The sequence below is a fragment of the Eupeodes corollae genome, chromosome 2 (assembly GCF_945859685.1).
Source record: "Eupeodes corollae chromosome 2, idEupCoro1.1, whole genome shotgun sequence".
Classification (NCBI taxonomy): Eukaryota; Metazoa; Arthropoda; class Insecta; order Diptera; family Syrphidae; genus Eupeodes; species Eupeodes corollae.
Genome location: NC_079148.1, coordinates 2,922,611 through 3,044,881, shown reverse-complemented (window position 1 = coordinate 3,044,881; position 122,271 = coordinate 2,922,611). Strand labels below are relative to the sequence as shown.

Below are 122,271 nucleotides of genomic sequence, written 5' to 3'. Positions count from 1 at the left end.
ATTCGAACTTTAAATTTTGTACTAAAAAATTTGTATAGAGACTACTTTTATGTTTAGTCTTCTTTCGCGTATCTGTTTAAGACATTGAGTATTAAGTTTGAATCACTGCCCCACTTTCCATTTCCTTCTTTAAAATCTCGAGCTTAATATATTTTACAAGTCTAAACAGTTCTTATATGTGGCAAGTCCAAATTGTTAAGATTTTTGAGCCTTTGTAAGGTTTTGACGTAGTGTTTAGTTTTCAAATAATTCGTCATGATTTTAAAAATCCATAATTGTGTTCCTCAATATTCCGCTAAACAAATTTTAGTATCTTATTTACTTTTCAAAATACCCTCATTGGAAAAAAATTCACTTAAGTGTTCATACTGAAACGGTTTTGAACTGAAGAACTCAATAGGGTATTAAAGTTAATTTGTTTTTCTATAGCGAACTTGTCGGCTGAACAAAGTTATCACATACATTTCTTGAAACATACATACTTGAACAAAAATATCAAAATAATTTTTTAATAGCGTATTTTTTAAATTTAAATTCTCGAGATGTCAGCAGAGCACTTCCACGTTTCACAGGCATATATCAGCACTGATTTTACGTTGGACTCAAACAACTTTAACTTAGTACGGAGCGTTATTTTCCTGGAGTTCTACACTTTAGAAAGCATTCCGAATGCACTACGGGCTTTATTTATTTTATTGGTGTTATCCAGGTCCGTTCCACCATCGAGTGCCAAACAGCTTCCCAAGTAGTTGAACTGGGTGACCTCTTCTACTGCCACTTGTCTCACAATAACCTATTGTTGTAGGTTTCGGCTGGTGTGCATTAACTTAGTCTTACTGGCATTAATCCTTAAGCCAGCCATCTCCCCATTTTGTTGAAGATAATGGCACATTTGGCTGAGGTTTCCATTTCTGTTTTGCATTAAGCATATGTCGTCAGCATAGTCCAAATGACTAAATGTTTCCTTCAGGGGCTATTGGATAACCAGTCACTAGTGTTCACCCACCGTAGCAGCCATAACATAATCAATAGCAAGCAAGAACAGAATCGGTGACAATACATCACCCTGTCCTTCTTCAAATGCGTCAGAAAGCTGTCCATTGTGCAAAATGAAACACCTTGCGTTGTTGTAAGACTCCTTTATTATAGTAACAATTTTATCAGGAATGCCTCTAGCAGCAAGCAATCTCCAATAACATCACGACTAACGCGATCGAAAGCCTTTTCAAAATCGACGAACTTGATGTAAAGCGGCGATTGGTACTACGAGTACGACGATTGTTCAAGAATAATTCGCAAGGTGTTAATGTGGTTGACACATGATCGACCACTGCGAAATCCCGGTTGATGCCTCTTGAGTGTAAACTCGATCTTAGATTGATTTTATTCTCTCGAGAATGATATTAACTTTGGAAATACGAACAGAATGGTGATTCCAGTTATTGCAGTTTTTAAGATCACCTTTTTTTTAGATAGATTAATTACAAGAGCAAAACTTACTTTCAAAAGTTTTATCTTTTTTGTTGAAAATTGAGTAGCGTTTTTTTCCGATTTTTGTAAAACAGGTGAATTCTAACCACTTATAAAAATGTTTGGAATATTATATGAAAAAATATAAATATTTTAACTGAATATTAAGACAACAATTATAGATTTGGAAAATCATCACGGATTGCATTGCAAAAGGAGTTTCTATTTCATACAATTAGATGCTCTTTTTTTCTAATTTAAAAATGTTATAGCTCAAAAACCTCAAACTCATTTTGAAGTCGGCCATCAAAACACATTGGAAAATTGTAATTTTATTGCTAGAAAAAAATCTTACCGACCAGTGTAATTTAAGAGGTTTGAGTGACAAATTAAAATTTAATTTTTTGAAAATCTAGCTGAATATTTAAATAAACTTGAGCACATGTAGAAATTTGACTTATTATCCACAATTGAAATAAAATAACTCGTACGCTGTGAAGTTCTGTAGAAAAAAAAGCAAAAGAACGATTTGATTCTTCTATCGTACGTGTTACACAATCTTATATCTCTTTCGTTTTTGAAAAAACTAAAAATAGAATCTGGCCCATGAGTTCATACCAAAGTAAATCCACAACTGCTTTCGCCAACTGGAATTTTAATTAGAATATCCAAAAGACCTAAATGCTGGTATCATTTTTATTTAAGACTAAGAAAAAAAGCGACTATTTTGTGGAGGTTTTCCTTAATATGTTTCGCTCATATTTTTCTATTTTAATAAGAAAAAAAGGACATAGTTTTTCCTTATTTTCACTCCACCAACACCCAAAATACCTTCAGACATAAAGAATTATTTATTCCAAATTTGTGAAGAGAAAAAAAAACCCTTTTAATATTCATGAACATTGATACCTCATGTCCTTAAAGGTTCAAAGCAATTCATTCAAAGGAACATAGAGGTAATTGACAGAAAAAAATAAAAGAAATAATAAAAAACAAATGTCTCTTTAAGTCTAGATCAACATAAGGATAAGGTTAAAATAAATGTATAGAAAATTCCTCTGTGTGGTTTCAATTTTAAGCAATTTGTGTTGTTGTTCCCCTTGTGTTCATTTTATTACAGTTAAATGTATCTCAGACAATACCTTTCTTTTTAATAAGAATGAATATTAGTAATATAAGTTATAAGATTAAACAAAACTCCAAGGTCCTTTAAAAAAAACACTAGATGTGTTTTGCATACATTTTTTTGCATACATATTTTGCTTATACAATACAAAAAAAGGACTTCAAAAAGGAAATCCTTGCTACATTTGTTTTATAATAATACATATACATATGTCATAATCTAATAATGGTTTTTGTTTCTTTCTCTTTGATTCATAACCACTCGAAATCCTTCTGGTCCTTTTTGCTTAAAAAAATATTAAATGTACATTTTTATATGTATGAAGGAGTTTTTTGATTTTTATTTTGTAAAAAGGTATGCGGGAGATAATACAAAATTGTTTCATCTTTGTTCGTTTCATTTTTTTATTATTTATTTATTTTTAAGTTACTTAATTGAAGGTCCAGTTGTTTGTAAGTTTTAAAGCTTTAAATATTCTCATTATTTTGTTTTAGTTTTTAGGTCCACTCGAGTTAGAAGCTTTGATTTTGTTTTTATTTTAAATTTACATAAATATATAATTTTAGTTTTCTTTTAGACGGTTTATTTAATTATTTTCTTAAAAAAGGACATTTTTTCAAATGTCCATATTTTTATACGTGTTCTGCTGATTCGTCTAGAACCATTGAATGTATATCCATAGCTGATCGTGTTTTTCTAGGTGGTTTTTGAATAACAACTTGTGGTCCCACAAAGACGGAATTTTGGCGAGGTCGAACATATGGTGTGTATGCTGAAATAAAAAGAAATTATAAATGTGATGATTAGAATAATAATTTCAACTAAAAATAGTTTCATCTTGTTGGAAATCGACAAACTAAAAAATATACAAATTGAGTATAGTGCAATAATTGGCTTTAATAACTATCCGTTGGTGTCCTTAAAAACTTACTATTGGTGTTTTTCATAGAACAATAAATTAAAGTAAACGCTGTTTTCTGTTATTATTATCTTTACTTAAAGTTTACAAAATTAGTTGATTACATTTTTATAAAAATGGCCCAATTAAAAAAATATTTGTACGTATAAATATATCACATTTATAAATTTTATTTTGTTAGTAAGTCTTCCTTTTCCAAGTCTCACCAACAGTTTCAAAAGAAACAGAATTTTCTTTATACTATGAAATTTGTATTTTGATTGAATATAAATTCAAAATTTGATGAACAACTTAACTTTCTATTGTAATAAAAATATGAAATACTGGGAAAATAATATATCAACAGAAATGGTTTGTGTATTTAAACGAATAATTCGAATACACAAACCATTTCTTCAATAAGTTTATTTCCCGGTGTTTTGTATTTTTTGGGATGAGTTCTTTCTTACGTTAGGACTTTGTATATGAAAACCATATACAAAGGTGAGGATAAGCTATACCAGGTTATAAACTGTGTGAAATGTTTTTGTAGTCGGTGTAAAAACGGCCCTTCATACCAGAAAAAAACGCATACCAAAAAAAATGCAGCATGGGTAATTGAAGATTAATTGTATCTTTCCTATTCTCGTTTGTATTTGTGGTTAATTGAAATTATTTTTAAATGGTTCTTTAATGTGGATGCAATTTTGTGATGATAAGAAAAATGTATGTCTATGCTCAGAGTTGCGCATATTTTCACAGCATAATAAGTGTTTGTATAAGATTAATTTTGATCAAAAATTAAATACGGTGCTGCTTACTTTATAAAAGGTAAGAAATCTAAAACTAACTTCAGAAAGCTTGAGACGCATAATTAATTTTGAAACTTTAAAACAAAATTTGGTTTTGGGAGTTCCCGCATTGCGAAGCTAGTTTTAATATAAAAATTGTTTTATGCAGCTTCTTATACTCAAAGCGTGTTTTTTAATTTTTTAAATTTAAGTTATTTTACAAGATTATTTGACCTAACGACTTTTAGATTAACCAGTTTTGATTTAAAAAATTCGTTTTTGAACGAGTAAATCATGAGTAAGAAATGCACTGCTATAAAATTGTAACTGTAAGATTTGTAAAAAGCTAAGGAATCTACCGACACATGCTTATAACTCTTGATCTTATAGAAACCTACCCCCATAATCTTTAGTTCTTAATAACAGGAATTGAAAACTGCTTAAAAAAAAACTTCATATGATGGAATCATTTTCATTCCCAATTCTGAGGCTGAATTGCTTCAACATGAGGGGTTACATTTTGAAAAAGTTAATTATTTTGTACGTTTTTATGACTATTCTAAAGAAATTAGAACCACATTTTAAGAGGTTAATGTCAAGAAGATAAAATCCATTATTATTCTAAAACTTAACAAACTTGAACAGTCCAAAATAAAAAAGAGAGATGAAACTATTGCAATTCATATACCACCGATCTATCGCTCTTTCTATTACAATTAAAAAAACATTTATAAGTACTCGTCAAATCGGGATTGAGGATTTATTAGACGAGGAATAATAGCATTAACAAAGATGATTAATAAAATATTAGTATTAGAAATATAATACAAGAAAATAAACACCTATTTTTCTGGCGTTAACATTGATCACATCTCTTTGTGCAATTTTTTTTCCAAAATTTTGATTGAACTATGAAAAACAACTCAATCTAAAAATGATGCCCCTTCCCAAATCTCAAGATAAAATAAAAACATTATAAATGTAAACCTCTCTCAGTATTGTTTCGTCTTTCCAGTTTCAAGCTATCTTCCCAAAGCTTTTAAAAGATTCCTTTATTTTTCCTGTTCATAAAATAGGAGCAACAAAATGATATTATGAACAATAGGCCCACAGCCAAGCTTTCTCCAATTTAATTTAGGATCTTTGAAAGCATTGTCTCCGACTTTACATATTTTTATTGTAGACCTCCTTTTTCTTTCCAACCACATGACTTCTTAAAAGGCAGATCCCAAACTAAGTTTTCGTCCAAAACTCTAAATGAATTGGAGAAATTGCATAAAGTGGACGTTATCACTACAGACTTCTGTAAAGCCTTCGAATAGATCAGTCACCAAATTATTTATCTTAAACTTAAAGCCCTTGATTCCTCACCTTTTTTTTCATTTCATGGATCTGATCGTAACTTTCAAACCTTTAGGTTTTCAATCTCCGATCCCATTTATGCAATCTGAGAAGTCCCTCAAAGGTCCAACCTTGGTCCTTTATTATTTGTCTTAACTATCAATGGCGTTATTATTGTCATTGATAATTCAATTGTCTCTGTTTACGCTGATGACATGAAATTAGCAAAGGTTATTTATACTCCATCTGATTCTGTCTTGCTCCAAAATTATCTTGACTCATTTCAGACTTGGCGCGACAAAAATTTCTTGAACTCAATGTAGCTAAATGTCAATTCATAACATTAAGCGATCGCATCTTCCCTACCGAACTTAGAGTCTGCTCGATGTTACCATTCATTATGTCTGTTCTATTTGCGACACAGGAATTATTTTCGACACAAATTTTGGAGCCCATTTTTATTATATTATCAACAAAGCCAACTCATCCCTTGGTTTCATTAAACATTCGTCTAAAGAATTCTTAAACCCCTATGTCACTAAATCTCTATACACGCTTCGCTTCGCTAAGCTAATATCGTGCATTCCACCTTTGTCTTTCATATATTTTTTTCCTCCCAATCTCTACAACTCATTTTAGGTTATTGTTCTTTAAAAACTAATGTTCAGGCCCACAGCTAAGCATGTTATAAAATTTAAGAAACAAATATTCTAGCTGTAGGTTCTTCTTTATAAATAGCTTGTAAATAAAGGAAACCATATTGCACTAATAGACTCATTTACAAAATTCGCCTAATGTTAAATTCATTATTCGAAAAATAGTTGTACTTATTGTTGGTAGTATTTTCTATAAAAAAAGCTGCTAATTAAGTTTACTTAAAAAATTACAAATTTATTGTATTTTATTTTCAGTTGTAACTTTATGCTTTAGAGTTTAAAAAAACAATAAAAAAAATAATTTTTGATTTGCAATACTTAAATTTCAAAAGTCTTTTTATGTAAACAAATTATTGAAATCGATAAAATCCAGAAAAGCGAGAAATGTTAACATTAAAAAATAAAACGAAATAAAATGTATGAATATTGTTTAATAGTATTTTAAGTATTTTTAAATTATGCGAATCAATAACTTTATAAATGTATAATTCTTATCTACATCAATAAATTCCCATGTGAGTTTAATATAGTTAATAAAAGTGTATTAGATTATTCTTGTTTCATTTTTAATAAATCGATAAAAATGACAAAAGACTCCATTGATAGTCTTTAAAGGATATAAACTTTTCAACTAACATCCATTAAAGATTAATACTTCTATATACATAAATATGTACATATGTATGTGCTCTTGTACCCACAGACAACAAAAATGTTGTGTGGAAAGTTTAAGATGACTTCTTTACATTTTATGGACTACAAAATAGACTTTATGAGGATACTAACGATGATGCTGCTATCTCCTAGTCATTGAACTTAACCACAACCTAGTATAATCTACAATCTACACACACATTTACTGAACTGAAATCCTTTTTCCATTTATCAAACTATCACACAAACATAAACCACATAAAATTGTTAAATGTCTTAACAAAATGCTTTCGTTTGCAGTTTAAATGCAATAAAAATACAAACAAATAAACCCTATAGAACTTCTTCATACGAGTAGTTTTGAGAATACGAATAGTATTTGATTATTTTGAACTCAAAATCCTTAAAAAATGAAAATAAAAAACATTTATCGTTGTGTCATAATGTCATAAGGGTTATAATCATAAAAAATATCAATAGTCACATTGTAGAGGAAAGAAGGGGAGACATGAAATGTCTGTAATGTTATCCTAATGGTATTTTTTTTTCTTAGAAAGCGTTTAAGGATTTTTATAAAGAAGCTGAAGTTGCATCATGGTCAAGGTTATACGAGAGATACGAGTACTATGAACAATTTGAACATCTTTTGCTCTCTCATGTAAACGTTATTGAATAAGAAGCGAAGCATTATCTCGTATGAAAGAAGCATGAGCAAGCACTTATCTGGCAGATTGAATTTTTATACTTAACGGAATCTTGCAACATGATGCGTTCTTCACCCTCTATATCTTCCAACTTCTATCTAATGTGTTCCAATTGAACAACCACTTTGCTAATTTTTCTACCCCCCATGTATCTTATAGTTTCTTTTTTTAATATAAGATATAATTTACTACAAGCATTGAGATGTGTCCTGCAGAAACTATACATGACCTGGAGATGACAGATGGGGGTACAATCTCTAAATTGTTTCATTTTATGGTTTTGGGTTACAGAATCTTTGATATTTTCCACACAATGTCTTCGACAACAAGCAACAATTTAAATAACACAATAAGATGGTAATTTTTTATCTTAAAAAACATAAAATGCAATAATTTCTTTATAAATCTTTTGCCCCCGATTTAAATGATATAAAAGGAATTTTATTTACCGAAACTGCAATCACATGTTCTGCTATTGAATCAAAGTGACTTTATCTCCAGTGAATGTAAGAAATGTAATTTTATTGCGGATGTGTATTTCTTCTATTTTTTTCCACTTTTTTTGAAACTCCGGCGATGGCGTCTCCGTTTGCAATGAAATTTTCTCACGTAAAATAACGAGCGATATCCCCACAAGGATAATGGTATCCGTGTTTATATTTTGTTGTAGTTTGTATTATAAACTTTTGCAACCATAACCGATTTTATATACAAATGTTCGTAAAATAACCTTAACCTGATTTTGTGGAAAACTATCTTCGTGGGTTGGATATTATAAAGCGCAAAGCAGTTTGGTCACACAAGAGATTTTTCACTGCAAGTTATTTTCGTTATTGTACTTCATCACTTTGCTAACTTTTATTCAATAGGTGGATTTATACATAAACCATACTATCTTTCCCAATTTAGAAACTAAAGGTGATTTTTCTTCGTCCTGTTTTTGTGGCGTGGGATGTCTCCTGAGTCCTGACGATACGATGGTGATTTTCAATTAAATGACCGAAATAGTAAAAGGATCTGCATTTCCCTAAGCGCAACTTATAAATCTTATCATGACAACGGAAAGTAAAAAATTTAATAGAATTTTTGTATAATTGCCCTTAACAACAAAAACAACACCTAAAGTAACAAGAATTCAACGAAAAAATAAAACACTTGTGATTTATTGTTTTTAATTTACCTTTTGTATATATTGTGGGGCTATATGTCGCGAATTTACAAGCTGGTATATTTAAATTGCCCACCATCCCCATTGACATTCTGGACACGGATGCTCGCTAAAATAAATAAATAAAAATACGTGCGGATTAAGAACTGCAATTCAAAAGAAGGATATACAAAAATAAAAAACATTTATATTTGCATTTAAAAAGGATGTGATAGAATACAAAAATTCTATTCTAAAGTGCATTTATTAAAAATACGTGATGCATATAGTGAAAGGAAAATTGACAAAAAGTGAAAATAAATAACAACAAAAGGGGTTAAAAATAAATGCATATTCAAATAATAAAACAATAATGAAAAAATAAAATACAATGAAAAAAATAAAATACAATGAAAACTGAACTGTAGTCAATTTTAAAAAGGTTTATTTTTTCTCAAAATCAATTTGTTTTAGATCAACTTTGTTCGTATTTTTGTTTGATATTTTTGATGACCTAGATAAAAATATCTGATGATGATTTAAGTAAATAAAACTACTGTTTTGAAGGTGGCAGGGATCAGCTAGAAAACAATAGGGGTTTAACTGTGTTAAACTCATTGAGAAAATTGCTCTTACAATAACTTTACGTTAGGCTAACGAGAATTGGGTTGAACAAAACTTGCAGGTGAATGTTATGACTTCGCCTATAATTGAGCGAGTTAGTAATTCTATGTTAATAATCTTTTTCTTCACTCATACTGTTGCAAGAGTCCCTAGAGATTTTACACTCACAAAACTTTACTGGTAGGCGAAATCTGGTAGAAAATACCAGCAAAAAACCTGGTACAATAGTCCAGATTTCGTGGAAATAACTCCAGATTTCCTGGTAAAAAGAAATCCGGTTTTATTTACCAGATTCCTGGTACATTTTTTTTACTGTTAAATGTTATCAGCGAACTGAAATAAAGTATTTTTTTTCCTGGTAAAATGAAGATTATCTGGAATCTGGTAAATCTTGAAATTTATTTTCTAGTATGTTTTTTCCTGGAGATAAAACCAGTCTTCTGGTACTTATTACCAGAAGTAATGGGATTTTAAAAAGGCTCCCTGAAATTACGTTATAGGAAATCACGCCAAAAAAATAAAATGGAAAAAACGCCAAAAATTCTCCATACGATTTTTTGGCTTTTTTTCCTAGGAAAAAGAACCTAAAGAGTTTGGTGTTAATTCCGGATTTTTTGGCTATTTTTTCCGAAAATTTCTTGGCGTTTTTTCCTTTTAGAATAATGAATAAAGGCCAAACAATTTTTGTTTGGAAAAAACGCCAAAAATTTGCTTTTGGACTTTTTTTCCAAACAAAAAAGGAAAAAACGACCAAAAATAAACTTTTAAGTTTTTTTTCCAAATCTTAAAGCAAAAAACGCTACAAAACAAACTTTTTGGCTTTTTTTCCTAATCGAATAAGGAAAAAAAGCCAGAAAATTAACCGTTCGTTCTTCCAAATCAAAAACAAAAAAGTACATTTTTGTCGAATGTTTTAATATGGTATACAGAATTATATAACGGCAAATAACAGTATTTTACATGTTTTTCACGAATTTTGAAGAGCATATTTTGTTAAATTTTTTAACGTGATCAATAGTGATTGATAGTTTGTTGTTTCCCTACCGTTAGTAGAAGAACATTTTGATAAAGCGATGGACAAAATGGAAAGTTTTGATTATGAAATTATAAGTGGTAAACAAAAAAATAGCAAACTTTTGTACGTAACAGAACAAAAACAAATATCCAAAAAAAATGTGTTTATAAAAAAGATGTTCTTTACATTTTTTATATTAACAATTGTGGTGCTAAAATGAAAGTAAAAAGTGATGGATTGTGTGTAAAAGCAAAGAACTTCGTTGACCAATGTCCGTGTTGTCGGGAAAATGTGGCAGATGTCCTTCAAGTTTACATTTAATACCTATACAAAAATTGACAAATTGAAATAAACAAAGTTATAAAACGCGTCGCGTTTGCGTTCGCCGTTGAGGCGCGACGCGCGATTTATGTTTTATGTGACCACAGAAAAGAAAAAAAACTTTTTATTTATTCTTTATTGGGCCACAGGCCTCTTACGCTTTATTTATTAATATTAAATATAACAAACTAAGAAACCAGAATGATCCGCCGTCCAAGCGTCGCTGCGATCATTGGGGTTACATACGTATTATTGGGCTCCGCTGATCGGTTATGACTTTGCTTTTATATTCTTTTAATGCTGACATTGCATTTAGTGGGTGATTGAGCTGTTGACCCTTTATTGCTGATGCCGCACTTATTGGTTGGAAGTGCTGTTGACCGTTATTAGCCGATGCTGCACTTTTTGGTTGATCGTGCTGTTGACCCTTCATTGCCGACGCTGCACTTATCGGTTGCATTGTAGTTGCTGCTATATCATATGTAACTCCTCCTCGGTTTGAGTAAGAATTCTCCTGAATTCTATAATTTACTTGTTTTACATTGTATGTTTTATTATACATTTTATTGCAAAAATAGGTTATGCTTACTGATATACAAATAATCATTATAATCATGCTAATGTTTATTACATATGATATATTTTTATGAAATCTTAACTCATTAATTTCTTTTATATTTTCAAAATTATTTAAAACAATATCATCAAAAGTAATGGTTTTCTTAAAAGAAGTATTAAAATTATTTTCGGGGTAAAAATATTTTTCTTGAACAATTGTTTTGTTATTATAAAAAATTTCTTTTAGCAAATATATTTGACAATTAAAAAAATTAATAAGATAATTGTTGTTTAATACAATTTCTCTGTCATCACAATTATGTTTTAATTTTTCTTTGTATGCATTTTTTACAATTAAAGTTTCATCATCTATTATTTGTATTTGAGTTTTGTTGTTATGTCTCAATTTACAATCTTTAGTTAGGATACAATGTTTGCTTGGTTTTAATTGTTGCACAGTTACATCATTTTGGTATACAAATGTTTTATTATTAATTTCTATTATATATTCGTTTTCGTAATCAATTTCAAAATGTTTATCATTTGGTAAAGGTAAAATTAACTTTTGTTCTACTGTTACATAATTTCTTGGAATTTTAATGGCGATTATGAGAAATTTGTTTTTGTATTCTAGTACACCCATTTTAATTAATTTAAGTTTATGCAAATCAATTTCATATTCATTTAGTTCTTCCAATGTCAATATACTGGGGTGTATTATATTATATTTTGCTGATACAACATTATCTTGAATTTGATTTACTTTATTTTCTATAAAACGTAATTTTGTCATTTGATCTAAAAATAATTGGTTTTTTTACAATTTTTGAAATAGAATTTTGTATTCTGTTATAAGTATTCAGTATTTTTTCTCTATCATCTAAAATTGTTTTTTTTAATGTTTCTATCGATTCATTAAAATTTTTATTTATTTTAATTTGTTCATTTATTGCATCAATTGCATTATGGCTGTTTTCTTCTGATATTCTTAAATAGTTCCAAATTTGTTCCCTATCTTCATTATCCATGGTTCCGAAGAGCCATCTTTCTATGTTTCCGACTACGTTTATTAAACCTCTTCTAAATCTTCTCTGTTCTTTAGGTGTAATCGACTTAATTTTTGCTATAATTGTTTCTATTTCTTTAAATATCATATCTTTGTTTTCGATCTGTAAGTGTTTAATGTTAGTTTGTATGAGTGTTATTGTGTTCAGAATTTCTTCTGGGTCTATAATATGTAGAATTGTATTTCTTTGGTTAGTAATTTCTAGATCTTTAATTTTTATTTTTAAATAACCTGTTTGTTCATTAATTAGTGTTGTTTGAAGAATGCCGTGTGTTGTTTGTGTTACTAATAGTACTAGGAGCATTATTACCTGAAAATTTATAAGGTCTTTTAATATTGCTAATGTGTACGTTATTGAGATTTTTAATTTTATATCTAGGTTGTTCTTTATGTCGAACATTTTTGTAATTTTTGATTGGTCCTACTTCTCTTTTTTCTGAATATGTTTCGCGTTTTTCATTAAGTTTGTTAATTTTCTTAACTTTCGTTTGTTGGATTCTTTCATAAAGTACTAATTCATCAATTTCTTCTTTAGCTATTTTAGGTGTGGTTTTTATCGTGGAATGATATCTGTTGTTATAATTATCTAGAACTAATTGCAATTTCATTTCTATTGATAAATCTTTTTCTTCAATGCCTGTTATTTTTTCTAAAATAGTTGAATGCAATCTTTCAATATCCGCATTCCCTGTGTGGCTATTAGGTTTCGTGAAGTGTATTTCGACCTCGCTTCTATTAAGAAAATCTAAAATATGTTCTGATTTGAATTCGTTATCTGATATTATTTTTTTTGGTTTACCGAATTTTGAGAAATGTTCAATAATAATTGCTTTTTTACTTCTCCAATTTCTATCGGTTATTACATACCCTACTGCAAATTTTGTAAGTTTGTCGATTATAGTTAGAAATGCTTTTTTCTCAATGTGAAATATATCTAAATGTATTATTTCATTTTTATGTTTTGGGGTCTCTGTTAAGTTATATTTTGGTTTAATGGGATTCCTATCGTATTTTATTTCCTGACACTTTTTGCAATTGTTAATTACTATCTGTATTTGCTCGTGAAGTTTAGGGAAAAAAATTTTTTCTTTCAGCGTGTAGTATGTTTCGTTTATACCACTGTGCATAGATTCTTTAGTGTGATAGAGGGAAATCTGTTTGTGAATCTCCTCCTCGGTTTTGATTTCGGCTGCTCTTTTAGTACATTTAATGAATTTTATTTTGTTGTTCATGGAGAATAATTGAATTATAACTTGTTGAACTTTATTATAGTCATGATCTTCTACCTCAGAATATATACCTGTTGTTCCTTTCTTAGTTACTCTAATTAGAACATCTTTTATTTTGTCCACTCCTTCAAGAGGATTCAGATATATAATTCTACGTTCATGCAATATTTCTATTTCGTTTGTTATTCTACTGTAAGTTAGGATTAATTGCGTTTTATATTTGTTAACAATTTCCTCTTTTATTCCTATATGATCTAAATGCTGTTCCTCGACTGAATGAATTGTTTCCGTAAGCTCCATATTAGATTCTGAATCATTATCCTCGTTTATTTTGGGAGTGTTTTCTAATCTACTTAGGAAATCTGCTACTTTATTCTCTTTCCCTTTTAAATATTCGATTTCAAAATTATACTCTTGAAGTTTCAAAAGCCATCTTTGATTTCGTTGGGAGAACTCCTTTCCTTTATATTTGCTATTTAGATATTTTATTGGAATATGATCAGTTACAATTTTAAAATGATTTCCATATAAATATGGTCGATAATAGTTGACTGCGTAAACAATTGCCAGGAACTCTTTATCTGTTACACTGTACTTTTGTTCGTGTTTATTAAGGGTTCTGGATACGAAGCATACCGGGTGCCCGTTTTGAGATAGAACAGCGCCAATGGCATAATTGCTTGCGTCTGTTGTAACTACAAAGGGTTTGTCATATTCGGGATATTTTAAAATTGGGTGTGAAGTTATTAAATCTTTAAGGTTTTCGAATGCTGAAATATATTGAGGGTCTTTAATATTAATTGTTTCACCTTTTTTCAAATATCTTATCATAGGATAAGCAATCTTAGCATAATCCCTTACGAATTTTCTGTAGTACCCAGTCATTCCTAGGAAACCTTTAAGTTGTTTCTCTGTTTTTGGTATCTTTAAGTTATCAATTTCTTTTACTTTGTTAGGATTTGGTTTAATCCCTTCCTTAGTCAAAATATGACCGAGAAATTCAGTATCTCTTTTCATAAAGCTACACTTATCTGCTTGTATTTTAAGGTTATGATCTTGTAATTTTTTAAATATTTTTTCTAGAGAATGCATATGTTCTTCTAATGTTGTAGAGAATATTAAAATATCGTCTAAGTAGACTACGCATATTTTATTTATATAATCACGTAAGATATTGTTCATAAGTCTCTGAAACGTTGCAGGTGCATTCTTTAACCCGAATGGCATCCTGATGTATTCATATAGACCCGCTGGAGTAACGAACGCTGTCTTTTCAATGTCTTCTGGTGCAACTAAGATCTGGTGGTAACCTTTTGCCAGATCTAATGTGCTGAAGTACTGTGATTTCCCTAACTTATCCAATATGCTGTCTATATTGGGAATTGGGTATTTATCATCTACGGTTACTTGGTTCAACTTTCTATAATCAACGACAATCCTGTATTTTTGTATGCCGGTATTGTCAAGTTTTTTCGGAATAACTATTATTGGTGAACTGTAACGACTGTTACTCTTTCGAATGATTCCTTGTTTCTCCATTTCTTCCATCTGCCTACGTACTTCGACTTCATGTTTTGGTGGATACCTATATAGTTTAGAGTTAATTTGTTGGTCTGTGGTAGTTTTTATTTCGTGAACTACTGTAGTAGTGTTTGTTAATTGATCGCCTTCTTTGAAAATCAATTTTTTATATTTATTTAAAAGCTTTTCTACAGACTCTTGTTCTATTTCATTGAGGTGATTTGTTTGAATGTTACAAACTTCACTTATTTCCAACACATTAACTTCTTCAAGTAATGTGGTTAAGAATGGAAGATGTATACCATTTACTAAAATAACTTCCTCATTTTTTAAGTCTATAGTTTTTACATTGTTCCTTATCCAATCCATTCCTATTAGGAAATCGTAAGGTTTATTTAATTCTACTTTTGTCCATTTCATTCTTGCGTTGCAAGGCTGATTAAATTGTATTGGACATTTTGTTTTTACTTGTGCTGTTTCGTTAACAATACCATTAATAGTATTAATTTGAATTGGTGTATCGTTAATATATTCGTAAAGATTTGAGGGAACTCTAGTTGAATTTAATAGGCTAATGGTTGATCCTGTGTCAATCAATGCTATATAGTCTGTTTTTTCAAAAGTTAATTGTATGCACATTTTTCTTGAATCCGAGGCTAGTTGATAAAAAACTCGTGATTCTCTATTTGATTGGTTTCATCTTTATTACTTAAATAGTCTACTTCCATAGGTTCTATTCTAGCCTGTCTTGATCTATGTTGACCTGAATTTTGAATGTTTTGGGGATGGTTATTATACCCATTATTTCTAGCTTGGCCTGATGCATTATTATTTCTTATTTGTCCTGTGGGGCTATTCCCATTAGGTTGATTTTGATAACCGTTTCTATTAACTTGATTTTGATTCGTATAGTTATTGTTTCTATTAGGATATTGATTAGTGTAATTATTGTTTTTAAAAGGATTTTGATTAGTGTTAGTATTGTTTTTATTTGGATTAGTGTAATTGTGTCTGTTGTTTTGGAAATTTTGAGAAGTTGTGTTTTGGCATTGATTTCTATGTTCAATGTTGTGTGTTCTATCTGATCGTAAATTATATTCATCCTGACCTATATATTTAAACAAAATTGTTCTAATTTTTGATAAATTGTATTCATTGTAAATCTCTGCAGCTAAAGCTCCTGCTGTTACATCTTTTATTTTTAGAATTAATGCACTATTTAGACAGTTAGCAATTTCTAAACCATTTTTATTGAATGTTGCACATTCTGTTATATAATTAATAATATTTTGTATCTTATCTAATAATTGACTTATACTATATACCTTTATACTATTAATGCTTCTCAGGATTGTTGCTTCGTCTTTGGTTGGCCGGAAGTGTATCTTCAGTTTTTGCTTGCATTCCTCCCACGATGCTGGTGCTTCAATTGCTAGGAAGTTCTTTGCGATTCCTCCGATTTTCTCATTGTAGACAACAGCAAACACTTCGTTAATATTTACCGGTCCAAATTCTTCTATAATTTGGTCTATCGTCGCGATAAAAGAAGGTAACGTGCCTTGCTTTCCCGTAAAGTTCTCTACATATTTTAAACGTTTTTCTATTGTAACTCTTATGTTCCGCACTGCATTATTCTGACTGTTTAGAATTTCAGTCAGTGTTAGTAGACATTGTTCCATTATAGGTTGTGCCATTTTGGTTTTTTAATTTTTTTAAAGTGATTATTAGATTCTTACAGTCACTTTATTATAATCACAGTTTTCATTTCGATAACACAAGGTTTTTGGTTTCGGATGCGATTATTAGCTTCTTAAAGTCACTTTATTATAATCACATACACTTTGATAATCCGTGGTTATTGTTTTTTATTGAAAAGTTTATTTCTAAAACAAAACACTGAGATTTCTTTTTTTTTTCGTTTCACTATCCTCTAATTTATATTATAGAGGACAACCGACTGCGCCATTTATGTTTTATGTGACCACAGAAAAGAAAAAAAACTTTTTATTTATTCTTTATTGGGCCACAGGCCTCTTACGCTTTATTTATTAATATTAAATATAACAAACTAAGAAACCAGAATGATCCGCCGTCCAAGCGTCGCTGCGATCATTGGGGTTACATACGTATTATTGGGCTCCGCTGATCGGTTATGACTTTGCTTTTATATTCTTTTAATGCTGACATTGCATTTAGTGGGTGATTGAGCTGTTGACCCTTTATTGCTGATGCCGCACTTATTGGTTGGAAGTGCTGTTGACCGTTATTAGCCGATGCTGCACTTTTTGGTTGATCGTGCTGTTGACCCTTCATTGCCGACGCTGCACTTATCGGTTGCATTGTAGTTGCTGCTATATCATATGTAACTCGCGCGGCGCCGCGCCACGCGGGTTGCACCGCGCCGCTCCATGTTACGTCGTACGTTCAGATTCTTTTATAGACTTTTTGGGCTTTAATTCCAAATTAATTTTGGAAATTAAGCCAGAAAAAGCTCTGTTCATTCTTTAAAGGCTTAATTTCCAATACTAATTTGGAAATTACACCAAAAAGTTCTTATTTTTTTGGCGTTTTTTCCATTTTAGTATTTTGGCTCTTTTTCCAAAAGTTTGGCGTAATTTCCACACTTTTTGGCGTATTTTCCTTTTTGTTTTTGGGCGCTTTTTCCTATTTTTTTACGCCAAAATTGTTTGGGCTTTTTTTTCAAAACAGTTTTTGGCGTAATTTCCTATGGCGTAATTTCAGGGAGCCTTTTAAAAATGCTCCGTTTTCTGGTAAATAAAACGAGGAATTTTACTGTCTATATATATTTTTTCTGGAGCATTTCACTATCAAATAAGTACGGTATACCTATCAAGCCCTTCCCGCCCGATTATTGTAAACTACATGGCGCTTCCCATAATTTAGTTTAGAGTTTATTCCTTTTTTCTTGGACATATTAGAAATGATGTTGATGTGAATGTTTTCTTTAGAAATATTACCTATATCTTACGCGTTCTTTTTAGTAGGAGGAATACAATTAAATATATGCTATGCATAATTCATAATTTCATAAGGCGTTTACCATAATTTGGTGGGAAGAGCTTAATATTCTACCAGATTTCAGCTACATTTTGAGTTTAAAAAAATCCCAGCATATTCTATAAGAATTCTAGTACGTTACTAACAGAAAAAAAACCCTGGTATATTTTACCAGAATTCTGGTACATTTATGCCAGGAATACTGGAGTTATTCCCAGTATAATTTTTACCAGGAAAAAATATTCTCCTGGTATATTCGGAGTATTTTACTAGGAATTCTTCAAAAAATCTCCTGGTAACTTTTACCAGGATTTTCTGGAAAATTTTACCAAGACGCCTAGAAGGAATAAAAAAACCGCTTCTTCTGGATATATTTAGCGGGAAATCTGGTCACCATATTATTTTTAGTGTAACACTCATAAATCCGCTGGTTCGGATGGTATCCCCGCCATGGTTTGTTAGAGGTGGTATTTCTAGTCCTTAGGACTCATTCCGAACGGATGGAAAATCGCTTTTTCCGGTCCATCCCCGAAAAAGGCAAATCTCCCTCATTCTTTAATTACCGACCGATTACACTTACGTCTCTTATTTCCAATATTATGGAAGCGCACTGATTATTTATCAGCTGAAGAAATATCTCAAATATCGAAAGCTATACTTAGTGACCGTCAGCGTCAGTACGGCTTTCGCAGCAATATGGTCACTGTTGATCTCATGGTTCATCTCACCGAACGGTGGATCAAATCTTTATATCGTTTAAGAGAAAGTAAGATTATGGCGCTTGAATTTACAAAAGCATTTTATAAGGTTTAATATCAGGTTCTCTTATCAAAAATGTGTACTTTTGGTTTTCATGAATCCCTCCTTAATTGGATTCGTAATCAGTTCAATACAAGTAATATTGGAAGCCTCAAAATAAATGCTGGTATGTCTCAGGGTTCTATTCAATCTCCAACACTCTTTCTAATTTTGTAATAATGATATTCTGCCAGCAACTTCTAATCTAATAAATTATTTCGCTGACGATAGTACTCGTAGATTTTTATATCTTCCCTCTTCTACGGGTGTGGAACTTCCAAGACAAAATATGATAAGCTCATTAAATTCTGACCTAAACAGTATAGTACAATATGGAATAAAAACCGCATGAAATTTAATGCTTTAAATACCCAATACTGTCTTGTATCGTTAGAACGAGATATACCCCCCTTTCCATTATCCGTGGATGCCATTTGCATCCTTGAGACCGAACATCTCGATATCCTCAGTTTTTGTGTCACCAACCACCTCTTGCGGAACTATAACATACGCGATGTTGCCAAAAATTCTTCGAGGTGTTTGGGTTTCCTTAGACCGTGCAAGAAATATCAAATCGTTTTTTTAAGTTTTCCGGCCAAGCCACTTATTGATACAAAGAAATGTCTATTTACTTTTTTTGTTGACTTAAAAACTCAATTCGACACTGTCAATAGGCAATCATTAGTCTGCAAGCTCTCAGGTTTATCAACCAAATTAAGAACGATATGGTGCATTTTTCCAAGATGGCTCAAAAAAATCGAGAGACTTCAAATGTCGCACTGGTGTTCCTCAAGGCTGTGTTTAAAGCAATTTGTTATGTTCCATTAATGATGTCGAACATCACATCTCAGCAGGTATTACAAAAATCCTCCTTTATGCAGACAAATTCGTTATCATGTCAGATAACCCGTGTACTTCACTACTTTAAATTAATAAGTTAAGAAAGCATAGTTGGATTATAAGATCATGCAACTGATCTATAGGTTATTTATTACATATAACTTAAATGTGCATACACAACACATGCCAAAGAAAACCCGAAAGTTAAAAAAGTTGCTATAAGCAGCACGTGTTCTAATTTTATAGACCAGTTTCCAAATTTTAAGTCTTCAACGCTGTGAATAGCTTTCCCTGCTACTGTTATTAAATATACAGTATAGGAGCATTAAGAAGAACTAGAAAATGTCTTAAGATATTTTTTTCAAACGAATGTTTAGGCTACGTGAGAACATCCCTAATTATGATATCCATACTTAGTCTGGCTTACTTTACATTTTTCTTAGAAATGTAAAGACAAATGCTGATTAAATTATTAAAGCAATGAGTCGTTCAGACCTAAACCTTCAAAAACGAATTATTAAGATAAGTTTTCATAGTGGTAACAACTCAGACGTTACCGAATTCAGAATTGTATGAAAAGATTTTGGTAAAATGGGACACAAACATTTCAAATACAAATTTCTCTCATAAAATAACGTTTTTAACACTAAGGCAAAACATGTTTCTTAAACTTATATATCTTTCATAGTAAATGTCTAAATGATGCTTAAGTTTAAAAGCTGCTTAAAGCTCTTTCCGGAATTCAAATTTAAATACGTTACATTTTTTGTAACATATGTATGTTCATTTTTACTTTGAGGCCCAAAGTTTTCTGTCAAATTCCCCTTAAGTAACATATTTTTCAAAAATTCCAGAACGTGACTTAAATTCTTACAAGAATACAATGCCATCATCTCGTTTAATTAATTCTGAATTCAGCACGAAATATCATGAAAAACCAACAAAAAACAACCACAGTATTGGGTGACATCTCGGATGAATCGAAAACATTTTAAAACACAATTTGTTCACAATCCGTGAAATAAAATAAAACTCCACAAAATTGAAAAATAACAAGCTCGACATTTCTACACACATCCCAAATACACATATGTACATACATTTATATCTACTTACACACATGAACTTTATTCAAAATCAGAAAAACTGAACAAAAAAAGGTAAAAATAAAAAAATTGAATTGAATTTAAAAAAAACTTACCGGATGTGAATGCAGTGAGTCCAAATCGACGAGTGGACAGGAAGACCTATGCTGCTGCTGGAATTTCGGTTGATATGGCTCCAGCATTCGGATTTTACCCCAACGATTAAAGAATAAAACTATTGAACCCACCCATAGCATCAGTACAACTCCAACAATGAGAACTTCTTCGGTGCGGATGATGAGTTTGGGGCCAGCTGAAAGAATACCAACATCGATACATTACACTCCATGTCACTTGATTGTTGTTCATCATTTACCAAATTAAATATTTTATATACAAACATTTGTCAGACTAATTAAACTTTGGAAAAGAGATGCTTTTGAACACACCACGCCCACTTTTTTTAAATTTCTCGTTAATTACCATTTTTATTTCTTACATGTTGAATTAAAGGAGCTTATTTTGTAAACAATAAGAGCTCGAAGGAAATTTAAAGCAACGAGATGATTAAACAGTCATTAACCTTCTAAGAACAGCCCTAAAAAATGATTTACTAAGTAGATTTCTGAAAATTCTTGTGACAGATGGTTCTACCTAATACTTTTTATAAAAAAAGAGAAATACGTTAAAAATAACCCCAAACACAATACCCATCAATAATACCTCAGAATGGCAAATGGATAGCAAACCCACAAATAAAAGCTGAACATTTCACGAATGTTTTAAAACCCTTACATTTTGTTGATTGGAAGGACGAATGTGAATTCTTTTTATTACGCTTGAAGAAGAAAGAAGTAAGGGTCAAATTAAGATATTTAAGAACAGATCACCACTATAAATAATTATTTCTGTTAAGGTTTTGAAATAAAAGCCTAGTTAGCCTTTAAAAAACGCAACCCTCAAACTCCTTAAACTAAGATATGTATCACATCAATTGAAATTTGCAGAAATTGTTATACCTAAACAAAGTAAGCCACCAACAGAAGTAACATCTTACAGACAAATATCACCTGTCATGGCAAAAGTTTTCGAAAAACTGCTTCTGAAAGGGCTCAGCAAATAAAAGAAGAACCAAATCATCAGTTTCGATTTAGAAATAAATATTTCACAATACAGCAAATTATGGATGTACTGGAAAAAGCACTTGAACAAAAACGAGATTGTTCGGATATATTCTTATGTAATGGTCAAGCTTTTGATAATGTTTGGTATTTCGGACTTGAGTATAAACTGCAAAGAGACTTTCCCAGTCATTTAAAGACATTTTTATATAGACTATATTTTAAAAAAATTTTAAAAAATATATCACTAGTCTTTCGATTTCAAAAAAAAAATTGAAACAATTCAATGCCCCGCAATGTATCTATTTCAATAGGTCTATCTGATGCATCTGAATAATTTATGAGGATAAAAAGGAAAACAGTAAAAATAAGCTTCTAATTTCGGGAATCTTTGAAAACCAAAACCAATTTGTGGTACAGCTACTGCCGATACATCTGACACCTCCACAAATAGCCTTCGTTTCCATATAACTTTTTTCATTTCGCCCTTTTTGTGTGCAAACATACCTAGGTTCACGCAAACGAACATATATAAAATTGAAACGTTCTGTATTCATAGTCAATTTGGACTTTATTTCGCTTTGGTCAATTTATCCAACTTTATGACCAAAAATACCTCTGATCCTTTACGATGATGCAAGGATGTCCGAAATTGGCTTAACAGCCTCAATGGTTGTTATAGATGGGTGTTTTCTTTTTTCGTTTTTGAAGTGCAATTTAATTACCAATTACTTGCTGAAATGCTTTGTCAGTAGGTTTATTTTTTTTTAAGGTTTTCTCAAACGACTGGATTAGGTGATAAAATTTGAAAAGTTAACTTAAAGGGCCCAAATATACATCAAAGTTAAGGGAAGAAAAAAGAAAAATAAGTTTTCCTCTTACCTTCTGCTGTGTGATTTGTTGAATTTAATGTGTTGTCCCCGTGACGCAGGTCGATGTTTAACGTAGTTTCTTGGACTTCGACAATGAACTCGGGTCCATTCCACCCAGAGCCCCATTCTGTTTTGAAAAAAGAAGTCAAATATACATATTTATAAGTAGTTACACCATTAATCTTTATTAAATTTATTTTTATAGTCAAGGAAGAGGCGTTGTAAGTGATAAAAAAATGAACAGTAAAATAAATCGACACGATATTTTACTTACTTTTATCCTATCCACTATCCTGGCTCGAAGAAAACGTTATATCTTGTAAGAATATACGAATCTTCTTAGACAGCCAAGCTCTTAAATCTCTCGCGTCTGTCTCCACAAGCTCTCAAACAGTCCACGATTGTCAATCATCTCTGAATGAGATGACGGAACAGTTTAACATTCACCTTATTTGGGTGCCGGGCCACAGAGACATTCCGGGAAATTGCAAAGCCGATGAGCTCGCCAAAAACGGAACACTTCTGCCTTATGTTAGACAAAAACATAACATAGGAACACCACTTGCTACATTCAAATATCTTCTCAAGTAATGTGCCCTAGAAACAACAAATGGTCACAAAGTACCACCTGCCTAGCAACCAAGCAAATATGGCCAAGTATTGACTTAAAACGGTCAAAAAGCTTGATATCACTGAGCAGACAAAGTATAAGCTCTACAATTGGAGTAATAACGGGACACTTCCTCATAGGAAGATATGCTCTGAGGCTAGGAGTCTACACAAATGACTTCTGTAAAAGCTGCATGGACGAGGAGGAAGAAGAAACAGTCCAACACCTTCTATGTACATGTCCAGCACTCTCCATTAGAAGGAATTACTTTCTCGGTAATCCCTTCTTCGATAAACCCAGTGAACTGGCAACTATTGACAAAACGTCTCTCTAACTTTATTAAAAGTACAAAATGGTTTGTTTAAATTCATTACTCCCATGAGTAACCTCATTAGTGGTATCACAATGGACCCTTGAGGTTTACGTGTGTCAATGACATCTGGACAGCCACTCCAACCTAACCTAGAATTAAACAATGATTTGATGATGGGGCATTGAATGGTCACCTGCTTGGGGATGGTGGTTACCCTTGTACTAATATCCTCTCTACCCCCGTTTTGAATCCTCTAACGGATGCTGAAATAAAATACAATAGATCTCATTTTGCTGCTCGTAGCACGGTTTAAAGAAGCTTTGGCGTCTAAAATCAAAGATTCCGCATTTTGTTATCAGTTATGAGGTGCTCCTTTGAAGTTCTTCATAACTTGGCAATTGATTTCCAGGATGTTCTTCGACAACAACACAAATTTCTATATTTTATTGGTTATGACAAACAGCTAATTTGATAGACAGATAAATGAAATAGATTCCTCCATTTTGGTACTTTTTTGATAAAAGCATTGTGTAACTAAAAGACTTTGGTGGGGAACTGTTTTCGCTTCGAGAAATGAAACAAAATAGGAATTGCCAACTGTGAAATGCTCACCAAATACAAATTTAATTTAACATGACGCAAAGTAGTTTCTACTTGTTAAATGTTAAAATATGTCAGCTGTGCAAATAAGAAACTATTCAAAATAAAACTTCTTACTATAAAACCTTTTATAAAAGCTTTAAGAAAACTACACTAAGCTAATAAAAGTTGAGATATATTACTTGTTCCATGATAAAAAATAAATTGATTGTTATTTTTATATTTTTCAATAATATCTTCTCAATCAAATAAATCAATGCAAATAAATAATCAACGCAACCTCCCTGACTATTTAATTCTGCTAAAATTATTACTGTGCTAAGGTATTTTACCTTCTGAAACTCCTGGTGTTGTATCTGCTTGGGGTAATTGATGATCCAGCTTGTATCTGAAAAATAAATCAAATGTATTTCATTAAATTCGAACATCATGAAATTCTTCTTAAATGTTAAACAATCTCTTCCACTTGATTCTCTGCCAATAACATACTTTAAAATTCTAAAACCCTTAAAACTCGTATTTAAAAATGAAGTGGAATAAAGATACACTGCATACAAATTTATTTGAATTACAAAAACAAATAGATACTATTTCCGGATAGATGGGGTGCGGTTGGGATATTGAGTTTGATCAGAAGTTGAATGAAACTTAAATCGTGCCCTTGAGCCACTTTGTTTGTGTGTTTTCTTTTTCGTTTATTGACCAAGCTATAGTACACACTTTGGCTAATTTATTTCTATACAGAAAAGCAAGGAAGATTTGCCAAGAATATATTTGTATATAATTATAATATATTTACAGACATAACAAATTTGTTAAATTTTGGCAACAAACAAAAGTGCACATAACAATACGCAGCAAATTAATAAAGCGTTACGTTGTTATTTGTTTTAATTTAAATTTATTTTTTAGATTGTTTTGTTCTCTTTTCTATACAAGTGCTTTAGTTTTTCAAGTGTTTCCGATATATTTTTGTGTAGGTACTTTAAGTTTAATTTCAGCAAGTGGGTTGAATTTGAAAAAAAACAATGTGTCTGATTTGTTTCCACTTTGTTATTTTATTCAAACAAAAGACAAACGACTTCTTAAGATTTAGAATAAATTTTGTTTGAGAAGCATTTAAAAAAATATATTAATAGCCGATTTTAAAGCTTAGCGTAGTTAAGACGATTTTAGAGCTTAGCTAAGTTAATACGATTTATAGGTCTTAAAGTCAGTACTCTGACGAAATTTGCAACCGAAAATATGACCAAAACCAAGTACCTTTCAGTGAAGAATTGTCTATTCATTTTATAGCCTTTTCATTTCCCTAAAAGCCTTATAACTTTATTGTCGAATGAAAAGCTGCTTATTTAATCTTGATAGTAGATAAGCTTTAGGCAAATGCCGGATGTTCTTTAAAACGCATCTGACTATTTTAAATACCGTTTGATAATAACGTTTTCGGCAATGCATTTGTGTGTGTATTTCATTGAAGCTTATGCATATTTTTATTAAAAAGCACTTGTAGACAACACCATTTAGAAATCTGAACACTGAATTTAAAAAACATCATGTTAAATGTATTTGCGTTCACATATCAATATTCGCTTATGATAAATCATAAATTTTGTTCTCTCTTAAAAACTATCAAAAGAAAACAAACAAAACAGAAGCTATCATGGTCGAGCATTCATAAATTAGTTTAAAAATGTATTGATTGAAAAATTCATATCTAGCCTCGACCAAGATTATACACATTAAGAGAAGGAGGTCTGTTTTTAATATCAGGTACAGACAGACAATAATAAATATTTTAAGTGTTCATAACAATTCTTATCAAGGATTTTTCAGGCAATGTAATGTTTATGTCCCTAATCATAATAAAACCACGAACATAACTTCGCCAAAAGAAAATATCTTAGGGTTTATTTATTTGGCAGTTTATATGTATACATCAAAAATATCAAGTATGTCCTTTTTTATTTTTGACAAATCATATTATTTAAAATTACCTGAAAATGAGAAAATAAAATTGAGTCCACTAATAACGCGTAGTTTTTGGTTATTACAAGAAATAAAAATAAATCATTAGTTAATTGCAGCTATCACTTGCATGCTGATGACGTTCAGCTTTACCTTATCTGTACACTTGGCCTTATCAAACATGGAGCTTTCTGCGTCAATAAAGATCTTAAGTGGCAAATTGGTGTTTGTCAAACGGACTTGTGTTGAACCCTAAAAAATCCAAATGTCTTCTAATTAATAGAAAATCTTTTGACTTTTCTTACTTTCCACCGATTGTTCTGAGCAATGCTCCAATCGAATATGTGGTTACAGCAAAGAATCTCCATTAAAAACGCGTTTGCTTCTCGCAAACAAATTGGTAATTCCTATTCTGGTTTATCTAATCTATTATAACTGCAATTTTACGAGGCGAAAACTTATAATAGCTTTTAACTCAATCATTCGTTATGTTTTTGGATTACGTATGCATATATGATAGGATATCTGATTTTGCCTCGCGCTTACTAGACATGAGTAAGGAGGAATAATTGGCTAGATAATAAGATCTCAAATAGCAAAATCAAACTACGAAGTTCTATATATTGAAAAATATATAGTCCTTCGTAGTTTGATTTTGCTTTCCGATATACTTATCGCACACAAACTAAAATATTGTTTTGACAGATTAAGAAGGGCGACCTCAAACAGACCTCATCAGCTAATTATCCCTCCTTACTCATAATTAACATCGGAACGTCAATTTTTTGTAAATTCGGTTAAGCTTTGGAACACTTCACCTCGTAGTACAAAATCTGAACGCAACAAGCATAAACAGATACAATACAAACATTTTTAATAATAATTATTAAATTTTTGGATCTTATGATAGTTTTGATAATTAAAGTAATTTTTTTTATTATCTAACACAGCCTTTTTATAAAATAAGCTTACAGCTATTTGAAAGATCTTTAATATTAATGTTGTTAAGCAATTACGATATTTAAATAAAATAAAATTAAAATAAATGAAATATTTATTAAATAAATATGAAGTTCAGCAAAGTTATAATTTTCCTTCACTTAAAATTCAGGAGTTTTTCTTCATTATACAATCATTTGTTAATAACATATTTGTATGAATTACTATTTCTTGTATCAAATCTCCGCAATCCCAAAAGCATAAAAATAAGAAACTAAATAAATATTTATTTTCCGAATATGTTTCTTGTCCTCGTTCTACATAAAAGTTTTGTTTGCAAAGTCCTGGATTTATAAGTAAGCGTGACCATAAAGTTGAAAGGCACACAAAGAAGACACGTATAAGCATACAAAACATAAAGTTATATAAAACAAAATAATTAAAATATACACGGTACACAGATGGGTTGTTGGATGTCGCTCTAGTCAAAAGTGTCCTTCCAGGAAATTGTAAACTCTATCAATAAAAACTAACTTCGGAAAAAGTATTTCGACCATAAAATACAAAAACGTGTTCCTGACTCCAATTTCCAAGACTTGAACGAGAATTTTTTTTAAGTCCATAACCTTACCTTAAATTTCTAATTTTCCAAGTGAAAGTAAACAACAAATTTTGTTCTCGTTCATAATAATAAAAGACTCCAACTTTTACCTGGGTATATTTTGAGAGCATCATAAAATACTTACCAATATAAATATTCATAACAAAATCAAAGGAAGGAAAAAATTCCATCATCTATTTTCGATGAAAAATTAAAGTTTAGGATCGTATTTTATTTTCCTTCCATAAAGTTAGTGATAGTTATAGGTAAAGTTAAAAACTAACTTTATCCTTCTTAGGAGTATGTCAAAAAGAAAGATTTTTAATATTATTACTATCGACGATAGATACCGTAAAAAAGTGTGTGTATACAAAAGTATGTAGGTACCTATAAAGGTTGTTATCACGACAGAAAATTCAATTAGTCTAATGAGAAGTTCATGGTTGCCATTACGCAAAGTTTGCACGTTTTATTTACAATCAATCAAAGCAAAATAGTTCCATAACAATATATCCTTTATACGACTATGCGAGTATTTCCATAAACCAACGTCACACAAGTTATCCTTCGAAAACCCTAGCACCATAGCACCACCTCACACTTGACAATACTTGAATACTTGAGAAAGTATTTCACCTTGCTCGTAGAATAAATTTCTCAATTTTGTATACGACGACGACGAGTTCGACGAGATACCCAAAAGAGCTTTGTGGTTTCCCCTTCTGAATTCTGATGTATAGGAAACGTAGAGGAGACCTACTTCACACTTTCACCAAGTTGATTCTCTGATTTTGATGACAAAAGCTGTTAGGGTAAATATCCAATATCCATCCATTGTTATAATTATCCTTGATAAACTAAGGAATGCTATAAAAGGAGTTACAGTATACATGTGGCATTGAATTATTGTGTTCTGGCTTCATTTTATTAATTAGATAATTAGATATAACGATCCTAGTAGCTCATTAAAGATAAATTTAAGTGAATTGAAGTTTCAGCATAACAACGTGCGTCGTCGTCGTCGTTATCTTGAGGGGTTACTATGTAGAGTACAGATCTACTTGTACATACCTCCAAGTTTCGAGGATGATAGTAACTTTAGAGTTATGTATGCATATGGATGTCTAATGGCGATGTGTGATCATCTCTTGAGCATATAACATATAATTATATCACAAGATAATGAACTTAGATTTATCGATATGCGATTTTATATGAGAGTAATATTGAATTACCGAACTATCTATCGTTGCTATAATAACCATTAAGTTAGAAATAATTTCATGGCACGTTTCGCAATTGTAAGTATTCAATTATTTCGTCAAATTTATTTAAGATTGAGCTTATAGCACACATTTAAATAAGTAAGGAGCTTTAATAAGCCTTAATAAATTTTGACGAATATTTTATGGTAAATAGCGAATAATTTCTTACATAATTATTGAAAATTTTCAAGCTCATCTAAAAGTTAATCAAACATGAGCATTATTTTTTAAGTATCAGTTCACAAATAGGTTTTGAATAGGTACCCAACTCTGGTGGAAGGAATGAAAAAAGTAACGGACGAAATAAATAACTACATTAATTCCATGATACAGGAAGTCAATTTATACCAGATTCGATAAAAAATATAGACTGGATTTTTAAATATTTATGAAAAAGAAATATATATTCCTAGTTAAATAACCATTTTATAAAAAAAAAACTACGTTAAGTTCACCCTTCTTCCTTCTTTTGATAATCTCATTCCGTGAGTACATGTGAATTGCTTATCAAATAAATTCTCATTCCTTGAAAAATAAAAATAAAATAAAGATTATTATTTTCCACGATTCATATTTTCCATCGTAAGATATTAGAAACAATAACACCCCATGCTTTTAATGAAATAATATTCTCGTGTTTTCAATACCAGTACAATCAACAATAAAAAATCTTTTTCTTGGTTTATTTTTGTTTTTTAAAACCCCTGGAATTGTTTTTAGCAGTATATACACTGAATGGGAGTTTTTCCCCATTCCTTTCTTAGTTAATGGGAATACGATGAGGTAATTTGAACAGTGCTGTTGATGTACTTTGTAAAGCTTTCTCAATCCTCTAAAATAGCCATTGAATCATCTTTAAAAAATCATATCACATCTTAATATTTATTAAAGGTTTTTCATGTAGCTTTTCCTTCTAAAAACTTCTTGTATCTGTGATATTATTATTTTATAAATGTTATAAGTTTTTCAGTAGTAAGGTAGAAAATACCATTTCTCTGTAAATTGTGCAATCTAGTTATACGAAAAAAATTTATATAAATTCAGCTACAATAAACTTTATAAAAAAAAAATCTTAATATTTATGTAGTGATAGTGCGTAGACTTCAATAAACATAACTCAGGTTATCAAATAACAAGTACTGGGACCACAAGATTCTGTGAGTTGATTCTAGTGACTCGAGTATATTCAACAAAATATTAAGGAAACGGAATGGAAATGACCCTCCTTCTCTAAGACTCCAAGGAACTGAAGAGACCAGAGACGTATTTATAGAAGCGCAAATATAACCAGAAGAAGCTGTCTTTTACGATGAATTTTACATAGTTGAAGATCTGAGGGAAAAAGTGGAGGCAGTGAGAGCTGAATGTTAGCATTCGCCCCAACCACGACCTAAAAAAAGAACATTACTTCATCACTTTCATCTTTGAAATGAAATGACACATTGGCGACCTGAGAACCACGGTTTCATGCGTTTCAATGACGATTTCTTGGCAAATGTCGTAACCATCGAGCAAACTGGACCAAGCCCCTTGTTAATAATCGAGCTCCAGCTCATCTTTACCCCAATAAAAAACAAAAAGTCATCAAAAAGTATCGATGGTATATCCAATGCTGTGCTAAGACATTTACCAATGGAGGCAATTGGCATTTATACCACACTCTTCAATAATGCATATTATATAGTGCATTAGAAGACCGCTGTGGTTTATCCTCTCCCGAAAAAAAGAAAGCACAACTCCAACCCGTCAAATCTTCAGTCGGTAAGTCTTCTTCTGACCATCAGCAAATTTGTCGTGAAAATTGTCAATAGAGCTCTGACTAAGTGGGCTGCGGACAGCTAAATAATACCGGATAAACAGTTCGAGTTCAAGACTGGTCAAGATAGAATTCATGTTGCGTCTAAACGTGTTTATGATATCCAATGAAATACCTAGGGGGTCTTAATCTAAAACTCAGCAGGCTTGGCATAAGCAGACCATTGTTCATGATACACTTAACGGCAGAAAGTTTGTTGTCAAAAAGGGCAATGCAACTTCTACCACAACATTCCAACAGGTATCGGTGAATTCGCCGATTCTCTTCAGCATTTACACTAGCGATCTGATAGGTAGTCTAACTAAGGCAATTGCGTACGCCGACAATCTAATTGTGTAGAGAACTGCCTGAAAGGTTAAGATTATAAGAATTCTCTTGCAACGTGATTTCGACAAGATTCAGCGATATTTCGGCGTTGAGAAGTCGGAGACAATTCTGTTCCATGCGTTTGCTGGGGTTACGAGAATTGGCGCAGGATGATTATCGTTGATCTGTATGGGCAGCGAATAACGAACAAAAGTGTAGTGAAGTACCTCGGTATCTGTTAAGATCAGTATTTATATTTCAAAAGACATATAAATGCTTCTCTGAATACGTCAGGAAGAAATTTGCTACTTGGCCCTGTGTGGTTCAACGTTGCCCCGTCCCAGATAGAAAAGTTTCGGGTTTTCGATCGGGACAGTGTATACGACGCTGTACAGGCTTACACATCGAACAGCTGAATCATCTTATGTTCATTACTATTCAAATAAGGTCCCATACAACGGGGCTCGACAATTTCGTGATTGAATTAATTCGAGTTCATAATGCAAGAGCTATGTCTTTAACCAACAATTTAATTTTCGGAGCGTTCTAACCAAACGACGTGTACTTTTAAAGTGCATGCTTGAGCGGCTCCATTTAACCAGGAGCATTTTTCTTATCAGAGAGATGCGGTCTAATACAGTATATATTGGCAGTTCCGCTAATCTATCACGTCAGACGAAGAATCATGGATAAGCAACTCTTTTACAATCCATTTTTCCATTAAGGCTTTAGAGTTATCTTAAGGTTTATATGAGACAGTTAACGACTAACAAATAATGAAGATTAAAAAATATTTGAAAATTAAATAAAATAATGGAAATATTTCAATTGAATATAAAAAATAGCGATTATAGATTTGGAAAATCGTTACGAATTTTATTAAAATAAAACCACTCCATAAATTTCACTTTGCTTCTAATAACCTTTAATTTATGTTTTTTATTTATGAATCTTAAAAACCTAACGCGATGTATTAATTTTATTTAGTATGAACCATATCCTGCAACACTGATCTCAAAACTGCATGACATAAACATTTCAAAAGAAACTTAAGTGAATAAAAAGCGAATTCCCATTCGTAATGTTATCCTGTTCTTCGAAGTCGTGTCGTATACTTTAGTAAATTTATTAAATATTCTTTCCAATATAATAAATATCCATAAGAAATGAAATGAAATGGCGACTTGCAGAAAGAACTCTGGAACGCGTCATTTTGCGACGACGAAGACTCACAGCACCATTATACAAGTACCTCTGAATGTACGTAACCCCAGACATAAAATTCGACTTCTGTAACAACTGTGACTGGAACTGAGACTGTGACTGTCATGTCTGTCATCGAATTGGAGTATGATTAGGTAGTTGGTTTATAGGTTAGATGAAATTACAAGTAGCTGTGATTTAGTGCACGAAAAGTGGAGAAGAAATAGGTTAATAATCCCATGATGATGCTTGGTTTTATTCTGTTAAAGTAATTGTTTTTCATGGATTTTCAATTTTCTAATATAAACAAATTTTAAGGATTTGAATTTTTACTTTATTTGCATGATTTAGGATTGTACCGAAATCTTTCCATAGTTAAGTATCCAATTTGTGCCACTAGACTGGCCTTAAGTGTTTCTAATATTTTGAGAGGTCATGAACTTCTGTTTGGGGTGATAAATTGAGTGTTAGTCTAAAATGTAAGTCGAGACACACACATTTTTAAAAAGAGCTTAGTCAAAGAAATAAATATAAACATTTTCTGATACTCTCTTGGAAATGTATCTAAAAGAAAATGTGTTGTTGTTAGTGCCTTACTTGATTGAGAGTTACCAGATGGTATCACAGCACAAAAAAATAAAAGAGTAAAAATTTTCCTAACACTCCTTTGTTCAGCACACAAAATCTAAATTGATAAAAATGGCTCATAATGCGAAGAACAAAGTCTCCATGAGTCATATTTATGTGAATTACAAATAACTTTGCCAACAAAACACAATCTAAAATAATAAATAATCAGTCTTTTATTGCTTTCAGTTTCCCATCTTATCCATGAGTACACTGCACTGCAGTGAAATAAATATCTTGAGAAATACAATTGAAGATCTTCTTTAGTGAGTCGAAAAAAATTGTCTGCACTTACCTAGATTTTATTTTTATAGTTCACACCTTGAAAATTTCAAGTTTAATTAAACGAGAAATCCACTTTAATTTTGGTATCATAAGCACCCACAATAGACTGACGGTAAATGCAAAGCAATTTCCTTCCTATACAATACAAAATATCTATGGAAGAAGATATTTTTATATGAACTTACTTTATGCAACTTTTGAAAGAAATAGGTTTCAATAAAACAAAAAGAAAAGAATAACAAACATTACATTACCTTGACTTTAATTAAGGAAATTCTATAAAGTTCGTAGGTAGTTTCATGTTCTTTTTCATTTTGGTAAGTTTCAAAGTTTTATTGTTTGTATTTCTCCATCAAAAATGTCCTTTTGTAATTCAATATGAATTTTGTTCTGTTTTAATTGGAAGAGTATTTTTATACACATACGAGTATGTTATACCGATATGTTGAGAAAACAATTTTAAACTTTATTTTGTGTTTGTAGATGCTGTGAGTGGTCAGAATTATTTAAATAAAATGTCTAAGAAGTAACACATTTGTCTATGCAATGAAATAGGAGACATGATTACAACATGAAAGGAGGGAAGTCTTGAAAATTGTATTTGGAGAGAAAATTTAAAATAACATTTGATTATTTCATCCTTCTAAACTTAAAGTGAAATTGTTATGGAATAAATATAGCTTTGGAGACTTTAAGTGTAGTGACCCAGATGAAAATACTTATGCGTCCTTTTAAGAAAATATTGGATCAATTTTGGTAAAGAACTTAGTTAAAGTTTCGTTGTCAAAATATGTAAATCAAAATATCAGAGAAATTCCAGGGGCAAGTATATATGAGCTAGTTAGTAAGCTTTCCATAATTTAAAAAATGAAGCAAAGAGATTACTTTTGGTTCCTAGGTTTGATGAAATTAAATACTTTCTAAAGTTAATTTATTGCTTTAATATAGTTTTGTACCCTATATTAAAAGTTTTTTTATTAGGTGAGATTATAAACAGCTTCTGGGCATTGGACATTCACGAAAACCCAAAATACTGTCCATGGGAAAAACACGACTTTTCTATATTCAAACTTGCTACATGTAGTGTTTTCCCTTGGGCCTTATTAATTGTCTTATTGAAACTTACAATGTAATCGGGAATTGAAGCTTTTTGAATTATAATGTTAAATCTAAATGCACGACTAATTTGAATTATAGTTCAAATGAGTTAAGAAACTCTACTGGTTATATTATATTCCCTGTTCTAAGTCAATGCATGTGTCTATTGACAAATAATCCCTCATATTTTCTGTTACTTTACTCATAATAATAAAAAAATGTATTTTCAAAACAACATCGTTTTTTGGTTATAGAATCAGCCCTTGAAAGAGAAATTGATAGTCATGTATGTTATTTTTTGAGTCAGGGTAAACACTTCAAACATATTCAGAATTACTTTGTAAATGACTAAAAAACCTTCCGTTAGTGTCACATAACCCTAAGCATCGGTTTTTAAACAGCTCGCCCGCACTTCTCATATTTCCAATATAAAATTATGTAAGAAGGTAGCCTGTACTTAACTCTCAAAATAAAAGAAAAAAGCCCAATGATATGCAACGATTGCATGTCAAAAAGCAGGAAGCACCTAATGATATGCTACTAATAAGTGTTTTAAGAAAAAAAACATATTGGACACCAAGTTATGATTGTTACCGGTGGATCTGCTTAAAAAAGAAAGAAGCTTAAATCATTCTCGAGCCTTATAACTACTTCCCCACAAAAAATCGTGTCATAACATTGTTCCGTTGCAATGTGAAGAGCGGTCAAACAAGCAAACAAACAAACTGACTTTCCCATTTATAGTATGAGTATAGGATAAATATGTATTCTTGTACTCCAGTTAATTTCTTGACAACTTTTGTAGTAAGTACAATTTGGGTTGAAACCAGCTTCTGCTAAAACAATTCTTAAGACGTCAAAAGACAACATTTATTTGATGCATTAAATTTATTACCTGATGTTAAACTGACAACAATTAAAATTTTCGGTAAGTAAACTTAAAAAAGGCAATTGACAACAAGTTTTATTAATTTAAGACCTTATTGGTAATATTTTATATTTTATCCAAAAACATTTCCAAAATTAATACATACACTTCAATAAATTTGTTAAGTCTCTAACCGTAAGATATCAGTTCAGAAACAAGTAAATGTCATGGCGGCGAGGACTTTGAACACTAAATTTATTTTCATATTTACACCAAATATGTACTTTGTCTTCTGCCATTGAATTCCAAAAATACATCTCTTACATGCGAAATTAATTTCAAAAATTATTGAAATTGTTTAATTGCAAGAGGTTTTAACGAGATGCAATTGAAAGCTGATTATATTACTCATAATAATTTATAAGTTTACTATTTACAAAATTTAATTATAATCCCAAAAACTTAAACTGCACAAACATATTCTTTTCCGAGAATTCATAATATGCAAGACAAACTGTTCACTAAAAATCTTACTTTGATACCACCAACAAATAAATATTTTGACCAATAGGTACCTAGAGGCTATTTCATTTTCTTGGAATAGATAATTTTTGCTAATGAATCTATTATTCTAAAGCCTAATGGTGTACATCCATAAAAGTTCAATTCCAGCAGTATCAATATTCTAAAGCAGGTATGCACACAACAATTCTACCTCCAAACAACCAATCAACCTCATTATCGATATTAAACCTCATCATAAATTCACTCTTTTCACCTTTTAGCAGGTCACTAGAAAAAGAAATCAGAAAAATAAAAATGATAATTTTCCAATTACCTTCAATTTTATGACAGGTCTGACAGGTATTATCGCAAAATATGATCTCAATATAAAAATTTGTCGATATATCACGAAAAACTTCAGTCCTGTGACAACTTCGACCAGCAAACCATTGCGGAAGATAATTAAATTGGAAAATATAAAATGGGTGCAGCACAAAGTGGGTCCAAAAAATCCAAAAATTCTCAGGACAATTTTCAAAATCTACGCCGTAAAGTAAAAAAAATGTATTGCACCGTATTCGAAAGAAAGAATACCAAACAAAATCTCATAATTGATTCGCCTAGCTTCTCAAGGTGCTCATCATTCAACAGCATCAGATCAACTTGTTTTGATTGTCAACATCATCATCTGAAAGATTGTTGCCGCTCCTCTGTGGAATCAAAGTGCAATGATAAAAAATATGCAATATGGAAGACTAAATTTGAATATCCCTCGAAACCAGTGAGACCAATTCGAATACTTGGATTGTCCGAAGCTATAGCTGGACAATTTACTCCTCGACATTTTCCATTATATAGTGAAAGAATTTCATGGAACACAATAAGTGAACCACAAAAATTGTCAAGAAAATTTCGACTTAAATCAATAAGATCAAAGAAACTTCAACGCAAAGAAATCCAAGGAAATAAGAAGATAGTTTCAAAACAAGTAAGACGTCCCAGAGCCAAGGTGTGTGGAAATGGTATTATAATTGTTTGTGGTTGACTAATTTTTGTAATCAATCTTAATTATGTAATTTTAAAATTGAATAATAAAAAATATGAACTGAAAAATATGCATTCGTATAAATTTTCATAAAGGGAAAAAACGCTATGTGACTTTTTAAATTACATCTTTAACTAAATAACTTATTGCTCCAATACGTTTGAAATAATATAATATAATATAATTTAAGCCTTAATGGTTATGGCGTAGGTCGTAGATATTTAAAAAAAATATAATGTGTGTAATATATTGTTGATTATTTTGCATTAATTTCATTCATTTAACATATTGGTACAAACATTAAAACTGTCAATTTTTAATGGTCTATGATCTTGAATCTCCCGTTAACTAGTAAAACCTAACTCCCTTGTAATTAAAAAAAGGTCAGTAAGATTACAATTTTTAATTAAAAGTTAAAACTCGTGATTTCACTTTATCTTTTAAAATAAAAGTTAAAAGTCATTTTTAAAAATCATGACTTTAAGTCATTTTGATTTGAATTCTTTTGACTTTTTAAAGTCAGTTCTAAATGTAACTCAGTTTTAAAAGTCCGAAAGTTATTTTAATGCAGTCTTTTGAATTTTCAAAAAATGCATTTGACTTAAATCAATAGCTTTGACGTAAGAAATTTAATAATGGTGAACTTATTATCCATTTTATCATAAACTTTTAAGTACCAATAAACAGCATCAATAAATAAGTTCTTAGAAAATATCATACAATTTTGCACTACGAACGGTTTTGGTGACAGTTTTTTACGGTGTTATTAAAAGTTTTCGATTGGGGTGGAATTCGTAATAAAGTTCACTAACACCAGACTTTGTACGTTAAGGCAATTAATTTACGTAAAAAGACTGCATTTTTAAAACGGAGTCACATTTACATTTATTTTTGAATTGCTCAGACTTCTAAAGGCCAAAGAGAGTGGATTCAAAATGTTCTAGTCACGATTTTTAAGTTTAATATTTAAAAAAAAGTTGATTTGAAAGTCAAAAGACTTAGAAAAAGGCCAAAGTCATTTAAAAAAAAGTCACTAGTTGGTACAATTCTACTAAACAGTCAAAGTTCGTAGAAAAAGACAAAGCAAACAAACCTTAATTGGTTACAAGAACCTAATACTTTGAAATGTCAATAAATAAGAAGTCACACGAATAGACATTTTGTGACCTAACTTAAAAGAAATCGCAAGAGATATTATGAAATTGTTTGAAACTATCAAAATCATCTTCTTTACTTAGTAACTTCCTAACATTTTACTAAATAGTTAGATAAAAGCGTTTGACAGCATCAGCAAAAATGGAGCAAAACTTAAAAAAGATGAAGATTAAGTAAATGTACAAATAATGCAATGCCTCAATTTCAGTCGCTTTATTTTATTTGAAACTGACAGCTGTCAAAATGAAAATTAAATTAAATTCTTTTAAAATCATTATTGGATAAGTTGCATTGCACAGGTCATATTAAAAATCTGAAAACAAACACAACATTTTCTGCCATTAAGAGTAAGTGTGTTTTTTTAAGAACTTTTCATAATATTAGGAGATGAAAATATTGTTAGAATATTTAAATTTAATATTTTATTAAGTTTAAGACATGGTTTCCAACACATTATCAGGGACTACGGTTCTCTCATTCCAGTTTTCACTACTTTTTCGAAGAAATCTGGCCCTATAGTGTCAATACTTAAATTATTGCTTCTAATGCTTCAAGAGTTCTTAGTTTGCAATAGATTAATAGTAAGTACTTTGCATGAAAAGTTGGGCCGTTTTGTTGGAACCAACAGTTGCCAATATTTACCTAATAGAAAGGAGAAAACGATGCACATTAGTTTGAATGTCTGCACTTTGTAATGAGTGGGAAATATTGAGCCTGGTAAGCATTCCAAATTCCCGTATAGTGTGGCTAAAGAAAGAATCTGTATTTCACAGCACGTTCGATATTGTGCTCAAGAGTAAACTTATGGGCATTCCTAGCAGTACGGGTATTACGGTTGAATTGTTAAAGGGGATGAATTCACTAGAACATTGCTTATAAAAATAACGATAATACAATGTAAGCATGATATTTTGCGGCGGTGTTTAAGAGAAGCAAATGTCTCGTGAGAGAACGATCTACTATCATTTTTAGAGCTCTTTTTGCAATTTTATCCAGAAGAATCAAGTACGTTATTGGGCCACCAGCACAAATATGAGAGATATGCTCGAGTTTTGGACGAATTAAAGCTTTGTAAACTATAACCAGATCAGAAGGGGTAAAAAAAACTTCTTGCGTGTCTAACACTTAGCAGATGGTGATGTCAAATATGTGATCACTCCACAACAAGTGGTTTGTAATGCACATACCTAGGACTGATGGTTGTTCAGTCTCCTCGATGCAAATATCACTCATGGAAAATGGCATTGGGGGAGAATTACGCTTTTCCGACAGTAGACAGTACGCTGCCGTTGGTAGTCCCCATCCGAAAAACAAGGATGAGAATATAAAAATGAATATGAAAAGCTGAGGGTACTGTCATCAACGAAACAATTAAGAGGGTTAGAAGTTACAGACAAAAGATCATTTATAAAAGTAAGGAAACGCGTAGGAGACAAAACTGAGCCCTGGGGCAAACCAGCGTTTACTTTGTGAATATCAGATTTGAACACGTCTAATACTACTTGAATTGAACGGTCCTAAAGGTATTTCTAACCCGTTAATTTTGTTAATATTTCAAGGATCGTCTAGACTTCGTAAAAGGTAATTTTGTTACTGACGCAGCAATTAAAGCAGGAATGAGCTTTGCCAGTAAAAAAGTACATTTGACGAATAGCTCTTTTAACTTATCATACTGATTAATTTGTTCAAAGTTAACTTCCACTCTTTAGGAGCCTTGTTCTGACTTTAAGCGATTCATCATAATAATTTATCAAAACTTACTGAACAAAAATATTATCATAGTTCGACATTCCCATAGACAATATCCATCGATACTTCTCATGCAGCTTAATAAAAAACACTCTGTACATGCAACATATGTAGCTCTTAACAACACTGTTAAATTTAATTATTATGTAAACAAATTATTCTGCAATTTTAATTCCATGAATTCGCTCTGAGTAATTACAAATACGTTTTACCTACCTACATATGTAAATTTGCTGCTCATTCAAATCATGGACACACCCTTGAGCCTTGCTATATCACGCTTTATAAATAATCACAAATCCACCGCACTCTATAAAGCTTTAACTCTTCTCGTTAACGAATCAATAATTTTAATTCCAATCGATTTCCTGTTACTCTGTGCTCTGAACTCAACCTTCACTCCATTTATAATGAATATCGTAATAATCCACATTTCAAGGTAGCTAAGGGATCATTAACCACAATACCTTACCTACTATAGATTATCCTTGACCCTCCTCCTCCGTAGTCACTAACGTGTATGACTGAACAAAAATTAAATTAGACAAAAATATGATTTTCCACATTTTATTGTTTATGTTTTGTGTGTGTTTTCGAATCAACCCTCTCAAAACCTTAAATTAGCTGAACTTAAACACTTAGGTTTGATGTTTGAATTTATGATTCAACTTGACATAAAATACGTCGCCTCGAGAAGTGTCATGAAAAGAAGAAAAAAGAAGGAAATTAAAAAATCTATAAACGACGACGAGTGTGTAAACAAACCTTCAAAGCGTAACCACACAGACAATGACAAGACCTTATAATTGATAGTGTCCTTGAAAAAAAACATAAAAGCTTTTGCCTATAACCAGAAACAGCTTTAATAAAAACACCTCCTCTGTGTTTTAACCAAAGGATTCACGTGACATTCAGGCAGGCATGAAGAAAATACTTGAGTCAACTTTATCCTCATCCTCATCCTTGACATCGACATCTTACGGCCCTCATAGAGCTACTAGGGGGCAGCTGGCCACTTAAGAGTGTACTGCACAAGCACATGCCTCGAAGGTGCAACGAATTTTAAGTGCATCCTTTAGAGTTGAGGGGGGGGGGGTAAATATATGACTTTCTATAAGTCACTGATATTCTTGGAGGAAATTATACCCCTAGGAACACTTTGTGAGAGTTAATCAGAGAGAGTCCTTGGGTTTTGCATGGCTGGCTTGAAAAATCTTTACTTCTGAAAGTCACTATATACACTAACTTTTCGTCCTTATGTACGAGTGTATAGGCAAACCAGCAGAGAAGGAGGATATGAATAGTTTGTTTAACTAGAATGTTGTTCCATCAACGTCACCTCTCATACATTAGAGATGGCAGAAGCTGTGTCTAAATGCGAGGAACGTGCTTCCTTCCTGGTTCCGGCAACTTGATAAGGATAATCGATTAGGCCGGTGGATGGCGTCGTCGACGACCGACGACGGCGGTGATGGCTATGATGAAGGCGGCAATGTTTTCCTTCTACGCATTTAGGCCTCACTCACTCTTCCTTCTCTAGGGTCCACTTGAGACTAAGTCTCGACCAAACATTCCATTTCGGAAAGCCTCTTAATCGGTCCTCAAAGTATCCTGTCTTTATAGGAATGGTGAAGATCTTAGTCCTAGAGACTTTGTCTTGACGATGTACCATCCCAAATGTGATGATGATGATGATGTGTTGATAGGCAAATGAGGATACGATATAAATTGTATGTAAGAGGGTTGAAAATTTTCCTTAAAGCTGGGGAGTTGTGTGGTTACGATTTGACAATAGATTTGCAAAAGGGATTAAGATGCCAGCCAACAACGACACGACACGCCATTGACAAGGGTATGTGTCTTAACCTTTTGCATATCAATCTGATTGTAATTTTTTGATGTTCTTTAATTTAATTTCTACTTTTGGTTGCAAAATCATTTCCATTTGGGATTTAAGTGCTAAAGAGTGTTCAACAAAATTGTACATTTTATTCGAGTATTATACAATAAAAGTGGTTTTATGTTAAGTAGCTTCCCCTCAGGATGAATTTATAATCATTTTGGATTTTTGTGGGTTATATTTTTGTTTGTAGTACATTGAATTTTATATGAGATATTAATTGCAGTGATTTGAATGAATATATCGGTACCCTATCAGGAACTCTATAGTATCCGGAATTTATTTAAATTACAATTCGAAACATTAAATATTTTGGTTTTGATTACGTTCTTTTATGTATTTGTGGATTATAAATATTTTCGGAAATTAATGAATTATTTATTCGTTGGTTTTTAATTCGTTTGTTAATTATTAAAGTGCTTTGATTATATAATTCCATTGCTGAATAGAAATTATAATTGGCTTGATACAAAGAAATAAGCATCAGTAACGTGTGATTTGTCTAAACGGTCTTAAAGAATTTATTGAAAAACCCTTTAAAGGATCCAATAAATTTGATCTGGTTATTTCATAAAAATTAAATCTTCTGGGAGAGACTTTAATCCAAATAACTTTAGTTATTTGATTAAAATTAACAACTTTGTTCGATGATTAAAAGCTCAACAAATTATTTCGAACTAGCTTTAGCCCGCCGTTTTTGTGATTCATCATGAAAATCTGATGCAATTAGTGATGCATGTCGCTCAGCGTCTAAAAGTCTTCGTGCTTGTCTTTCATCTTCAGTTTCAGTGGTTTTTTGATGAGTTGCGTTAAGCTCAGCATCTAAAGATTTACAGGTTTCACTCTGAACTTCAGTCTGAGGAGCTCTTTGAGTCCTATGGCGCTCATCTAAAAGACGTCGTGATTGACCCTGCTCTTCAGTCTCAGAAGCTCTATGAGACCTTTAACTCTCAGCATCTAAAGCCAAACGGCGTTTTCCATACATATTAGCGTAATATCAAGCTAAACGTTAACGAAACCAAGATTAATAAGAAACGTAAACGAAACGGAGATTATTTAAAGGCTTCTATTTAAATTAAGTAATTATTATAACGACTGTCATAACTATTTACATTTTAGTTTTAATTTATTCGCCCTCACCACGAACTCATGTCATTTCTTAAGTCTCAAACTATCTCTTTACTAAATTTATTTTAAATCTGTTCAGTAGTTCAGGCGTAAAAGCGATAGGCAAACCTGAAGTTCCCATGGGAATACGTCATTTTCCCGGGGTAAAAAGAACCCTATGTCCTTTCTCGTCTATCAAAATATCTCCATACCAAATTTCATTCAAATTGGTTCAGTAGTTTAGGCGTGATTGAGACGGACAGTCATATTAGTATGGATTACAGGATATACAAATCAGCAGAAAAGCACTCATTAATGTTTTTCAAGTAATAGATTTTAAACCACCGCAAAAAGATTGAGTGTCAATTTCCTAAACATGATAGAAAAACCAAAAATTCATACATGGAAATGTTTTGTCTTTTAATAAAAATCACATGGGCAAAAACCAAGTGGAAAATTCAGAAATCATCATCACCAGAGCTTATGGAAATATTTTTCGAGAATAGTTCCTAAAAATTTCTACTGACCGAATTTTATGACTTTTTTTTCCTTTAGAGTTTAAATGGAAATATCGATTATTGCGGGTTTTATTTAGGTTCAAACTGTTTATACGTACGATTAATTACAAGGTGTTTCCAAAATGTCCACAAAAACAAATTAGCATGAGAAAGGGGTTTTTGTGGCAAATGTGAAGTGCGTGTTTTTGTTCGATCGACATGTGTTGTTATGCAGATTAAAGGAATCTTTCCAACGAGCGAGTCGTGGGAAAACTCCAATATGACAGATGTTGTAGATTTGATGTGACCTTATATTGATTTTACTTGATTTGGAAAAATACATGAAACGTTCTATTGTAACACGTTGAGCTGCTAAACAGTCTTGAATTACTCTTTTTTGCCTCTAATTAGTGTTGAATACTTAAGTTTAAGTGGGATTAATAAGTTAAATCCATAGTTAAGGAATTAACGAATGTCAACATACGAGTATTTCAATTTAACCTGTTTTTTAAGGAACTTAGAAAAGGCTCGAAAGGTACTTTGGAAGATTATAAACCTTTAAGAAATTTTGTATGAACAAGTGAAGTAAGACAACAAAAATTGAACAACAAAATGACATGTCTATAAGCTTTATTATATTGACTATAGCCACAAATCATTCCATTTGTTGTTAATAAGTTAATTAAGACACAGAATTTCAGACACATTATCAAAGATCATCTTCATGGAAACTTTAATTTTTGTCAATTGTATGTCAAATTTTTAGTTCATTTAAAATGTTTGATAAATAACAGCTTGGTTATTAAATGCAAATAAGTATTATCCTAACCTGTGGATTCAAAATACTTAAATAAAAACGTTTAAAGCCAATTTGAAAATTGTATGCAAAACTCTTCACTTTTATCAAATGATGGATGTCTTGATTTTAACAAATTATATTTCATCGCAAGGTTCGTTTACAAAATGTATGTATATTTTAAATCAATTTTTTCCTAAACGAAGGTCTTGAAAGTCATTTAAGACTCCTTGGTCTAATGAACGCTTACTTACTTAAGCTTTGGAAAAAAAAAATAGAAAATCAAATTCTGGAAGAGATAGATATTAGATCATTTTTTTTTTTTGAGTTTAGGAAGAAATATATATTTAAACCAACAATAAGTATTGAATATGTTATTTCGTAATCCCTGGTCTAATGGCTTTTTGACTCTTTTAAACAGTAAAAAACTATCTTTTTTTCTTCAAGAAAATATTCAGTTCAATAGCCAAACATCGAATGATTTTCAAGGTTCATGTAAACTTTTTTCGCCTTAATTATTACCCGTGTTTTGCTATAAAATCCATCCATAGTAAAGTAGGATCTAACACGAATAACAAAAACAATATCCGCAGTATGAATACTAACGATAAAAGTTAAAGTCGAATCTTACTACCGATGGGTTTTTGACATTTATACGAGTCTCGAATGGATCTTATGTGATTTCGTTCTCAAATGTTGGTACGATTGATATTGCATTTGTATGTGGATGGCTGTGTTCGTTGAGTAGTTATGCATTTGCAATCATGTGTTTTCCATTTGCGAAAAAATTCAATCTGTTACTGTTGATATTATTTAGTTTTGTAAATGAAAATGGACTAACTGGGCTTTTTGGCAAGAGAAAACAATAGAAAAGATAATTAAGTTTCCCTATGTTTCCACCAAAGGTGTATCTCAGTTTAGAGTAGATAAATCTTTTTGGTATTTCTACCATACAAGAAGATTTAAAACTGATAAAGTTTGACAGCACTTTCTAAAATGCAAATGGTGTTTCGATGTTTCTTATGAAGTGCAAATGAGATAGTTTGATTCGAGTTGAACAATGAAGAACTGAATAGTTCAGCAACATATAAGAATACGCTACCAACTCTATGTGCATTTTTTTTAATTCGATTAGAACAAAACTATACTTTTTGTACACAAACATGCAAATAAACAGACCATAATGCATTATCTGTAAATCCCACTTCTCCACACAGGATTTTCTTCACAAATTTTGGATCGACTCCAATCCCCGACCGGAATCGAGTCAAATAAAACTCATTTAAACTCGATTCAGATATATACAGAATTGAAACGAGATTCAATATCGCTTCATTACCACATGTTAATGTAATAGTCTACGAACAAACCCCTTTCTTGAAGTTTTCATTTTATGTCAAAGATTCAAGATCTGACTTCGACTGACATCGTATATCTTAAAAGAAAATGAGTCTCCGCTACTTTCTTCACTCATGATAATTTTAATAAATTCATTTCTACTGGACAGTTTCTAAATCAATGGAAATTGAAAAGTGTTATTTGTAAGCAGGTGCAAAAAAAATGGTTGTAAACTTCTGTGCAATACCTAAAATCTTAACAATTTCAAAATTATTTGAGCTTATTGTTAAAGATCATTTATATTTTAATATAAAAGAACATTTTTGTGTGGAACAGCACGGATCATTACATTACATTACATTTCACATTACTCAGCACATAAATGTACAGAGTAAAGAACACAGCACCTTAAGCGAACAGCACTGATCAATTTTTTGAATATGGTTTTAAAGTAATACCATCTACACAGATCTTATCAAAGTTTTTGATTCAATATGTCATAAAATCATTACAGCTAAGCTTAAAGTTGTTGGTATTCATGGTTTCCTTTCAAATTGGATATCAAGCTATTTTTCTAATAGAACGGGAATTTTTGTCTTTTGCGTTATAAAAGTTCTTTCTAGAGTCCCTCAAGGAAGTTACAAAGTTCCGCTTCTTTTTAACATATTTGTCGATAATATTCCATTTCTTCTCTAAAATTATTTTTGTTTGATGTATGCTGATGACATACAAATATATTTGTTCATTAAAAAAGTAATGATTAGCAAAAACTTCGAAATGATTTAAATATTCTCTCAGATTTGTGTAAAAAAATGTTCTTCCAATAAATATACAAATATACACCACTTCGGAGTTTAGTTCCAATGATTTATAAATATAAACTTTTGAATCAAATTCTTGATCACTAATACGATATTCATGATCTTGGAATAATTTTTTATGTGATTTTAATCACTGTTAAATTGACCTATCACAACCACAGTAAATGTTAGTGCTGATATGATTTATTTATTGTCAAATAACCAGATTATCTGATCAACTAATTAGATAAGGTTGAGTTAAAAACTTAAAACTTAAACTATTGTTTAATTTCATTAAAAACACTCCAGTTGTGCAATCACTTTGATATTCTGTCTAAGATTTTATACATAAAATGGAATTTGATGGATTAAATAATTTTCAACGATTCATCATAAATCCTTAACTATGGTAAAATTCAAATTTAGTTAATACAAATACTAAGGGTGTAGGCTATTGGTAAAATCAATGTTAAGTACTTAATGTTAATAGTTAAACCAACTTAGAGATAAGCTAGGTTGTTAGGCATGCACTGGTGGAAGCTTCAATTTGGAAGTTTTTTTTTTATAACACAAACCAAAATTCTTTCAAAAAACCTAAAATCAGAATTACGGGACCAGCTACTTTGGTGGGTTTTTTAACTAAAAGAAACAAATTGGTTAAAAGAATAACTCATTTTTTTACAAGGATGAACGTAGTTGTAATAATTTTGTTTATTCTGACTTTTGAAAGTATTCTAAATAATTTTACTGAAGAAAAAAAAACCCTCAAGGAATTTCGATTTAAATTAATTTCAAAAGCCATAAAAGTATAGTGCTGCTCATGAGGAACCGCATGCACTATAAGAGTTCTTTATTGAAATCATAAAACAAATTTAAAACTTATATAAAATAATCCTTTAATGTCGAAATTTAAGTTATAAAAACTTGAACACAAAACATCTTACGATACATCGTGTCTCCTGAAATAAAGGTTATACCTTCAACGAGAAAAGTTTTTACGGGAGGAGAGATAAACACAAAAGAAATTGTCTACGATGCTGTGTATTGCCAATACTGTACACACACCAGAAGTAGACCAAAAGGGTCTACAGACAATTCCCATAGACTATAACCAAATGTATCAAACACCTGAGTTGGCATAAGCTTCAAAAGTTGTGTCTCTATTGAACTACACGTTTTGGATATAAAAACATATATAGGTTTTCTATTGCATTCTCATCGCACAAACATTTTCTAAGCATCGACAAAGGTATTCCAAAAACAATAAAGCATACCATTTATTGTCAAATAAGTCCTTAAATGCTATAACTATTACTTTTTAAGACCCAAGAAGAAAAGGAATAAAATAGTAAGGAAAGGTTTCAAAATCATATTAAAAACTTTATTCAGGAAATGACAAAAACTGAGTTTTAAGGCTTTAAACTTTAATTTGTCATGTTTGTTTTTATTTGAAAAATTTAATTTCAATTTAATTTTGTTTTCTGAATAGTTTCTGTCTATTTAAACAAATATAATATATTTTGTCAACCAAAAAATATCAATTTTCTTGCATGTACAAATTTCTTTCAAACTATCCTGAAATCTATGCCAAATGAAGTAATAAATTTTGTTACTTTCTTACGTTTAAAGTTAACAGTTTATCTTTGAACATTAGACACAAAAATAAAACTTAAATGTATATTTCACTAAGATTCGAAAAAAAAAGATAATAAAACCGAAAAATGTTATAAAATTATTTAGAACGGTGTCCTAAAGTGAAACATCAGTTTTATTGAAAACTTAATCAAACTTATCTTCCGGACCTAATCGTAATCATTACGTCCTTATAAAGTCGTTGAGTTTAAAATCTATTATCTCTTAATGTTCAATCCACGCGAATTCATCGTAAATCAGAGTAAATAACTTCACTCCCTAAACTCCCTATAGAACTATCAATAATACAAGTTTCTCCCGATAGAATTTTCAGAATTCAAATAAAATTTCCCATTTAATTTTGTTATTTAAAAATCCAATAATAAACAGTCGAACCCACTTATTTCATCTATGTCTTCTTCAGTAAAATAAAGAAAATAGAGAAATATATGAACTCATTTATTTTTTTAGATTTAAAAGTTAAGTAAAACAACTCGGAATCCAAGCATTCTATAAATAAATCTATAGCAAAATCAAACCCAATACCCAATAAAATGCCTTTTTGTATTGTTTCAAACTCACTTAATCAACCTCTACTGTTCTTTTAAGAAAAATCCTTACAGGAATTTATTTTTCTTGCTTAAAACACGAATTTGCGTACCACAACGAACGTCATTCCACTTTCCTTCTTAAATAATTGTTCTTTAAAATAAAGTCCTGTGGCAAAGAAAGGAATTTCAACGCGAATATCTTCAACTCCAAGTTCTTTTGAACAAGGATATACGATGACATACAAAAGTAAAGGCAACATAAAGAGAAATGGAAAAAGAGAAATTGAATTTTTAATTGATTTAATTGCGCAGAGATTTCCGGTCTGAAAGCATCCGGAAATGCAAAAACAAAAAGTAACTCACATTCTTCGTTTGGTGTGTTTCATGCTTTGATTAACATTTAATGTTATGTCCTTATCAAAAAAAGTCTTTTGTGTCTGGCTTGATGACATAAAATTTAAATGCTATAATGTATATTTTCATTGATAGGACAGTCAAAAACTCGTATTTGCTTTTTACTGGAATTCTAAAAAATTCATTTGTAATGAAGTTAATTCTTAAAGTTCTAAATAACGTTAGAAGCCAACGAAAGTGACAACGATTCAAAACATAAATTCGAGTTTTAAAACTTACTTTTATTGATATCGTTTTAATTTTGTTTTTAACTTAAGTTGCGGCTCCTACTTTGTATTTGAAGAATAAAGCATTTAAATAATTTTTTAACAATTCAAATGTCTTTTCTATGCCAAAAACAACGTTGTTTCAAAAACTTTAAACACACAATCAGAAAAAATATACTCACCGGAGTATTTTCGAACCTACATATGTACATATATTGGGAAACTGCTTATAGAAAAGAACCACAAAGCCGAAGCAAATGCGCATCAACACATTGCAAATTAAAAAAACTAATATTTTATATTTATTTTATTAAAAAGTACAGAACAAATAAAAACATAAGAAATTTTACAAATTATTACAATGAAAATTATTGTTTATGGACTGAGGTGATATAAAACAAATGTTTTAATTTCCTTAATTTCAGATAGAATCCTGAAAACAATTTAAATTGGTTTTCAATAAAGATTTCGAAGCTCCTTAACTCTGATTTTTTCTCAATATTTTAGTAATGTTTTTTCTTTTTAATAAACTTGTTAATCTTTTAAGATATATTTTTCCTAGAAAGGTGTAAGTAAGATTTTATTTTATTTTATTAAACTTAAAAAACTTTTGTTTAAAACTCTTGTTATAAAAATCGTCTAATGGAAATATTGAGTAATAAAGCCACATCATCTATTTAATTTTTTTACTTGCAAAATAGAGGAAATATGTGCCAAATATTGCATTTGTATAAATTTCGAACTCGAGATTTTAATCGAACATGGCATTGCGATGGTAGAGAAGTCGAAAAAAGTGGGTCCATAGATTACGTCCGTATGTCTGTTTGCCCTTGTGACTACACCTTAAATCATTGGATAAATTTACTTTAAATTTAGAATTTTTCAGCCGATTTGCGCTACGCTTTTGGTGTCGTTATTATTATTATTTTTTTTTTTTCAAAAATCAAAAATTCGTGTTTGCTTAAAATGCAAACCAAGATATTTTTTTTTGAATTTTCTTTAAAATTTGTTTTCTAAACTTGGACTTCTTTTAATAATATCAAAAATATTTGTACTTATCCAAAAGGGAACCCCCCCCCCCCCCCCAAAAAAAAACACGATTTAATTTTTAAGTTTTTCAAAAACTAATAAACCGATTAAATTTGTTTCTATATAGGCTCTTATAATGTCTCAATAATATTTGATGATCAAAATTGTCATTGTTTTTATTTTTTATTTAAAACAAAAGTATTTAAATTTTTTACGAAATTGAAACTTAAAACGTTCTGGGTTCTAAATAACTACTAAATACTACAAATACTCAAACTAAAAAAAAGGCTGCGATGCCTGAAAATCTAGTTTTGGTAAATACATTTTTAGTCGAAAACAAATATTTGCCAATTAAAGTAGCATTTCTTACATTTTTACAAATTGGATGAATGAAATTAATTTGAGAAATATTAACAACCGAACATCGATGTTTACCAAATTGCATACTATTTATTTGTAGATTTTAGTTTTTTTTTATGAAAAAACAGACTGTTGGATCTAAAAAAAAAAAAACAACTACTGAATATCGAAAACAATATTTCCTGTTACAAAAAAAAAAACATGAAGACAATATTTTTAATTTTTAAAAAGCTTGTTAAGTCGAAAGTAAATTTTTAATACGTTTTAGTATTGTTTTTATAGGTTTCTATTTTTTTTTTTAAAGCTGTCAAAAAGAGTTTTCTCAAAACTTAACTGAATATTGTCAACAATATGTTTTAAAAGATTAAAATAGTTTAAAGCCAATATCTCAAAGTTTTGACCAATTTTGAGTAATGTTTTTTTTTTTGTTTCTTATTTTTTTTAACCCTGTCAATTTGATTTTGCTCAACATTTTAATGGATTGAAAAACGTTATTTTTCGTTGCAAAAAATTGTTTTGGAGATGAAATTCTTTTCTATTCGTAAAATTTTCGAGGTGACACATTTTTGTTTGGATTTTTTTTTTTTTTCAAAACTATGCTAGTTACAATATGTTAAAATATATAATTTAAAATTTAATTCAAGTTTGTAGAGTCATTGGTTCATAAGATATTTAGGGTTAACTAAAATGTTCACCTTTTTTTTAAACTGCTATGGTAAAAAAAACACCCACGCAATTTTCTTGAGAGCCATTTCCGCATCTTTCTGCACTGTTATATGTATACAAAAATTTAGTTGAAGTCGATATCTTTACTGGTTCTTGAGCTATGGACGACGAAAAAAACGTCGCGAACGTACGGAAGTATGAACGTACGTGCATACACACGCACAGACATATTTCTAAAGATTTTCTATTTCGGCTCTAGGGACCTTGAAACGTCGAGAAATGTCAACATTTTCAATTTGACAAATCGAACTCATTAAATAACTTCCTATGGAAATTAAAAAACGCTCTTACGATTTACAAATACATTTCTTTTGAATTAAGCTTTTTTGAGAAATCAAATGTCATTTAAATTTTTGAAACCAGGTACATTTTTAAATCTTAAAATACATTATATATTTTAAAACAGACTCTTTTGATAACTGATCAAAATCGTTCATTTTATTTCTTAATACAAATTAAAATGTTCTAGGTCAAAAAACGTAAACTCGTATTTTCTTAAAAACATCCGGATGTATTTTTATGAAATGGTGGCTAATTTTTAATTTCTTAATTCGTCTTCTTTCAATTTAAACATACGTATTTTTTGTATTACTATAAAGGTTTTTCGCCAAAGTGTGTTTGTAAATTGTATCTGTTTTTTGTTCAGATTTCTAAAAGTATTATTTTTTTTTAATTCCATATCTCCAAAATAGGTCAACATTGTTTTTACAAAATTAAAAATATAAAACGTAAATTTAATAACCACATAGTAAATATATTTCAAAAATAAATTGACAAATTTTATGTGTACACAATTAATTTTTAAAATAAAGCTCTAACGATTTTCGAAACAATAAAGAAAAACTATTTTTTAAAAATTAAATGACATTTAATTTTTTGTAGATGGACTTAATTTGCAGGTATATTTATTGTTTGATAAATTAAAGATCGAACTTCAAAATTAATGCATCACATCAAGTTTTTGAGATAATTCTTTTTAAAATTCGAGAAAAAAAAAACAATTAAATAAGGTTTTAAATGCCTAAATTTATGAAGAAGCTTTTTTCCAATATTTTCGTTTATATTTATCAAATTTATAATCCCTTTCTCCAATATTTATTTGAAATGCTTACATTATTTCATATAACATTCGAAAAATATTCATAAGTTGTTAATTTAAGCTGTCTTACAAAAATCTGAAAAAAAACTCGAAAATATTAATGCTAAACCGGTTTTGAACAGAAAAGAACAAAACGGCTTAAAAGTAAGTTTTGTTTTGTATCAAATCTGTTGTCTAAACAATTCTATTACGAGAATATAAAGTTTTTGAAATACTCGTATATAATAATAATAAAAAAATATAAAAATATCGGGTATTTTTAAAACTTGGCCAACTACTTAAAATTAAAGTTTGAATTCGAAATTAACACCAAAAATAAGCTCCAAAACGTATTTTTGAAAACTTTGAAAGTATTAAATTCAAGGTTTGCTCAAAAGTTTATTTAAATTCAATTAAAGACTCATTAATAATATGAATTTCGATCAGTGTATTTGGTTAATTTTGTATCTGTTTTGAAGATTGGTCTTATGTTCTTAATAAACTTTTCTAAATAAGTTGAACCATAAGCCAATTATTTATTCGTTATTTTAAAACTCTTCTATTCCAAATTAAAATGATTTTGTATAATCCTTAAAGCTAATACTAAAAGCTTATAATTTAGCCTTCAAACCGATAGCCAATATCATTTTAGCAACTTCTGATTGTTCTTTTGACTACAAATTTCAAGAGTAGAAAAGTAAAGTTTTGAAATCATACCAGATATAATATCAGATATTATTTTAACAGAATGTTTTTTTACTCTTGGTTTGAGGATTATGAGTCTGTGAACTTGTTTAAAGAGATTTTAAACACTTGTTCTTTTTTTTTAAATGTAAGGTTATTGGATTCGTTCGAATTAATTTCCACGTAAGCCTCTTAGTTTTCTCAACGCTTATTACACTCAGTTATACTATACTGACAAAAACGATATCACTTTAAGAAGATGACTTTATCCTCAACTCTTTTTTATATAAATTGGCGAAGTATTTCTTCTCTACAAACACCCAGAAGAATGTCCTTTTAAATGTTCTGCTCAAAAAGCGACAAAAATGTTAATTTCCCCTGGCGAACAACTTAAGCAATTCATAAAACTCCTCAACCTTAAATATTCTCTAAATTGGCTCCTACCCAAATTAAAAACAAGTAGAAAAATAAGTTTACAATTTTTTCTGTAAATAAGGTTGCAAACTAAACGATGAAAAATGTTAACCTTGCAAATTTTAAGGGAAAACCTTAAAACTATAAATATGGTTAAGCTACTGTACCATTTATGTATAAACTAGCATGCTTCTATTTAAATAAGGTTCCCCACAATATACATAATTAAACACCTGCTTCGAAGATTTTCCCAAAAATTTCTTCCAACAAGTGTCTTTGACAATATTATAACTAATTTGACTTGTCATTCGCAGAAAATCATCCCATTCGAATCTATGCCCATAATCCATAAGTCACTCAGGTAACCATCTATCAGGATCTCTTAAATACCCAACCCTCAATTTAAATCCTCAAGTAAATCTTTTAAAACTATGAATATAGGTATGTATCTTATATGGCTTTTACTTGCGCTACTTTATTGCCGCGGATTTATGTTAAAATATTCAAAAATATGAAAATATATTTTTATGACACATCTTTCCTGGAATCGAGAATCTTCAGAGAGTCAAGACATTTATTATTTCTAGTTCTGAAAATTGAAAACAATCATATTTCTAAGAAATGAGAAAATATAGTTTATGACACCAATTATAATTAGTCCCCGACGACTTGACGAGACTGTACATTTTTTTGAACTTATTTCAAAACCAAAATTGAAAGGATTCGTGGACGTGAAGTTGAAATTGCAAAACATTTCCAAGAAATGAAGTAATTAAGTCATTGTTGTTCAGTTTTCGTTGAAACAAAAATGAAAACGGATATATGGAATTTTATTTTTAAAATATCTTTCTTATTTTATTTATTTTAAAAAATGCATAGTTTAACATAAAATTAAATAAAAATAATTACAAATCTTATAATACAAACATAACATTAATCAATTTTTTAAACTTTTTGTCCTAAAAATAAGGATTTGGTCATTCAGGTGAGAAATAAATTCAATTTAGTTTTCTAAAGGAAATACATTAAAGTCTCCATTTTGAGTTCTAGTTTTCTTTGGAATATGCGAACAAAATAATTTAAAATAAACATTATTTTATTTTAAAAACAAGCTATAGTTTTATTTTTCGTAAACAAATATATGTACATCATAATTTATTCTTAAAGTTAATATTTTACACAACATTGTTGCACTTAATTTAAATTTTAAATAAATAACGTCATCTTTTTTGTACATGATTTACAAGAATATTTTACAGGATCTCAGAGACTTTTGAAGCAATTTAAAAACGAACCTTTCACTCAATCCCACAAAACATTTTTAAATAATATAAGTTTCCAATGAAAGCCTATTTTGAATGTTGGCCCTTTGACATTTCCTGACATCTGTGTATGCTGGAAAATCTTCTGGACTGAATTGGCCAGCTATGGCTTCGGGAATTCTTGTAACATCGTTGAGCACATATGCTGGAGTATTTTGTAGATGTCGTTTCCATTTGTTGTACGAACGCTTCTGGTCTACAATTTCTTGTGCATTTGTTGCCGAATTCAATGCGGATTCAGATGTGGATGAGGACGATGATGATGGTGATGAAGGAGAATGCCTGGATGGATACTTTGTGGGCAAAATGGGCGATGAGGTCTTTGGCATTACTCTGCTGATTTTGGTCATCATGTACATTTCCATTTTCAAATCACACTCGTTTGGGTTGAAGCTTAAGGACGATGTGTTGGATGTGGATATTGATTCTGAAAAATATCCATAGCTCTTTTCGTCGTCGCAACCCTCTTGGAAGTCATCACATATGGACAGGATCTCTGTTGTCCTTGTTGCCACTGGTAAGCTGGATTTCGAACGACTAATGGGTCGTTTGTTTGGTGTTGGCGGCAGCTCCACTGAGTTTACTTTGTAGTTTTGCTTCGCTCTATTGATCCAGGATTTCTTGCCGAAGCATCCCTCTGGGTGATATGAACTACTGTTCGGTGATTTATCTGCACTTGTAACACAGCCCATTTTATTCGAGATGTCAATTTATTGATTTCCTGTTTGGAATATTTATATTTACGCTTAGCACACGTCTTCACTGAGTGACACGCTGAGATTGACTATAATCAGCTTTGTCACGGAGCCGCGTTATATATCCGTGAGTTTAGGGAACACAATTTTGAGATTGATTAGCTACTTACGCATACGAAGCAGGTCAAAATTTATCTGAGTCGCGGGGCAGGATTAGCATGATTCACTTCGAAAACAACCCAAAAGAGGTCAGGTAGGCGAAAAAGGATCATATACATGCCAACAAAACTTGAAGGCTACAGGTAGCTGGAATAATCAGGTGTATTTTAAGTAGAATGACACACATATGTTTTTTGGACGAGAATCTAAGGGATGTTTTTGAAATGAAAAGTGTGATACCACTGAGGCTGATAAAATATTTACGATGTTTTTCATTGGACGCATATTTCGTAAGGAAGAACAATTAAATTTGCAATTTTTATAGATATGAACAGAAAACATAATGAATCGGGTGTGTTTTTATTTTGGTGACATTATGCTTATCATCATCATCATTTCAAATACTGCACAGAAAAACAAACAAATCTTGTTGTTTTTCAATATTTGAATTTCCATTGATTATGTGATTATTTGGTGTCTATGATATGTTTGTCTTTTGATTATGAAAAGTCTAGTCAGTTATGGTGTCTAATTTATAAGGCTGCAATAAATCAGACATTAAAGAATGTAAATACATAAAATACATAAGTAAAAACAAATATTAAACATTATAGTCTATTGAGCCTTGTTTTGAGTTCTGAAATTTGTATTGAATAAATGAAATCTAAACCAAATCTTTAAGACACGAAAATAGTTGAGCAAAGATTAAAATTATTAAATTTGAACAGCTTTTAATATCTTAAAAGTCTGAAAGGTATTTTTTTAGTGTCCAGTATTATGTTGTAGGATTAAACCGGTTTAGCGTGCCAACATTTTTTGAAGTCAGGCTTAATAAAGTGGATGTTTGTTTTGATATCCTCTTTGTGTGTTATGTTCTTAATTCACTATGTTATATCATGATCCTTTTCTAAATTCACTATGTTATATCATGATCGTTTTACTTTCTCTTTAAAAACTTTAAATAATAACAAACTTGTCAACAATGTTTTGTTACTGGCAGGTTTTTTAAGATATTACATTTTAAAATTTCAAAAATGTAGATTACTTTATTAGATTTGTGTTTGTGTTTCAAATTTATAGTTCCATCTCCAATATGTATTTCACAAACATTTTTAAAATATTGAAACATTCTTTAAAAAAATACTGAAATATTTTTGCTAAGAAAATGTTGACAGGAAAAATATCAATAACAACTCAGAGTTTTGTAGTGATAACGAACTGATTTTTCAAACAAATTGATTGATAAAAATACTTATTTAAAAAATGTTGGTACGTAGGTTGAAGTTGAAGTTCAGATTCGAAATCAGTACCAAAAATTAAATAATTTTTGTTAAAACCATTAAAACAAAAATTCCTGATATATGGCCAAAGGAAGAAATTTAGCTAGTGAGAAGTTCCGAAACAAAGCAAAATACCAAAAATATTTAAACTTTATTTGAGAAAAGAACTTTTTAAAATAATTATTGACAGGTTAGCAGTGAAACGATTATGTTCCGATATGTAAAATTAACTATCAGCTGTTCATTAAAAACGATTTCATCGTTGAAAAATTAAAAATGATCAGAAACAAATTTCTGAGTTAAATAATGTATTTTTTTAAAGTCGAGAAATAATATTACAACTGTCAGTCACAGGAAGGTTTTTTTTTTACGAAAAAAAGGTATTTGAGGAAAAGTTCCAGTCGTTTTGTGTAAGCGTCTGGTAGCTTTATTTTGAAACATTTATTGTGTTGGAAAGTGACTACCACATTTTTGTTCTGACAGATTTTCAGCAACCAATTTGACACGCACATGTACGTGAACATGAGAAATGCCAGAAGACTGACGAAAAGAGATTAATATCAAAAACACAAGAATTGAGATTTCACAACGTGCAGCAACTAAAGAGGTGTCACGTTTTTGAGTAACTCCTATAAGACACTCTCCTCTTTTCGTAAGGATCGGAAAGCCCCATACGCTTAAACTATAATCGGAAAATGTCAGTGTGGCTCCATCTTAGGCAAATCAATAGCAACGAATTTCTAAAATTTAATATTCCTACTTACCATCTATTTATAGACTTTAAGGATGCCTACAATAAAATACCCAGGGTAGAACTATGCAAAGTCGTATAAGAGAATTCGGCATCCCAAATAAATTGACACGACTATGTAGGTTGACCATGGCCAACATATCAAGTTAAAATAACTGGATTGCTATCACAAACCAATCAACATTTACAATATACTCCTACAAGGGGTTGGTTTGGCCTACTTCCTCTTCAACCTGGCGTTGTGAAGGAAGCAACCCGTGACTCTGGCACGTCATTAAGATTTACCATCGTCACCAGATAGTAGGGAGAACCAAGCAAGCTGTACGCGATTCCTTCGTCCAAATCAAACAGGTGGCACAAAATTTGGTATTGCACATTAGTAAAGGAAAAAAAAGTACAAAGTTCGTCAAACAGAACCATAACTTCAAAGCTAATGGATTTATTTGTGCTCACATATGGATCCGAGACTTGCGGTGTTGGTAAAAGGCACTTTGACCTCTTAGGTACAATCTTAGGACAATTTCGGATACGATACAACTGCATGAACTGCATGCAATGTACCTCGAAGATTATATTGTGACAAAAATTAAGCTCGGTAGACTCCGCTAGACTTGACACCTAGCTCTTACCAGCGAATAGGAACCATGTCGGAAATCAACTAAGCAAGAAATAGCTATAACTGGTACCAAAATGTTTAAATGATACCTTGAGATAAGTGTATGCCAAATTTTCTCTAAATTTGGAGTTTTCATTACATATTTTATAGAAATTTTTAACAAAGCTTCTTTTTTGATTTCTTTTATAACATTTCTTCAGACGCAAAATAAAGTATGAATGGTTTCGGATTTTCTTTTGTTTTCAAATGCTGTATTACAATTATACAATTGTACAGTAAAATTCAAACCCTTAAGCGTAGTTTAGGTTGTGAGATTACAATTTCTTTCCATGATAATTAATAGAACAAAAATCATAACAAAAAAGAGGCTAGGGTGCGACTCACACTGATAACCTCCCATACCGTCCGTCGATTTGTCTTGCTTAAAAGTTTTTAGATTTGTATTGGGTTAAAAACTTGTCAGTTGAATTATTCTTAAAAATTTTTAAAATTACCAACAATATGTTTAATATAAAGAAATAGCTTAGTTTGAAAATCTAGTTTTGTTAAATAGATATTTAGTCGAAAACAAATTTTTACCAATTCAAGTAGCATTTCTTCAATTTTTACTAATTCGATGAAAGAAATTAATTTGAGAGATATCAAGAACCGAACATCAATTTTTACCAAATTTGTGTACTATTTTTGTAGATTTTATTTTTTTATGAAAAAAACGGACTGTTGGATTTGTATAAAAAAAACTACTGACTATCGAAAACAATATTTTTTGTGAAATAAAAAAAGTTTGAAAACAATATTTTTAATTTTTGAAAAGCTATTTGAGTAAAGTAAATGTTGACCAAGTTTTAGTATTTTTTTGTTTGTTTTTTTAGATAGATCAATTTAACCAACTTTTGTTAAATTGTCTCTTAATTTTGTATGTAAAAAAGAAACTGTAAATTCGATTTTTTCAGAATTTTACCGCATGTTGAAAACAATACTTTTTATAAGATAAAATAAGTTTGAAGCTATGATCTCAAGTTTTGAGAAAATATTTGAGTCGAAATTCAATTTTTAACAACTTTGAGTAACGTTTTTTTTTATAAAAAAAACTGTCAATTTGATTTTTCTCAAAATTTAACCAGATGTTAAAATCAGTTAAATCAGTTTTTATTCTTAAAATTTTCGAGGTGACAAATTTTTTTGTTCAGTTTTTTTGATTTATAAAAACAAACATTTAATTGGATTTCTTTCCAAAAATGCATAATATAAAATTTAATTAAAGTCTCTTGCATCATTGGTTCGTGAGAAATTTAGAGTAACCAAAATGTTCACCTTTTTTTTAAACTGCTATGGTTAAAAAAACCAACCAGGCAATTTTCTGGAGAGCATCTTTCTGCCTTATTATCTGTATAACAAAACTTATTTGAAGTCGATATCTCTTCTGGTTCTTGAACTATGGAGGACGAAAAAACGTCGCGAACGTACGGACGTACGGACGTACGGACGTACGAACGTACGTACGACGCATCTATAAAGTTACTTTTGAAGAAAATTGATAGCTGCTTTTGCTAACTTCACTTTGTTTTTAAAATGATCTACAAGATTTAAGTTATGTGTTATAGTAAATCCTAGGTATTTGTAATCAGTCACTACTTCTATGTTTGAGCCGTCAAGGTGCAAGTTGCAATTAGTCCTGTTACTGCGGTTTTAAGATCTAAAACCCATTATTTTTGACTTTGAAGTATTTATTTTAAGGTCCCAATTATCGCAATATTGTTTTAATTTGTTAACCTAGAGCAGTAAAGTCTCTGGGTTATCGGTTAGAAAAACAAGATCATCTGCATTTAAAAGCACCTTGATAAGTACATCTCCAAAAATAACACCACCTGGAATTTGATTTTCAATGTAATTAATAAAAAGGAAAACAATTAAAGGACTCAAAATGCAACCCTGTGTAACTCCAGTTTCAGATTTAAATTGATTTGACAATCTCATACCACTTTTTACTACTGAACTTGTATTTGATATAAATTGTTCATATGTTCTTATGAACTTTGTAAACAAGGCTATATCTGTTAGTTTGAAAATTAGTAACCTTCTGTTTATAGTGTCAAAGGCGGCTTTGAAACCTACAAAAAATTCATAGAGATTCTTTTTTTTATCAATAAAACGACAAGCAACACTCATTAGATCAAAAATTTGGTCTATTGTAGAGAGATTTGATCGGCACCAAGCTTGGAAACAACTTATGTTATTGTTCCTTTCAACCCAGGAAACAAGCCTTAGGTACAATAATTGAGTGAACATTTTCCACAAAGAGCTAAGAATAGAGATTCCCCTGTAGTTTTCCAGTAGGTTACGATCTACCCTTATAAAGATCACAGAAATGTATAAAAATCGGAAGCTATTTGGAATGATCTCATCTAAAAACATCTTGTTTATTAAAAGTAAAATTTGTTCTAGAAATTGTAAGCTGGATAAGATATAGGGACTTAGATGCCAAGTTATTGTTTTTTCTAAAGATTCTAAGTAACGCGAACGATTTTTTTTCTGCTTCACATTCTTCGTCATACCAACAAGATTGATAGTTATTTGCTCTATTGTGAGAACTCCTGACTCATGATATTCTGATGGTGTCAAAAATTAAATCCGTTGAGATGTCCACTGTGCTTGAAACCAGGCTTGAAGGATTGATTGGGTGTTGAAGTAGATTTCTTCTATAAATATCGGATTATTTATCAATCCAACGAAGCTTTTATCATCTGTTTTCAATTTGCTTTCTGAAATCGCATTCAGGGGTCCTAAATTTGCAAGACACTCACGTAATTTAAATACATTAAAAAAAGCAAATACACAATTGCAATGTAAATTAACGAAAATTTGAATTATTCATTATTTAGAAAATTGTAAATATAAAATCTAAACAACAAAATATCTGTTGAATAATAATAATAATCTAATCAAAAATGAAGTATTTGACAGTTATGTTGTAAGCAAACAGTTCTGACAGCAAGCTGACTTTTTAAAGCTTTTTGATGTGTGACTATGCAATATGCCAAAAAGGATTTAAATATAATTCTCTTTACAACCCACATCCGGTTCACTATATACGAGTTTTCTGAAAACACATCCATGTGTGAAAATCGTAATGGATTTTTAATATTTATAGCGGATGTAACCTAAAAAAGGATATTCCTGTTCGTTGTTCATTGTACGTGGTTCGTGTTCATATTCCTAATATATTATGCATGATACGTTTATGACCATTTCTTGCCAAAATAAACCTTTGTGTCTTCCATCCGGTCAGTCTGGTGTATATTTTTATGCAATGTCTGATAGATTTAATTATTTTATGGGTTGTATTTAAAATGTTCATAAGTTCCAAATTGTATTGTCATCCACTGGGAACCATAAAAACCAAACAAAAACAACAAAACAAATACAAGTTGCCTCTAAGGTGTTGTGTTTGTAATTATCGGTGGCGTTATCCTTTGGAAAAGTGTGTATTTCGAGTGCGAGCGTAATTAGCTGAGATCTAAAAACAAGATACAAAATACCAAAACACTATACAAAAACAAAACCTAAATGACTACTGCTTGTTTCATATCAATGGCTGAGTCCTTAAATAATACGATATGCACATAGTAGTTAAGTCATTAAAAATATGTTAAATGGTTAAGGAGAGTGCAGGAGACACAAAATTACTATACGAGTTCAGTACAAATTTTTGTTGTGGTCGTCTGGAATTTTTTCGATTTTCCATAATAAAATATTTGCAGGAATTCACAAATGTCCTGAATGTCTGTTTGCTTAAGGATATCACATCGTTGTCCATTTTGTCTGAATTTAATTGTATTTTGTGTTTTTAGTGCCAGTCAGTGCAATGTGTCCTGTCTGGTAACTAAGAACAAGGATTCTGGTCGTCCCCGGCGGAACCAGAATCCTTTAATTGGTTCTGTTTGTTAAATTGAAATATCCAAGACAACTAAGAAGGAAGGATATCAAAAATAATGTCATATTGACCTTTGGTGTTGTATGCAAATATATGCTAATAATTTTATTGACTCCTTGATGTGACAACAATATTGTGTTTATAATGTTTAACCAACATCAGTTATTGTTAGCTTTAGCTTCGAAATGGACTTTGGCAGAGAATTTTGATGGGAGACTGCAAAACGATGCAATATTGCTTTTCTGAATTTAATTTAAATAAAAATTCAATTTGTTTTTATGTTCGTAGTTTGGTTGATATTTTTAACGACATAAATAAAATCAAAATTTTATAGAGGAATTTGATAAAATCAAACAGCATACGAATTTTCATTCAGAAGCTAAGCCAGCTGGTATAACAATAAGAATAAATCAAATACAAAAGAAAGTTATGTTTTTTGGAAGTTTCCAATTACAGGTTTGCAACTGTTCAACTGAATTTTAATACGAATCTTAATTCACGAAGTTTTTTATGACTTTCTTCGATTTTTATTTTAAGAATATTGGAATACAATTTGTTTTCGATTTCGGTGGACGGTTTAAAAACCGATTTACGATACATTCAAGTTGTTGTCATCAAAAGTATTTATTATTCTTTGGATTGAACCACAATATAAAATATCAGCTTTAATTTATTTTACACTTTCGTGATTAAAATAGTTGTAAGTAAAAAACCGCAATGACTTCTAATACTATGCTTAATTTGAAGTCATTTGTTTATAAAATCCTTGTTAAAGTAATAAAACTATACAAAATTTAATACATTTTTGCAATCAAGTACCTTTTGCGAGTGGTATATGACATTAAAAAAAAATGGTTAAAAATTTATAAAAATTTACAAATCTCAAAATTTTTAATAGAAAAACGCGTTGCTATAAAAATGGCTTTCAAACACCATGAAAGATTTTTCAATGTATTTTTTTTATATTTTTATATAATTTCGTAATATTATAAATTTGTTGCCATTAATTTTTTTAGTGAGAGACCAAAGTTTCTTTAGTTCCAATATACCCTTTCTTTGCTGAGCTGCGATATCAAGAGAGGGTTCTAAGTTACCAATCCTGGCATTTAAATCTCCAATTGTCAATAAGTTTTTTGAATTTATTGAGCTTAACAAATCTTACAAGCTGTAATTGTCCAAGCTCCATTTTGCAACAGTTAATATTAATAGGTATAATATACTTTCTACCGCTTCCTTTTTCACTATATTCGATATAGAAGTCTTAATTAATATGTTAATGGGCCTTTTAATCTCAAGATAAATTCTTTTTGATAGCTATCATTGATCCACCGCTCCCCCACTAGACTTTGCTGTTTTTGATGCAGATCAAATACTTTAAGATATACAGACTTTAAACGAAAATGCTATATAGGGTGTTTTTTCAAGAGATTGAGTATTTTTAATAATAAATTGATTTTAAAGTATGTTTTCTTAGCTGTGTAATGTCTGTATTAGGTATTAATGGTGCAAAATATAATTCCCAATTCTTGTAGTTTTTTGAAAAAAGTATTCAGTGATTCGTCAATTTATCAAAGCTATGCTATATCATTAATCGTTTACCCAGCAAATAGCTATTCATTTATTTGATTTCGGTCAATCCACTACCGACAATATTTTTTTCTTTTCGAACTTCCGTACCCTATTTTGATAAAACAAACAACATAGATAATAAAAAAGCTAAAAAAAACATTTAGTACTCCTGAGTTAGATAATCCTCTGCAGAGTGTAGACGACGGACGTCGTAAATTCTATTTGGGGTTTTCTCATGCCAACTACACCTGCACTGTTTACATCTCCAGTATTTTATGAGACACAACAAGAAAAAAAATTCATAAACTGTCTAAACCTCAGTGAATAATGTGGATTTTGGATGCGCCCTCCCATTGAGGATGTGAGACTTTTCTATCCATATCAAGTTTTATTTCTCTTTCAGAAAAAAAAACCTACAAAACTGTCAGAAAAAAGGTACTGCCATGTTTACTTGAAAAATAATCCATTAACTCGCAGCACGTAGGCAAGTATTTTAGATTTCAAAAATGTGTGTCGGCAGCAGCAGCAGTAGATGGCGGCACACACGAAGCTTTTGAGATTCTTTTGCTTTCATCAAAAAGACCATAAAAAAAGGTTGCAATGAAACCTTCATAATTATGATGTAAAATGTATTGTTTTTAATTAGAACATACTTGAAAATTATGTGTTTGTATACATAAAAGACAAACAACCCTAAAGTTTATGAATCATCTCGAGATCAAAGCAAATTAAGTGTTTTCTTAGTTTCACTGGACTTTTAATTTTTATATGATTAAAAGTACATAGTTTAAGAAGCCCTTAAGCATTATTGTCAGTTCGTTTAATACTGATACATGACATGAGTTTTAAAAAAAAAAAAATGTTGAGATAATTTGTTTGGTTAGAGTTTAAATTAATTTTCTTTTTAGTTAATTGAACTTGAAAAATTTTAGAAAAACTTTCAGTGAGCCAAAAAAGCGAGAAACAGATTCTTACAAACCAACAATGACCGCATTGAAATAAAGCTGAACAAATTGATGCGAGTTGGCTCAGGGTTGTGAATTTTCGAATTAAGTCAAAAATGGCTTGTGAATTAAATAAATTTAATTCATAAATTAGTTGGTAGATTGGAAATTCTTAAGATTGTTTTAAATAGATAATTATTTAATTTTTAACGAAAGTAGTTTTCAAGCTTTTGAAAAACATTAGAAACTTCATTTGCTGATGAAGTATATTTTTAAATTTATAATTCACTTATTTAGAAATTAAATCTTTCTTAATTCATAAGTCAATAGCTTACTTGTGCATTAAAGTCAAACTTAAGCTAGAAAGTGACTTAAGCTTTTAAAACTCGGAGTTGGCTATAGTCTCATATTTACTTACCAGAAATTGGACTTAATTTAATAGAATTTTAAATAGAAATTGATGAATGTAAATACGTAATTAATGTAAGAGCCGTTTTTTTCACTCTTTTTTCCAGCTTGTTTCAACCTCCGTAGCTGACCAACACTAGAGTTGTTAACAAACTTAAAGTTGAAAGTCTAATTCAGGATAGCTTCACTTCAATTGTGTTCTTTTTGAATAACCTATAAAAATGTTTTACCAACTTGAATAATTTTCTATAAATTTGAAATTATTATTTTTCGTAATTCAAAAATGTATCTTTAAGTTTTAATTAACTTTACCAATCTTAAATAAATGATTCTTTTTAAAAATGCAATACAATGAAGAACATTGTGAGCTTCGCAGTAAAGCGTTGTTTATAATTTCCCAAGACCTTGTTTCTGATTTCGAATTACTTGCATGATATTGGCGTTAAGAGCTTGAATCGCTTCTGGATTGTTGACATAACATTAGTCCTTTAAGGCCCACCTCACAAAAAAACTATGATAAAGGGGTCAATTATAGTTTCCTGTATGGCTTAAAGGATATACTGACATTTTATTGAAATCAAGTGGGTAGTTATAGGACTTTTCCACTCAGGCACACCACAAATGTTTAAATATGAATCCAAAAGAGATCAAAACAAGAACACAATTAAAACTTATTTAAAAATAACAAAATTAACAAATAAATCAAAAATATGTACAGGTAGCATAGTGTGGAACCTTGAAGAAAACTATGGTCTTCTAAGCTTACGTTAAACTGAAAAATTGTGTAATTTTCATTTTTGTTCGACTTATAACCGGTGGTATTCTTTCTTTAACAGATACTAACCTTTTCAAATTGCTAAGAATTCCTGATATATTTCCAAGAACTGGTAATTATTTGTACTGTCGCTTCAATTATTTCAATGCCAGAAGCGTATTCCCTTGTAAATACATATACATTCAAAATTTCTTGTAACTAAGCAGAAATGGATTTAGGATTGGAAAAGGGAGCCAAAACGTGATAATTACATTAAAACCAAACAAATAGTACAAAACAGTATTAATCTATCTTCAATGGAATTAAATATTATCCATATACCAATATTTCTTGTTACAGACACCATTGCTTCTGTTCGCATAAAAAAAGCTGCTGGTAATGATAAAATTTCATTAAAAACATATCAAAAAACGCTGTTCAGTATTTAACATCTCTATTCGAAAGTTGTCTTCGACACGGATATTTTCCAAGAAGGTGGAAGATTGCTGAGATGATACCCATAGCTAAACCTAAACAATCATTGACACAGGCATCTAGTTATCGCCTGTTTAGGCAAACTTTTTGAAAAAATTATCCTTTTTAAGATAAATGAATATGTAGAATCAAAAAATCTTGTTCCAATCGAACAGTCTGGTTTTAGGAGGGAACACTCGACGATTCATGAAATAAAAAGAATAAAAAGTATAGTACAAGAATCGCTTTCCAATAAAAAGTCATTGGATATGGTTTCATTTGACATTCAAAAGGCATTTGATAGTGTTTGGCACAGCGGCCTGCATCATAAATTATTTACTCAAAAATTTCCTACTCACATTCTTAAAACTTTTCAAAGTTTTCTTACAGCTAGGCTTTTTTATGTCAACATTTTGTCTGATTCAAAACAGGGGTTCCACAAGGTTCCCTTTTATATAACCCTTTTATATAACTTATCTATTGCTGATTTTCAAGAGATTTACAGTATTAAAATGTCTTCTCTGTTGATGATACAGCTAAAATCTGTGGTTCAAATGACTATCAAAGTATATTAATGAATCTGCAAAATGCTTTATTTAATATAGAAAAGTTTTTTTTTCACATGTGGAAAATCAAAATAAACCAATCGAAATCTAAAGCAATATTTTTCTCACGAAAGAGAAAAGTCTCAAATCTACCTCAATATAATTCTTCGATCTACAACACTCCAATTGAATGGACAACAACAATTAAATACATTAGTATCACTCTCGACAAGACACTTACATTTTCAAATCATATAACTTCCTCTATCAAAAAAGTAAATGTTTTAATACAAATTCTATTTCCACTTTTAAATAAAAATTCGTATTTAAGCAAAGATAATAAGATTCTTCTTTATAAAGTCGTAATTCATACACAACCAAAACCCTTCTACTTTTTGAGCATATTAAAAAATAAGGCTTTTTTAACTTCCCATAGGAAGTGATTGTAATGGGTCCGATTTGTCAAATTGAAAATTTTGACATTTCTCGACGTTTCAAGGTCCCTAGAGTCGAAATAAAAGATTTTTAGAAAGATGTCTGTGCGTGCGTGTGTACTTACGTTTGTACGTCCGTACGTTCGCGACGTTTTTTTCGTCGTCCATAGCTCAAGAACCAGAAGAGATATCGACTTCAAATAAATTTTGTTATACAGATAATAAGACAGAAAGATGCAGAAAGATGCAGAAAGGGCTCTCAAGATAATTGTGTGGGTGGTTTTTTTTACCATAGCAGTTTGAAAAAAGGTGAACATTTTGGTTAACCTTAAATATCTTACGAACCAAAAACGCTACAGACTTGAATTAAATTTTATATAATATATTGTAACGTGATACCAAGCAGGTATATTTTTTGAAAAAAAATCAATATAACGGGTTTTTTTATAAATCAATAAAACTGAAAAAAAAAAAAAATTGTCACCTCCAAAATTTTACGACTGAAATATGATTTCATCTCCAAAACAATTTTGTGCAACGAAGGATAATGTTTTTGACATCTGATAAAATTTTGAGAAAAATCTAATTGACAGTTTTTTTTACAAAAAATAAAAACCTAAAAAAAAATGTATAAAAGTTGATACAAATTGATTTTCGACTCAAATATCTTTTCAAAACTTTGAGATATTGGCTTTAATTTACTTTTATCTTTCAAAACATTTTGTTGTCAACATTCAGTTAAAGTTTGAAAAAAATCGATTTGACATTTTTTGTACAAAAAATTAAAAACCAAAAAAAAAAATTAACAAAAGTTCGTAAAAAATGATTTTCTACTCAAATATCTTTTAAAAACTTTGAGATAATAGGTTTTAACTAATTTTTTCTTATAAGAAATTTTCTTTTCAACATTAGGACAAATTTTGAGAAAAGTCGAATTGACAGTTTTTTTACAAAAAATAAAAACCTGAAAAAAAATGTATAAAAGTTGGTAAAAATTGATTTTTGACTCAAATATCTCTTCAAAAATTTTAAATATTGGCTTCAAACTAATTTTATCTTATAAGAAATATTGTTTTCAACATTTGGTAAAATTTTTAAAAATTCGAATTGACAGTTTTTTTACAAAAAATAAAACTCTAAAAAAAACAATACCTACTAAAACTTGGTAAAAATTTACTTTCGGCTGAAATAGCTTTTCAAAAATTAAAAATATTGGCTTCAAACTTATTTTATTTCACAGAAAATTTTGTTTTCAATATTCAGTAATTTTTATATAAAAATCTAACAGTCAGTTTTTTTAATAAAAATAAAATCTACAAAAATAGTGCGCAAATTTGGTAAAAATACATATAGACAAACTTTTAAGCAAGACAAATCGACAGACGGGATGGGAAGTTATCAGTGTGGGTCGCATCCCAGCCTCTTTTCCTTTGTTTAAAAACTGCAAGCGTTGGAAAAGAATCTGCGTCTTATTTTTGCTTAACTGAAAATAATGAAAAATGTATTCACGACCTCAATGAAAAGGGTGGTTAAATTTTAATTTTTGGTCAAAATAATATTTCTATGGTTCAATTATGTATGGAACAAAATGTGGTCCAAATGGCTGCCGCCATAAAATAAACTTCAGATCTGATAGAAAATCTAAAGTTAAGTATTTAACTTTTTCATTTCTTGAAACATCAAAAAATGTTAAGTTGATAAACTCTTGAGTTGAAATTTTATATTCATAATGAAAAATTTCAATGAAGAATAGTAAAATTGAAAGTTAAAAACAATCCTCAAGATTATTTCAACTTTGCATGGAGACAATGGTTATTAAACTTACAAGGCTGATTTCTTTCACAGATATCATTTGTAAATGAATTAAATATACCTAGTCTTTTAAATTCTATACTTTTTTCGAAACTTTTGACGTGAAGTTAATTTTAAAAAAATAAGACAACAGGAAAATTCTGACTAAAAAATTGTTAGCTTTAATCAAGTGATGAGGAGTGTATCCGCATACTATACCTTATATTATCACTAAACCAAAGAAAACAATAAACCATGTCACTAAAATATACAATGCAATCTAACAAACAAACAAAAAAGAAATGGAAAGGAAAGGAAATGATAATGATCCCCAGCATCCTTTTATTTCTTTTTGGTTTTTATTGAAAAGGAAATGAAAACATAAAGATGCTCATAACTCAAGCTTCACGCTTTTGGCCATTTACTCGCTACTCCCCTTATTTTCCATGCATAGCGTTTAATGGTGGTTTCTATGATGTTGGCCCTTAAAGTAGCTGATGGTATAATCATTACAAACCGCCATCAACTTAACTAATTATTATTTTTGTTCTTTATACTTCTCGTATTCATAAAGAAAATGCATCCGTCCTTTGGGCGGAAATTAATCCTGTGTTTATCTGCACGCCACAGTGTAATTTAATTTTGATCTTTCTTTCCTTTTTTTATTGTAAAATGAAACTTTTATAACACAAAAAATGGGCATCTGCATTTTGAAGCCAATAAGAAAAAAAGAAAATAGACTTTTTAATTGGATTTTGTTGAAACAATTACTAAGACCTTAACAAAGAAAAATTAAAGACAAAGAAAATCTTTATTTTCTCTACAGAAATCAGGAAAAACGGACACACTTTGAAAAAAAAAAAGTTTGAAGGAGATATTACTTTTTCACTACAAAATATATAATTGTTGTTGTAATTGTTTGTCACTTCCTTGCAGGATATGAACACTAAAACTTTTGCGTATAAGAGGTTCTAACTATTTTGGAAATGTTAAAGGAAGAAAATAAGTTAAGTAAGGAAACTGGTCATTGCAATAAATAAGCCGAAGAATTCAGTAAAATATTTTAGACGAATTTGGGTGCAGCGAATGTTTCTCAACATGTTGTAATTTTAAGAATTATTTTTTTCGCAAATAGGAGGCTGAGATGCGACCCACACTGATAACTTCCCATTCCGTCTTTCGATTTTTCTGGCTTAAAAGTTTAACAAAATGTTCATAACAATATTGGATTTGGATTTTTATAAAAAAATGTACTGAATGTTAAAAAAAATATTTTCTAAATATAAGCTTAAAATAATTTGAAGCCAATATTTTCAATTTCTAAAAAGATATTTAAATCTTCACTAAGTTTGAATAATTTTTGTAAAAAAAACTGTCAATTTGATTTTACTCAAAATTTGACCATTTGCCAAAAACGTTATTCTTCATTTTTTGTTGGTAAAATAGTCGTGGTGACAATTTTTTTTTTTTTTTTTTTGAATTTATTTGAACTTCATTGGTTCTTTAGATATATATGACGAAAGAAGTTTATCGAACGTACGTACACACAGACATCTCTCTATGCATTTTTTATTTAGATTCTAGGGAAATGAAACATCGACAAATTTTAACATTTTCAATTCTACAAATCTAACCGATTACAATAACTTCCTATACTTAATTTACTTAGGTCCTCGACTGTCCTTCTTGGTCGTCCAGCTCTCCTTCCTTCTTGTGTGAGCGATATCCACTGCATTCATTGGGTTGTAATGCAGTCGTTATCTTTTTGAAGCGTATGTCAAATCGATTGCCACTTACGCCTTCGTATAATCGAGTCTATAGGTTTCTCAACTGTCCTTGTATGAAGGACCTCATTGGATATTTGGTTTGGCTAGAAAATAGTTAAGATGTTTCGAAGACATCTATTCACGCAGTCCTTATTGTAATGACTTAAGTAACCTCCCAGGTGCTGCACTCATAAAGAAGCACAGATTCGACATTTTTGCGAAACAGTCGTAGCTTTGTTCTTAAGCTGATAGAGTTATTCTTCCAAAATTTTGGCAACATACCGATCGCCACTTTTTATTACCGATGCGGTAGATGACGCCTTGTTCGGTTCCTCCTTCGATTTAGACGATACTTCCAAGGTATTCAAAGCTTTCCACTTTTTCCACCGATTGCGACTGCGAGAAAATATTTAATTGAGAGGGTGGTTGGGTTCCGAGCCTGATCATTTTTGTTTTGTCGAAATTCATTTTCAGCCCCACGACTTTGCTTCTCTCCCCACAGTTGTTGTCATTTGATGGAGATCCATGATCCTAGGGAGAGTAAGCGAACATCGTCCGCGTAATCCAAGTGCTTTAAATATGGTCTCAAAGCACATTAGATCCCTCCGCTACCTGTCAAAGTTGCGGAAAGTTTAAATTTGTGCATACGTGAAAATATTGAAATACCATGCAGCAAATAATTTCGATCGAAATAGTCAGTAAGGTTCCATCCCTCACACAATTCTGACGCAGTATTCAAACTTTAAGGAATGCTTTTCAGTTTACTCTTGATCTCAATTTTAGACGTACGCCTCTTACTCGTAATTATAGATATTTTTTGGTGGTACATCACGAAAGTAGAATACTTTAATCAACCTTGATTTGCCCTCCTGTTTTGATGTTCGAAATTAGTATCATCGAAATCGATTACGAAAAATGTTCGAATCGATATTTGACGGTGTTCCGTGTAATTGCGCTTTTATTTTTCTCTAAAAATGTATTTTATATTTTCCGGACGAAAATTCATTTTCCTGAAAGCTGATAGTTTCATGTTCAAAAGTAAAACGATTCGTTCCACAGATTTGTGTTTCACAGTTCCAATGACAGATTTCTGTCAGAAATTTGTTTTCAATAACAGACCTGTCAAGAAAATGTCAATTTTTGTTTTCAATGATGAAAACCAATGATAGCTATAACTTGTGCTTAACACTCTTTTTACTTCCAAACTTTTGTTTATGGACCTATCCGGAACTTTAATTCCTCACAAAAAGCTTAAATTTTACAAAGCTGACTTTTGAGCAAAACTCTTTTTTGTTTTTTTTTTTCAACGTTCGCATAATCCGATTAATTCCTTTCCCATTGTTTGAATGAATCAAGAAAAGATTCCTTATTCAATGTGGTCTCTGAATGGTCAGTGGCTTTCACTACTTTTATAGTTAAAATCAAAGTTATCAGAGAGAAATAAATCTGTCAACAAAGAAAAGGAAACCAAAGCCGTAAATTTTAAGATATATCTTATATCTTTTTGCTTTCGAAAAATGTCTTCAATTTCAGTTTATTATACTTTATTCAATTTAAAGAAGAAAAAGAAAAAAGAAGAAAGATTTTGTTTTACAACATAAAGATACAGCAGTCAGAGCTAGAGGCTTTTGAATTTTTGACATTTCCTTTGATATGGGAACAAACTGGGACTCTTCTTTGTGTTTCATGAATACAAATAAAAATATTAATTTATTTAATCTCAAAACAAGTTAGAGATCCTACCTTTCTTCATGTTTAAATCATTATTTAAATTTTAATTTAATTCTTTTACACTTTTGTTTTAAATCATAAAATAATGTTGTTCCTTATTTTTGCATAACAATGGGTTACTTTGTTATCAGCCGAATGAAATCCTAAAGGAGGGCTTCATGGAAAATTAATTGTTGATGAAAATGGCACGAGAGACCGGGAAGCCTCAGATGGAGTGATTTATTGATTAAATTTTATCTGGTATTTAATTAATACTAAGTTCGCCTTAAAACACGTGCAGTTAATAGACTAACTTATTTATATACATTTAAAACTTTTATAATGCATACGAAACATGTCCTTAAAGTACAAACACCTACCCTTTCTTTACACAATACAAATATTTTCCAATATTAAACATATATTCAAAAAATATTCCCCAGTTATTGGTTGATCTCCGAAAATAAATTTGTTCATTTCGTAAAAATATCCAAAGGCCTGATGCCTCAGAGCTCATAAGTCCATAAGCCAAAGAAAATATAATCATCAAAATCGCGTAAATATTTATGAATGAAAAATTGACACGCATCGTGTGATGGTTGTTGGCCCCGATGATATATCAATTAATTTTTAAAAGCAAAATAAAACGATTGTGTTTTTGTTTTGTTTGGACATAAAAACGAGAGCGTGCAGTTTTTGTTTTAGTTTGGAGATTTTTTTATTTGTTTTTAATTCGATGCTATTTAGGAAACAAATAACTGTATTTGTTGTTTTAGTTATTGGCTACCTTTGAAGTTTATTAGGAACTATTAGCTTTCTAGTGATCTAGTTTTGTTAAAGTACCTATTTATTATACAGGGTATTTTTTCCTTAAAAGCCCAGACATTAGTTTAAAAAAAAAACTTAGAACAAGTTGAAGACATTGTTTCTCAGGAAAAAAGGACTGGTATTGGAGTCAAAAGTGGTTATAGCTAGCACAGCATTCTTGATAGGTTAAAAAAAGTTTATAATTTGATGAGGATGGCAAAAGAAAGAGGTCTATTTGATGTTCCTTTGATAAGTTTAAATAGGAATCTTTTTTAGAAGAAATGGTAAGTCTATGGTACCTGCTGGTGTAGAAAGAGAATATCAATGATTTCACTGTGCTTTTTGAAAATTTGCAGATTGATAAGTTTTAAACGATCTTCACAATGTAGTAAGAATAGATTATCACTCCAAGGTATACCCCGGAGTACAAACTGAAGTAATCTGCTTTGCACAAGTTCAATTCTTTAAAAGTGAGAGTTTTTATAGGGAGACTTGATATAGACTTGATATAGAAATATGAACAACAATATTTTGAGCAGGATAAAATAATTTTTAAGACAACATTCTCGTTTTTACCAAAATTTAGTGGTATTTTGGAATGTTTTCTTTTATAAAAAGAACTATCAATAATATTAATGACAATATTTTTTATATGTACAACTTAGTAATTTTAAATCCAGCAAAATTATTTATTCCAGAGATATTTGAGTCAAAACCAATCTTTAATGTTTTCTATAGTACAGGGTCCGGTAAAAAGATCTCCCATATTTTAAATATTATGCCATTTTACATTAAAGAAAATAATTAATTAGTTTTAAACATTTTATCCGTTAAATATTGTCCTCTATTATTAATACTTTTACGAAGCCTTTCCCGGAAGTTTTCCATTGCTCGTCGAGTCATTTGTGGTGTAATGGCTGCCACTTTCTGAATGCCTCCTTAAATGCTTCCAAAGGTTTTGGGCGATGAGTGTAGACTTTTGCCTTTAATTGTCCCTAAGGAAAAATCTCACAAGGTTATAAATCGGGGGACCTTGGTGGCCAGGTAATGTCTCCTCGTAAAGAAAGAAGATGCCCTGGAACCATCTCTCTCAAAATGATTAGTTAACGCCGTGAAGTGTGTGCTGTAGCTCCATCTCGTTGGAACTAAACTTCTTTTTGATTCCTAGTAAACTGATTTACGTTTGGTTGGAGGAAGGTCTTAATCATGTGACAGTAGCGATCCGCACTAACTGTAACTTTTTGCCCATTTTCTTCGAAAAAATACGGACCTAACACACCAAATTCAGCAACAGCACACCAAACTGTCACATTAGAGCTGTGAAGTGGTCGTTGATGATTTTCTTAAGGGTTTTCTGTTGCCCAGTATCGGAAATTTTGTTTATTTACAGTACCCGATAAATGGAAATAGGCCTCGTCAGACGAAATTAAAACAGCACCAACGGGAATGTTTTGAAGAATGTCTTTGCAAGTTTGAAAATCTCTCTCACTTAGTTCTTGTGCGATCATCATTTTGTAGGGATGCATATGAAGATGTGTTTGCAAAATTCCTCACACAACCCAAGGGCAGCTGCTTGTTTAAGTGCTGAATGCCTCGGAAATTGGTGAATAGACGCACTTACACGTGCCACATTATCCGGCGTTGTAGCGGTTAAAGGTCCCCCAGACGATTTTCTCTTTAGCGCAGAACCCGTTGCTTTAAAGTTTGATAACCAAACTTGAATTGTTTTTCTATCCGGAACAGGATCATGTCCTCCAAGTTGAATTCGAAAGCGAAATGCTCACTGAGTAGTAATCGCAGAACCACCATAACCGTTTTGGATATATTCCTCTACGACAAATACGCGATGCTGACCGTCCCATGCCATTATGATTACTAAAAACGGCACGTAGACCTCTATATATCTATTACCGGAATACCATTTTATCTATAAATAGCTTTAAATATAAACGTCTAAAAATACGTTTTTCTGCCGGATCCTGTATTTTTAAATGTTTTTATATTTGTTAAGAAAACTTTCAATTTGTCAAAAAGTTCAATACAAATCTTTGATTTAGATTCTAGGTTTTTATTTTTTTATGAACATGTTGCCGAATCTGGAAGCATTGCACAAAGACCGTACCATCGAGATGCCAATGTTCGTCCTCGAATACAATCATCCCTGTGCATCGCCAATACCGGCAAAACCAATTGTTTTGACTCAAAACTTGCGGGCGAAATTGGATATAGCAGAAAGGCATTACAGCTGATACTTCAAAATTACTTAAACTAATTTCCGTAAAAGGTCCAAGTTACAATCAAGCTAAGCCCCCAGAATTTTCCTGTTCGCGAGGAATTTTGCCGAAAAATGATTGCATTGCAAATAAAGCCAGACCAGTTATGTCTGAGCTACAACGAAAATTCCCAAACAAATTTATTTAAAGGGACTCTACTTTTTGCTGGCCCCAAAGTCATCTGGACCAAGGCACCAACATTTTTGTTTGGGTTATTTTAAATAGGAGGAATATGACTCAAACGACAATAATTGGGGCGATCTCAACTTAAACCCTTTAGGTCGCAATTAACAATTTTATGCTCAAGTGCCGTTTATGCGTGGGTTAACGTGCAGGTCAATTGCGGTACCGATGCAAGACAGTATTTCGTTTTCAAAATATAAGATTCCAAGTGGTTTTACATTCCCCATTCTACAACGCCATTTATGTCGGAATTAAATGAGCTTATCAAATTTTGTCATTCCTGTTCCTGATCCGAGAAAGAGGGATGTGCGTCTAAAAATGAATATTAAAAGCTAAGAGTACTATTGTAAAAGTTGCAGTCAGAAGATCATTAATGAAAATAAAAAGTGCAGGAGATGGAACAGAGCCCTGGGGAACACCAGCATTTAGTTTGTGGTTTACAGACTAAAATTCATCCAATACTACTTGTATTAAGCTATCCGAAAGTTATTTACTAATCCGTTGAAGGAGAAATTTATGAAAACCGAAAGTACTGATGTCAAAGCCTGATGCCAAACCCTATCAAACGCTCTAAAGAGTGTTTATAAAAATTGACGTATTTTAAGCGAAAATAATCATCTCTACCTTATAGTGGGCTATGTAACTCGTATCCATGGCGGACATATACCTCAAATCATATTTAAATCAAAAATAATTATAACAATATTTCTTTCCTGGATTATTGTTTAAAACCTTTAACTATAATTTTTATTATTTACAAATTCGCCTTGAATGAGTTAAAGAAGAAACAACTAAAACAATTTATTATTTCTCCTTTTCAAATATTTTCTTATGAAATTATTTAACTTAAAACACATTTTAGAACTTTTACGTAATTCCACCTCAAGGTAATTGCAAACAACTTGTTATAATTTTTTTTTTCTTATTTCATTGTCATTTTATTAAATAGAAATTTTCCTATTTATAATAAATTGTCAACAACATCATCGCATCATGTTTGTTCATTTTATTGTTTTGAAATTCTTATTAAAACTTTTTTAATTGTTTTGACAAGAGAAAAAAAATCAATGATTGAAACTAGCACCTTGCAATTAGTTTATGCAAATAGAAATTAATTGTTTTTCTTATGTACATATGTACATATGTATGTATGTACATATTTTCCCACAATACTGACATTTTTTTTACAATTTTTGAACATGTGTATGAAGATAGGTTTTTGAGAATATTTGGCATACAAATTAAAATTTGACTATTTGGTTGTATTTTCTGCATTTTAGATTTAACAACAAACAAAGACACATTGACGTAAAAATCAACAAAAAACATGCATATATTTTCAATTTCATTCACTTTAGCTATGATTTATAGTCAAGCCCTACATATTATTTCAACACCTTATCTTCGATAACAAATTACCACGCCCATACTTTTATTCATTTTTTTCTCGAGGAGCAGGATTTTGTTAAGTTCTTTGTGTTTAATAAATTACTCATGCTCCTGTTTAACATAACAGCAAAATATTAACTATTCCATCATCAGCCTTAAAAAACATTAAATTGCTTTCCCACTTCACTAGGGCGTATGTGCGACATTATTTATGCTGGAGAAGCAACAAGTAAGTGTGTGTCTTTTACCGCCATCAGCATTTCATTAAATTGTAATTCATGTCGCACATGCATCCAGGATCAAAAAAAATAATTAAGTACCAACTTTCAAGCCTATAATGTGATTAAAGAGGAAAAAACTTGTCAGTCTACAGAAATAAACAAAACGGTGAACTTACATCTATTTATTAACAGTACACACTACTTAACTGAAACCAAAGATTTGACAAACATTTTGCGGAATTTGACTGTGTGTACATAATGTACGAGAACATATAAACAAAAATTTAAGAAACTCATTAAGAATTTAAAGATTTACTTTGATGGTATCCCACAAAGCTGAGTACTCGGTCCACTTCTTTTCATTTTAAGATGGTTTTTGATAACTTTATACTGGCAAGTCCTAAATCAATAACAATGCATATTATCTTACAGCTTTGAATGAACATAAGTCAACATTTCTACTATGTGAAATAAGGTTGAAATAAGCGTTCTTGACAGTAAATAGATAGAAGTTCTTTTAAAGACAACAAAACGTGCACTTAAAAAATTATTGAAATTATAATAAAAACGTTTTCTATTAACAAAGGCAGTAATTTTGTTTTCCACGAGGAAGAAGTTAACTTTTTCACTGACACGTGAATTAAATTACTTTTTCCTCTCTGGGAATATAAAGACCTTGTCAAGATACTAATTCAACTTTGATTGCTATCCGGGGGAGAACTATAATTTAAGGAATTTGTTTTTAATGAAAAAACCTCGTTAGAGAAACCTAATGGAATGTATTGGTTGAAATAGAGGGTGGTAGGATAGCTAGAAACTATTTTTGTATGCGTTTTTTGGCTTTTTGTATTTAATTCTATTTTTATATAAACAGATTCTCTTACTTCATATGTTGGTAGTAAAGTTACTTTCAAGTATCAAAAAGGTGGGTGAATTATTTAAGCTTTTGTTATTTTCATTCGAGCCTTCCGAAATAGATGAACTCATATTTTAAACCTATTATCAATTCGTTTTTTTTTTTTTTGAAATTATATTACAAAGGTACGTTTTTTTGTGTGTCTTTAAAAGAACTAACGATGGTTTTTCTATTTGTTTTTATATAATTGGCATGGTTTTGAATACATTTAATATAATAAGGACAAAGTGAGCATTAGGAAAAGAAGAAGGGGATGGAAAGGAGATGTCGGTGTACATTGGTAATGAATTCTTGAACATTGCAATGACTTGGAAAGACATGAATGTGTTTAAATCATTCCACATTCGCGTAGTACTGCTAAAGAACAAAGATGTTTACTTCAAAGTGCGACCGAAGGATATTTCTAGAAGCGCGAGTATTACGGTTGAAGTATGCAATGCAACTGTCTAATTCGATAGAGCATAGCTTGTTAAAATTAGGGTAAAAAGGTTGAGATAGAAACATGCAGATGCTAGAGTGACGTAATTGGTCTTCTTTGAATACTGTCCAAGTGGCTCAAATGAGTTACTGGTGATAGAAGTAATACTCGGGCATTGGATGCATATATTATTTAAAGATTAAAGCCAAATCAGAAGGAGAGACAAGTTTCTTCCTCCCAGAAAACTGAAACTTCTTGCTTCTCGTTACCGAAATAATTATATAGAATAGTAGTTGCAGACCGGAGATCATCAATACAAAAAAAAAAGAGTTTCGGAGACAAAACAGAACCTTAAGGCACACCAGCATTTAATTTGAACTTACCATAGAATGTTATTGTAACTGGTCCGATTTGTCAAATTGAAAATTTTGACTTTTCTCGACCTTTCAAGGTCCCTAGAGTCGAAATAAAAGATTTTTAGAAAGATATCTATGCGTGCGTGTGTACGTACTTTCGTGACGTTTTTTTCGTTGTCCATAGCTCAAGAACCAGAAGAGATATCGACTTCAAGTAAATTTTGTTGTACAGGTAATAAGGCAAGATGAAGAAAGGGCTCTCAAGAAAATTACGTTTTCGGTTTTTTTTACCATAGCAGGTGAAAAGGTGAACCTTTTGGTTAACCTTAAATATCTCATGAACCAAAAAAACTAGAGACTTCAGTAAAATTTTATATGATATATTGTAACTTTATACCAAATAAATATATTTTTTGAAAAAATCCAATTAAGGGTTTCAACGTTTTAACATCTAGTAAAATTTTGAGAAAAATTAAATTTCGACTCAAATATTATTTCAAAAACTTGAGATTATGGCTTCAAACTTATTTTAACTTATAAGAAATATTGTTTTCAACAAATTTTGAGAAGTATAAAATAGACAGTTTTTTTTCCAAAAAATAAAAACCTAAACAAAAAAAATGAATAAAAGTTTTTAAAAATTGCTTTTCGACCCAAATATCTTTTGAAAACTTTGAGATATTGGCTTTGAACTACTTTAATTTTTTAAAAAAATCGAATCGACAGTTTGTTTTACAAAAAATTAAAAACCGAAAAAAAAGATTATTAAAGGTGGTAAAAATTGATTTTCTTGATATTGGCTTTTAAATACTTTTATCTTTTAGCAAATATTGTTGTCAACATTCAGTCAAATTTGAGAAAAATCTAATTAACAGTTTTTTTCCAAAAAAGAAAAACTTAAGACAAAATTTAACAAAAGTTGGTAAAAATTGATTTTCGACCCAAATATCTTTTCAAAAATATAAGATTATGGCTTTCAACTAATTTTAACTTATAAGAAATATTTTTTTCAACATTCAGGCAAATTTTGATAAAATCAATTTTACAGTTTTTTTACAAAAAATATAAACCTTAACAAAAAATTAATAAAAGTTGCCAAAAATTAACTTTCGACTGAAATATCTTTTTAAGTATTTAAAACATTGTCTTCAAACTTTTTTATTTCACAGAAAATTTTGTTTTTGATATTCATTAGTTTTTTTTATAAAAAATTTAACAGTACCTATGTTTTTTCATAAAAAAATAAAATCTACAAGAAATAGTACGCAAATTAGGTAAAAATTTATGTTCGGTTCTTGATAACTCTCAAATAAATTTCATTCATCTAATTTGTAAAAATTTAAGACTAAAAATCTATTTAACAAAACTAGATTTGTTAAAAAATTTCATTGAGTGCTGATCAAATATGTCTACTCAAAAATCTTTCTACTGACAAGATGTGGCGCACAATTTGCTATCTTCAATATTTCAATGATAAAATTTTGTTTTATAATTTAGAAAAAGTTGTTAAAATTGCATTGACTCTACTACGCTCTCTAATGCTGAAACAGACCGAATTATAAATTGAAATTTGTTATTTTCGTTTTAGTTATCCGTGTTTTGTATTTGTTATTGAAGTTTCTTATTTTTCATGAAATATTTTATTTATTTACTTATGTGAATAGTTTGTTCGGTCCAGGTCGTTGGTAAATCAATTGAAAAAGTCTGGTATCAATATTTGGAAGCATCCAGTACTACTTGTATTGAGCGGTCCGAAGGATTATTTCTAATCCAACGAAGGGGGGATTTCGATAAGAGGACGTGATACCAAACCCTATTAAAAGCTTTTTAAATGTCAAGGGCAATCATTTTTCTTTCCCCAAAACGATGGAAAGAGAGGAACCTTTAAAACACCAGTGAACCGATTGCTATAAGAACCGTACTGCCGGTCACTTAGAAGCCTTTGATCTTCGGGCTATTTCTTAAGTTTAAGTTTTATACTTAAATTAAATCTGTAGCTTCTGAAGAAGTTTTTAGAGGCTAAGTATAGGAAACGGAAATTTATCACACAATATATGTAAAAAAAGGGCCATACTAAAAAACGTACAGAGGCATATGAGTTAACTCAGCGATTCAAATTAATCAAAACAAATGAAGGGCCGAAAAACAAGTTATTAAAAAGTCACCAAAATAAATTAGAAACGCTTAAAAGGAGATATTAATGTTTTTATAGACTTTTTTTATAAAAAAATAGATCAAAGAGTCTGAAATCTTGCTGACCATTGATTTTTAAGTGTAATTTTGTTTTAACTATTCTTGCATATATTTTTATGTTCAATACAAAACAAATGTTGCCAAAGAGCAATGCGACAGGAATTCCTTTTTTATCAAATATTTTTTGTTAAGATTTCACGTTTTTTTGAATTTTTTTCAGCATAAGTGCAATCATGGTGATTAAATTATCATTTCCACAAAAAACTACTCCTTTTGATTCCATTTTAAACAGGCAGACAGACAGAAAAGACAAATTAAATCCTCATTGACGACGCAAAAACGATGCCAAGTTATGCATATTTGTGTTGCCGCATCCTTTGAGAATTTGATATTAAATGATTGATGAAATGATTGAGAGTGATTTTCCTACCTACATAATAAATGGAAACAGTTTTCCTAGACTAGTTTACTGTGAAAACAAAATCAAATAAAACAAGCTTTTCCAATGATAAATTTTCATCCTTTTTTTCCTGATTTGTTTCAATAGAATTCAATCGGAATAACTCTCTCCACTTTCCGTAGCAAACTAAAATCTCAATGGTTCTGCGATGTGGAAAATAAATCAATCAGCAAAAAAGGACTTATAATTCTCAATGACAGACAAACTCAAGGACAAGGATGTTATACTTAACGCGAGTCATGTTTTTCTTCATATTTTATTAAGTACAAAAGGATACAATCCATTCTTTGTGATTTTTTCGTGAATATCAACATTTTTAAAATGGCGCCAAATATAAAATTTTGACAGCTCGAGAGGTTGGTTTTTATTTTGAAAAGGCACAGAGTGGAACTAGAAATGTCTACGCATAATTTTGTAAAACATGGAGACAAGGCCTTAAGTTATGTGAAACATGTGTGAGAAAAATTACAGATGGTCTTTAATAGATTTTCATTTCATAAAGTTGTTGTGTCTTAATATTTTAAAACGTTTACAATGTTCGTTTAATTTTTCTTTTACCTATTTAATTGAACTTGGATAGTGTATTTGCTGTGGGACCATTTGAACTAACTATTTTTATAGGACAACAAACAAAATGAGGTGTTTTCACAAAGGCACGATTCCTTGTCCAGACGGCAGCGAAGTAATTTATGAGATGGAATCAACGTTGTCGTCTACAGTTCCAGTTAGGCTGAACTACTTAGTAAACACCTTATAGCGTTTCTATGACATATTTGGTGCACAGGCCTGTAAAAGGGTTTAATCCGGCTCACCGTACTTGGAGTTATAATAAGGACCTGGCACTCCAGGTTGGGGGCTGTGCCGTCAAATATCCTAGTTGCAAAGCACCAACAGGCCTCGGATATGGAATAATTGATGGCAAACGACATAAGGACAACGAACTTTGGATCTGTACGCGGAATGTCCTTTAATAGACCACGTGCAGCCGAACAGTTAGCGGAAGCCTTGAACTGCTTGAAGGCAGTTATTACCGCCATCTAAGAAGTGCGATAGGATGGACCGGGTAAACACAAACTAAAAGACAGCTTTGTACATATACTATATGTCGACTGCTATCGAGAACAAAGACAGCATCTATTTGGGTGTGGATTTGTTGTTGCATTTTACTCATCTTGATATCCACAAGGAGACATGGAAATTTCCGAATCAATCAACTGTAAACCAGATTGACCACATTGCTTTCGACGCATGATGCTTCTCCAGTTGACTGGATGTCCGAGGGCCAACATTAACTAGGAGCACTACCTAGTTGTAGCCGAGGCCAAAGGAGGGATGTACTTTGAAAAGATTCGACGTTAGACGTCTGCAATCGCAAGAGACTGTCATATATTTTTCCGGACGAGTCTCTAATAACCTTAAGATTAAAAGAATAAAAGTCCACTGGCTCAGATGGCTGGGTCATGTAGAACAAATGGACATCAATAGTCCAGTTCGGAACGTCTTCGAATCCAATCCCGAGGGACGGTGCAGTTAAAGGAGACCGTGATTTAAGTGGCGCACGCAGGTGGGAGAGGACCTCATGATGGCTGGGTCATGTAAAACGAATGAGCATCAACGCTTTCGTCGGGAACGTCTTCGAATCCAATCCCGAGGGTCGATGCAGTAGAAGGAGACCGTGACTTAGGTGGCACACGCAAGTGGGAGAGGACCTCAACCAACTTGGCGTGCGAAACTGGTGACAGCAAGCTAGGGACCGAGCTTGCAGGAGACACATGTTGGTTGAGGCCCAGGGTTACCTCGCACTGTCAGGACACCTTAAGTAAGTAAGTAACTATGCTTCTATGTCATTAAATGCTCTAAGAGATGGTTCAATACATCACCCGAACCATTTGACAATTCAAAAATTATAACACACTCTAAAGACCCATAAGGTGAAAATTATTCCGTCTTACTAGTTCTGATTTTTTCTTAACACAGTTCTTGATGATGAAAAAAGAACGTTCAACTCTCACTGAAAAGTGGATGATTCATTTTATGTTTTTAATTTTCTTTTAATTAAATCATTTTAAAATCAGATTATTTTTTAATGTCTTATAAAAAAGCTATAACTTCAGCCTAAAAAGCTTCCTTTTGTCGATGGACACGCGGTAGCACATTTAAATTATTGTTGATGCTTTGAAAATCTCTAGAGTATTTATTAATATTTGTGCGCCAAGAAATTTATGTGAGCCTACAAAAAAAACTCTTTTCAAAATTATTCTTTTATGAATCTTAACTGCTGTCAAACCTTAATTACATTGTTTATTCACAATTTCAGAAGATTTTCATCTCAAAACTCTCCTGAGAAAAAAAACAAAAGATTCTTATTGTGATATTTTCGATAAATTAAAAATTTCCCATAAATTAAAAGATGTTTACCTACGAAGAAAACATTTAGATACTAAACAGATATTAAATGAATAATATAAATTTAACAAAGCACACCTACGCCACCGCCGTCGATAAATATTTCTAGCCTACACATAGGATGTAATGTATTTCGAAAACACCTTAAATGAAAAAAAAACATTTAAAGGCAAGCAGTAAATATTATTCCGATAAATTTCTATATTGACTATGCTATAATTTACAAGCTATAAATTTGCAATAAGTTCAATAAATAAATACGAGTATAACTCAAGTCTATCTTTGTTTAAAATGTATGTACTGTAAGGTGCAAAAAAAATGTATTTCCAACATAATTGATGACTTGATGTGTATAAAGTTCAATTTATCTAAATGATAACGGGGGCAAAGCTCTCTGTAGTTCGGTGTTTTTCTAAAATTTGTCTTCTTAAATTTATTTAATTAAGTTTTGTATCTTGGATCGTAAAACTTTTTTTTATTCTGCGTTTACACCTAAAATCTAATGGATTTAACGTTGTCGGTAACGTAGTTAACAGCAAAAATATAAATAAAAGTTAAAACTTTTAAAGAAAATTTTAATTTTTCTAAAAAAAAGAAGCCTTAAGAAAATATACAACAATTCAAAAACTTAATTTACACCGCACTGTAATACCGACCATATTGAAAGGATTGTACAATTTTGCATTAAAAATAGCATTAAGAAAATATTTAAAAAATCGTCTTTATACCAAATCGATATTTTATGAGATTATAAATCTATTTTTATGAATATAAACAATTAAATTATTGTTGACATAAAATTCATGATTTCGTAAATTAAACATTTATGACTCTTTTTTTCCTTAATTCTTATATGAAGAACAAAGGCTTATCTGACTATAGGTATGTAAAGCTTTCTATTTAATGTTCTTGAAAATCGAAGGAAAAGTCAAGGACATTTCGTTGTTTAAAAATTTAAAATGCGACTTTGAAAAAATGTTATCCGCCTTAGAAAAACAAATCATCCATCATAAAATGTACTACATCTTTTTTTGTTTTAGAAAGACATTAGAGCTTAACCAGGCGCATGATGTTCTGAAGCTCGAAAAATGTTTTCTTCTTCTTCTCATTTTCCTTATATTCTTTAATATTTACTTAAATTGTGTAACAAAAATGCCCCAGATAACTTTTCATCCAGTCATTTAATGTCATATTTATTTAGGTCAAGCAACGTATTTTAGAAACAAAAATTCAGGACACACTTACTCATGGTTTTTGTGTTCGTCCCCTTTTGACTTTGAAAACACTGAGTTGATGGATGAATTATTCCCCTGTCAACAATTTCATGACCTTGATGATTTTGGTTTTTATAAAATGAAAAAAAAGGAAAACAACAGAAAAATAAAACAATTTTTAAAATGTTCTCTTCGAATAAAATAAACAACTTCAATATTTTCAAATTTACAACTTCGAACACTCCATCAATTACAATGTCATGCAGGAGAGACTTTAGGCCAGATGTATCTATAGATTTATATGGACCTAGAGACTCCCCCCAATAAACTTCCGCTATACTTCGTATAATTTTCTATTCTTTGGTTCAAAAGTCCTTCCGGTTAGGCTTTATACTCGTACGTAGATACTAATGGAGGAGCTATTTTTCTCATTTTTAGAAGTTTATTTTGTAAGAAGGAGAAGAGATGACATTAAGCCCTTAGGGAATGTTTAAGGATGAATTGTTAAAAAAGAAAATGTTATGACCCCAAAAATTGGGTAATTTATTCTTACCGAAGGGCTATTATATTGAGCACCTACGTTTAGACTTATAATAAAAGTTTAAATATATATGTACATGTGACGAATTCCCAAAAAAATGTTGAATAAAAAAGGATGAAAATTGGAATAAAATTGATGAATTTTTTCTTTCTTAAATTACAGAAAATTAAAACCGTTTGCATTGATCTAAAGCGCAAATATGGGTTTAAAGATTAAATAAAATCAAGGTCAAAAGAATTAATATTACACAGAAAACAAAAAGATATTTTAATAAAGATTTCAAAAATTTAATGAACTGAAATTACAAATAGCTAAATATTTTCGTTTCAATATTATGAGACAATTGATGGTTCCTACTGACGTTGCTCTTTTCGGATCTGTTTAACATATCAATAGTTGTTCTCTGATTTACTCTAAAAGCCATTTTTAGTTTTTGCAACTTTCAATTTCAACTGAATTCAAGACATTTATTACTATTTTTACACGCCGAATTCGTCAAATTAAACTTCCCTTAATAATTATTAGCTGTTATAAGATCGGACAAAATATGTTCTTAAAAAAAAATTGGAAGTTTCTTTTTTTATCCGTAGACAGTAATTTAATTATTAATAAACCTAAATTGCTTCGCATTTTGATTTCATTCTTGCTACTAAGGTTATTCCTTAATTCGTGAGTCGAATTTACTCCCTCTTAACATCTTATTTTGTATGATTTCCTTAAAGCCCGATTTTTCCAGACAAATTAACAATTATATTAACAGAGTTTCATTTTATTTTGAAAATATGTCTATTGAAAAAGCCACTAACCTTTTTTACAATGAACTACACCATTTAATTTCTTACCTTTAGTAGAAAGGGACACTACCAACACTTTGAGTTTGTCCATTCGCCCGCATTGGTATAATCGTAGACTTCGATTGTTGAGTAACCAAACGAACAATCTGTGGCAAATTTCTTGAATACAAATTTTCTTATTTTAATAATGAGTTCTTCCTGTCATTTTCATAAACAAATGTTCCTTTTCACCTTCAACTAATTTATCAAAAATTTGCATTTATCCTTATCTTAAGGGACATTTCCTAATTCCAATTCACGAGAAGAGATCGAAAGGGGAGGAGATAAACTATAGACTAATTGCTAACCTTTCTAATATCCCAAACATTTTTGAAAGTATTCTATATGAACTCCTCAGCACAGAACGGTTTCTTAAAAAATAGACCTACCACCACAAACCCTATAGAGTTTGTTTCATTCACTCTAAGGGTTAGAAAACGGGAATGAAGTTAATGTGGTCACCCCTGACTTCAGAAAAGCGATTGAGAAAATTTCAAACTCTCCTCCTTAGTTTTTGAACTTCTTTTCCGAAAAGGGATCTACTCGTTCCAATCCTATTCTAGCCGCTTTAGGTGTCTCCCAAGGTAGACATTTAGGTCCTCTCCTGTTTAGCCTTACAATTAATGACTTAGACATGGTCATTTAACATTGTCAAATATTCCTTTACGCCGGTGATATGAAATTTTTCAAAATAATTGCAACTCATGAAGACATATCTCTCCTCCGAACAGATCTTAACAATTTCTCAACCTGGTGTACCAAAAATTGCTTAGAGCTTAACATAAGCCAGACAATGATCTTTTCGCGTTAACGCATTAAAACAGCTCCCCTACTCGTGATCGTGGACTAACAATTCTACTTCACAAGGCCAAACTCTGCATTAAGTTTTGTTTAAAGATGGTCCAAATAATTGTTAGGCTTATCTTTGGTTCAGTTGGCGACTTATCTCTCTTTAATTCGATTTTGCAACCTGAGAAATCCTCACGTCTTTTATTTATATATTTATATACTCACAACACCTCATATGGCCTTAACGAACCCCTGACCCGTATGCTTCGGTGGTCAATTCGATTCCAAATTCATTTGATTTCAACATCAGTACCTATATCCTCAAACTCCTTTTTAGCCACCCCACTCATAGTTATAAGTTTACATTTAAGTTCGTTTTTAAGTTATACTTATAGCTTGAATTAAGCGAAATAAATGGAAGTTAAGCCCCAGCTAAAATTAAATAGTCATTCTGATTTATCTTAATAGTTTTAATATATTTCAAGAGTAGATAACTATGACCAAAAATTATACATAATTAAGTGTTTTAGTTTACCATATATTTGTGTCTATATGAACTCAAATGAATTTATTGTATTTATCTTTTCTAATCAAATAACTTATTATGATATTTTGCCAAATTTACCTTCAATTATTTTATCTTTATGTTCTAATACTTTACCCATAAATATTGCTGGCTTCCTGTTTACTATAAATAATTTACACATTTGCTTTATAAAATGCTCCTAGCAATGCATGACCAACATAAACATAAACAAAAGTTATATAGTTGCGTATTATATTGTATACACCGTTATAAAATTTGTCTCGTATCCAATTTTGCATATGAAAAGCACGCACAAGCAACAAGATGAACGAGTGCGTGACCATCCGACAGCTCGTTTTTGAGGTCAGTTTACATTATGCAAGCATAGGGATGTCATAAATGCAAATCTATACTACACAAACATGCATCATATTTTTGTTGAAACGCAAATAGGTTTTGCATATTTTGTGTTGACTTTTTCTCGATGATTGTTCTAGATAGCGAAGAAAATTGCGGACCTTATTGCAAATTCATTGGACTTCATTGAAATCAGGGCTGGATGGAGGATTTAAAAAGTGTTGTTTGAAAAATAGATTAAAATAGATTTGACACTTAAATATCAAAAAAGTGACATTTCAAGTTCAAATTAACATTTGATGTGACGAATATTCTGGCATATGGATTCTAAATCCTTTGACGATGTTGAATTTGGCATACTTCAGACGATTAATTTTTACGTTTCAAGTATCATTTTGACGCCTTAAATAAGTCCAATTAAAATATCTAGTTTAATAAGCTAAAATATTGTATTAAGAAAGTATATTCTTTTTTATAATTGGTATTAAAATGAGGCTTAAGAGTTTTAGACACTTTAACTAAAAAAAAGGTTTTATTAATTCTAGACATTTTGTTATTTTTTAATGTTTTTAATTTAATTGTTCAAAAGATTTCGTTGACCTGTTTTTGTGTACCCATCTGTCAGATTTATTTTCAATGATCAACTTTTGCCTAAAATTCTTGATGTCAATGGGATAAATCAATTTTCAATGATCGCGATAACCGACCTGGAAGAAATCAATAATGGTTTAAATTAGTGCTAAGGACTTGAAAAGTTTTATTTTTTGACATTGTCAAATTCAGATTAAAACTTTAATCTGTTGCTAAACTTGATAGCTAATTTGATAAAATAGGAGAATAAAGCCTATCGTTCTGACAGCTTTCGGCACTTGTTTTCCCAGGTTTAATATCTAAACTTTCAAGCATATTAAGCCTCATATCATGGTGATATCAAATCAGGCCCATCTGAACATCATTTAATAAGTCTTATTTTTTGAAAATATGAAAAGTGACAGAACAGAACTGGGTAAAATCTATTTTCGGACTCACTAAGCTTAGATTATTTCTCATAAAAATATATCAGTTATTTAAGAATCTACTATACTTGGCCGTAAGGAAATAGGGGTGCTAAAAAAGCTTTCGACATTTATGTTGATACCGAAAGTATGTTCAAACTTTTAGGCATATTAAGTCTCATATCATGCTGTTTTCTTATGTTACCTAATTAAATAGAATGTCTATACTCTACTGACATGGTTAAATTCCATTGATATTGGGCCCCTTTGAATCGAAAGGCCCCTACGAACAGGTCCTTTGTTGTTGATTTCCGCTACACCCGATCGGAATGCAAATGTTTCCCAATTGCAAAGAAAGTGATGCAGCTTCCCAAAGAGAAAAAGTTCGCTTGAATATATACAAGGATAGGATATTATGTAGTCATCAATAATAAATATTTTCATTTGCATGATATACAGGTATTACCGCTGAGGCAATAACATTATCATTCGATGTTTTTTTATTCATTTCAATTCAAAAATGAAATTAATATACGAGCCCAGTCGGTTAATTGTTAAATAAATCATTCTGTTCACACCCAAGTAACAAAACAAAAAAGAAACAAGATACATTAATTTTTTTAACACAAACAGTGTAACAGCGGTAAGTCGGTAATATAGTTTTAGGTCAGCGCACCATTGCGATATAACGGTCAATGTGTTTGATTAAAGCTGAAGTAAATTTAATAGAACCAATAAATTTAAAAAAATATGTGGGTTTATTGCTATTTTTAGGTTGAGTTGTATTTATGCTCATTATTCACTTGCCACTTATCCTTCATCATGTCCTACAAATATTGAAGTAATAATGAAAGATATTCTCTTAAATAATTTAGTTGCCTGAATTGAATGTTATACATATGAAGATAGATGTTTCAACTTAGATCCTTACAGTTCTGTTGAAAGCATCCCTTCCTCCAAGACTCAGAGGTATAGTCTTATTACGGTTGGATTTTTTTATAAGCAAATTATATGATTCTTTTGATCCCTAATTAATGCCTATGACCTAATTATCTTATTTACCCAACACTGTAATTCAATTCATCCCTAGCGTTGTTATAAAGCAACGCTCATTATTTACATGAAAAAAGGCCTTAATGGTCATTCCAAAATATTTAAATTTGTGTCCTTGTGAAACTTAAGCTCAAATTGGCAATTTTTCGTCACTTAATTAATTTATCCTTAAGAAAATTTCAGATATAATGTCGGTATTATGTGTTACTACATATAAGTTTATACGATAACTTTTGAACTTAGCAGACATTTAATTTAACAGAGAATCATGTAAAAGCTTAAATTGTCACAAGTTTTTAAATAAGTTTCAACATAAAGTTGCATGCAACTAGTTACACTTGACGTTTATTAAAGCCCTGGTTCAGATGGTGTACTTTCAAATATTTTGAAAAAATGCGCATCCTATTTATCCTATCCTCTTCATATTCTTTTTAATGAATCGCTTAAATCTTCAATTTTTCCTGAAATTGGAAGACTTCGTTCATAACACCGTTACATAAAAAGGGTAGTAAAAATGAAATACAAAATTATCGTCCCACTGCAAATCTGTCCGTCATTCCTAAGTTATTTGAGTTAATTTGTAAAGTCATATCGTTTAATTGAAAGTCTATAATTTGTGACAGTCAACATGGTTTTATTCAAAATAGGTCAACAGTTACTAACCTCTTTCATTTCAGTTCATTTTCTTTAGGTTCGTTTGAAAAACGAAAACAAGTCGACTGTGTCTTCACAGCCTTCAGGAAGGCCTTTGATAAATTGTGCCATAAAACGTTAACTTTAAAACTTATATAAATCCCAAGGCTTTAACGATAAATTTGTTAGTTGGGTTTCGTCGTACTTATAAAATAGATAATGCAGCGTAGTTTTTAGGAGTGAGCGGTGATCATATTTTTATACCAACTCTGGAAAGATAGCCACTTAGGACCTTTACTGTTTATTTTGTACGTTAACGACTAACCTTCTATTATAATACACTCAACTGCTTTAATTTACGCTGATGACATTAAAATTATCAAACGTATAGAATCACTTGTCGACTGTTTACGTTTACAAGATGATCTAAATAGTTTTCGCGAATGGTGTTTTATAAATAAGCTTTTACTAAACATTTTGACTTTCAATTATCAATAAAACTCTTCTTATTTGACTAAACTCTCTACTTTCTCTGACCTAGGTATTATTCTTGACTCAAAATTAACTTTTATAAATCATTTTGACTATATTATTAAAAAAGCAAATAAGACACTCGGATTTATAAAACGGTTTTCACATGATTTTCGCGACCCTTATATTCTTAAATTTCTTTATATATCATTTGTAAGACCAATATTGGAATATGGCTACATAATAAGGGCTCCCTTTTATTCAGTCCATATAAACAGAATAGAAGGGGTACAAAGAAGATTCATGCGCTTCTGCCTCCGTTTCTTCCCATGGTCCAATAGGCTAGAACTTCCACCCTACAATCATAGGCTTACGCTCATAAATCTTCCATTACTTTCTAAACACAGAGAGTACATTCAGCTATGCTTTATTTTAAAATTATTCAATGGGTCAGTCATATCACCATCAATTTTGGAACAGTTAAACTTTATTTATAGCCGTTCAAGTATTAGAAGACAAGTTACTTTAAGTCCTACATCTAGCAGATCGAACTATGGTAAAAACAGACCTCTCAACCAATTGATTTCAGTTTACAACAAGTATTACTTTTTAGTATATTCTGTAAGCGATGATTTTAAAAGTAAAACATTTAAACTAAATTTCTTCAACACTTCAGTTTAGCTTTTTTTTGCAAATTGCTTATGGCATTGTAAATCTATTCATCTAAGAATAAATGTAATAAAAGTCTAAGTTCTAACCCCTTACCGCATACGAAGCCAAATATGGCTTTGTAAACTTTGAAGCTTATTTTAATATCAACAAATTGTTTTTTTTACTTGCGACATATAGGAACTATATGGCAAGTTTTGCATTCGTGCAAAATTTCGAACTCTTAACTTTAATCAAACATGATATTACGATGGTAGAGACGTCGAAAAAAGTGGGTCCCGCGATTCCGTCCGGTCGGTTTTGTCTGTCTGTCCACGCTCCTACAGCCTAAACCATTGGGTCGATTGAGTTCAAACTTGGAAGTTAAGGTTTTGAGCAGATTCGCGTTAGGCGTTTTTTTCATTTTTTTTTTAAGATCAAAACTAACAGTGGCCACCATACAATATTTTTGGGCAAAAAACGAAAATTCGAATTTTCTCAAAAACAAACCGATAGATTTTTTTTAAATTTTCTCTAAAATTTTATTTTTTAACTTGGCTTCTTTTAATAAGAAAAACAAATTTTTGTATTGCTCAGAAAAGGTACCGCTCATAGAACCGTTATTTTGTTTTTTAATTTTCTCAGCAATTTATAAACCGATTTCAATAATTTTTTTTCTGAATAAGCTCTTATATTGCTTTAACAATATTTGATTATCAAAAGTGCAATTTTTTATTGTTTGGATTTTTAAAAAAATATTGAATTTTATTTTTTCAAAATTCGATATCTCAAAAACCTTTCAACATTTTTTTACGAAATTCAAACGTATAGCGTATATTAACAATCTCTAACTGCGTACCAAAAATATTTTTAGAACAAAATTGAAAAATTTTATATATAAAGAATTAATTTAAAAAAAAACCGCTCTAACGATTTTCATAAAAAAATTTTGAAAAATGAAATGTTTTTTTATTTATAAAATGGCATTTAAATTTTTGAAGACAAACTTATTTTTCGGGCGAAATTTTGAATCTTAAAATATTTTTTTTTTAAATATTTTTACTGTGCATGAGCCCGAAAGAGCGCATTATTTTGACAAAATTGTAATTACATTCCTAGCTTTTATCTAAATTAGTGCATTTGGTACATATTTATGTATTTTTATAACTAAAATTATTGTAAATACCAACGATGGCCGCCCATGTAGCGCAACTGTATCGGACTAACGAATATGATATATTTAATCAACAGTCTATTTTAAAGTGTCTATCAAGAAGTATTATCTTGGTAACTTTGTATATGTGATTTTAAAATATTATTCTTTGCGAATAAGGTTGTTTCACACATGATTTACTTTCCTTCGCCTATATAAACTTAGTACAAGTTAAAGAAACGGGCCAGAAAGAGTATATGTATTTACTATTAGAATCACTTTTTCAACGTATACAAAACATGAATAGCAATTTCTTGTACCTGTTCGTATGCTTGTTATTTTTTTAAACTTTAACAAAATAAATAAACTGAACGTAAAAACTTCATGTTAGCGCTGAAAACTTATAGTAAAGAAGGAATGTAGTATGTACCTTCTAGCCACCAATAATATTCCTTCATTATCATCATAAACATGGTTTTATCTATCTATCTGCATAAAGCTAAGCTAGCCAATGAATAACTACACAACCAATAGGCGATCGCTTTACAATTTAAACATTCATGGTCATGCCCCTTTCTTATCTTATTTATTTTCCATCCTGGTTCTTCTAATATGAAATTACAATAAAGCTATCTAAAGGAAAAAAGCTTTTAAGGAACAAGTTGAATCTATATCGAACGCATCGTAGCTTTAAACATAACAGAAACCATTTTTCATATACAAAGATCGTACCGAAGTAAAAGCAGACTTATGAATGTAAATAAAAACAAATATCGGTAAAAGATCCTAAACAGCTGACGTAAGAATGCAAAAGTTTGTTTCATCCCCTTATTAGATACAATATTAAGCCATTTTGTTTTTTATATAAAGTGCATTGATATAAATAAAACAAAACTGGCTGCTTATGGGAATGGAAATAATATTTTTCTCGCGCTCCCGCTGAATTTCTCCACTTTCGATACTAACGCCACGCCAACGACTCTGCATCTGGTCGGCCTAAAAGTTTCTGCTCATGAAGTTACTATGGTTTTCATTAAGTACAATTGTACATAATGGCATTTATATCTTTGAAGACAAACTTAATTTACAGGTATATGTTTAAATCTTATATAAGTACTTTTTTATACATACTCTTAGCATACAGGAGCAAGTTCGTGCGACCCAGTCGTGCATTTTATTTTTATGACCAACGAGGTATTTCAATTATGCAGGTTACATATCCTATTCGTTCATACCATACCCATTCTATATTTTCTCCTTTAAACTCAATCCACTTCCCATAGAGCTAAATTCCATTAAAATTTGTTAATATCAAATATCACTATTTTTCCCACGGAAAGCTAGCTCCCAATGCACGCGCATTTTTTATGCCTTGCAATTCATTTACCTTTTATTGTAACCCGAACCCACATAAAAATATAAACGAAATAGTTTTAATATAATAATTTGTAAATTAAATCTGCTGAGAATGCAGTTTAATTAGAATAAGGAACTTTGATTGTATTAAATAATAAAGAAGCAGTCAGTCTATAGCGAGACTTGGTCGAATAAAGAACTTTTGATTTTTTAAAAACCTTGTTCGCGTAACTCATTTCATTTCTGGCGCAGTCGGCAGGATTTCTATAAACGGTAGAAATCCATACGAGAACGAATCCTAATTAATCAAATGAATATTATTTAACGTAAATTCAAATATATTCGAAAAGTGAAGTTTTCGAGAATATAATCAAACAAATGAATATTGTTTGAACGGGAACAGTGAAGTTTTCGAGAATATAATTAAACAAATGAATATTGTTTAACGCAAATTCTAAAATATCGGAAAAGTGAAATTTTCGAGAATATAATCAAACAAATGAAAATTGTTTGAACGGGAACTCAAATAACTTTTATTTGCCTAAAAAACAAAATCATATTAGTGTGTAACAAGTGAATATTGTGAAGCACTTAAAAAAGAAAAAAAAAGAAAAACAACGTAAAAACATAAAAATTTTTTTTTATTTCCATAAACTGAACTTGTAATTTAAAGAAATCACAATTAAGAAAAGAGACAGAACTTTGAAATTTTGGCCAACTATACCAACAATGGACCAAGAAACCTTAAATAGTTTAGTGGAGGCCATCCAAGCCTTAGCAGTGCGTCCTCACGAACAGAGTCGCACCGTTAGAATACTGAAAGAAATTGCATATATACCAGAATTCGGAGGCCAAAGTGAGAAGCTGACTCAATTTATCAACGTAGTCGAGAACCATATCAGTGCAACCAGAATAGAGGAAAGACCAGAAATATGGCAGGCAATATACAACACCAAAGTGACAGGAAGAGCAAAGGAACTACTAATCCACAATATATCAACAACATGGGAAGCAGCAAAGAATCTACTAAAGCAGCACTTCCGCCCAACAATTAGCTACAAAGAAATTGCGAACAAAATTACATATCTTAAAGTAAGTTCAATATTAGATCTAAATAACAAAATAGAATTTTTAATTCAAGACATAAATACTTTTGCGACATATGAAAATAACCCAAGAGAGGTAAAATCTAATTTATATGTACTAATAAGTAACAAAGTAAAACAATTAGCAATTGGAAACCTTTCAAGAGATATTAGGGATATTTACGATATTCATAAAATCAAAGAAATACTTTACTCATTTGTAGGATACGATGAAGGGAATATACAGACAGATTTCAAAACGAACAGACAATTTGACCAGAGAAATAACTACTCTAGAACACAGAATAGGTCGAACGATTATAGAAATACATCAAGACAAAATAACTCCCAACTTAACTCTAATTCCTCGGGACAGTTAATCACATCGGGACAAAACCGACATTCTAATCCATTTAGACAACAAACAAATAGTTATCAACCAAACTCTTACTCCCCAGAACAATTTAGAAATACATCGGGACAGTATCGAAATGGTAACTTATCAAGACAAAACAATACCCAACCTGTCTTCAATCCTTCAGGTCAAATTAGAAAGCGGTGCAAAACCCAACACCAATGTCTGTAAATCAGACACAGAATGAACAAATCGCGATGCGGGAGGAAGAAATCCACAATGTAGATCAGTTTTTTCTGATATAAGCCTCGGGAACAAAATTTTTTTAAACTTAACCATTGAAGAAAAGAAATATAGAGCACTTGTTGACACTGGGTCAACAATGAGCATAATTAATTCCAGTGTAGTAGATTGTAGTAGGTTTCAAGTATATGACAAAGTAAATATGCAGTTGCAAACAATAAATAATATAACAAATGAGGTAATGGAAAGAGTAATTACTAGCATCCCCAAAGAATTTAATTATAATGGTAAAACAGCCACAAGATGGTATAAGAGAAACTTAGGTCCAAAGCCTTACGATATTTTAATAGGCATGGACTTATTAGGTAAAATTGTCAAAACATTTGATTTCGACAATAAAACTCTCGTCCTAAAAAATAAAACAATAATCCCATTATACTCTGAAAAAGACATTGCAACTTTCGATTGTTTTGAACTTATCGGAGAAGGGAAAGAATTGGATCTAAACCATTTAAACGAAGAGGAAAAGAAAGAAATAGAAAAATTATTAAGTAAATTCAAAAATCTAGTTTATCGTGAAGGTGATCAACTGACGAATACAGATACGATCATGCACGAAATAAAAACTACTATAGATCAATCAATACATGCTAAACTCTATAGGCTACCCCCACAACATGAACAAGAAGTAAAACGACAAATTGAAGAAATGGAAAATCAGGGAATAATAAGAAAATCAAATAGCAGATATGCATCTCCTATTGTAGTAGTGGCAAAGAAAATAGATAATTCGGGACAACAAAAATTTCGCCTATGTGTGGATTATAGAAAGCTTAATGAAATAACTATCGATGATAAATATCCACTCCCAAACATCGATAGTATCCTTGATAAATTAGGTAGAGCGCAATACTTCTCATCAATTGACCTGGCAAAAGGTTATCACCAGATTAAAGTTCATCCCGCCGATATTCCAAAAACAGCATTTGTGACACCTAACGGCCTCTATGAATATCTTAGAATGCCGTTTGGATTGAAAAATGCACCGGCGACTTTCCAAAGATTGATGAACGAGATATTAAGAGACTATATTAACAAAATTTGTGTCGTCTATTTAGACGACATCCTAATTTTCTCAACGAGTCTTAAGGAACACATTCAATCTCTAACCTTAATTTTCAAAAAACTCTCTGAACATAATCTAAAAATTCAATTTGATAAATGTTCATTTATGAAAAGGAACACTGAATTTTTAGGGCATATATTAACAGCGGATGGAATGAAACCGAACCCTAAGAAAATAGAATGCATTTTAGAATACCAATTACCCAAAACAGAGAAGCAGATCAAATCATTCTTAGGTACTACAGGATACTACAGAAAATTTGTAAAAGATTATTCAAAAATTGCTTATCCCATGGTGAAATACTTGAAGAAGGGAATGAAAATAAACCTTAATGATCCTGAATACATTCAAGCGTTTGAAACACTTAAATCAAATATTATCAAACACCCCATACTCAAATTCCCCAACTTTGAAAAACCATTCACACTTTTCACCGACGCAAGTAATTATGCGATAGGAGCGGTACTTATGCAGGAAGGTCAACCTGTGTGCTACGGGTCAAGAACATTAAACGATCATGAAAAGAAGTACTCTGCAACTGACAAAGAATTCTTAGCAATCGTATGGGCAGTTACTTATTATAGACCTTATTTATGGGGTCGAAGATTTAAAATTGTAACAGATCACCTACCCATTAAATACTTAAATAAAAAATACACAGGAAAAGAGTTTAGTCAAAGAACACAAAGATGGTTATTAATATTACAAGAGTACCAGTATGATATAGAATATTTGAAAGGCAAATTAAACAATGTAGCGGACTTCCTTAGTAGAATCCCAGAAAAAGATAAAACAACAGACAGTATAGAACACCAGTCAATTAACAACGTATCAGATATAGAAACCAGACACTCAGGGCTAGAAGAGCAACTGAACCATATCCCCATAAAGGAGACGATACTTAACAAATACAAGACCCAACTAATATTAGCTAACAACGCTGACAAAGAAATAGAAATTTTACATAAAAGAAGAATTATCCATATCGATATGACGAGAGGAAAAGAGTATTGGACTGACGCTTTACGTAGATATATTAAACCAGGAATCACAGGAATATATACAGAACTGACATACCATGAATTTAACAAAATACAACAATTATTGATAGAACTTTTTGGTCATGACAACCAAATAAAATTTATTAAGGCTACCCTAAGGGCAAAAGAAATAAAAAGCATAGAAGAACTACAAAAGCAGATATCACTATACCACGTTAAAGAAAGTCTCCACAGCGGAATAATTGAGACATACCATAGTTTAAAAAACAAAATTTATTTTCCAAAATTAATTCAAGAAATAGCTAAGATTATAAATAACTGTAGGACATGCTTAGAAACAAAATACGAACGTAAACCAATTAAACCCAAATTTGAAATAAGTAAAACACCAGAAAGACCAAATCAAATTCTTCACATGGACATATATTATTTTACAAAACAAGCTTTCTTGACACTTATAGACAAACTAACAAAAAAGGCTTATGTTTATTATCTCCCCAACAGAAACTGGGTTAAAAAAATTGAGATATTAGAAGAGCACTTTTCGAAATTCGGTAAGCCCGAAAAAATTATAGCAGACAACGAGTTTCAAGCAGAAAATTTGAAAGAATTTTTTAGAGAGGAACAGGTAGAATTACACCTAACGAAACCAAACACACATACTGGTAATAGCGATATTGAAAGATTCCACTCGACCTTACAAGAGAAGTTAGTGGCAATTAGGAATGAAGATTTAACTTTGATACAAAAAATTCATAAAGCAGTAAACAACTACAATAATAGATACCACTCAACCTTGAAAATGACACCAGAAGAAGCAATGTTTTCGGACATGGCTACTTTAAATGCACGAGTCCGAAAAGAAAAAGAAAAAAGGACAGAAAAACTAAATAGAAATAGAGAAGATTATAATGAAAATATGCAAGTCGCACCAATAAAAAATTACAAAAGAAATTATTACAAGAATCAACCAAGATATAGACTTAAGAAACTATCTAGAGAACATCCTATTAATATCAAACGACCTCGTTTACTTGCAGATAATATTACTTTACCTACTAATAATACAAGTAACACCAGTACAATCGACGCTGACAATTAATGAATTGACTACGAAAAATGGATACTCCATTATAAATATGGGACAGACTGAAATTATTAAAGATACACAAACCATACTTCACATTATAAATATTCAAGACTTAAGCCAAACTCTTGATTCTATAAGAGATAGTGTTAAAAATTTACAAACAGGAGATGACAGGACAATCAGAAAGACAATAGAAAACATTCAAGCAAAAATTTCGGCAGTAGAACCAGAAAAGACTAGACAAAAACGAGGACTCATCAATATCGTAGGAACAGCACAAAAATGGCTTTTTGGAACGATGGACGAAAACGACAGACAAGAAATTATAAAACATTTGAATACTATAGAGGAAAATGATAGTAATGCAATTTTTAACCTAAACGAACAAATTAAAATAAATTCCCATTTTAACGATTCAATCTTTGATCTTAAAAATATAATAGAAACAGATAGAAAACAATTAGCTCAAACATACAAAGAATTATCTATTAATGAGAAACGAATTATTAAACAGCAACTTAAAACTGATCAAATATTAAAATTACGAATTTTAGAAGATAAAGTTAACCAAATTATAGACACTATAGCACAGATAAAATTAGGAATGGTTCACCCAAGCATATTAACAGCAACAGAAATAACAGAAACAAAATTGGACTTCTATAAATTAAAAAACGTAAGAGTAGGAATTTTAAAATACGATAAAAATAGACTCATAATAGCTATGAAAATACCAAACAATTATAAGTTAGTCGATTTTAAACTGATAACAGCTAGTCCCACAGAAACTAAACACGAAGTAATAATTGAAGATCAATATGTCATAGAAATTAACGAAACAATGTATAAATATGATACAAAAATCCTATATGAAAAGGAACTAATACCAATTAATAATTGTATTGTAAATCGCAATTGTAAACTAAAAGAAAATAACGCTATTGAAATAAAATCATTAGATGATTACACTGTCCTTTGTAAAAATATGAACAATATAGAACTAATAAATAATTGTGATGATCGTAAAGTAAATCTAAATGGAAACTATTTGATTGTACTGAATAATTGTTCAATACAAATATTAAATCAAACTTTTAGTAATAAGAATGTTAAATTTGTTGATAGATATTTTTATGAAGAAAATATAAAATATAATTTTACAAAAACTTTAAACTTTGAAGAAATCATACTTAAAAACTTTGTAAACTTAGAAAATATAAAAATACTTAAATTTCATAAAAATGTAAGTTATTCTGCTATCATTGTCTTTGTATTAATTTTTGCAATATTTATTTTTATCCTTCTGAGAAAAAACAAAAGTTTGAAAGTTTCAATAAACAACATAAGCAAAGATACTCCTAAAATTCAGGAGAATTTTAATTTAAAGGGGGGAGAGGTTACATATCCTATTCGTTCATACCATACCCATTCTATATTTTCTCCTTTAAACTCAATCCACTTCCCATAGAGCTAAATTCCATTAAAATTTGTTAATATCAAATATCACTATTTTTCCCACGGAAAGCTAGCTCCCAATGCACGCGCATTTTTTATGCCTTGCAATTCATTTACCTTTTATTGTAACCCGAACCCACATAAAAATATAAACGAAATAGTTTTAATATAATAATTTGTAAATTAAATCTGCTGAGAATGCAGTTTAATTAGAATAAGGAACTTTGATTGTATTAAATAATAAAGAAGCAGTCAGTCTATAGCGAGACTTGGTCGAATAAAGAACTTTTGATTTTTTAAAAACCTTGTTCGCGTAACTCATTTCATTTCTTGCATACATTTGTGTAACGAAACTTTGTTCTTCAACTGTCAAACTGTTTAAGATTTTGTGAACGTGTTCGGAAGTGAAATTTAAGTAAAAAAGTGCTACTTTCAAAGATTAAACAAATCTACAAAACAGTAAGTTAAAATTTCAATAAATTAAATATATGTACATTATTTGCATATTAAAGAACATTGTAATTCTAAAAAGTTTTGTGTTTTCAGTAGATGAACAAATAATTCCCACGAAATCAAGCAATATAATCCTGCAAAACCCCATAAATGGGGTTTTAAAAATCAGGTTTTGAGTGGTGTTTCAGGGTTCAGCTATGATTTCGATATTTTTGCTGGATATCAAAGTAAATCCTATCCTTCAGATGCACCTGATCTTGGCGTCAGTTCTAACGTCGTAACCCGACTCGCCTCCACTGTATCTAAACATCAAAACTATAAAATAGGTTTTGATAATTGGTTTAATAGCCTAAAGCTTCAAGTTTATTTATTTAAAAGTGGTTTGCTATCGTTTGGAACAGTGGGGTAAATCGTGTGCCGAACTCGAATATGCCTGCTGAGAAAGATTTGAAAAAAGGGAGGTGGAAGCATGACAGACAAAACAGCAATCATATACGGCTTTAAGCTAAGTTTTGTGTCGTGGTACGATAATAAGGTTGTGAATATGCTGTCAGCTTATGTAGGTAGTGAGCCAAAAACAACAAAACGGCGAGAAAAACAATTCAAGGATGTTGTGGATGTTTACAATCAACACATGGGGGTGTAGATTTGCTTGATTCTATGCTTGGATATTATAGAATCCATTTAGGCTCTCGTCAATGGATCAAACGAATTTTTTTAAAGATATGAACCTTGTAAATGCTTGGTTGCTATGGCGCCGAATCAACGTAAATGATGAATTCATGCCGTTGTTTGCTTTCAAACTTGCAGAATGGCCAAAAAACGTGGTCGTCCAGCTGGAACACCAACTTTAAGTACACCAACAAGCCGAGCCCCCACTCCATGCACTCCGTCCTATTCACCAGTGCCCAGCAAAAGGTCACGTAAAATGCCATCAAGGCTTCAAGATTTAGCACTTAATACGGTGCGTTCAGATAACTTGGATCATTTTCCAGAAATGCGAAGTTTATTTGTGCTTCAATGAAAAAAGAAATTACTTTACGGATTTCCATAAGACATAATTTTTCTCAAACGCATACGAAGCCATATATGACATATTTATTTTTCGGTTAAATTTACTTAAATGCATAGGAAGCCATTTATGGCTTTGTTAATAATTTTTGTACAAAATTCTTAAAAAAAATTATTAATAACAAACAATAAAAGATATTTTCACAAAAAAATTGTTTCCATCGCCTTTATAATTCACGCAATAACGAATTCAATAAATAAACTTCCCTTCACGGACTACTATTACATTGTACACTCTGTTACTCAAAATTACAGGATACAATTTATAGTGAATTGCATAAAATTTAAGAAAATAAACATGTGTATATTTGTTATGCCTTTGTGAGCAGAGAATACAAATTTTGTCCTTTTCATTGACATAAGCATACAATGAGTATAATCATTACATCCTTATGACATCTACTGCCACTGAACTAATAAAACCTGGTGGTGGGATGGCGAATCATAATCAATATTACTTGTACAACTCTGCTTCTGTCATCGAAATTGAAGGACAACCAAAGGCGATATACTACGTACAGGACTTAATAAGTAAGTGAGTGAGTTTGTTTTCATTTTGTATTTTTTGTGAAAAGAAAAGTTTTGCTCTTGTTATATTTTTCATGTCCCATAACTTAGAAGACAGAGTTCCTTCTGAGAATAATATTATATATCCCTAACTTAATATTATGAAAATATTACATTATTCTTGATTACCCAAACCCAGAACACACCTGGCCTATTTTGCACATACGAGTTTATGTACGTCAAGCTTTTAAGAGTATATAAGGGTTGGGTATTCAAAACAGAAGCAAGAAAACAGAGACTTGATTTTATGTTAGAAGTTTTCTCAACTTGTGGTTATGCTTCGTGAGTTCTTAGAAGAAATAATGTGGTTATTGTGGACGTATGTATGTACATATGCGGTTGGCTCTAACAGGTGTTTTCGTGCGGTGTCGTTGACAGCATTCAAAATTGCATGCAACATTTAAGTTGATTGAATTATTTTTGATTGCCATTCATGCGGCCGTGTTCTTGTGATATGATAAACATGATTTTTGTAAGAGAATGATTGTGACACTAGTTACACCTATTTTAGATTTGAAAAGTGTTTTTTTTTAGATCAGCTTAAACTCCAGGCTCGCAGTCGAGGTGTTGCAAAAATAGATTTTTGGTAAAATAATGTTTTGAAATGTGTGTAACTTTGTTAAAATTTCTCATTTTATTTATATCACAGTCAGATCTTACAATATTTTAAAATTTCAGACAGCATTAGGCAACTAGTTATTTTCTCAAGTGTCATTGACTATAAACTCGAAACTTTACTTCACTTACCATGGCTTTCAATTGATCGTACAAAAACGACCAAAAACATAATTCTCTACAGTCAAGTCTACTCGATTTGTATTTTGTATTTTAAAGTAATATAACTTATTACTTTTACAATTTGAGAAGGAATCCTTTAACCTAAATACAAATCGAGTCATGCAGCAAATAAATTTATCACAAAGTAATAAAGTTCAGCTTTCAGTTGAATAAAAAAATATATGTAACTAGGCGTCATTTTGACATAAGTTAAATTGACTTGATAGTTAAGGAGATTTTTCTTTTTTAACTTTCCAGTCAATTTTCCAATAAAGTTGCCTTAGTTGGAAGGCAGTTTTTTAGCAGCCGGATAATCAGATACAAAAAATTTGCCTTATTTTTAAGTCTCTTCCGTCATCTGAACTTTGCAAATTGTCAGATCTGTCAGTAAACAAAATATCCCGAATAATTACCATCATCTGAATGTTCAATAATTATTCATTACATTACGAGTATTTTTTTGCAAACACATCAATATTTAAGTTTGTGCTATTTTTCGTCGACATACTAAAACCGTTAAACCAGTTTTGTTTTGCATTTCTTTTAATATTTTATTTGTTTGTAAAATAGATACAAGATATTTAAATAATAATTATTGTCAAAGTTTATGTCACTTGGATTTTTCTAAAACAAAAACTAATAAATCTTAATAACAATGGCACAAAATTTGAAACGATTCAGTCAAATATTAAAGCCATTTTTAGCAATTTACTAAGCCGAAAAAATGATTTACCTAATTTTTAACAATTTAAACATTACAATCTCTTTCAAATTTGCTGAAGTTAAAACTAGAATGGTCCAATCAGGAAGTTAAAAATTTTAATTAATAGGTCCGTTTGAGCTTTGTTTATTTTAACAAATTGTCACTTTATAGACATGTGGCAATTTACTAGTTAGCAAAACGAAAAGAAAGGTTTAACATATAAGACTCTCTAAGTAAATTGCTAAATATTTAGCAAACTACTGACAAGTAAATTTGTAAGTCCCTAACAATAGATTGTTTAAAATGTTGTGCAATTTTTTACAAAATTTTAGAAGTATTTTGTTTATGTTTTTCTTTTTAATAAAAAAAAAAGAAATTAAACTTTTATAATATAGCATCAAATGTCAAAACTGTTGCTCCTCGATTTATAAAATTTAAGTAATAATAATAATCATTTTTTTTACTTCACACAATTTTTGTATAACGGCACAATTTAACTAAAGCCAATAGCGTTATTGGTTCGTGAGATATTTGTGGTTAGCTAAAATAACAGATATTTCGGACACGTGTGGTTTTCAACCTGGCAATACGTTTTGGCCGTTTTGATAGCTGTCACTTGTTGTATGCTTGATCTGGTTTGTCATTTTATAATACTTCTTGACAACGCTCTCACGGATGGCACTTAATTAAAAACCCTTATTTTTATAATAAAAGCTAAATTCTTGGATACATCAATAAATTAAATCCGTTTTATTTCTTCTTCAAAACCATTCCTTCAAATGTAATCTCCAATTCAAAATTATCTTTAAAATATTATAAAATTTTTCAGTTGTAAGATATAAATTAAATATCAAATCTCTGAGCAAGCTGCGTATTATAAAAACAAAAACAATAATTTGTAAAAAGCATTTATCTATGAAAATAAAATATCTATCTATCTATCTATCTTCTTCAAAACCACACGTCTTAAAAGAATAACTATGTTATTATTTATTTATCTTAATTTATTTGAAGTAGATATCTCTATACGTTCTTAAGAACCTTCCAAAAATTAAGTGCAATTATGAAAATTCCAAAGAAACTTTAAACCCACTTTTTAAGTGACTAATTTGCGAGTTCTTTGAAATAAATTGTTAGGCATATTTTTCGCTCATTTATGATGTGTCCTATATCGATATTCAGCACGAGCAATGTTACCAAATAATATCAGTACCCACTAGGAGTTTGCTTTTTATAAGAAAATCAGAAATCAATAATTTTAAATCATATGAAAAATCAAAGAATTAAAGAAGTGGATGATTTTTCGTTTCATTTTTATGTTTAAAATGATAAAGACACAAAATTCTTTTCCAAATAAATTCACAACCAACGACGCACGACGACAGCTGGATGTGTCTTAATTCACATATCATTGAATTTTTAGCAAAACAGATTTTGATTGATATTATGATGGCTGCAGAAAATATCTTACAAATACAACTCAAACACAAAAATGTTTTGATTTAACAAAATTTTACAAAATATTTAGCCTGTGAATGAGTTCTAAATTAAAAACAAAAAAGATTGAATCTCTTTCATTTTTCAATGTCAATCAAATTGAAATTAAAGTTGAAAAACATTTTCATACACTGATGAGATTGAAATCACACCAACTAAAATCAATACACGATATACGATTTCATACATACGTAACATAGGCACATGTGTATAAGACCTATTTAGTTAAAATTTAAAATGATCCTAATATGAAAAATAACAATACCCACTTCCCACTTCAATTTAATCAATCATAAAAATGTTTGCGTTCTTTTTCTCTTTGGTTTTTATTTCAGCAGAGCTGCCGGATCTCCACCTGTCATTCTGGGATGTGAAAATTAATCTTTTGTGGCTGATTGTGGATTATATGTGCTTTAGGTATGGTACACTTATTTTTGCTCTAAAGCCTCCTGTCATTTTTTTATTGTTTCATCAAGTTGTCTGAGGAAAGTTATTTTCTTCACAGTCGTTTTAACTTTAAACTGAAAGCATCATTTCGTTTTTTGACATTATGATAACTCAATTTCAAAAACACGTTTATTTCTCTTATTTTTATGAACGGATTTATTTTAATACATTTTCGTCGAGTGATGATAACATGATGTTCAAGGATTCTAATTCATATTTTTCTTACATACCTATATTATATATTCATAAGGATAAACATAAAAAATATAAATTTGTCACACAGTCTGCTAAAATTATTTAGAGGAAATCAGTATAAATAAATGTCATTGTCATTCTCGTTGAGTTCAAAAATGTGTCTTTGGTAAGGTTTAATGATATAACGATTTTAGACGATATTCATATTAAACTGACTCCGCTGGGATTATTCTGACATCCCAATCGCGACACCTCATCATTTCATCATAGAAATAATTTTTTTTACTTCTACTACTTTCTTATATAACATATTATTTTTGAAATTTCTGGAACTTTTAGAATTAAAACTTCTAAATATTGATTTGATCTTTAAATATCTTGAAAACAAAGAAAGATATTGGCATCTTAAACAAAATATTGTTGTTAAAATTTATTACAAAAACCAATTGACACCGTTTTTTTAAATAAACTTAATTTCTTGAATAGCTCAAAGTTTAATTTTGTATTCCTTACAAAAAATAAGTATTTGGATTTGAAGAGCACTAATGGGAAATGTGGGTACACGCATCTCAGCGTCTTTTGAAACTATTTTTCAGCAAAGCCATCAAAGGTTCATATTTACATTTTCCTGGAAGGTTTTTAAAAAATGGTTTTTAGTGACAAATTTTGGAAAACTAGGATCTAATCTAAAACTTCTTTAATATAACTTTCCAAAGAAAGAAAAAATAAGCAATAAAAAAGTAATACAATTTTATTAAAACAAAAAAAAAAGAAGTTGTGAAGGGATGTGACCACTTGTGCGGATTTGTCCTGCTTAAAGTTTTAACAAAATATTCATAACAATATTTTGTGTGAGATAAATAATTTGAACTCATTATTTTTCCTTGTTATCTTTCCATAGGGAGTTATTGTAATGGGTCCGATTTATTAAATTGAAAATTTTGACATTTCTAGACGTTTCAAGGTCCCTAGAGTCGAAATAAAAGATTGCGACTGTTATTTCCTCGTCCATACCTCAAGAACCAGAAGAGATATCGACTTCAAATTTATTTTGTTCTACAAACAATAAGTCAGAAAGATGCAGAAAGGGCTCTCAAAAAAATTGCGTGGGTGGTTCTTTTACCATTGCAATTTAAAAAAAAGGTGAAAATGTTGATTAACCGTAATTTTAAATCAAAAAAAAATCAAAAAACAATTTGTCAGCTCGCAAATTTTAGGAATACAAAATGATTTTATCCTCAAAACAATTTTGTGCAACGAAAAATAACGTTTTCAACATCTGGTAAGATTTTGAGAAAAATCGATTTGACAGTTTTTTGTATAAAAAATAAAAACCTAAAAAATTATTACTCAAAGTTGGTAAGAATTGAATTTCGACTCAAATATCTTTTCAAAACCTTGGGATATTGACTTTAAAATACTTTTATATTATAAAAAATATTGTTGTCAACATTTAGTTAAATTTTTAGAAAAATCGAATTGACAGTTTTTCTTACAAAAAATAAAAACTTAAACGAAAATTTTAACAAAAGTTGGTTAAAATTGATTTCCGACTCAAATATCTTTTCAACATTGATATTAATGGTTCCAACTAATTTTATCTTATCAAACATGTTTTTTTTATTTTTATATTTTGAAAAAAATTTTGGGAATAATCTAATTGACAGTTTTTTTTTACAAAATAAAAACCTTACAAAAAAAACAATACTAAAACTTAGTAAAAATTTACTTTCGACTTTCAAAAATTTAAAATATGGTCTTCAAACTTTGTTTATTTCACAGAAAATATTGTTTTCGATTTACATCAGTTTTTTTTATAAGAATCCAACAGTCCGTTTTTTCATACAAAAATAAAATATACAAAAAATAGTACGCAAATTTGGTAAAAATTGATATTCGGTTCTTGATATCCTTCAAATTAATTTCATTCATCCAATTTGTAAAAATTTAAGAAATCCTACTAAAATTTTTAAAAATTTGTTTTCTACTAAAAATCTATTTAACAAAACTAGATTTTCAAACTAAACTATTTCTGAAAAATAATGTTGATGAATTTTAATTCAACTAACAATTTTTAACGCAACCCTACAAACTTTTAAGCACGACAAATCGACAGAAGGGGTGGGAAGTTATCAGTGTGGGTCGCATCCCAGCCTCTTTTTTTCATAATCCTTGAGTCGAAAACCATTTCTTATTCCTTTTTCGTTTTAGTAGGAAGGCGTGTTTTGTTAAAAAAAGTTAACATTTTTCTAAAAAAAAAATTAAAAATTACCAAACTATTTTGCATATGATAAATAGTTTGATTTCAAAATACTTAAGTCGAAAACCAATTTTATCAAGTAAGTAATATATTTTATAAATTTAAATTTTTTTTGTAAGAAAATAGTCAATTCGATATTTCCCAAAACTTTAATAATTGCTGAAAACTAAAATTTTTGTAAGATGATGATGCAAATGTAACCAAATAAAAAATTCAGTTTAAAGCAAATATGACAATTTTTTTTTTAAAAAATCAATTTTTACCAACTTTTAGTAATGTTTTTTTTAGTTTTTTATTTTTTGTAAAAAAAGCTGTCAATCCGATTTTTCTCAAAAACTTTACCAGATTGCAAAAACGTAATTCTTCGTTGCATTCAATTTATTTGGAGATAAAATCATTTTTTGTTATAATAAAACCGTTAATTGATTTTTGTTTCCAAAAAGTTACAATATAGCGGAAATCAAGTTACAATATAGGGTTAGCCATTTTTTTTCTTGCAGCGTTTTTGAACTTGTTCTAACTGGACAAAATTCAATCTAAAAAGAAAATACTCGAAGTAGCTTGTTTTTTTTTTGTTTCTTGAACTGTAAAAAAGATTAAGACCAACATTAAAAGTTACTTTTAAATTTGGAGCTTGTTCACAAGAAAATTTATAAATTAATTCGATTCTTTGAAGAACGTTTAAGTGCATAAATTAGTCTGAGAATGTTTAAAAACGTTTAGGCTCATATTGTATGCTAATTTTACGCCAGTATTATCCATACAAAGTGTATTTAGTAAAGTTGAAGTAAGTTTTATATCAAAAAGGTCAAAATATATTTCTATAACAATATTTATATTAAACATTGAACATGCATTTAAGGCTTTTATTTAGAAACATTTTTAATAAGAATGCTTCCCTATTTACATACTGAAGTTTTCCAACATTCTAAACTGAAACATAATACCGTTATATTCATCTCAAATTTTGTGTGTTCAAATTCAAGGGTTCTGATGCCATACACCATTGTTCCGCAGTGAACCTTCTCACCATCTTTACTCGCGTTTTCACAAATGATAAAAAGGAACAAACAAAATAAATATTTGCACCCCATGTATGCGTTCTTCCATAAAATATATTAAAAAAGTTATATTTAAAGTGATTTCCTACTATTTTTCACTCGATTCTACTGCTCCTGTTCCTGTTCTTGCACCCTCAATCCCTGCGAAACTAACTCAAGTAAATATAGCCAAATAAAAAGATTTATCCTCGTTTATATTATTTATCCTTATGCACTTGGAAAATTACTCCATTCTTCATTCTTAACTCCTTTTCCACACCCTTAATATTTAAATAACATAACGACCCTTTTGGCAAACATTCAAAACATATTGCTTCAATTTAATATTCCTATCCGATTATTATTTGTAAATTTGTTTCCTCTCAACATCACCCCCAATCACACTTATCATCATCGATCGAAGGGATATAAAAATTGAAAATGTCTCCCTTTTTTTGTTGTCAGTACGAGTAGAAATTTTTGCTGTGTAATTATTTATGAATATGATAATATTAAAAATTCAATATAAAAGAAAATCCTTTTACACATCATAACATCATAAAATTGAATGTAATGGAGCTAAAAAACACCCTTTTTGAGAATGAATATACACAAAATCCTGTAACAGTTTGATAAATTTTCTTAAAAGAGAAAGTGGCTGAGAGGACAACGACACGCATCGACGAGCCATAAATAGATTTCAACCGGAGGAGTCGGATTTTATCTTTAAAAATAAATCTTAGCCCCAAACAACACTCATCCCATCCGTACGTCCATCCAAGGTGTCGGTCGAACGACCAAACCGACGTCGTTGTAAGTTCCAAGGAAAATGTATTTTTAACGGTCCTTAAGTTTGATGCGATGTTATAGGACAAGAAAGAGGATGAGTTAATCCCAAATCGTTTGCTATCCATTGCCACCTGATTAACACATCATAATGCGAACTATTCTTGGAACTATATACATCCACTATATTCCTCGCGGGAACTCACCTTTTAATTGGTCGACCGTTAGATACTCTGCTTGTTTTTTGATGAAATTATAGGTTATCCCTCACAGGATGCGCTTTAATCTATTTCACGATGGTATATTTTTGATATTACGCCAAAGATTAAATAGCAAGTAAAATTTTATAAAATAAAACACAAGAAATGGGGATTAGGGGTGGAAAATAAGTGCTCTTCAAGCCACAAAACTTCATCCATTATAGCACCATAAGGACTCACGCATAAACTTCACTTCACTTAATTTGATTTTTTCCTTAAATCTTAAACCGTTAACTTCGTTGAGGGAATTTTTAAGTAAAAACACGCCAGCAGTTTCGAAAATCCCTTAAAACTTTATGAACATATGTTTCAATTGTTCAAATGGACGATGGGTCTAAGCTGAAACAAAACTATGCTAACTACATAAATATCGCGAAGACGAAATTCTTTACCGCTTTTGTTACTCGTATAATTCCTTCCTTCGAGACATTCGAACTCGCTAAAGAACCGTTATTAACTGAGAGTAGAACCCTGACCAACGATTCGAGGAAAGCAAAGAATACAAAAAGTTCAGCTGGGAAAATGTAAACACTTTTCGATGCGTTTCAGGAGCATGCGCGGATTTTGATGAAGACACAACAGAATGAGAATCACATCACGTCGCAAAGCCATGTGCCATTCTGTCTATCGCTATTTACTCATATGGTTTTTGAAATTTTGTTGATAAACAATACCCTAACACAAAAACAAAAACACCAAATTATTGGAGGGAAATAAACATCGCAAAAACATCGCATTTTGTTTTGACCAATTTTGGGCGGGAAAATGTGTGTATTTCTCAATGAAAGCCACAAATGTGACGAGACGAACGGACGACGCGCCGACTACGACGACGCGATACGACGCACGGTGGAAGATGCTGTAGTAAAATTGAGAAACTTTCAAAGAATCGTGAGGATGATGTCTATGTTGGCCTTCGTTTCGTTGAGCGAGATAAATGTTTTCACCCGCAATTTTTTCCAATTGAATGATTAACTTGAAACCTAATGGAATGAGGTTGTTTTGGGTGCTTTTATAAGTTTTTGATGACTTGTTCTTTGATGTTATGTTGAAAGAAATGTCGGGAAGTTTTAAATTAAAATTAATTAAAACATTTATTTCTTATTTTTGGTTAGAAGTACAAATTTAATGGAAGATATACATTTTGTCTAACCAAAATGGGCATTACAAAAAGCATAATAGCTTCAAATCATATGAAAAAATTCCAAAAAAGTTATGTTTTTAAATTCGAACTTGAAGAAATTAAAGTATTTTAATCATTTAATAAAACACATTCATTATTTTTAGTAAATGATAATAAGATGTTTTTTAAAGTGGATGTCTCGAGTGTTAAATAAATAAATACAAAATGAGGTGGCGCAATAGTCCGTAGAGAACCAGGGCCTTACAACTCTCAACCATTCCTGTGTGCGAGTAATTGCAGGGATACAGGGGGCAGGGGCCCTTTAGTTTATATGCCGATTGCCGAATCCGAACGGCTAATTTGAGAAAGCACTTCTTCATGACAAGAATTACTCTTGTAAAATTTGTCAATTCCTCGCAAAAGGCAGTACCCGTGAAAAAATTTTAAGTGGCGCATTGATCGAACCCAATGTTGCATCGTGATTGTTCTATATACATATTTCGAAGTATTTCGAAGTACAAATAAATTTATTCACATGGGTCAAAGATTAGTCATCCAGGTAAGGACTTTTTTTGTGTGCGAGAGTATTGCTTTTAGAGATTAATTTGTTTATTTATTTGGACATGAGCGGGCAAGATGGGGTATTAGGCACTCCATCTTGCCTATTTATTTATTTTGCTATATCAGTAAAAGACTTATGATTTGTAATATAGGTGAGAACAACAAATAGAGAAGATTGGTTAGAAGAGGTCATGAGAAATGCGGGTATACTCTGTGGTACAAGGTAAAATAGGTTAATATCTTGCAGCAAAGGATTTTGGTGTCCCTTTGGAGAGAAAAGTGAATATGCTTCGTGAAAGCTCTACGAATATGTTTCAGCTATAATGAAAATGAAGGTTCCGTTAGGCCTTACAAAACAGTTTTTTCTTATGATGAAGAGAAAAAGTTAGAGAGCAGGCTTAACGGGCTAACTACAGACTAGCAATTCTAAATAATAAACCACATCCATTTAATTATATATATAAAAAATGAAGCTGGTAAAGACTGCGTACAAAGCTTTTTAAAGAGGAATCCCGAATTATTATCTATAAGACAACCCGAAAGCACCTCAGCTGCTCGTGCTGCCGGATTTAACAAACAGGCGGTTGATAAGTTTTTCTATTTCTTAGGAAATATTAATGATGAACATTAATTGACACCTGACAGAATCTTAAATTGTGACGAAACAGGAACTTCCGTTGTACCCGAAACGAAGTCAAAAGAAATAGCTAAAAAAACGTCGAAAGCAAGTTGGGGCCATATGTTTCAGTGCCAGTGGCCAATATATGCCACCCATGATGGTGTTTCCTAGAAAAAGGATGGATCCGCAGCTAATGCTTAATGCTGCACGTGGAGCTTGGGGAGTTTGCAGTTATTCTGGTTGGATAACAACAGAGTTTTTTCTGTAATGGTTTAAAAAGTTTATCGTGTTTAGTGCAGCCACAGTCGAACGACCTGTTGGATGGGCATAGTACCCACACACAAAATATTGATCTCATAAAAGAAGCTCAAACCCACGGAGTCATCATTTTATGTTTCCCCCCACATACAACTCACCGCCTTTAGGTCGCTGAAATTACATCTTGGCTTCGCAGCAATTCAGAAATGGTTGTCACAGTTCGAAAAGTTGCTGAAATTTTTGGGAAAGCTTTCATGCAAGCGTCTTTTATGTCTACGGCTGTAAATGGGTTTAAAAAATGAAAGGCGCGTACTCAAGGGGATATGAATACTTTTATAATTTTTTAAAACAGAGCGAGCAATTAAAAAAGTGGAGAATGATTGGAAAGAAATCACCAAAGCACATTAGCTTTGAATGTGTGCACATTGTAATGAGTGGTACGAAAGTTTCAGTTAGACAAAAGTCACCTATAGTTTTTAAAGCTCTCTTTTGAATTTTGTCCAAGAGACAAGAATTGTGCTCGAGTTTCGGACGAGAAATGGTTTGTGATGCATATACCTAGAACTGAAAGCTGTTCAGTCTCCTCGATTCAAGAACCGCATATCAATATTGACATTGGTGAGGGTTAAACTTTTGCGATAGTAGACAAACATTGAGTGTCCGAAGAATTAAATTCTACACGGTTTTTGATTCCCCATTGGACAATGCTGTAAAGGGTAGATTTTAAAAAATTCCAAAAATTTGATAACGAACAATAATTTCGACAACAATAAACTAGCGAATGATAATTATGTTCTAATTTATATTTAAGACACATTTTTGTATGATTGGCGTGATATTTTCCTGGCACCGATTTAACATTTTTCTAATGTTCTCAAAATTTACTCTAACGATTTTAATAAAATTTACCTTAAAGGTAAGATCGTATGCTTTAGAGTCCCGTAATTTATGTCAATTTCTCTATTAATAATAATATCATTTTTTCTTATATTGCAACACTTACCCCACACACCTCTTTGTAGAAAAAAATATTCCACATATCTACGCCCTAGTGGAATTATTTGAAAGACTTTGTGATCTAATTGCCAAATGTTTACCTTTTTTCTTAGTTATATTTATTTGAAGCCATTTCTTAACAAACAACGTTAACGACTACTCTTCCTTCAAAGGATTAAAGCTTACCCCTCAGAGGAAAAGATATATGCGAATAAAGATCCAGCGAACTTATGAGGTTGGTAAAACCAAAATCAAACACAAACACAAAGGATGGTACGTGGTGAGCAAAACTGTAAGGCACACAAGTGTTTTGAAAAAATAAATAAATATTCAAAAACTAATAAGACGTTAACAAAAAAAAATGGAACTCCAAAATTGGAAATGGCTAAAACTCAAAAAATGCACTTAATCGTGTTTGAAAGTTAACTTAAGGCGTCAAAGAATATTTTGGTTATTCCTTGTCAACGAAAAAGCATTTTCAAATTGAAAACATAAAAATGTAAAGAAATAAAAAAACATAATAAATTAATTTATATACATACATTCATTAAGTGTCAAATCCATTTCGTTATTTATTCTAAATGCAAAAAGTTTATATTAAAATTTTCCATTTTATTTAAATATTTAAATTTTTACAATCGATAAGGTATGCATATCAATTTATTCCTTTCAGCTTTCGTAGAGTTAAAAAAATACACACCCTAAAGATTTGTGTACAATGTCGTACCGTTTTATTGTAGGTATATTCAAGTTAATCTAAACACATAAATCCTTGGGGATATTTACCCTCTCGGATTCATGCATGAATTATGATGTAAATGAGGTATATTTTTTGGATATTCTAACATTTACCAGACCGGAAATATATAAATCTTACAACTGGTTACAATAGCTCCTCTGTTTCTATGTTTTTTTAAATGGTAGAGATTTTTATCACAGTGTGAAGTTTTTTTTCTCACATTTAAATGTTTTATTTTCGATACCTATGTATGTATGTTTTCGAATTTGTGAAACTTTTTGATAACGAGAAAGGATTTGGATGATTGGGACATGGGTCATTTGAAGCTTTTTCTGTGGTTTGCTTTTTTGTGGAGAAAAAGGTTCATTGAGAGTAATATGAGGTCAGGGAATTTGTGTACATAGAGATATGCACAGGGTCAGAAAAATTAAATCGTAAAATATTAAAATCTCCCAATTGGCTTTATTCTGAGTTCCTTTACAAAGAGGTTGAAATGAAAATTAATCAAGCTTAAATATTTATTCAAAAACAATGAAAGTGGTGTGGACTTAATATTACCAAAAAAAAAAGAAATATGCACTTTGATTAAGTAAAGTACAACGGATTAGTTGGTTTTTTCATCTAATGATAGAAATTAAGGCAAATAAAATCACAAATCGTTTCAAATTAAACTTCATAACTAAAATTCTATCGGCTTTGCACTGCTACACGAAACAAAGGCACAATTTTTAAGAACTTTGCCATATTTATCTGTCTTATAGAATTTTATTTGCGACACATTTGAACCATGTACCTACATATATGGCAAGTTTCTTTGCCATATTGACATTTCTCGACGTTTCACGGTCCCTAGAGTCGAAGTAAAAGATTTTTAGAAAGATATTTTTTGAAAAAAATCCAAACAACGTTTTTTTTTATAAATCAAAAAAAAACTAAAAAAAAAAATTGTCACCCCGAAGATTTTACGAATACAAAATGATTTTATCTTCAAAACAATTTTGTGCAACGAAAAATAACGTTTTCAACATCTGATGAAATTTTGAGAAAATTCGAATAGGCAGTTTAAAAAAAAAATAAAAACCTAAGAAAAACATTACTCCAAGTTGGTAAAAATTGATTTTTGACTTAAACATCTTTTCAAAAATTTAATTTTATGGCTTCCAAATAATTTTAACTTAAAAGAAATATTGTTTTCAACACTCGGAAAATTTTTGAAAAAAAAAGAATAGACAGTTTTCTTACAAAAAATAAAAACCTAAACAAAAAAATGAATAAAAGTTGGTAAAAATTGATTTTCCACTCAAATATCTTTTCAAAACTTTGAAAAATTTTATCTTTTAAAACCAAATTGGCAGTTTTTTTAACAAAAAATAAAAACCTAAAAAAGCAATACTAAAACTTTAGTAAAAATTTACTTTCGACTAAAATAGTTTATCAAAAATTAAAAATATTGCCTTTAAAACTTTTTTTATTTCACAGAAAATATTGTTTTCGATATTTAGTAGTTTTTTTAATATAAAATCAAACATTCCGTTTTTTCATACAAAAATAAAATCTACAAAAAATAGTACGCGAATTTGGTAAAAATTGATGTTCGGTTCTTGATATCCCTCAAATTAATTTCGTTCATCCAATTTGTAAAAATTTAAGAAATGCTACTTAAATTGGTAAAAATTTGTTTTCGACTAAAAATCTATTTAACAAAACTAGATTTTCAAACTAAACTATTTCTTTATCTGAAAAATATTGTTGAAAATTTAAAATTTTTTAAGAATAATTCAACTAACAATTTTTAACCCAACCCTACAAACTTTTAAGCAAGACTAATCTACAGACGGGACGGGAAGTCATTAGTGTGGGTCGCATCCCAGGCCTTTTTTTTGTTATTAGATCAAATTTTTACTATCCTTGTGTGAAAAGTAAATAATTCCTTAATGAAATGAGTGATTGTTGTTAGTGTTTTTCTTAAATAAATCAGTATTATCGCTCTATTCGCAAAACACAATTATCCCAAAATCCTAACAAAACGTCTTGTTTAAACCTTGATTGATAGGTGACGTGTGTTTGAGATATTGGGGAAGTTTCAAAAAGAACAAAATTCCAGTTCTCCCGAACTTGTTCCTAAATATGCCATCAACAAAACCTATCAATACATCATGTCCTTATTTCAAGCACGAGAAGTTCATATATGTAGATGTGTATATTGCTTCATTTATATTACTTTGTCTTGCCGCATGCCACCAACCGCACGTACATTCATTTTCCATGGAAATGCCAATGAAAAATTACCACTATGCTCCTGGCATACACAATGCGGTAGCGGTGACGGTGGAGTTTGGTGATGGCACGACGAAGTTCCTCGTTTTAAAGAACATTTTTCGCTGGGGTATTGGTCCTTGCTCCAATAATTTTGCTTTGACTCTGTGACAAAAAAGAAAACAACCAAAAGAACAGAGATTCAAAACTATCACGTATATATTACAAGCCCTCTGGAAAGTCATACAAATTTTCCAATTACCACTAACGAGATTATTCCAACCGCATAGCGATGAAACTGTTGTGGCAGTGCGGCACCTTCCTACACTCTCGCCTAGGTCCTTTAGTCATTGAGTTTGAAAGCGTGAAACAAGCAAGAAGACAGAATTGAACCTTCTATTATTGGGTCTTGCTATGTATGCAAATTTGCATCAAGTAAACTTCTATGAATTTTACACAACCCCAGCTACATTCATGGGGACCTTACCCTAACATTTTTCAAAGTATGATTTATTTGCAAACTTGGGGGCGGGTATGCAAATCGAACCTGACCTATTTATTTATCTTTTTGTTAAGTCAAACATGTCAAACGAAAACCAGCAAAGCTCCAGTTCACATCTATTACAAAAAAGGATTGTCCCATCAAAAGTCATTCCTTTATTTTAAGCATCCCCCTGATGGTCCATGAGGACTGTTATGGTGCGATATTTTAGTTGTTGTTGGTGTTAGTTATTATCATTTTTAGGGGGATGATTTCAAATTGACTGCAAATAATGGCACGTTTTGAAGGGCACACATATTATTCAAGCCACGCGTTTCTGAAAATAGCAAATATAGGCTAGAAAAATGGGTCAAAGTTGTAATCCGACGAAATGGGTTGGTTATGTCTTGTTAATCTTCCAATGACTTAACCATAGAATCAGAATAATAGCCTGTCACTTAAAAATAATGAAAGCATTTAGAGCTGTGGATCGCTAGAGGCAACTAAACCAACAATTCGAAAAATGTCTATCCCAAAATGAAAAATAAAACAACAACAAAAATACCAAATTGAATATAAACGAAACTAAATGACTTTTTTATTAGAAGTTTCATTCAAGGATAACCATCATCATGGGTAGAAAATAGATCCAAATTCTCTTCCATTACCATCGCTATGAACGATTTGAATGGCATGCAATAGGATAGGGCGTCTTTCTTCATCTTAAATATTTGAGGTGATATTCTAATTAGATTTTAAAGAGGCAAGATGTACCTAGTTTTGGTTAAAGCTTTGGTTTCTTTAAAACATCATTAAATTACTTAATATTTGCTCTTGGGCTACTGTAAGACGAGGGTCTTAATTTAACTACTAGCTATTAAGTGGTTTGGGGGAATAAATGGATGATGATTGATTTCATTAAACTGGTGAGATGTATAGGATGATTTTTTAAAGCTATGTATGTGAGAAGTTTCAACTTTAAAGTTATAATTCCAGCTAATAACTTTCAGTTAGCATTGATTGGATCAAATTGTCGTGAGGGATGGGAAAATAACCTTAAAACCCTTACTAAGGCTCAAAATAGGAGTGCAGTAGTCAGTGTCTACCTAGATAATATCTGAGGGAATCAATTTCGTTGTGTTGCTCTGACCATAAGGTTTTGACAACCAGCTGTTTGATTTCTTCAGCCTAATAGCGCTGCAGGAAACTATGTATTTAATAGAAAGGTCGATTGGTAGAAGATCCAAAATAACGTTTAAGGAGTCCGTTGGGCAAGTACGCATGGCCCCTGTGGTGCCGACGCAAACTGTTCTCTGAACCTTCTTTATCCTATCAATATTATATAGGCTTTTCTAAGAGAAGACCACCACACAATCGAACCATATGTTAAGATTGAACGTACTACGGCTGTGTACGTTCATAAAATCATCTTCGACTGAAGTCCCCACTTTTTGCCGAAAGTTTTGCTGCAGGCGTAGAAGGCAACACAGGCCTTCTTAACCCGTGCTTCAATATTTAGTTTCCAGTTTAGTTTAGGGTCGAGTATAACTCCCAAATATTTTGCACTGGAAAACAATGATACGATTTGACCGTTGAGTCGAGGTACCGTCAAGGGCGGTACTTTAGTTTTTGTACTAAAGAGCAACAGTTCAGTTTTACTTTGGTTAACTCCTAGTCCACAACTCGTGGCCAGTTGCTATAACTTTCATCAAAGTTGACTTCCTGATTTCACTAATCACAGAGGTGTACTTTCCTGACATCAATAGCACCAAATCATCCGCATAGGCTACCGCCTTCACTCCACATCTCTCTAATTTAACGAGAATTGTATCCATGACCAGAAGCCATAGAAGAGGCGAAAGAACACCACCCTGGGGTGTTCCCGCCTACTCACGTGTTTTGTTCCGATTGTATTGCCTAGAGTGGCTCGAATCTTCCTACCACTGAGCATGGAAATAATCCATTCTCGAATGCACTCTTCTACACCGAACTTAACGAGCGATTCTTCTATGGATTCTGTAAGGACGTTGTTAAAAGCACCTTCTATGTCTAGGTAGGTGGCAATAGTAAATTCTTTATAATGGATTTTTTGTTCTACAGTACGCACTACTTCATGGAGGGCAGTCTCCGAAGATTTGCCCTTAAGATAAGCATGCTGAGAGCTTTCGAGAGGTCGTCCAACTAGGATTTCTCTAATATGGTAATCAAGAATACGCTCCAAGGTTTTAAGCACAAGAGATGTTAAGCTTATTGGTCTGAAATCCTTCGCGGATTCGTGACCTCGCCTACCCACTTTCGGGATAAAAACTACTTTGACCTGTCTCCACGACATGCGCACATGTTTGAGAAGGAGACATCCTTTGAAATTTTTTTCCAGCCATGGAGCTGTAACATCATGCAACTTTTGAAGCATAACTGGCAGTATGCCATCCATTCCTGGGGATTAATATGGAGAAAAAGTAATGACGGCCCACAAAATATTTTCTCTGGTTATAACGGAATTGACTTGCTCCACATGAGCTACGTTTAGCTCTGTGGTTTCAAGCGATTCGGGGTTACCACTCTCGCAACCCGGAAAGTGCGTCTTCATCAGTAGCTCAAGAGATTCGGCTGGAGAGGCTGTCCAGGTTCCAACAGGCTTTTTTAGAAATGAAGGATTACAATGTTCCTTCGATAAAACTTTGTTGAGTCTTGCGGAATCCTTTACGTCTTCGATTGATTGACAGTATTCTCTCCAGCCTTGTCTTTTGGCTGATGACAGGGCTTGCTTGTAAATTTTAAGAGAGTCTTTATACGGTTGGTAAAAGTTATGTTTGCTCTGATATTGAAAATTGTCCTCGTCATTTTCCTAAGACTGGACAGTTCTTCATTCCACCAAGAAGAAAGGGTTTTACAGCTATATTTAACTGGGCAAGAGGCTCTAAAAGCTTTACTTATAGAAGTTTCAAAGGTTTTCACCTTTGATTCAATGTCTCCTATCGATTCAGTGAGATTCGGTAAGTTGCTTAGTTTGGAATTAGCAATTTGACTTAATTTCGTCCAGTCAGTTCTTTTGGGATTTCTGTAAGGCAGAGGGTTTTTCGACTCGAAAATAATTTGAAAAAGAATCCACTTGTGATCCGAAAAAGAATTCAAAGGGGAAACTCTCCAATTCTTCACTAAAAAATTACGGTTGTTTACTAATGTAACATCAAGCACATCCTTCATAATTTTCCGACCTCGGAAAGACGAAAGTGGGAGTATTGCTTCTGTTACAAATGGTCATATTATTTTCAATAATAAAATCAAAAAGTGATTCACCTCGTTTGTTGATCACAGAACTTCCCCAAAGGGTATGCCGAGCATTTGCGTCGCCTCCGATCAGAAGGTTTGCCTTTTTGATGTTAGCTTCGGTAATTTAAAACGGAAATCAATTGGTTTTCCTTCGTCATTGATTTACAATGATGTTACATCTAGTGGTCCTAGAATTATTGTTGATTGGTTTGCCAATAATTTTCAAAGTATTTACAACTCCTCTGATGTTGTAGTTCTTTATTACGAATGACTGACTGCTGTAATATCTTTTTAGATATTGATGTACATAAGTTCTGCGTTGCGTGAATGGATCGATTTATCCAGATTGTCATGGAATTTTTCCAATTGTTTTAAAGCACTGCTTTGAAACTTTGAGTTTCAATCAATCTCTTTCTTGTGGGGTTTTCTTAGATGAGTAAAAAATGTCCACTATAAATCCCATTTTTAGGTCAAATAGCAAATGTTTTAATGCACTAGAAAAGCGAAGCCAAATGGATGTGGTGTATACGGATTTTGTCAAAGCTTTCAGAAGAGTAAATCACCTAATTTTAATTAAAAGCATATGGTTTTGATAGAACTTTACTAAAATGGTTTTGGTCTTATTTTATTGGTAAGCTACCAATAGGTAGGATGCAGATAGTGAAAATAATTGACTTAGAGTCTTATCAAATAACAGTCCTATCAGGTGTTCCTGAAGGAAGTCATTTGGGTCCACTTTTGTTTGATCTTTTTAAAAACGACTTTCCATCAATTTTATCTATATCTGAAGGTCTAATATTCGCAGACGATATCAAAATATTCAAGGTGGTTAACAAAATAAATGATTTCAACAAGACAAGATATAACTTCGAAAA

At 30.8% G+C, this 122,271-nt stretch overlaps 2 protein-coding genes across 2 annotated transcripts; both read right to left on the bottom strand.

The window, feature by feature from the left end:
• Nucleotides 1–2,824: 2,824 nt before the first annotated feature.
• LOC129947053 (uncharacterized) lies at nucleotides 2,825–111,553 on the bottom strand. The gene is made up of 6 exons (XM_056057489.1): nucleotides 111,037–111,553; nucleotides 24,711–24,766; nucleotides 22,866–22,982; nucleotides 20,979–21,175; nucleotides 8,821–8,917; nucleotides 2,825–3,368 (listed from the first exon to the last, which is right to left on the bottom strand). The coding sequence occupies exons 4-6, from the start codon at nucleotides 21,117–21,119 to the stop codon at nucleotides 3,229–3,231; spliced, it is 378 nt and encodes a 125-aa protein (XP_055913464.1). The 5' UTR covers nucleotides 21,120–21,175; nucleotides 22,866–22,982; nucleotides 24,711–24,766; nucleotides 111,037–111,553; the 3' UTR covers nucleotides 2,825–3,228.
• LOC129947051 (uncharacterized) lies at nucleotides 54,567–55,424 on the bottom strand. Its single transcript, XM_056057487.1, has one exon. It carries the CDS (start codon nucleotides 55,348–55,350, stop codon nucleotides 54,658–54,660), a length of 693 nt encoding a protein of 230 aa, XP_055913462.1. The 5' UTR covers nucleotides 55,351–55,424; the 3' UTR covers nucleotides 54,567–54,657.
• Nucleotides 111,554–122,271: the final 10,718 nt, after the last annotated feature.

Bases quoted from the DNA above. Each gene is read 5' to 3' on its own strand.
- LOC129947053 (XM_056057489.1), bottom strand. From the start codon at position 21,119: ATGCTATGGGTGGGTTCAATAGTTTTATTCTTTAATCGTTGGGGTAAA. The intron at 8,918-20,978 runs GTAAGTTTTTTT...TATTTATTTTAG, and splicing joins ACTCACTGCATTCACATCCG to CGAGCATCCGTGTCCAGAAT. The intron at 3,369-8,820 runs GTAAATTAAAAA...TTTTTATTTCAG, and splicing joins CCCCACAATATATACAAAAG to CATACACACCATATGTTCGA.
- LOC129947051 (XM_056057487.1), bottom strand. From the start codon at position 55,350: ATGGGCTGTGTTACAAGTGCAGATAAATCACCGAACAGTAGTTCATAT.